Source organism: Talpa europaea (assembly GCF_964194135.1).
Source record: "Talpa europaea genome assembly, chromosome: 14".
In the NCBI taxonomy this organism is placed as follows: Eukaryota; Metazoa; Chordata; class Mammalia; order Eulipotyphla; family Talpidae; genus Talpa; species Talpa europaea.
The window spans coordinates 81,411,399-81,538,517 of NC_140082.1; the positions used below are offsets into that span (position 1 = coordinate 81,411,399).

Consider the following 127,119-nt stretch of genomic DNA (forward strand, 5'->3'; position numbering starts at 1 on the left):
AGGGGTTTATCATTGTGCTTTCCTCTATGCATTCTGTAGTTTTAGTTCTTACTTTGAGATATTTCATATGCATGGATTGGAAGAATTAACATTGTTAAAACAGCCACTTTACCTAAAACAATATACAGACCCAATGCAATCCCTATCAAAATCCCAATAGCATTCTTCACAAAAAGAGAACAAAAATCCTAAAACTTTCTAAATATTTTTGAGCACCCAAATAGAAAATCTTAATTTTTACCAGATATTTGGTTTAAAACTTTCCAGATATTATATCATTTAATTCGCAGGACAACCTGCAAGGAAGAAATGCTATTCTCCTTCCACACTGGAGGAAACTAGCATTTTAAATGTTACAAAAAGCATTTAAAAGCCAGAGCTCACCCATTTCAGTGGAAGAGTCACGAGTTTAAATCCGGGGCTCTTTTCCTTACTATACTATCTTCTATCAATGATTTTCATAGCTTTATATTTTATTCAAATATTCTACAATATTCTATTGTAGAGGATTTTTTTCCATTGCCTCGTTTTATCTATCCACTCTTGAACTCTATTAATGCAACCTTCTATTTTTAAAAAAATGGCTACAGACCTAGGTTTTTGCAATTATTTTAGAACAGCTTTCCTCTTCGTCTCCCTAACCCTGGATGGTGTGAACAGACTGTATGCCGGCTGCAATGTCATTTACCTTTGGAGAGGTTGTCGAGTGGAGCAGCGGGACAGGAGGTTTGGATTCATAAAAAATTCAGATTCCAATCGCGGTTGTGTTCTGTAGCTTGGGCAAGTTTTTTTTTTTTTTCTTCTTTTGTTTTTGTTTTTGTTTTTTTAGCTCGTTTCGTGCCAGGGTAGCCCAGGTAAATTACCTGCCACGCAGAGGAGGCTGTTGGCATTCCCGGGCGGTGTCATAGTCTGTTGGGGCTCCCTCCGCCCCCCCAGGCGGCCCGCGCGCCTGGCCTCGAGGGACCCGATCCCAGGATGCACTGCCGCGCTGACCGCCTGGCCGCCTGGAACCTGCGCTGCAGGACGGACGCCAAGAGGAGACAGGTGCGGGCGAGGGGTGCTGTTCTGAGTGAGACCTTGTGGCCGGAGCTGAGCGGTGAGCCGGTAGGTGGATCTCACAGGCCAGAAGAGGTGCCCGCACATCCCCCTGGCAGGGCCTCGTTCCCGCGCGGGCCGCATCCTCAGGCCCTGCCCTCAGGACCCCCCACATCCTCAGGCCCTTCCCTCAGGCCCCCGTCCTCAGGCCTTGCTCGCAGGACACCCCATCCTCAGGCCCTACCCTCAGGCCCCCGTCCTCAGGCCTTGCCCTCAGGACCCCCTCCCATCCTCAGGCCCTACCCTCAGCCCCCCCCCCCTCAGGCCCTGCCCTCAGGCCCCCAGTCCTCAGGGCCCTGCCCTCAGGCCCCCAGTCCTCAGGCCCTGCCCTCAGGACTCCCCCACATCCTCAGGCCCCCCCCCTCAGGCCCTGCCCTCAGGCCCCCCCCTCCTCAGGCCCTGCCCTCAGGCCCCCAGTCCTCAGGGCCCTGCCCTCAGGCCCCCAGTCCTCAGGCCCTGCCCTCAGGACTCCCCCACATCCTCAGGCCCCCCCCCCTCAGGCCCTGCCCTCAGGCCCCCCCCCCCTCAGGCCCTGCCCTCAGGCCTGGCCCCAGCAGGCCTTGGCCTGGACCCCCGCCTGCAGCAGGCCATGTCCCAGGCCCCAGCCCCACGAGACCAAGGCCGTGTTTCAGCAGGAGTCGCTGCCAGTCTCTCCAGCCCACTGCATACATGGTTCTGCAAACTCCTTAAGGCGGGTCCCAGAGCTCCTCTCCCCAGGAGTTTTTATCTCTGCTTGTGCCTTTGTGGGTTACTGTGATGCACATTGAAAGGACAGTTGCTCGTTTGGCTCCATCTTCTTTTGACAAAAGCTCTACCCTGGTGAATAAAGATTTAGCCCAGATTTGGGAGGAGATTCACAAGGAGCTCTGGAGACTATCCAAAAGTGGACTGAAAGGTCTAAATATGAGTCCACTAGTCAGGATAGCCTTTGAACCCCTTGCCTCAAAGCCCTATTGAGTGGGCTTTTGTTCCCTCTGGTGAAAGTTATTGACCCAATGGCATGATTTTAAACAAGTACCAAAAAATACCCTATATTTACTCTACAATTCAACAAAATTTATCATGGGGCCAGGATATATTTGGAACCTATGGTTCTAGGTGCTGGGACCTCACAGTGAGAAAGTCACCCTCCCACTTGCTTGTAGTCCTAGATTAAAGGCCATCACCCTCTGATGTTTGATGTTTACCCCATTTTTTTTCTTTGATCTCATTAGAAAATGTCTTTAAATCAATTGGAATGAGGAAAAAAGTCTTAAGTACCATGTGGACTTGTAGAAAGGGTAAGGCTGTCCAGTTAGGCTGAATTGGACAGTTTGAACTATGCATCATCATCCTTTAATGGGTTAGTTGAGTAGGTACCGACCAGCATTGTTTAGAGACTAGATTAGACTAGACTAGGCTATAGACTACAGTACAAAGAGTTTAACTCTAGCTTTGTGAAACTTTGGTTTTAGATATGTATAGTTGTTGGTATATGTATTAGGTCATGATGTAAAAGGTCATTATTCCAGATCACATTAAAAATTTAAGTGACTGGTTTAGACCAGAACAAATATGTTATAAATACAGAAATTACCTTCACAGTAGTAATAACCTGTCTTGATATTAATTATTAATGTGATTGGAAGAGTCAGAGGGCATTTCGGTTCTAATTAGTTCCTGCTTTACATTTACTTTACTTGGTATTAGAATGGCATGTGTTTGGGTATCTGATCTATCACAGTATAGATCATTGTTGACTTGTAAGGAATGGAATGCAGAATTGCTCCAATGCATGAGATCAGTCACTTTGTTGGTTTCCAATTAAGGAAGCCATGAGCCAGTCAATGTTACTGTGAAAGTACGCATGTTTTATAGGTAATTTCAACTGTTGTCATGTGGATCCTTGAGGATCTTTGCCTCAGCATTGTCCCTACTGAACCCCAGTCATGAAGTTTAACAGTCCATGAGTTTTCTGGTCTGTTCCACTTGTTATGTTACTCCCTTCAAAAGCTTAGAACCTTGGCATAGAGCATTCCTGAGACTATGGGATCTTATTCTTAACAGTGAGATGAATTTCTTTTCAGTTTTGATAAAAGATTTTTAAAATATAAAACTAAAATGTGAAATCCTTGATGCTTATTATAATAATTATTTTCACATTTTGTGTTTGTATTTGTTTGTTGATTGATGGTTTGATACTAAGGATTTACCTAACTAAAGGTTTGGAGTACGTTTGTTGGCAATTTATCATCTAATGTTTAGGTGGGGCACTTAATTATAAATGGCGAATGTTCTGTTTTGCAAATGGGCCTTGAAGACAGTTTAACATAATCAAGCAAACTATTTTTAATTTGACCATACTTACTGGTGTTGTAACTGTTAGGATAGGAGTTCCATAAATGCTTGAGTAAATGAATGTTATAATTATAAATTACCTATCTAAACATTCTGTGAGACATAGTATTAGCTCAATTTTTATACTGGACTTCGATTATGAGAAACTAATATTTCACAGGTTTATTTCAGGAACACTGTAAGACATCTTTTTGAAAAGGGATAAGTGAATAGCAATCATTCTGTCCTATGCTTTCAAACAGTGCCAAACAGTGAAACAAATTATATGACATCTGAATTTCTAATTCAAAATCAGCCTAATGCAAGGGAGGTTAAAAAAAATTATTCTTTCTCATTTGAGGTGTCAGTAGAAGCCAGTGAGAGATGCTTTATAATCAACTTGGTATGTGGTAGTTTGCTCATATCCCTCGGTGTCTTCCAAAGTGCCAGAGCCCCACACTTTCTGGCACTTAGTGTTCAGCTCTGTTGTCCTATTGATAGTCTCCCACAGAGTGAGAGCAAATGGCTGCCAGAAATGTGCTCGAATTTTCCAGTCAGAGCTCAACACTCTTAAGCAGCTAGAAGCAGGACCATAGTTGCCTTGTTCACTGTGATTTCCCTATTTCCAGGCTCAATAAATAATTGTTGAAGGAATGAAAAGACCATGGAAGGAGGAAGAGCAGCAGCAGAAGGTACATAAAGCTTAAAACTTAGGGGGAGAGAATATTATCAGACCCTAAATTAATATTTATTGAGGGTCTTTAGTATTTTTTGAGAGTCTCCGTTATTTATTGAGAGCCTCTACGAACTGGGTAGTGTTTCTGGCGTGAGATCTGGCTCACTCCAGGATGAATGCAGCCTAATGGAGTCAAGCCACAGACAGACGTTCACACATACATACATGCACACACACACACGGATCAAGTTGTATCACACAAGTATTTTGTGCTGTGGTATTAAAGAATGGGGCAACATATAAAATGGTCCTTCTGGCATGATTTACATAATAAGTGTCAAGATTTAAGTGGGAGAAAAGGTGGATTCAGGTGGATTTGAGAGGTCAAATGGGTAGGGTTTGGATAAGGAGGGATCACAGATGGGGCATAAGGACAGATCAGAGGGCACCTCATCCCTGATTTATCCCAAAGGGTGGGGAGGGGTAGAAAATAGACCATTATTGAAGATTAGATTTAGTGTAACTAGCACTAAGAAGCCACAGAGAACAAGAAAATAATTTGATGAGAGCTTTGGTTTGAGATTACCTAGAAGTAGCAAGCAAGAGGGCAGCTCTACCTCAGGGACCGGAAAAGGACAAGAAACACATCCCCCCAAAACCCCTTTTGGTCACAACAGGAAGTACTGGTCCCCCTGGGTGCTTTGGTGGCACAGATGAGGGGAAAGGCATTTGGTTTAGAACTGGGCCTACAGTGTTCTGATATGACTAAAGAGCCACCAAGCCTTCCAACAACTTCACTCACGTTCATTCTCAGCCTCAAGCCCAGCCTGGGTTTCTAGTATTCCAAAGAGCAGCCAGATATTGTTTTTTTGTTTTTAAGATTTATTTATTTATGCATAGAAGAACTGGGATACAGGCCAGAAGTGCGGGGGGTGAGAGGATTCACCAGAGACAGAGTGGGGAACAGAACAGGCAGACTGACTGAAATACACTGCTGAGGGGAGCAGTGCGGAGACAGGAGAGGTCTGCTACGCTATGTGGGTTGTTCCCTGGCCGGCCAGGGATTGAACTTGAGCTGCAGAGGCTGGGGATAGCTTCACAGTGCTGGGCTCAACCTCTTGTGCACCAGGGAGGCCCAGATATTGTTAATAAGAAGATAGAAGGACAAGTGTCTTGTCCTTGGGAATGAGTCTTAGTTGGCTGACATCAAGAACGTTGTCCGTAGTGCTTTTAAAAAATTCCTGCCCAAGAATTCACAAAGAGGTGCCCATTTGGGAGGGTCTCCCATCTCCTAAGCAGTTCTTCTCCCACTTCTTTGTTGGCAGGTGCCATTAGGTTATGGGCTGGGAGGGAGAATAGGTAAGATGGAAAAGATGGAGCATAACCTCCCTGAAGTCAAGGCCATGGTCTCCATCTTTGCATTTCAAGCACCTGGCACAGAATGCAATGGTCCTTTGGTTTCCTCATTTTCTTGTTACCTATAACATGATTATCGGCAGCCTAGATTTGTAGTCAGACACTCATCTTCCTCTTACTTCTTTCCTTTGTAGTGCTAGTATAATTCATCCATTCAGAGTACACTGAATGTGTGCCTAGAGGCCAGCACCCTCAAGTTCTCCCTTCTCAGAACAAGACAACCATGTTGGTTATTTTGGGGAATGAGAACTTGGCCCACTCTGTCTGTATCCTGATGCCCTATTTTGTAGCCTTAGCCCCACATTGAAAATCCATGGCTTATGCTTGTATGGATGTGGGACATGAAACAGTAAATGTTTGAGAGCCTCTCTCCCTTCTGGTCCCCATGAGTACCCAGGAGAGCACCTGAGCATGCACTACATGCCCACTCCGAAGCTGTCCCCTGCTCTCTGTGTAAGCAAGTCTGTGAGCGCCTATGTTCATCTGTTTGTGTGTCTGCCTCAGGTATGGCAGTGAGGCTTTATGAGACCCTGAGTCCTTGAAAGACATGGTGTGCCTGGAACATAGACCGAACCCAGTAAATACTTGTTGAATGATTTAATGAGTAAACATGGAGTTCAGAGGACGGTGATGGGTAGTGTGTGGGGACTTAACCCAAGATGTGCTCTTTATGCTCAAGATTTACTTAGGGGAGTGAAGTCTACATGCGTGAAATAAAGTCTTTTACAAAGTAACTGGAATTAAGCCTATAGAACAAATATATTGATGATAAAAAGTACAGCTGTTATTATAATTATGTTCATAGCTAACTTTCACAGCCTGCTTACTATGTACCACACACTGTCCTAAGTGCTTATATATATATTTTGATTCATTTCACATGTTTTGCCTTATTGCTCTCATTTTCCTCATTTTGCACTTGAGGGCCTCCCCTCACCGCCCCCCTCCCCTGAAGGAATGAGAGGTTAAGTGGTGTGTCTGGATTCTCCAGTGAGGAAAAACGGTCAATTTCATTCTTATTTACATTTCCTTCTCTAGAAAATTAGGTTAAGGATTGGTTTAGAATTCAACAGGCGACAGGAATGCAATCACATTGTGAACACGGAGTACACTGAGGTTTTGCAAGAGGAGCTAGAAGAGGTGTGCCCTCACCTGTGTCCAGGGGCCTGCCTCCCTCTGTGGGGGCGGTGACCTGGGATGCTGCTGAGAGCCAGCTCACGGGACAGAAGGGGTGGCCTGGAGAGCATGCGCTTCCACTGCTGTCCCAGAGCATGTGCCAGAGGGGTCTCAGAAGTCCTTTTCTTCAAATACTTTGGCCACCCTCCTGCGCGCAGTACCAACTTTAAGTTTTGAGAAAGCCCAGTGAGTTACCTTTGAAAGATAATGTGGTGGTGAAGATGAAGACACAGTCCTAAATTACTAAGTAACTAAATGTGTGAGAATTATTCAAACCCTGAGGACTCAGCAACCAGTAAGGCAGATAGAAATCCCAGTCCCAGTGGGACTGACATTCTGATGAGACAGACAATAGACAAGTAAAGAAGTAAGGGGGTGAGGTTGATGGTCACTGGTGACAGGTGACTTGGGGAATGTAAAGTAGGACAGGGGATTGAGCTTTGGGGGAGGGAGGGAGGGCACCCAAGTGGAAGTGCCTGAGAACCTTTAGTCCTGATGATTTAGTTTTCTCTGTTTCCCACAAAGTGGCCTCTCAAATTATCTGCCAGGGAAAATTGCAACACTGGGCCAGGGAAAGTGTGGGACCTAAGTGGGTGGGGGTAAGGAGACTCAATGCAGGCCCTGTAATCTGTAATCCAGAGTGGGGGTTCAGATGGAGGGGGGAGCTCTTTTATGTCAAGAGGATGTCATCTTCAGGCAGTTGGTGTCGGTATTTATGATGGCTTTGTTTGTGCCATTACATCCCACACGAGTTTTTCTATATGCTATTTAGAGAGAACAGTTGTGGTAGCATTTTGACTTAACATTTCAATCTGGGGAGCAAATTTTTGATTTGGAAAATATGAAAATGAGGCAATGAAACATTACAAAAAAACAGAGTTTGTTGACAGTAATAGCTCAGAAAATTGGACTGGTTATGACTGAAACTGTATTCTTTCAGTTTCTTGGAAGGGATTCTCTCCGGTGAGGAAAAAATAGGTCAATTCCATTCATAGTCACATTTCCTTCTCTAGAAAACTAGGTTAAGAATTGGTTCAAAATTGAACAGGCAGCATGGAATCTGGGCAGGAACCTCCCTTGCCTTCCTCCCTGTCCATTCACCCTGTGGGCCCTTAGCCCCTGACTTTCAGAACTATGAGCAAAATATCTAATTCTCTTTTTCCTGATGGGGCCCAGAGTCCTCTTTCTGCTGTCCTGCTTTTTCAGTTTTGCTCTTCTGAGTTCCTCAGTGGCCTTCCCAGAGCTCTGTTGGGGTTGCCTGGAGGCCACACCACCTTTACCCTCCCCTCCCCCTTCTGAAACATGCTCACTAGGCACTTTATACACTTACTCACTTTAGTAACGCTTAGTAACAAGCTCTGGCTGTGTGTAAAAATTCACTCCAGTTTTGCAGTGGGCCCCCTCCCCAGGCAAGTCTAATATCAAGCTTAATTGCCTCCCTTTCATTGTCAGAGGTGTGAGGTTCACTTTTTTAAATGCAGTGAATCATTAAGATATTAATACATGACTTAATATCTAATAACGAGAATTGAAAGTATAAGCCTGATTTAATGTTTTAACTCAGTGCTAAAGCTTTCTCATAAAATAAAACAGTTAAGTATTGCCTAGACGAAATGACACCCACACACTCACCTGGCTCTATAAAGCTTCCCAGGGCTCTCTCTTTTCTGTTAGCAGTGAACTAATAAATTTATGATGAGGCACAAGCGAGAAAGAGAAAAAGGGGGCAATTACTTTTGGACTTCTCGAAAGAACTGTATTTGTATTTATTTGCCTTCCTCAGAGCTGAGCACAGACACACAGGGCTTGCCTCTGGACACACAGCTCCCCAGTCACAGCCAGCAAATCTGCAGTTTCCTTCCGCCCATCTCTCTAACTCTTGTTCTCATTGTGTAGATTGTGCAACAGGTTGGTTTTTACCTCTGTCCCTGAAAAAGAAGGAATTATATACTTTGACAGCGACTTAAGATATGTCCCAGATGATAATGGGATTCTTTAGATGACAGAGGAGGTATTGTGCTATGTATAAATAGTTCATATTTGCTTTGCACAATCTATTTTATCATGAGAGGACATATATTTAATTTACAAATGACTAAAACAAAAACTGTGGTTCTACAATGCTCTTTTTGGCTTGTTTAATGCTGAGGAAGAGAGTCCAGAATAGAGTTCAGGAGAAATATTTCTTCCAAAAGACCCTGGAGTGTAAATGAGTGGATACTCACGTTTTTGAGTGTTAATTGTTTGACAGGTATTGAGCAGCTAGGCTTTCTGTTAAGTTCCAGGGCTGTAAAATGTCAAGGCATGTCCCAGAAGGGCTCCCCATTTTACTGGGGAAGCAAATTAAGTCATAATAATGGTGTAAGTGTTGTAATACGTAATGTAGGTATAGGCACCAAACTCGGAAGGCTTGTGTTTATGCCTGTAGGTATATGGAGGACTTGGCAGGGGAGCTAGACTTCTGCCAGCCAGAAAGGCAGAAAGCAGCCCATGAAAAGGCGTGAACGCTGCCTGTTTGTTTGCTTGGAAAGCTGTGGAAGTAGGAGATTCTGAAGGAGGAAGTTGCAACCAGACTGTCTCCCATGCTGAGGACTCCTAGACAGACGAGGGGTTGGTGGGTAGAGCTTTATCCACAGGGGTGAGAGACATGATAAAGAAAATACATTTTAATTCAGAAGATAAGTCGTGTGGCAGTTGGAGGAGGATGGGCGAGCAGTGGGCTCTCTGGGGTCGGGAGGACACAGCCATTCTGCGCCATCTCTAGGCTCACTACAATGGGGGTCCAAACCGGAACCCACCCCATTTAGTGATCACTCTGCTGGAAGGTTCAGCCCCTGTCAGATTAGTTTAAGATGTGTGAGCCCCTTAGTAGAAAAAGGAAAGTCTGTAAAGAGAAAAACAGACCAGGAGGACTTGAGTGAGCAAGTGCTGAGTGAAAGACCATTACCAGTCATTCTTCTTTGAACTCAATTCATTCATGAAATTTGAGAAACTGGAGTTTCAAAGAATTTGAAACTGCTGTTTCCCTTTTTCTGCCTCTAGTTAATTTTTAATTTGCTGTCATCTGTTGGCTGACAGAAAAAGAACGATGTCTTTCAGCAGAGAAGCCAGTCCGAGAGCCCAGCTTTGAGTCTGCTCGGAGTGGGCGGTGCTGCTGGGGCCTCCTGGGGGCGGGCTGGGCCTACCCAAGATGCAGGAATCAACTTGTTGAATCTTTCTTACTCCTCAAAGCACCTTTAAATAATCCATGCTGGGAGTTGTTTCATCTTTGGGCAAGAGAAAGTGAAATGGCCCTCAAAGGTGCCACATCTCAAGTACATACTATAAAACATAGGTGCTTGGCCTTTGAAATTCAAGTGCCTTAAGCAGAGACATTTATATCCTGTTACTAATAGGTTTACCTTTCATTATGATGATTTGTTCTTTGAGACCAGCACAAATAAAAACAAAGCCGGTTACATCTGATTATTCCAATAAGTTAAGGTAGTCAGAGTGTTTTTTTGTTTGTTTGTTTGTTTGTTTTCTGGTTTTTTTTTTGTGGTTCCAAAAGGTGATTTCTTCCCATTGCCAGGTGCAGGAGAAGACACATTTCTGGGAGCTGGTGCTCCTTCCTTAGTGAGGTTTGTGGTGGTGGCGGTAGTGGTAGTGGTGATTTAGTAGCAAAAAGCCCTGCCTGTATTCACAGTCTTCTGACTGTCCTCAGCAGTCAGACCAGCTCAGAGGACAGTGAGGGTTGTGACTGGTTCGGGTTCTTTCTACTGTAGAAACCTCTTCCTTTTCATGTAAACAGTGGTTGACTAATATTTGTGTACACGAAAATGCAACAACATGAAGCAATGAATGTATCTGCAACTCAGTGTTGGACTGAATTCCAGTTTTCTGCTCTCCAAGTGGTGAAACAGGAAGCAACATCTCGTCAGGCAGAACCTGAAGGTGCCATCCAGTAGCTTCGCCTCACGTCACTGATTGCCCTCAGTTGGAAATCTTGACTTGCAACTTTAGAGGGTGGGTCTCTGAAAGAATTTCAGAGCTTACTCGGAGATGAGGTGTGTTGCTCTCTGAGGAGAACGAAGCCAGCTGGAACACTGGAGATCTGGCTCTGACTGCCCTCCACAAGCCAGGGGCATCTTTTGTGAACTGGAGTTTCAGAAAGGTGGGCACCATTTCGCTGATTAGTTATGATTGTTGTTTGTATTTAAAACCTTTTAAAACCAGATTGGCCTTTACTCTGTGTGTGTGTGTGTGTGTGTGTGTGTGTGTGTGAGAGAGAGAGAGAGAGAGAGAGAAGAGAGACAGAGAGACAGAGGGAGAGATATGATCAAAATGCTTACTTTTTGCCTGATATTCTGGGACAGGTACAGAAAAGAGAGCTTTGAATCCCTTTGCTTGAGGAGTTTTACTTGAGAAATCTTGTCACTGGGGAAGGAATGTTGGGTCCAAGCTTCTACTCCCAACCTGTCTGTATCCCTTGCTCTTTGGGGTTTTTAAACTGAATATTCATTGAGGAAATAGGAAGAATTGTTCAGAAAGTGAAATCCCCTGTGGCCACAGGCTCAGGGTCGTGGAATTTGGTTTATTTGGCAGTTCCGGTCAGGGTGGAGTGGAAGGGTCACCACAGATCTGCAGGTGGCAAATGCCATTTCAGACCTTTTCGTCTTGAATTTGGAACAAGGCGGGACTTGCTCATCCCGTGTGGCAAGGCTTTCTGAGCCCGCTCTGTCTGGAGGGAGAGTCTCAGTGTCAAGCCCAGGCATTAGTTGGTTCCTTCTGAAAGCGCCAGCCTTGTCCGGAGAAACGAAACGAAGCTTTATCTTTTATAACCCAAACAAATATTTAGTGAGGACATTCTTTTAAGCAATTTTATTTCCTGAAAAGCTTTACACAGGGCAAGGGAAAGAAACCTTTGGGACTTAGCTGATGATGAAAATTAATTTGTAATATATAATGGTAGCTTACCTGCTTACTTTGGGGAGATACAGATTTTCAACAGCACCTCTCCGTGTCACTTCCTACAAGTCTTTTTTTTTTTTTTAAGGTGTTTATACTGAACATTTCATCAATAATCTTGCTGGCCAAAGGGACACATTATTTAAGGGGAAAATAATCATGTTTATACAGATCATTATGTAGTCTTCCCCTTAAAACTTAAATAAGCGACCAGGAAAAAGAATAACTATAAGAAAGTAAAAATCAAAATCAACAAACAACTATGAGCCAGAGACACTCTATTGGGGGGGGGGGGGGAGGGATTGGGGTCAAAATAAGGGGGTCGCAATTGTATGGGGAATATAAAAATAAAAAAAATATATTAAAAAAAGTGTTTCTGCCTATTTTAAAAGCAACTCAATTTACATTAGGTAGTTCTAAGCTAGTAATCATCTACATTGGTTGAGTTACTGCTGGGCTTATCTGCATTTCCCCTTTCAATTCAATGAGATAAGACTCATATTATGTTGACTTCATGAGGAAATTTAGAAGGGGAGATTTATAGTGGCAGAGCAGGGGAGTGAGGAGACCAGCACTCTGTTGCCCTTCTGTACTCAGAGATATGTCTCACTATAGAAGTTTACAGGAACTTCTATCTTCCTGTCCTCTTCCATCAGCCCTTTAGAGCCCTTTTTGAGAGGAGTTTCTGCACCCGTAATAACAGGGGAATGTACTTGTTTATTTTCTTATCTTGTAGCAGAAGACCAGTTGGCTTCTACTGTTGGGGCAAGGCATGGTGTGGTAGACAGAACATGGACTAGAAAGGCAGGCATCTGGATTTGAATCCCCGCTTCCTGCTTAGTAATTCTGTGATCACCCTAGGCAAGTCGGCGAAATTCTTCAAACTTCAATTTTCTTATATATAAGCTAGTTATTATAATAGCCACCATACAGGACTGTTTGTTGTAAGAAAGAGAAAGACATGATATACAAGTGCCTTGTGTGCATGACTGGCAACCAGTAGGCTTTCTATCACTAGTATTCATTTCTCCATTTTTCGATTAGTTGTTCATGCTTTTGGCTTTTGGTAGATCCTTTTGCGTTGTGCCTGCCCTCATATTGCTGACTTCTGCTTATAATGAGTCTTATCTCATTGAATTCATAATGAGACTGACTTTGAAAATCATCTTGATGATTGTGATCCTTCATGGGGAAGCTGATCCAGTATTGGCACAGCCTCTGAAGTAGGGTAAGGGGCATGCTATGCCAAAAGTCCTTAAAGCATAATAAAATCAGGCAAAAAGCAAGAACAGCAGATATTTATTTTTTTAAGTCATTTTGTTGTGCTACTCATTGAAAAAATATGTCAGGAAAGATATGTTTTTGTTTATGCATGCACATGCATACATACATAGAGTTCATCTGTGTTTTCCTGGGTCTTCAAAGCCATAGCAGAATCATTGCCTGCATAGAAGGAGGCTCTGACTCCAAGGTCTCCGGGAACAGAGGGAGGGGGGTGGTGATCTCTCATTTATTTGGGGTCCCTGACCTTCTGCACAACAGTGATGGGCTTTCCAAGGTCTCCCTAATGTGAATTTAGGGATGTACTACAAAGATTTACCTACAGATAATAGACCTTTATAAAGATGGATTTGGGATGAGTGGTTACCTTATTTGCTGGCTAAAAGCCTGGAGTCACACTCATCAAGCAGGCCAGTTGGCATCAAGAATGATGTTTCTGGCAACCAGTCCCTGACTTGGAATCCTGATCAACTACACATCAAAACAGTGAGATAGGAGCAGGACACAGGAAATCTCCTCTAGAATCGAATCAATAGTATTCTTTCTCCTGAAAACACCTGCACGCCCAGTGCACTGGCATTACTGGTAGTATACAGCCTGAGTTTATTGTTTTATTTAATTGGTGGGCCCAAAATTATAGAAGAAATCTTTATCAGCCCTAGACAGATTAGACAATTGTCAGTCTGAAAGAAGGCATTTTGAAATAGCAAGACTTAGCTTCCTGAGCATATTTTTTTTTATATTTTATTTTATTTTTTTAAGATAATAAATTTTATTGTTATATTCCCCATACAATTGCAGCCCCCCCATTCTGACCCCCAATCCCTCCCCTCCCTCCCCCGGCCCCCCTAAAAGTGTCTCTGGTTCATAGTTTTTTGTTGATTTTGATTTTCACTTTCTTAGTTATTCATTTTCCTGGTCCCTTATTTAAGTTTTCTAGATTCCTGCTATGAGTGAGACCATCGGTATTTTTCTTTTTCTTTTTGGCTTATTTCACTGAGCATGATCCCTTCTCTGAGCATATTTTATAACCATACTATATATATATTGCCTTAAGATTGGTCACCTTGGGAAATGCAAAAGGCCAACAGGCATATGAAAAAATGTTCAACATCACTTGTCATCAGGGAAATGCAAATCAAAACTACCATGAGATACCATCTTACACCAGTGAGAATGGCACATATTAAAAAAACTAGCAACAACAAATGTTGGCGAGGGTGTGGAGAAAAAGGAACTCTTCTGCACTGTTGGTGGGAGTGCAAACTGGTCCAACCACTGTGGAAAGCTGTATGGAGATTTCTGGACCTACTAAACATAGAGCTTCCATATGATCCAGCAATTCCACTCCTAGGTATTTACCCAAAGGACACAGAAACATCAATTCCAAAGAACACCTGCACCCCTATGTTTATAGCAGCACTGTTTATAATAGCTAAGCTTTGGAAACAACCCAAATGCCCAAAAATAGATGACTGGATCAAGAAGATGTGGTACATATATACCATGGAATATTACTCAGCATTCAAAAAAGATAAACACATGCAATTTGCAGCAACATGGATGGCGCTGGAAGGGATCATGCTCAGCGAAATAAGCCAAAAAGAAAAAGAAAAATACCGGATGGTCTCACTCATAGCAGGAATCTAGAAAACTTAAATAAGGGACCAGGAAAATGAATAACTATAAGAAAGTGAAAATCAAAATCAACAAAAAACTATGAACCAGAGACACTTTTAGGGGGGCGGGGGTGGGAGGGGAGGGATTGGGGTCAGAATGGGGGGGCTGCAATTGTATGGGGAATATAACAATAAAATTTATAAAAAAAAAAAAAAAAGATTGGTCACCTTGGAACTTGGAGTCTAAATGATAAAAATATAAAGTAAGCTAAAAGCTTAATTAAAGATATTAGGGCTTAAGTATAAAAACCTCAAGTGGCAAATGAATAAAATGATTAAGAATCTTTGACTTTGTACAACATTGTGTAATAAAATTACAGGGTTTTGGTTCATTTTAATAACTTGATCACTGAAGAGTCTGAGGAGGGGTTGAGACCAGAGGTCTAATACATAGCTGATGTTTGGAATGTAGACATTCCAACCTAATGGAAAGCGTCCTTTCGTCGTTTCATGAGTGTACACACACATACACACACACCAGGAAATTAAGATATTTAACTAAAATTTCCAAATTCCTCAGTTTAGGATTGGTGTACACACACAAACACATAGATGCATTCCCACATATTCATGTGTGTTACACAGTATAAAAACAAAATCAAAAGATACATACTTTTCTCATTAAGGAAAATGCAAAGTCCATAGCTAAGGAGTATATTTAGGTTATTTGAAGAAATAAATATTGAGGAACTTGAAATAATTCTTACTTTTATGTCCACATTCTAAAATTAAGTACTTATTGAGGGGGCATGTGCCATAATCCGTTTATTCTCTCTCGAGCATTTGTACACAAGAACAAGTTCTGTTTTTATTTTGATCCCTTTGCCAGACATTTTAGCAGATAATCAATAATTATTTTAGCAGATAATCAATAATTATTTGCTGATTAGATTGCTCCTGTCACAGGCTGTCTATTAAGCATTTCAAGATTCAAGCAAAAATACTGTGCAAAAATTCTTCAATAATGAAAATTTCTTGACATGACTTAATGACTAAATTGGCTTCTGTTTCTCCCCCTCAAGTCTTTTCTTGTCTGATATATATTAAAACTTTAAAAACATAAAACATGCTGATGCTAAACAAATTTCAAATTGAGCTGATTACCAATTTTCATGCGTAGTGTTCACATCACAGACTTATCATCATCTTCCACTTTGGGTCAAAGTTGCAGAGTCTCATAATGAGCTTCTGGAATGCCTGTAGCTGTAAATACAGCTACTTGTTTTCCTGACTTGTTTCCCATCGAGACTTGCTTTATGTGGAATTTGGGTCTATAACCAATTGTGTGAAACTAAAACTTCAGAGCATGTCTAGATAATGACCGTAAAATAATACACAAGTAATTATTTCACAGATTACACCATTGTCATGGTTTTCAAACGTTTTAAAATTATTGCTAATGGTAGGAAACGCTTTTTAGATCTCAACTTAGAACACTTACACACATGTTACTGAAATAAAAGTTTCACAAAACAATACTTGACACATACTGTTTGCTCTTGTGTTCCACCCTACTCTATAGAATTTCTAGTCATGACCTATTGATTAACTTTGGGACCCTCTGGTAGTGGGTCTCAATTCTGATTAAAAATAAGAATCAACTAGGGTACTTAAAAATACTACAACCAGGGCCTCCCCAGTGGCGCAGTGGTTGAGCGCTGGGTTGCGAAGCTGCCCGCGGCCTCTGTGGCGCCGGTTCGATCCCCGGCTGCTCCCCGGCCACCGGAGGAGGGTCCCACATGGCGCGCAGACCTCTCCTGCCGCCCGCTGCTCCCCTCAGCAGTGTACTTCGGTCCTTCTGCCTGCTCTGCTCCTACTCTGGCTCTGGTGAATTCTCTCACCCTCCCGCGCTTCTGACTGTACCCAGTGCATGTATAAACAAACAAACAAATAAATAAATAAATAAAGCATGCCTCTATTAAAAAAAAAAATTAAAAAAAAAATACTACAACCAAAGGCACAATAAATCAATGGAGTGGACAAGAGATTCTAAAAATATATTACCATATATGTGGACTTTTGACTTATGTCAATGTCAGTTCTATATGGAAAGGTCTTTTGAATATCTTTGTGGAAAAAAATGAACGTAATCCAGCCTGGAAATTTATACAGATCTAAGTGCTAACTTAGATGTGACAGGTCAAGTAATATAACTTCTAGGTGTGTACTGTTCAAAGTGTAGCTGCAGTTACACATGGTATTGAGTCCCTGAAGTATGATTTGTCCAATTGAGATAGGCACTGAGTATAAAACACACATGAGTTCAAAAACTCATTGTAGAGAAAAAAATTTAAAACATCTCACTAATATTTTTTATGTTGATTATGTGTTGAAATGATAATCTGGACATAGGGGTTTAGTAAAATAAATATATTATTAAAAATAATTTCACTGTTCCCTTTTAATTTTTAAAATATGGCTACTAGAACATTTAAACTTACATATTTGGACAGCATCATTCTAGATGACAAAATAGAATATTTAATGAGTTTGTGGTAGACAGTGATTTTTTCCTTTTTTATTGAAGGAATATTGATTTATAATTTTACATAAGTTTCAGTTATATAGCATTTTAATTCAGCATCTGTATAAACTGCATTGTGATCACCACCAAAAGACTAGTTTCCATCCATGACCATATAATTGGTCCCCTGTACTCATTTCACCAACCCCCAAACCTGTGTCCTCTCAGGTATCCATCAATCTATCCTCTGTATTTAGGAGTTTGCTTGTGTTTTGTTTTGTTGGTGCATTTGACTTTTTTTTTTATTCCCCACATGAGTGAAATCATACAGCATTTATTTTGCTCCATCTGACTTATTTCACTTAGCATAATACCCTCAATGTCCATCCATATTGTCACAAATTGCAGATTTCATCTTTTTGTTATAACTGAATAGTATTCCATTGTGTATATACACCATATCTTCTTTATCCACTCATCTATCATTGGGCATTTAGGTTGTTTCTATAACTTGACTATTGTAAATAATGCTACAATGGATATAGGGTTGCATATAGCTTTTTGAACTAGTGTTTGCCCAGATAATAAAAACCTGTAAGTGGAAAGCTAGATCATATGATATTTCTATTCCTAATGTTTTGAGTAGTCTCCACACTGTATTGCAAAATGGCTGCACCAATGTTCATTCCCACTGGTGTATGAAGGTTCCCTTTTTTTCACATCCTTGCCAACACTTGCTGCTTTTCTTTTTGATACGAGTCATTCTGGGCCTCCCCAGTGGCGCAGCGGTTGAGGACTGGGTTGTGAAGCTGCCCTCAGCCTCTGCAGCACTGGTTTGATCCCCGGCCACTGGGCAAGGGTCCCACATGGCGCGCAGACCTCTCCTGCCACCCGCTGCACCCCTCAGCAGTGTACTTCATCAGCCTGCCTGCTCTGCTCTCCACTCTGGCTCTAGTGAATTCTCTCAACCTCCTGTGCTTCTGACTGTACCCCAGTGCTTGTATAAATAAATAAATAAATATTTTTTTAAAAAAGAGTCATTCTCACGGATGAGTTGAAACTTCATTGTTGGGTGAGACTTGACTTGTGTCTCCCTAATAAGTAGTGATATATATATATATATTTTCTGTGTCTGTTGACTATTTGTGCAACTTTGGAGAAGTGTCTATTCAGCTCATTAGATAGTAATTTCTTTAATAAAATACAAAAAGTACTAATGTAGTAAAAAAGTTTGGTAAATTGGTCTATATTAAAAAACTTCTTTCCATCAAAGTATACCATTTATAAATAAAACCATTAGCTACAGCAGAGGAGAAGACATTTTAAATACATACAATCAACAAGGAACCATATTCAGAACAGGTTTAAAGAATCCACTTAAACACATAGGCCAACACAATAGAAACATGGGTAGGAGACTTGAATAGGTACCTCACAACTGATCTTATCCAAATATCCCATAAACATGAAGCATGGTGGGCCTTGTTGGCCATCTGGGAATACAAATGAAAACTGCAATGAAGTATCACTACACATTCACCAGAGAGGCAAAGATTTAAAAGACAACAATACAAGTGTTGGCAAAAATGTGAAGCAACTGGCTTAGCATTTCCACTCCTAGGTATATGCTTTACTGAAATGCACAATTTGTTTACCGGAAAACACGTTCAAGAATGTTCAAGAATGTCCGTAGATTGCCTCATTAGTTGTTACAGCCCCAAACTCAAAACAACCCAAATTTCTATCAAGAGTAAAATGGAAAAAGAGATTATCGTTCAGTCATGCCACGGAATACTATACACAAGTGAAAACAAGTTAACTATTACTACATGTATCAACTTAGATATGTCTCAGTCATAAATGTGGAAGGAAAGATTCCAGATGCAAAGGGATGCATTCAGTACAATTCCACTGATATAGAAGTTAAGAACAGGTTACATTAATCCATGGAGTTGTAATCTAGGATAGGATGGTTAAGGGAGGTGTGGTAGTGATAGGGAGTGGGCCCCAAGGGAGGATGGGTTTGTGATCCTGGTCATGTCTATTTCTTGATCTGACTGCTGGACATATCACAGGTGTGTTTACTTTTATGATTTTTTACTTTGCTATCTGTGTGCTGTCCTTCCATAAATATGTTTGTTAAGCGATCTAACCAAATTGATGCCAAGACACCACCTTCAGAGATCCTGCCTTTTTCTGGTCTAGATTAGGGGAGAACATGCCCTAAAAGTCTCTCAGAGACTTGATATTACACAGTCTTTAAAGGCATAATTTACACTGATATGTCTTGGAGACATATGAAGTTACAGAGTTAAATATCTGAGAAGTCCAGTCAGGTAGGTGAAACGAGCAGTGGACCAGGTTAGAGCCCCATGTAAGTCCTGTCGCTCCTGTGATTATTGCTAGATCATCTGTTTTTTTTTTTTCATGTGAAACTGTAAATCTTAGTTTTTCGGTGAAAAATTCTGGATTTTAAATAGCAGCTCAAATTGTTTCAAAGCACAAGGCAGGTGGAATGAAAATGATTGGTAGACCCAAATTCTGCTGGTATTAAGTTCTACCACTAGTTTGTAACTCTGACTTGAAAGTTTTAAAGCTAGAAGGAAACTCACAGCTGCAACTGTATAGTCTTTTACTTATGTTTTCCATTTCTGCTTCTGCAAGATGATGCAAAAGCAACTAAGACACTTTATTTTTTAAAAAAATATTTGAACGTATTTTTTTTATTTTTTTAATTTTAATTTTTTTTAAACAATATTTGCTTCCCCCCACCTCTTCAGGTGTAGTCCCCACAGAGTTTCCTTCCCCAAGGCACCCGTGCACCATCACCTCAGTCCCCTGTGCTCCTCCCTCCCTCCCTCTGATCCCTCTCCCGCCTCCTCCCCTGCAGGATGTCTCTGATTCATAATTGTCTGTTTTTGCTTTGTTGTGTTTTGTACTGTTATTATTGTTTTTTACACTGATGTCTTATTTGGTTCCCCCATTTGCCTTTTGTAAGTGAAACCATCCGATATTTTTCTTTTTCCTTCTGGCTTATTTCACTGAGCATAATTCCTTCCAGCTCTATCCATGTTGTTGCAAATGGCATGTGTTTATCTTTTTTGATCGCTGAATAATATTCCATGTGTATATATACCACATCTTCTTGATCCAGTCATCTACTTTTGGGCATTTGGGTTGTTTCCAGTTTTTACCTATTGTGAATAGTGCTGCAATAAACACAGGTGTACAGGTGTTCTTTGGAATCAATGTTTTTGTGTCCTTTGGGTAAATACCTAGGAGTAGAAATCCTGGGTCATATGGTAGCTCCATTTTTAGTAGACTAAGGAACCTACAGACAGCTTTCCATAGTGGTTGGACCAGTTTGCACTCCCACCAGCAATGTAAGAGAGTTCCTTTTTCACCACATCCTCGCCAACATTTGTTACTGCTTGTTTTTTTGATATGTGCCATTCTTACTTGTATAAGGTGACTTCAGTGTGGGTTTGATTTGCATTTCCCAGATTATAAGGGATGTTGAACCTTTTTTCATACGTCTGTTGACCATTTGCATTTCCTCTTTGGAGAAATGTCTTTTAAGTTCTTCTGCCCATTCCTGACTGGATTGTTTGTTTTGTTTTTGTTGAGCCGTGTGAGTTCTTTGTGTATCTTTGTGATCACATCCTTTATCAGTTGAATGGAATGCAAAGATTTTTTCCCAATCAGTGGGATGTCTTTCTGTTTTGGTTAATGTCTCTTTGGCTGTACAGAAGCTTTTCAGTTTGATGTCATCCCAGGTGTTTATCTTTGCCTTCACTATCACTGCTTTGGGTATTGAGTCTTTAAAGATGTTATTGCGATGTATGTCTTGTAGTGTTTTCCTTATATTTTCTTCTATATATTTTATGGTTTCAGGTCTTATGTCCAGTTCTTTTGTCCATTTTGAGTTGATTTTTGTGCACGGTGAGAGGTAGTGGTCTAGTTTCATTTTCTCGCATTTGGAGGTCCAGTTTTCCCAGCACCATTTATTGAACAAACTGTCCGTGTTCCATTGCATATTCTTTGCTCCTTTGTCAAAGATTAGTTGTTCATATAGCTGTGGCTTTATTTCTGGGCTCTCTATTTGGTTCCATTGGGCTGTTTGTCTGTTTTTGTTCCAATACCAAACTGGTTTAATTAGTATGGCTTTGTAGTATAGCTTGAAGTTTGGAAGTGTGATCCCTCCTTTCTCCTTTGTTTTCAGTAGGGCTTTAGCTATTCGTGTTTTTTTGTGGTTCCATATGAATTTCATCAGTATTTGTTCTATTTCTTTGAAGAATGTCATTGATATTTTTATTGGAATAGCATTGAATCTGTATATTGCTTTTGGGAGGATGGCCATTTTAATAATGTTAATTCTTCCAATCCATGAGCAGGGGATGTCTTTCCATTTCTTTGTGTCTTCTTCAATTTCTTTTAACAGTGTTTTATAATTTTCTTTGTATAAATCTTTCACCTCTTTTGTTAGGTTTATTTCCAAGTATTTGATTTTTTTGTTTCAATTATAAAAGGGATGGTTTTCTTGATTTCTTCTTCAGATTGATTGTGTATAGGAAGGCTATTGATTTTTGTATGTTGATCTTGTATACTGCTACTTTACTGAACTGGTTGATTATTTTGAGTAGTTTTTCTGTGGAGTTTTTAGGTTCTCTATGTATATTATCATATTGTCTGCAAATAGTGATAGTTTTACTTCTTCTTTCCCTATTTGAATTCCTTGTATGTCTTTCTCTTGTCTTATTGCCCTGGCTAGGAAAGACCTCCAGCATTATATTGACAAGCAGTGGTGAGAGAGGACATCCTTGTCTTGTTCCTGATCTTAAAGGAAAGGCCTTCAGCTTTTCACCATTGAGAATAATATTGGCAGTGGGTTTGTCATATATGGCTTTTATCCTGTTAAGGTATGTTCCTTTTAGCCCGAGAATTTCAAGGGCCTTCATCATAAATGGATGTTGGACTCTGCCAAATGCTTTCTTAGCATCTACTGATATGATCATATGGCTTTTATTTTTCTTTTTGTTGATGTGTTGGATTACACTCACCGATTTTTGTATGTTGAACCATCCTTATGCCCCTGGGATGACTCCCACTTGATGGTGGTGTACTATCCCTTTGATGCATTGTTGGATTCTGTTGGCAAGGATTTTGTTGAGGATTTTTGCATCAGTGTTGATTAGGGAGATGGGCCTGTAATTTTCTTTTTTTGTGCTGTCTTTGTTTGGTTTTGGTATTAGTGTAATGTTGGCTTCATAGAACGTATTTGGTAGTATTCCTTCTTTTTCATTTTTTTGAAAGAGTTTGTGTAGGATAGGCACTAATTCACTGCTGAGCATTTGGTAGAATTCATTTGTGAAACCAAAAACTTTTGTTTTGGGGGAGTGCTTTGATTACTGCCTCAATTTTGCTGCTTTTAATTGGTCTGGTTAGTTGTTCTATTTCTTCTTTGTCCAGCGTTGGATGATTATATCATTCTAGGAATTTGTCTGTCTCTTCTAGGTTATTGAATTTGTTTGCATAGAAGTGTTCATAGTAATCTCTGATTATTCTTTTGATTTCTACTGAGTCTGTTGTGACTTCTCTTCCTTCATTTATTATCCTATTTATATGTGTTTTCTCCAGTTTTTTCTTTGTGAGCCTGGCTAGAGGTTTGTCTATTTGTTTATTTTTTCAAGAACCAACTTTGGTGTCATTGATTTTTTGGATTTTTTAAAAATTTCTGTTTCATTTATTTCTGCTTTGATTTTTATTATTTTCTTTCTTCTACTGGCTTAGGTTTTTTTTGTTGTTCTTTTTCTAGCTCTTTGAGATATGAGATTAGGTTGTTTGTTTGAGTTCTTTCTTGTTTCTTTATGTGAGCCTGTATTGCTATATATTTTCCTCTTATTACTGCTTTTGCTGTATCCCATACATTCTGAAAAGTGGTGTCCTCTTTGTCGTTCAACTCAAAGTATTTTTTAATTTCTTCTTTGATCTCCTCATTGGTCCAGTGGTCTTCCAGTAGTGTGGATTTCAAGCTCCATGAAATGGGAGGGTTCCTTGTTTTCTTTTCATGATTTATTTCTAGCTTGATGCCTTTATGATCAGAGAAGATAGTTGGAATGATTTTGATCTTTATGTATCTATTGATGTTTGTCTTGTGGCCCAATATGTGATTGATTCTGGAGAATAATCCATGCGCACTTGAGAAAAATGTGTACTCAGATTTTTTTGGGTGCAGTGTCCATAGATGTCTGTTAAGTCCATGAGTTCTGTGTCTTTATTTAGGGCTCTAGTGTCTTTGTTTATTTATTGTCTCGTTGATCTGTCCATTGGTGAGTATGGGGTGTTGAAGTCTCCACTATATATGTATTTTCTTTAATATCTGTTTTCAGAGCTGATAATAATTGTCTAATATATTTTGGTGCCCCTTCATTTGGTGAGTATATGTTGATGAGTGTTATTTCTTCCTGATGTATTGTCCCCTTGATCATAATGTAGTGTCCATCTATGTTTCTTTTTACGTTTTTTAATTTGAAGTCTATTTCATCTGATATAATAAGTATGGCTGTTCCTGCCTTCTTTTTTGGTCCATTTGCTTGTAGGATTGCTTTCCAACCTTTTACTTTCAGTCTGTGTTTATCTTTTGTGGTTAAATGTGTTTCCTGGAGACAGCAGAAGGTTGGATTTTGTTTTTTAATCCAGCCTGCTACTCTGTGTCTCTTTATAGATGAGTTTCATCATTTACATTTAGAATTAATATTGATATGTTGGCATCTGTATTGGCCATTTTTTGGTCTTTTTTGTGATTTTATTATTTGCTTTACTCTGTTGTTCTTGTTCATTCCTCTGTTGGTTTTGGCTTTAGGACTTCTTGTAGAATTTTTTGGAGTGGGGGTTTAGTTGTAATGAATTTCTGGAGCTAGTGTTTGTCTGAGAAGGTCCATATTTTTTCTTCATAGAGGAAGGAGAGCTTTGCAGGGTAAAGTATTCTTGGTTGGCACTTGCTGTGTTGAAGTTTGCTGAATATGTTATTCCATTCTTTTGTCCATAATGTTTCTTTGGAGAAGTTTGAAGTTAACTTGATTGGTTTTCCGTTATAAGTTATCTGTTTCTTCCCCCTTGCCAGTTTCATTATTTTTTCCTTGTCTTGAACTCTTGGAAGCTGTACTATTATGTATCTTGCTGTAATTTTCTTTTCATTGTGGTAATTGGGAGTTCTTCTCGCTTCTTCTATGTCTATATTCGTCTCCTTTTTCATGCTTGGCAAGTTTTCTTCAGTTACCTCCTTGAATAATTTCTCAGTTCCTTTGTCTCTCTCCTCACCTTCTGGAATGCCTACAACTCTTACATTTCCTCTCTTCATGGAGTCTGATAATTGTCTAAGAGTATTTCATACTTCTTCATTTGCACTTCTCTCTCCTTTTCTCTTTTGGCTCTTTTTATTTCTGTATCTTTGATAGTACTGATCCGTTCTTCCATTTCATCAATTCTGTTTTCATTGCTTTTCCCAGAGTTCTTTATCTCCTCTAGTAATCTTTTAATTGCCTGTGTTTCTTTTCTTTCTTTCCTTTCTTTAGGTCTCAGTTTCATTCTTCAGTTCAGTGATTATTTGTCTCAAATCATTTTTTTTCTTTTTGTTTTCTTTCTGCTTTTTAATCATGATGATCATTAATTTTCTATCTGATAGGCTGAGAAGTTCTTCCATGTCATTGTTGAGCTCTGGTGACTGTATTTCTTTTTGTGGTGTGTCCTTTTCCTGTGGGCTTGCTTGGTTATTTATATTTTTTCTTCTCCCTGTTGTTTGCTTTCTAATTAGTTCTATGCGTTGGGACGTTGTGCCACTGGTGTTGGCAGGCATCTATTTGGAGTGCTCCTTTAGGGTGTCGGAAACTGTTTACCAGACTGAGACCAGCACTGGTAAACTAAAACTCCACCAGGGCGTTGATGCTGTGCAGCTGAGACACTTTAATACACACACACACACACACACATTCACTCACTCCCACATAGTGTTTGCATTCCTTGGTAAATAACTGTGAAATACATTCAAGGTAATTGTTTTCATTTATATTTTACTTTACTTCTGTTTTTTTTAACTGTGATCTTGGAAAATTACATCTATAACTTAGAAGCTTATTATATGGTATTTATTTCTTGTTCTGGGGAGCAGTGGTGTTTGGGCAAAGCATGTACCACTTTATTCTCTCTGAAATACTCTAGATTCTCTTTTTTTCTCTTTTCTTTTTCAAAGGGAAGATGTTGAGTGAACATTTCAACTGACAGCCCCAGGTGTGAGAATCTCCCAGTCTCAGATGGTGTTTGCTGTCTATACTCCAGTGATACAACCAATGCCCCCCTCTATATTCAATCCCCTAATGTTCCAACCAGAGGAAGGGAGGGTTGGCTCTGTTGGGTGGTCTCTAGTCTCCAATCTTTCACCTGTAAGAAAAGACCTTTCAAAATCGTGTTTCCTCAAAAATCATCAAAAATGACAGTCAAGTATGACACGTGATTGGTGAAGAGTTATTCACAACTTGTGGTCACCAGTGTTGACCTGATAAAAGGTAAAATCCAGCCATGTAAAGAGAAGAAGCATTTCTACCCACAGGGCCTGTGTGAGCCTGGCTGCGGGCCACCTCGAACAGTAGCTTTATTTCTCTAAACTTCATTTTTCCGTTGTTAATTGGGGGTGTTAATACTTCTTATCCTTGTGAGAATTTAAGGAGCAAATGCTGGTGAAAGAAATGTCAGCTTTGATTTGTGTTATAGTGATAATTATCATTCTAACCATCTTGCTCATCTCTGTAATGGTTTATGAAGAGGTGGTGGTGTTATTTCCCATCTCCAGCCACAAAACCAGATGCCACAGGTCACCTGAATCATATCTGTACACTTTCATCTGCACCATTGGTCCTTCCTCCTCTGGGTCTTCCCCACACCTACCCTCCTTCCCTGTGTAATCAGTCCCTGGTGGGTCAGTAGAGACCTTGGAAGAGGTTTGTGATCCCATGAACCTATACTTTTCTATACTGTTTTTACAGAAGGCATTTTCCTTGTCCACTCTCAAGTCAGGTAGAGAGGTGGCTTCCTGGTGACAGGACTGGGAAACCTTGGTGATTCTGAACAAGTAACTCCTTTCTGCTCACTGAGAAGTTGCTTTCTCTGGAGAACAGTGGTCTAGCTGGCCAGTCAAGAGTGATTGGTGAATTTCCCTCCAGGTCATGCTACCAGCCCCCTGTCCTCACCAGGGCACTGTCTGAACAGATCCTTTGCTTCCAGAATTCCAGGGACCTCTAGAACCACAGATCCACCCAGTCCTGTCATTAGAGGGGCCAGGGCCAGAGCACTTGTGGAAGTGTCCATCCTGGTCCCATCCTCCTCCTATGCCCATCTTCTCTTGCTCGGCTACGAGCCTGGAACACATGTGTGCAGACACCCCTGTATATGTCCAGGTCTTGGCCTTGCCTCCTGATCCCCGCCCCCCACATCAGTCTCCTTTTTGCCCTGTGCTGCCATTTTTAGCAGGACAGACCTGGGGAAGAGCCCATGCAGGCTGAGAAGTTGGTTTTGAGTTGCTTGGGTAGGAAATTCTAGGATCCCTAGGTGCTCTTATAAAGTCTAGAAAGGAGGAGTGGGGTGTGGGTGCACATGTGCTCTTGGGCCTTTGGACTCCTTACTCCACGGGAGAGAGATGTGGCCAGAGGTGAACCAGAGTGGGATTTTTTTTTAAAGATTTATTTATTTATACAAGAACTGGGGTACAGGCCAGATGTGTGGGAGGGTAAAAGAATTCACAAGAGACAGAGTGGGGAACAGAACAGGTACACTGACAAAATACACTGCTGAGGGGAGCAGCGGGCAAGACAGGAGAGGTCTGTGTACCATGTGGGTTTCTCCCCGGCCGGTTGGGATTGAACATGTGCTGCAGAGGCTGCAGACAGCTTTACAGTGTGGCGCTCAACCACCTGCACCACCAGGGAGGCCCAGAGTAGGATATTTTAAAAATAAGGCCAGGGTAAGGGTGGGGCTGCTGCTGGGCATCAAGTTCAGTGTCCTTCCCAGCTGGCATTTAATGGTGTCACTGACTGATTCATGATAGAGTGACAAAGGCTGAGTGATTTCAGAATTGTTATGGAATGTATAAATGGGACTCCTACCCCACACCCTATAAATATCCACCTAGTACAAAGCAAAGGTTGAAATTGCTTAAATTTCATAAGATGGCCCATGGGTAATATAACCAACCTTTTGAATTAGCAAGAATTAAAATTCACAGAGAAGCAGCTTCATTTGTAAGAGTAGCAATCAGGGCTCTCCCTTCCCTAGACAGAAGGTTCACTGGGGCTCAGCAGAAAGCCCGCATAGGTGTAAGCTAGTGTCTCTTACATGTATGCTAGGCAATATGTGCTTGGGGTATTTAGGTTGATTATGAGATAATTCTTTTGCTCACTTTCTTTCAGAGCATTCCTTCCTCTGGATCCACCTTAGGACATTTTGTACCTTTGTTTCTCTAACCTTAAGGACACCAAGGGACACTGAATCCCTTATCCAGCACATGGAGCCAACAACCTGGCCTGTGTCAGCTCAGTCCAGTTCCAGCATGAGAGTCACAAAATTCCAAGCTGGTCATTCACAGTGCTGCCTCTGCCAGCTGTATTTTGGGGCAGAACATTTGAGGAAATAGCCAATTAGTTTTAAAAAGAAGAATTTTAAAAAGAAAACGTAGGAACCACAGATCTGTAGCCGGGATCAGTTGAGGGGTAACCAGAAGGTCACGTTAGCACATGCCCTGCCTACCCTCAGGGGAGAAGGACAGGAGAGAGTGTGTGCGGACATGGCCTTGACCTAGGCACCTGCATGTCAGCACAGCGCTTCCCCTTATTCGTAGCAGCTGGTCTGAATTAATAGGCAGAAATCATAGAAACCGAAATGAAAATTATATGAACACGTATTTGGAAAGAATGAATATTGATGTTTAAAAGCCTAGAAATGTTTTTATATTTAAAATATATGTTACAGGGCCTCCCCGGTGGCGCAGCGGTTGAGCGCTGGGTTGCGAAGCTGCCCGCAGCCTCTGCAGCGCCGGCTTGATCCCCGGCTGCTCCCCGGCCACCGGGGGAGGGTCCCACATGGTGCGCAGACCTCTCCTGCCGCCCGCTGCTCCCCTCAGCAGTGTCCTTCGGTCCTTCTGCCTGCTCTGCTCCCCGCTCTGGCTCTGGTGGATTCTCTCACCCTCCCACACTTCTGACTGTACCCAGTGCTTGTATACGTAAATAAAAAATAAATCTTTAAAAAAAAAAAAATAAAATATATGTTACAACTTATATAATATCCTCAGGGTGTTTTTTTTTTTTTTCTTCCAAACACCTTTGCAGGCAGAGTATCTAAATTTTTTAAGGCCTTGGATTTAGTCATTAATCTAAAAATAAAAAAAGAATGATAAACAGATGAAATACTTTCTATGTTCCAGACTTGGCAGATGTCTCTCTGTCTGTCTAGCTCTTTGTTTGTTAGTCTCTGTGGCTACCCCCCATCTATTTAAAATCTGGGTGTTGTGTATTTTTTTTTCTTTGAGGGGCTTCCTGCACTAGATGGGGGCTAGACAGAAAGTACTAGCTGTTTTCCACTTTGAGATACTGAATTATTGGGGAATAAACTCAAAGGCTGGTGGCCATTGGCAGAGGGAGCCTCTGGCCCCATCCAGGAAAAGACAGGACAAATAGGACATTGCTATTTGCTCAAGGGAGAAAACAGTGACTGTCCCCACAGATGTCCAATCTCCCAGCAGCCCTCTCCTGCGGGAAATACTACCTTCCATTGTTGTAACTTTTCCAAATGACTTCAGAGTGAAAAAGTAAAGCCATTGAGTACATGTGATTCAGTTTATTTTTCTGCCCTCTTTCACCACTTCCCTGCCCTCTGCTGTACCCCACCCTCATCTGAAGATGGCTAGAATCTCTGTCATCTCGTTCTTTTCCAAGGGGTGCTTCATCCTGCGGGGGCAGCAGGCTGCCAGACAGGAAACCCTGCCTTTAAACATTACTTAAGCATAGATTTAAATACATTAAAATTCAGGAATTGCTTCACTAGTGTACCTTAGTAACCCCCAGTGCTTCCCTAAAAGCAACTCAGCCTCCTCTTCCTCTGTGAGAGAGTCATGTTCCAAATTCCTTCTTGCTCAAGATCGTAGCCCCATGCCCTCCTGTAGGTCTTACTCTCTTTCGTAAAGTGAATCCTTTGATGACACTGCCCAAGGCGGTTCCATGATGTGCGAAATCCCCTGTCACTGGGGAGGTGAGTTACCCTGTCATTCAGTGACACTCAGCCCGTGGAAAAGTTGCTCCCCCACCAACACATGGTGTGGTCCCCTCAATCCAGGTCAGGGAGTTTGTAGGAGATTAGTGAGAGATGGCCATCTGGAAAGTTACCATGGATGAGCGGGAGTAAGCAGTGACCACAGTATCAACACTTGCAGCTTCCTGGGCACTTGCTGTGCACCAGGCATTACTCACAGTGACTTAGACTCACAACCTTATTTAGCCCTGACCTAGACTTTACAAATATGAAAATTGTTATTCTCGTTTTATAGTTGAGCATTTCCAGACTTGGAAGAAATCACCTGTTCTGCCTGGTAGTGTCGGTGGAAAGGAGTGAAGATGGGCATCTAGAGTCCTAAGCCCTTATTCTTGAGAAGCCCATAGGCATTGGCTTCACACTGGTCATCTCCTGGATGACTCCCCCCCTTTGTTGGTAGGGGGAGGTCTGGATTCCCCCCATGTGAGTCTGATGACAGCACACAGTAGAAACTGGGATTTATCCCTAGGTTTTTTGCCTAGCACAGCTCTCGTGTGCATTATGTAGGCTTTCCTTACTGAAAGAAGGAGAATCCAGTTATCTTCTCCCAACAGTGAGAGTTGTGGAGATCATGGGGGACGGCGGCAATGAAGGAACAGAAGGGTGTTCCATTACTCTCATTTGGGGAGTCCTTTTTGGGTATTTTTTTAAAAATTTATTTATTTATGCATGCAAGAACTGAGGTACAGGCCAGAGGTGCAGGGAGGTGAGAGGATTCACCAGAGACAGAGTGGGGAACAGAACAGGTGGATTGATTGAAATACACTGCTGAGGGGAGCAGCGGGTGAGAGAGGAGGGGTCTGCTGTGCCATATAGCTAACTCCCTGGCCGGGGATCACACTCCTGCTGCAGTGGCTGCAGATAGCTTCATAGGTTGTGTCTTAACCCCCGTGCCACCAGGGAGGCTCTTTTTGGGGAGTCCTTTTAAATGTAGTACTTAATTTTACTATTTCAAACAGCCTGATGTGTGATTCTTGCCCATCCCAATACAGTTAGGACAATAAGATAATATTACTACAAAACATTAATCCAGCACTTTATTGTGTTCGTTTTTTTTTAAGATTTATTTATTTATTTATTTATTTATTTATTTATTTATTTATTTATTTTATTTATACAAGCACTGGGTACAGTCAGAAGCACGGGAGGGTGAGAGAATTCACCAGAGACAGAGCGGGGAGCAGAGCAGGCAGAAGGACCAAAGGACACTGCTGAGGGGAGCAGCGGGCGGCAGGAGAGGTCTGCGCGTCATGTGGGACCCTCCTCCGGTGGCCGGGGAGCAGCCGGGGATCGAACCGGCGCCGCAGAGACTGTGGGCAGTTTCGCAACCCAGCGCTCAACCGCTGCACCACCGGGGAGGCCCTGTTCAAGCATTTTTACACACCCAATTGTTTCCCTTAATCTGTAACAGGTCTTTGGGGTAGGTAGAATCAGCACCACTTAACAGGTGAGCAAACAAAGCTTCCAAGAAATCAAATTGCCCAAGATTACAATGACTGGGCTGGCCCTCAAACCCAGGCTTTCTGATTACAGAGACATAGTTGGTTCTTAAAATTTTCAGATGTTTGAAAGACAATGAGCTTCTTGAGCGCCACATTCTTTCTTTCTTTTCTTTTCTTTTTTTTTTTTTTTGCATTTCTCATGTAGCCATCTATAGCATGCTTGCATTTTGTGTGGTGCTCTTGCTGACTCTTTACCTGGGTCTGCAGCACGATGCACAGGCGGTCCTTGCAGACACTAAACCAGCCCTCTAGTCTCACGGGTGAGAAAACTGACACAGGATCTTGGTCTTGGGCCCCTTGGTGAGTCACTGGCAGTCAGGTTCCTGACTTCTTGCTTTTGCCTACATCACTCACTTGTGCCTGAGACTAATAACAGGGTAATTTGTGAAGCAATACATGTGACTCATCCAGCAAGGGAGGAGAGTTTGCAAGGAGGACTTGGTGGAGAGGAGCAAATATTTCATAGCAATTGGAAAGGAAATGCTGAGTGATGTTAATTGGGTTAAGATGTCTTTGCATTGCAACATTATTGCCTGGTTACCCAGCTACGAATTTGCATCTTAGATTTCTTAAGTTAACTAAAATATATATGTGTGTATATATATGTATGTATAGTATATATATATATATATATATATACACATACACACACATATACACACAAACATACATAAGTGGGGAGGGAATTCTACCTTGGAAGCCAATCTTGTGTGACTTCCTCCTGGATTTCCTCCTAGGCATCTCAGACCCCTTTTCTTTGAACTCTAGGAATTACATTCTTCCAAGAATGCTCTGTTGGGTAACTTTGCTTTATATTCTTCTGATTTCAGGCATACCTGTTTTTCTGCAAATTCCTATCCATGTCTTAGTAAAATTCCTCTGTCACTTCTCTAGATCCTGAACTGGGCTTTGGCAATCCCTGAATTAATGACTAGGGCAGAGAAGAACCAGAGACAGGATAAAAGTGAGGAGCCTTCTGGAAAAATTACATTTTGGTGGATATTGCATTGCCTTCATCAACTGCATTTTCTGTCTGATCTCTGTTGCCTTGAGAATCTAAAGTCAGTTTATCCAGTGATCTCAGAAGCTTGTCTTATTATCTGGAAGCACATTTTATTTTCTCTGAAATTGCCAGAGTATGAAAAATCCTAATGTCAGCTGTTTGTGGATCTAAAAAGGCTGTGCTACATCCACAACAAACTTGCCTTTCTTTAAATCAGCTATTAGTGTTTGTACATGAACCATTTACTTTAAAAGGGCATGTGAACCATTTACTTTAAAAAGGTAGGCTCTTAAAAAAATATTTTTTTAAAGATTTATTTATTTATGCATCCAAGAACTGGGGTAGAGGCCAGAGGTGTGGTGGGGTGAGAGGATTCACCAGAGGTAGAGTGGGGAACAGAACAGTCTGATTGAAATACACTGCTGAGGGGAGCAGTGGGCGAGTCAGGAGAGGTCTGCTGCGCCATGTGGGTAGCTCCCTGGGGATTGGAACTCGTGTTGCAGAGATTGCAGCTAGCTTCATAGGTTGTGTCTTAACCCCTTGTGCCACCAGGGAGGCCTTTAAAAAAACATAATAGGGCCTCCCCAATGGTGCAGCCAGTTGAGCACAGCGCTGTGAAGCTATCCGCAGCCTCTGCAGCATGGGTTTGATTCCCGGCCGGCCAGGGAGATTCCCACATGGCACGGCAGACCTCACCTCTCTCACCTGCTGCTCCCCTCAGCAGTGCTTTCGATCTCTCTGCCTGTTCTGCTCCCCACTCTGCCTCTGGTGAATCCTCTCACCCTCCACCCCTCTGGCCTATACCCCAGCTATTGTATAAATTAAAAAAAAAAAATCTTTTTTTTTTAAAGATTTATTTATTTATTTATACAAGCACTGGGTATAGTCAGAAGTGCGGAAGGGTGAAAGAATCCACCAGAGCCAGAGCGGGGAGCAGAACAGGCAGAAAGACGAAATACACTGCTGAGGGGAGAAGCGGGCATGGCAGGAGAGGTCTGTTGCGCCATGTGGGACCCTCGCCGGCGGCCAGGGATCGAACCGGCGCTCTAGAGGCTGCGCCACCAGGGAGGCCCCCCAAATATAAATCTTTAAGAAAAAACATATTAATGTGAAAATAAATCACCTTAATAACACCTTTTAGTCAAGAAAAACTGGTGTGTATTGGGAAAGTCTGACTTTCCTGGGTTGACACAGACAAAGCCATTATTTCTTCTAATTTCCTGCATCTAATTTCTTCATATATATAGGCAGGACTGGATGATTGTATGATTTTCAGAACAAAAATTGCTTTTGCTGGTGTGAGTCATCAATAAGCTCAATTATAAATTTTCAGAATGTTGAATCCATAGTATCAAATTATCAACAGTAACAAAAATTTAAAATTTTAAGATACCCAGAATTTTACCATTTTAACATATTAATTACATTTTCATGTCTTCACACACACGCATACACACTAGAATAATATAGTGAGATCATAGTATGGGATTTTTTTAATGTAATTTTGAATATTGGCTTTATTTTCTAACTTATCATAAATGCTTTCCATGTTGAAAAATTTTGCAAGTTTTGGTATTAGCTATATATTATTATATATCTCAAAATGTGCTAAAACAGTCCAGATTTTTAGGAAAAACATTATTATTAACATTGACATATTATTTATTAACTATAGGGCTTTGTCCAGTTTTACATATATTCCTAGGTACTCGAATATTTTAATTACTCCTAAAGTTTATTATTGAATTTCAAAAAGGGCAGTTGCATTGATGTTCCATCAGTGATGTATGAATCTAAGAGTTTTACTGTGTCATAGTCAACCTGGAATATTATTTTTAAATAGCTTCTTCTGACTTGATAGGTATCAATTACGGAATTTTTGAACCTGAAAGTTAATTTAGTTCCTCTCTTTAGAAGGGCAACATGATATTTAATAGCTTGATTCCAAATTATCATTTAACAGGCATGTAATAAATTGATTTACAAATATTTACTCAATCATTTTAACAACCCTTAGGGAGGTGCAATTATCATCTCTCTTTTGTAGATGGTGAAACTGACATTAATTGTCCAAGGGCACGTAGTTAGAACCAAGTGTCAGAACCAAGTTTTAGACCCAGCAGCATAATTCCCAAATCCATATTACACTGTCTCCTCCACTGTCTTTTGAGCACTTGTCTGAACACTTGCATATGCCCACTCAGGGGTACTATTGTGATTAAAACAGGTGTAGCCCCTGCCATCGTGGATCTTGAAGTCTGGGGAGGAAATCAGGTAATAACCAAACAAGTGTGCAAATATATAATTACAAATTTGAGATATGTTATGAGAAAAAGGGAGCGGTGACAGAAGCTAGCAGAAATACTTCATTTAGCTTTGGAGAAATGGGGGAGCAGGGGGTCACAGAATGTCTGGATGAAGATCTTCGAGAGACTTGAATGAGACACGGAGGATGAGGAGGGACGTGGGGGTGATGCTCTAGGCAGAAGTCTGCTCACATGCTCCAAGACTAGAAAGAACTTTGTCCTTTGCTCCCAAGAATGAGGAAGCAGAGCTGGCTGGTGGGATCACTCACTGTGTGAGGGGCAGGGTGGTGCAGTGAGCCTGGAGAAGCAGAGGGTCCCATTCTCCAGGCCCAAGCCCCTCGCTTACAGGAGAATGCTAGGGAGAGGGCAGTGGGGAGTTGCTGGGGACCACATGCCTCTGGCAGACCATCCCCAAGGGGAATTCATCTGCACAGCAGCAAACTACTCTGCCTTCTGCTGTTCTGGGAATTACACTTCACTAACTCAGTAGTTAAGTGAGGAAGGGGCTGTCTGGACAGCAACCTAGATAAAGGAGTATGGTGAAATTTTACTGCAGAGCCAAGAGAAAAGAACAGCAGGAGGGGGATAGCCCTATCAGGATGCCAAGTGTCTCATTGGCATTTGGGAGATTTATTAGTTTTGCTGGGAAAATATCCCAAATAATGTTACTAACAATGAAAAGGTTTTGCCCTGGTAGAATGTGAGAGTTGGCTCCTGGAGCTGGTAATCTGAGCTTTAGAGAGTTGGAGGAGCGAAGGCGCCAAAGCACATCTTCCTGAAATCTTCAGTCATCACTTGATTTATAAGCAAACTACATAGTGTTAGAAGGGAAAAAGGAGAAGGCTGTCCCTTCTCATTTGAATTTCAGAGGCCTGTTTGACTTGCTCAGAATGACTTTAGCTTTTAGTTATTAGTATTAAAGTGAGCACATAAAGATGACTGGATATTTCCCTCAAGGCGGTCTGGGTCCAATCGGGACTGTAGTTGTGAAGCCTTGGCTAGGAGAAAGAACTCTAACGTGCAGGAATTATAGCTCCAGGAAGTAATCGTGATGCACATGGGGCTGAGAAAGGGCCCAAGAGAGGGACCCCACCCCCGGCGCTGTTGTGCTGACCTGTTGGAGAGGGCACAGAGGAATCTCTGTGGTGCCATCTCTATGGTACCATCTATGGTACCATCTGACTGCAAACCACCTCTCTGGAAATTCCCCAGAGGTAATATTATTACTACAGGGGGGAGATCTGTTGATAGGGAAGGGTCTGACTGGAAGTGATCTGCCACAAAACCCAAGGGAGCCAGTGGAATTGGGGACATTTGAAGCCCTTTGCTGGAGCGCAGCAGAGCCAGGAAGCCAGCTCTTTCCCCTGCAGTGTATCTGCACCAGCCTCTACTGACAAAGCTTCAAGACTAGCCAGAAAGGGAAAATAGGTGAAGGGACCAGATCCATTCCACAGAGCAACAACAACAAAAAAGTGAATATATGTAGCTGAAAGGCAATAAATGGACAGCTGGCACCAGCTCCATTCAGGAAGTACAGGAGGCAGAACAGATACGTATGATGCCCTCCACAAGGCACAATGTTAAAAGAAACCTAGGCTACCAATGGACTTATCCTGGAATAAGTCCCTTGACGTAGAAAAATATATACTATCATTGAGTCACAGGAGTTCTTCTAGACACACGTTCTGTATTCTAAGTATGAGTCCTTTGTACTGCAAATATTTTCTCCCAATTTGTGCTTTGCCTTTTTTTTCTCTCGATGGTAGTTTTGGATACACAGGTATCTACAGATCTACCTGGAAGCAATACAATATACAGTTCTTATTTAATTCTCCTTTGTTGTATTCTTCCCTAGATATTAACAAGAGTCACAGTCTAAGCTATTAGAGCAAAAGCGACCCAAACCCAGGGGCTTATATAATGTGCATGCTTGTTTCTCTAGCACTTCTCCAGATCTGGGTGGACCAGAGCAAATGAGCTAATTGGCAACAAAGATTGGTTCCATCCTGACATCCCGTTTCTAACTACCAGGAAGGAAGCTAGAAAGAAACCAGGATGCATAGCCTGGTCTTTAGGGAGATTAACCAAATCATATTCACTCTTGTGTCACTGACCCAGGCCTAGTCATAAGTAAATACATCTAGCGAAGGGGTAGGTTGAGAGATGTCTCACCCAGCAGGCCAGCCTTGTGCCCAAGAAAAATGTGGGGACAGGGTAGGACCAGTCACCAAAAGGCAGAATGAAGGATACTTAAGACATTCTGATCCCTCAACTACATCTTTGAAAGGATACCATATTTTTGTTGCAGATAATCTGAAGTTATTTTTTGCTTCTAAGTCTATTCTGTATTTCAAATTCAAGCTTTAAAATGAGATCCTTATACAGCTTAATTAATATAAGAGAAGTACTTAAATTTTTTTAAAGTTCAACTTATATATTTTATTGAGATAATGTTGGTTTACAACACTGTATGTTTTAGGGGTAGAGGCTCACACCTCTTCAAATCATGCCCACCCAACAGAGCACCAATAACACTCCATCATCGTCCACTGGACACCCTCGCCCCTTATCTCCCCATACTCCCTTCTGCTTTGGTAACGTCAGTCAGTTCTGCAGTCAAATTTCTAGGATTTTGGTTTAGTCCTGTCCCTTATTTGACTTATGGTTTATTTTGCTTACTATAATCCCTTACAGTTCCATCCATGTTATTCCGAATGGCAAGATTTCATTTTTCCTTAATATCTGAGTGGTATTCCATTGTGTGTGCATACCACATCTTTATCGACTCACCTGTCATTGGGCACTTAGGTTGTTTCTATAGTTTGGCAATTGTGAATAGTGCTGCAATGAACATAGGCGTGTAAATAGTACTTGGAGTTAAGTTTTTTTTTTTTTTTTTTTTTGCATTCGTCAGGTGAATACAGAGGAGTAGAATTGCTGCACCATATAGTAGATTTTTTAAAATATTTTGAGAAACCTCCATGCTGCTTTCCATGGAGGTTGACTAGTCTTCCTTCCCGCCAACAGAGAGAAGGAGTTCCTTTTTCTCCCTACTCCTGACAACACTTGTTTCTGTCTCTCTGATATAGGCCACTCTTACAGGTGTGAGGTGATAGCTCATTGTGGTTTTGATTTGTATTCTCTGATAATTAGCTATGATGAACATTTTTTTTTTCATCTGTCTGTTGGACAGACATGTCTTCTTTGGAAAAGTTCTTGTTTAGACCTTTGATTGGGTTATTTGGTTTCTTCTTGTTGAGTTATGTGATTTCTTTGTAGATCTTGGATATTAGCTCCTTGTCTGATGTGTGTTGTGCAATTATTTTCTCTCATTCAATGTTGTTTTGTTTTAATGATAGTTTCTTTCTCTGTGCAGAAGATTTTTTTAGTTTGATAATAATTGCATTTGTGTATTTTTGCTTTTGTGTCTCATACTGTTGGAATCAAGTCTCCAGAGACATCGCTGAAGCCTGGATTGTGGAGTGTTTTGCCCATTTTTTTTCTATGTACTTTAAAAATGTTATAAATCTCCTTGTAAGTTAAAAACTCTCTACACAAAGTGTAGGGTTTTTTTCTCCATTTTCATTTTCTTTTCAGTTTTCTTACAATTATAAGCCCAGGCGTTCATAAGCTTTTTAGGCACTGACTTAATCATCCATTGTAAGTATCCTTCCAAATTAAGTTGTTCCATCATTTGCATGGTCATATCCATTTGAAATGGCATAATTTTGAATGCTTTTAGGTTGGAAGTTACAGTTGGCTCATTCCTTACACTGTTCATGGGAGGCAAGTAGCTACTAATGATTTCCTCTGTGTTTCATCTTAAAGGCCTAACCAGTTTTCTTTGGCTGAGTTAGGGGAGTTAGTTCCAAAGAAAATACGAACCGACTAATGTAGATGAACATGTTTACCTGACCCTTTGCACCAAATATCAGAAATTGTTTTGCAACCCATAAAATGAATTTGTTTGTAGATTATTAAATTAGATATCATTTTTGGCTAGGGGATCGCTTCTTGATTGTTCAAAGTCTGTTCCAGACTCAGTAAGCCTTTGGTCTGTTCAGCCACCTCCTATGTAGCAAGTTTTGGGTAAATGATAATGAACTGGCAGGGCAAGGGCTTGCTCTTCTTGAGCTCACTTTCTTGGAATACTCTGGACCCCCTTATCAGGAAACTGGTCACCAGTTGTCAAAGTTCTCACTAAGTCTTACATCCCCCAACCATATTAGTCAAAGAACATCTGTGTGAACGATGATTCAAGAGTGTCTTTGACCTTATTGCTTGCAAAAGAACTTTATTAAACTTGACTTCTACCTAACTTCTCATTTCTCACTGTCCTCTAACAGATGTTTTCTGTTCTGTAGAGATATTTTCTTGTCACTCTCCTCTGAGGTAAGCACTGTAGAGTTATCTTCTAAGCTAATGTGGTATTTTACATTGAATGGTAATTATCCATCCAACCCCTACTGTCCAAAACTTCAGTTAAACTTGGTGTTCTTACCTGAGGAAAAGTTTCAGTGTCATATTTTTTTTAGTACATTACAAAAATGTTACTTCAAATAGTGATAAGTGTGTGGCCCAGATACTTTTTATTCCTCCAGGCCTAAGGTCAAATCAGGGTCCCTTCACCCTGTTGGCTCCTGTATCTATGAGAACAGAAAATGAGTCAGAAAAACCTACATTAGATAGTCTTTCCTGCAAACTGCTGGCAGCTGGAGCTGAGAATAGGATTTACGAATTCCACAGCATTAGTGGGTGGGAAACAGCTGGGCTGTGATGCCACCTCCATTACTGGCGCGTCCCCAAAGGAAAAAGAAATAACTGCAAGTATTTTTCTTACAAATATTTATTATTTTAAAAAATGACTTCAGATGTTTTCTATATCAATAAAAATAGAGGTTCATTTGATAATTTTATACCAAATAGGAATTACATGATTAGAGAATGTCCTGAGTAGCTGAACACAAAAAAAGGGGCTCAGAACAACCAGGAAGAGAACACAGGCGCTTGCTTCCAAGAGAATACCAAGCAGAGACTGGGGGTTATCGACAGTGGAAAGGTTTTTTTTTTTTTTAATGTATTTGTATCTATTTTACATCATTGTTCATTTTTGCACAATGTTTGCTTTCTCCTCTCAGGTGCAGTCCCATAAAATTCCCACCACCAGTTCCCCAGTAAGCCATCGCCATAGTCCCTTGTGCTCTTCCCTCTCCTGTTTTGATCCCTCTCCCTCCCCCTCCTCTGCTGAATGTCTCTGTTCTATAGTTGCCTGTTAATTTTTTTTGTTAATTTATTATGCTCAGTAAAATTTGAGCCAAATGACTAACAATGAGAGGTGGGGTACAATTTATGTGGGGCTTGTGGGGTTTTCAGACTTGAGTCATAGGCAGGGCCCCTGAATGAGAGATTCATTTGTTGCAAATGAGATTTTTTAAGGAAGGTGTTTTGTTGTTGTTTTCTAATAACTTGTGGGGGTTTGAAAATTGCAGGTTATCTCTCTACCTCCCTGTTTTTTAATTCTCCTTATCTGGGTGTTGTTGAAGTGTTGCAACCTTCAGACAGGGAGCACAGCGTGAAGCATCACCTCACTCGTGCAGGTCACGTGGCTTCCAGGCATAGTTTGACAGCTGTGACAGGGAGGCCAGCAGCCTCTTTCACACTGAGCAGGAAAACACCAAAAATCCTCAAGCAGTGACTCTGAGTGACAATGTCCACTTTGAAACTTAGAGAAGGAACAGAAAATGGGAGAGAAAGAAAAGAAAGGAGACGGATGAGTGAGTGCAAGGCTGAGAGATCAGAGCCAAGCAGAGGGTGAGGGACTGCCCCAGTGGCTGCTGCTCTTCCTCAGTTACCACGCAGGAGTCCTCACATCTCCAGTCAGGCAGGCATGCTTGCTTGGAGGCCACAGCGTGCACCTCTTTTTTATTATCCTAAACAAGGGACATTATTGGAAGTGTGTCACAGCACTGAAGGAAGACTGATGAGCCAGACTTGAAAGACCAAGGAGCTGGGAGATGTTGTCTTTTCAGCAGCAGCCTCACCTGCATCTTCTGCCTCTGGGTATCACTGTCTGCACCATATTCTAAGTCCAGAGAAAAGCACCCAGTTGGCTGAGTCACACCCACTGCCAGCAGGGGGGAGATGGTCCACCGTGGCTTTCAGAGTGTACCCTATGAAGTGCAATTTCCTGGCCACCTTGGGCTGGATGGTGGCCACCTCCAAAAGAGCACATCCAGCCCCTAGGCTCAGGGTCAGACAACTGTGAAGGGTGCCAGAGGCACTGGCTATGGGTTGGCACTGCGTGACGGCCTTAGGAACAGCTGCTAGAAGGCTGAGAGAATGCACCCTGTTTCTAACCAACAGAGATTAAAGGAGATTCCAGTTCTCATTCTCTCAACCTCATTCCTCTCTCTGTGAGCCTTTGATATCATCTTGAGGAAGTAAAGAGTTGGCAGAGAGGCGTAGACAGGGCTGCTGGGCCTGCTACCTGGAGAGTAATGCAGCTCATGGCTGTGAGTGAAGCACAGCCTCTTCCTCTTGGGGAGAGCTGCTATTCCTTCAGGGGGATAAGTTGAGTATTGTTTTTTATGGCATGCAGCCCCCAACACCCTCCCAACCCCCCTGTGAAAGTCATGAACTTTAAAATCATGCTGAAGTTTGAATCTGGATGTAATTTTTCCTTCATTTATTTGTTTGCCTGGGATCATAGATACAAGCATGACTCAGGTGAATTTGGAAGATTAAAACTTAAGTCTCATAAATAAAGTGATCAGAAGCTTCCACATGATGTTCACTATGAGCCTTGGATTTAAAGGTGGAGAGGTTAAAGGGGGGTGAAGCTCAGAAGGAAGCTTCTCAACTCTTGTTTTCGTTGTTTTTTGAGATATTTACATCCCACAAAATCCACTCATTTAAAGTGTGCAATTTACAGTTTTTTAGTTTATCCACAGAATTGTGCAACCAACACTACATTAAATTGTTGAGTATTTTCATCACCCCACAAGGAAACTCTATACCCATTAGTTGTCACCCCACTTCTCCCATGTGCGCTGGCCCACCCTAAGGCACTGCTAACTTTCTGTCTCTGTAGATTTGTGCACTGTGGGAACTTTGCCCTGTGGACTCATACACCTTGGAGTCGGCGCCAGGCCTCTTTCATGTAGCCCACACCACAGTATGGCACCTTCCATTCTGTTCTCTTGCGTACCCCTGGGCTGGAACTGCGTACCCCTGGGCTGGGTCACGTGGGAGCTCTGTGTCTCAGTTCCCAGGCCTTTGGATGTTCCGCAGAGGCAGTGCCATTTTACTTTCTTCCCTCAGTGTATGAGGGTTTCAGTTTCTCCACATCCTGCCAAGCCTTATCTTTTAAATTATAGTCATCCTTCCTAACAGCCTTTTCATCAGCTCTCACTACCTCCTCCCAAGTCCAGATCCACGTCAGTCCTGACTCATTCGTGAGCTTCTGAAGTCTGGAGTCGTCCCTCTAGCCCCAAATCCTGATAGACAGGAAGTATTTGGTAACTCTTTTTTGATTATCTTTACTCCACCATGTGGAATTTACCCCCACCCCAGGGGAGAATAAATTACAGTGAAACAATTAATACATGGCAGCGAAGGCATCCTGTCTGCAAAGTCTGAATTAGTGCTACTTTTGATGAGTATGTCTGTGAACAGCATATGAGGGACAGAATGGAGTAAAGAATGATCTCACCAGAGTTCAGTTCTCCTGGTGAAGATTTATACATGACTTGGAGTTTTCATAAGATTACCTTTGGCTTATTGAAGTTGTAGAGATTATTGTTCAATTATTTTTTTTTTTTTACCGTAGACTCATGTAAGGGAAAGATATGTGCCCATGATGTTAACATATGTTCTGCTGAAAGTGTGAAGAACGATGTCTTTGACTTGTTTACATGTTACAGCCAAAGTCATCCTGAGAGTACATGCTTGCAGGATAATCCTGTTTAATGCAGTGAAGAGTCATGAAACTATAGTATCGAATTGTCATTAAATCTTTGGGTTCTGTTCTTGCTTTCTTTCGGAAATTCTCTTTTTTGGGTAAGCTGAGTAAATGTGTTCAGTGTTATCTTGATTTTAACTATGTGTTTTACAAGTCTAATGTGTTCTTTTTCCATCTCTCTAGAATGTTTCAGACATTTAAAGAATGGTTTTGGTTGGAAAGATTCTGGCTTCCTCCAGCAGTAAAGTGGTCAGATCTTGAAGATCACGATGGACTCGTCTTTGTAAAACCTTCTCATTTATATTTGACAATTCCATATGCTTTGGGCTTGCTGATTATCAGACATTTCTTTGAAAAGTAAGTAGTGTTTATGTGTCTTTCCTTCCCGGTCCCCTGCTTTGCCCCCCCTCTGGAACAATAGAATCTTGGTAAGATCCTTAAAGAATCTGTTGTTTAGAGGTTGCCACTAATGGGCTACAGATTCTTGGGGAGTTCATGTAACAAATGCATACTAAATGTTATCTGGAAGCTAAATGGTAAAAATTGCAAAGACAGATGTACTGAGCACCTTAGTCTCACGCTGAAGAAAGTGGAGTTCCAGGTCATCCAAGGATCACAGAACTTAGGAATGTCGGTGACAACCCGGGAACTCAGCTGATCTTCCAGAACGCAGCTGGCTGACAAAGAGCATGAGCGCTTGGAAAGGCAGTGTCTTCTAGAAGAGTCCGTGACTAGGGGCTGCATTGTCATTCTTAAAAGTCTATAAACAATAAAAACAGATCATTAAAGACCCAACAATATTGCTTTATAGGGTAGTTTATTTTAAAGGTTTTTTTTTGCAAGTTTTAATAGCAGCTCTTCATTCCAAAGTATAAGGAAATCAAAGAATATTAATTTTCTTTCTCAGAAAAAAGTAAACTTTTCTTTTTCTTAATTTAATTTAAATAGATATTACTTCCAACCTTTTTTATTAAAACTGTACTCGTGTTATGATGATGGGAGATAAATGTCCATCTGTAATCTCTGTAGTTGTCGCTATTAATTGTCTCTATTTCAAAAAAATGTTATTAGCACATTAATTTTTTTGGAGCAATGTCAAATTTGAATGTCAAGAGTTGGAAAAAGTTGAGACAAAATCAGATAAAAATCATTTTGTCTAAGGCTAACTGTAATACAGATCATATGTTTATAACCATTTGCAGCATCTTTATCTCAAGACTTAGTTGACCTACTCTGTTTCACGATCTCTTCATGAGGTTTCTATATAAATAGCAACTTCACTTGGGCCAACAATGTGCCATTGCTGTTGGGAGGATGAAAAAGCACCAGGACACCACTAAGCTCTAGCTGAGAACATTTGGGAGTGTTCTTCCTTTTTGATAGTTAATTCAGCTTTCTACTCACATGTTTGGATTTGTCAAAGAATACATAAATAACGTTGACATTTGCCACTGCACTTCTAAATTGACAAATTTCTCTTTACCATCCTGAAATAATTCCTGTTCTTGCATAATATCTAGTGGTTTTGAATTTAGCATTTGTGACCTCTACTTTATTTGCAGTGTTGATTTCCTTGTGCTTGTCCATTCCCCCAAAATGGACAGCTCCATTTTTACATTTTGATAGGGACTGTGAATGAGAAAATACTTTTGGTTGCCAAAGCAGCACATCTGTGGAGGCCCGACTTGTGACATCTTAGGCTTGACCTCTCCAACAGCTGTCAGGAAGAAATCTGTTCTTCTTAGCTCCTGACACCTTCTTGCTTTTTCTCAAGGGCTTAAGTATAGTCTATGTCATCCTTCTTATCTCCTTATAACTTACCTCTAATTCACCTTAAATTTTTCCATGCTGTGATACTATAGAAAACTAGGTGTTGTTCCACTAGTCTCATGTCTTTAAAAATATTAACAGAAGAAAGAAGGGAAATTTAACGTGGCAAAGAGATCATGTTTTTTGAAGTATAAATATTTTTTCCAGGGCCTCTGTATCATTTGTATTAATTAAACCATTTGTTATATAATTATATACATTTATTATATAAATAATAAATAAAATTTACTAATAACTTGTGTTTGTATAGAAACTTACAGTTTAAGTGGTATATAAAATATCTCAAATGGTAAAAGCTCAGTCAATAAAAGGAAAGGTAAGTGTCTTGTCTGGAATCCCACAGTTAGTACATAAGGAGGAAATCTGGGACTTGAACCCATGTGTAATGATACCAGATTTAGGGGCATTGATTTTTTACTTCCCTCTACACCTGTTCTTTCTGAACTCTCACAGTGAAATACTCCTGATGGAAAAAGAGAGCAAATTATTACTCTTGGGAAAACAGAAGACCTAGCTTAAAGGGATGATAACAAATGTAAAATTTTCTGCGCTATCTTAAACATCTGTGTAACTGACACTATAATATATTTATCACAAGATAGTCTCCTTCTCTTGTCTCAGACGGTGCTTATGTTACACGTTCTTATTCTATGAAATGAGCAAGAGTTGGGACTTGGCTAAGTTACTCAAAGTTAAACACTTGTGAATAAACACGTTATTTCAACATACAGTTCCAGGAGAGTCCAAGGCAGGGACAGAGGTGGTAAAAATCACAAGGTAATTTTTTCTTTTACTTAATTATACAACAAACACATTCCCAGGTTCTCACATAGCCACTCTCTATATAAGGGCCTAATATAGGCTAGTGTGTCCATTGTTTTCTACAGATAGGTGGGGTGCACATCTGTAGCAATTCACAGGAGTTGAAAAGGGATGGTTAACCAACTTCCCTAAAGTGGAATAATCTCAAGCTCTGCACACTACACTTAGGTGTTATCTGAGCCTTGAAATGCTCCAGACACTTTGTTCTCACATATCAATAAGTACCTCTGATTAAACTCTGGTCAAAGAATCTTTAAATCTTTAGGAACTGGGAATCAATCTTATGCCAGTAGACTATTGTCTCTGTTTACAAGTAGTTAAACTACACAAGCTTAGACATCTGCCTAGGGTTACCTTCCCTCTCTTCTGTAAAAGAACATGGGGGAGAGAGGAAGGAAGTGGAATCTAGAATCACAGATAAAAGCAGTGCTAAATGAAGGGGAGGCTCTCAGAATTCTGTGTGGGGCCATTTGGAAGCTCAGTTCTGCCCTATGGCCTGTTAATTAACTTAACTTTGAACCATTTACATGGCAGCAGGAGTTCACCATTCCTTTTTTCTTTCCATATCAATAAACTGAAAGTTCAGACAAATTAATTGATAAAGTCCTTCTAGAGCTAAGACCTGTCATTTACCTTCTCTTTTCATTTCAGTTTATGAAGTATTTATTGTGCTTTTTCCTTTGTTCCTTTTTCAAAATAGATTTTTTAATTAAGTACCTAGTTATCTTATTTATAGTTACATTAAAGTGGTAGATTTTCTAGATTTATTTGAGAAGGTAATACTGAAGTAAAAACTATTTATATACTTCATCTTTTCTACAAAAATGTTATATCTGTCCTTGAAGCCTGGACATGCTAACAAACAGGACCGTATTTCTCTTCTTTATTTAGTGATTTTAATATAGATGTGTTCTTTATATCACCAAGTATGCTATGCATGTGTGTATTTATGCAAATGTGTATACTCATTCATACACGTGTCTCTCAATGACCTTTGGAAAGGGATTGTCATACTTCATTTGGCTCAGAGATTGATTGTATTCCCTTACTGCATAAATCTTCTTTGGCTCAATCCTTCTTTGCCTTTATTTTTCCTAATTTCTTATTTCTAACATATGAGGAGATCGCATTGCATGAATATAATTAAGAACACTACCACATTAAATCATTTTGTGTCTGTGTTATTCTACCAGCGAAAACAATGAGTATTTTTCCCAAAAAAATTCAAATGGTAGGTTGAATAAATGAACCTACTCCCTTATTTGTCCAAAACCATGTCAAATATGTTTTTTTGAGTTGTTGTTAGTTTTATAGATGTCTTGGTTTTTTGTTTTATTTGGACCTTTAGTGCAAAGGAATGAATCATATTCCTCAAATCATAGCATGTTGCCTTTGCTCTGGATAAGCCTCTTTTGATTGATTGATTTGAATTAATTTTTCATTAATTATCCTTTCTCCCCATTTTCTACTCCCATTCCATTCCCTGCTGTGTTCTAATATATTTCATGGGTTCTTGTTTGTATGACCTAGTAGAACGTGTGTATAAACTTGAAGTGCATGTATTGTTAGTTGACATCAATGGTAAGGTGATAAGACCTTATTTTGTTTCTTCTTTTATTAAGTATAGATCATGTTCTATGATCCATACACATTGCTCTCTACATCTGGTGCATAATTAGTTTGTTTTTATATGTCTCTGAAATGTATGAGCCATTTCCAGGAGAACTTAGTTCATCTGGAAGTTGACTTGGCATATACATTTTATGAAATTATCCTAGGAAACTTTTTATTCTACTCCCAGGGTTACAAAAAATGAATTGAAAGACTAAATGATCTTTCAAACTAAAATTTCCAGCATTTAATTAAACACAGAAGCTTTTCTAAGTAGGTAGGTACAAGAATAGACTGATCTGGCAGAAGGTAGAATCTTTGTTATAATTGGAAGAAGAATAGAGGTGCATTATTTTTTAAAAATTAGTTTTGTTGAGATGTGATTTACAAACAATAAAGTTCAGTTAAAATTTGATACATTCTAACAAATGTGTACAGTCATATGACCATCATCACAATTATGATAGAGAAGGTTCCCATCAGCTGACGTATTTCCTTATACCCCTTTCAGTTAATCCCCTCTCCCTCCCTACCAGACCTTGACAATCACAGACATACTTTTGCCAGTATAATTTTGCCTCTTTAAGGGTTTTCTGTGAATGGAATCATATAGACTATATGTAGTTTTCTGTTTCTGACCTTTGATTTAGTATAGTGCTTTTGAGAGTTGTTTTTCATGTTGTTATGTGTATCAGTGATTCCTGATCATGGCTGAGTGGTCTTTTAAGGTATTGATATGGCACGATTTATTTATTTATTTATTTATTTATTTTTAAGATTTATTTATTTATACAAGCACTGGGTACAGTCAGAAGCACGGGAGGGTGAGAGAATTCACCAGAGCCAGAACGGGGAATAGAACAGGCAGACTGACGAAGTACACTGCTGAGGGGAGCAGCGGGCACGGCAGGAGAGGTCTGTTGCGCCATGTGGGACTCTCGCCGGTGGCCAGGGATTGAACTGGCACTGCAGAGGCTGAGGGCAGCTTTGCAGCCCAGCACTCAACTGCTGCGCCACCAGGGGAGGCCCAATTTATCTTTTAAATAGCTGATGCAAATTTAGCTTGTATATAGTTTTGGGTTACTATGAATGTAGCTGCTACGTACATTTAAGTACAAGAATTTATTTGGGCATCTGCTTTTATTTCTCTTAGTAAATGACTAAAATGTTTGCTTTTCAAAAAGGTATTATATATGTATATACACATATATACACACATACAATGGAGTATTATTCAGCAATATAAGGGAATGAATTACAAGTACATGCTATGACATGAATGGACCTCCAAAGCTTTAGCCTCAGTGAAAAAAGTGAGACACAGCAACCACATATTATATGATTCCATTATATTAAATAGCCAGAAAGGGCAAAGCTATAACTGCAGAAGATAGATTAGTGATTACCTGGAGTGGGGATAACAAAGGATAGAGTAACAGTAAATATGCATGAGAGATCATATTGGGGTGATTAAAATGTTCTAAAGCTAACTCATGGTGATTGGTAATTTTTCTAAAAAATAATCATTGAATTATATGATATGCCAAAAATACCCTAATAGTTATTTTAAAAAGACATTGTCAATTAAATAAAAAGACAAGCCAGAGACTGGGAGAAAATATATATAAATCTATATTTGAAGAGGATCCTAAACTCAGGATATATAAAGACTCATAACGCAATAATAACAGCAGAATGCACATTCTCTCACATGCTCAAGGAACTTTCTCCAGGATAGACCATATGTTAGGTCATAAAACAAGTTTCAGTGAATATAAAAGGATTGAAATTGTACAAAGTATTTTTCTAGTCACAATGATATTAAATTAGAAGTCAATAAATAAGGAAATTCAGAAATTAGCAAATATGTGGAAATTAAACAACAAACTTCTAAATAAGAGTGGTCAGAGTATGAGTATGAGTATGTAATCAGAACATACTTTGAGATTAATGAAAATACCCAAATTGATGAAATGTGTGAAAGCAGCGCTTAGAAGGAAATTGATAGCAATAAACAGATTTAGCAAAAAAGAACTATCTCATATCAATAATCTAACCAACAAACACTTTGAGAAACTAGAAAAGAAGAACAAACTAAACTTAAAACAAGCAGAAGTTAGGAAGTAATAACAATTAGGGTAGAAAAATCAATGAAAGCTATATACTTAGTAAAATTGCTGGAATTAAAAAGGCTAGAAACACCAAATTTGTCAGGGAGGTGATAGGAATCTGTCACATTGATGGTGGGAATGCAGAATGGTACAGACAGTTTGGAGAATAGTTTTCTAGTTTTTTATAGAGTTAAATGTCTGCTTGCCATGTGACTTATCTACACATTTCTATGTATTTCCCCAAGAGTGATGCCATCTTTTCATATGTTAGCACTTCAAATAGGAACAGAGCAGTTTCTTTAATATCACCAAATAAAAATGTTTAATAACAAAACTTATTTACGTTAATGCCTGAGAGTCTTGAAAATACAACTATAAATGGAATGACTTATTCTAATTTCTAGATATTGTGTATATTTGGGTTTTCATAAAGTAGATTTTAGAATTGTGCAAGTGTGTTTTTTTAGTTATTGATTTTATATAAGGTCTCAAAATTTGCTCTCCTTGATTGACTGTAGGTAGCCTCTGTGCAATATGAAGCAATGACTGACTGATCTCTCATTTAGAATATGAAGTTGTATTTGGGCATTTGGGTTATTTCCAGATTGTGCCTATTATAAATAGTGCTGCAGTAAAGATAAGGGTACAACAAAAAATAAACTCATGCAATTTGCAGCAATACGGATGGAGCTAGAAGGAATTGTGCTCAGTGAAATAAGTCAGAAGGAAAAAGAAAAATATCGGATCGTTTCACTTATAGGAGGAATATAGGGGAACCAAATAAGACATTAGTGTAAAAAAATAATAACAGTACAAAACACAACAAAGCAAAAACAGACAATTATAAACCAGAGACATTGTACAGGGGAGGAGGGAGAGGAATCAGAGGGAGGGAGGGAGGAGCACAGGGGACTGAGGTGATGGTGCACGGGTGCCTTGGGGAAGGAAACTATGGGAACTACACCTGAGGGGATATGGGGGGGTGGTGGAAAAAGCAAACATTGTTTAAAAATGAACAATGTTGTAAAAAATATATAAATAAAAAATAGAATATGAAGTTATAGCTCGAATTTTTTGTTGTCAACATAGACTCAGTCTCAGGTTTTGAACTTACTTTCTTTTCATAATTTTGTAGGCTTATTGCTGCACCTCTAGCAAAAGCATTTGGCATTAAAGAAGGAGGTCGAAAGAAGGTTCCACCAAATACCATCTTAGAAAATTTTATCAAACATTCTACAAGGAAACCATCTCGAGTAAGTACAAATTCTTTGGTTTTGGATTTTAAGATCTCCTTTCTCAGTTTTCTAGTTATCTGTGGCTTACCTCATCTGTGCAGGAAATCTATCTCAGTTGACTGGCAAATATTTTGATTCATTTTTATTTTTTTCTTTGTTCTAATGACAGATTATAGATAACATTCCAAGCATAATATAAAATCACAAATAAATACTAAAATACAAAACAACAAATGTTAACCATTGAACTATGGTACTCAACTCCAGTGTTGAGCACTAACAGCCAATACTGCAATTTGGGTATAAAGATCAATATTTAATTTCTAGTGGTGGGCTATATGCAAATTGTGCTGATCAAAAAGTATCATTGTTAGAGTAAACCGTGTCTGACACTTTCGATCATTAGGACACCATCACCGTACATGACACACACTATATAAATGTCCATTGTGATCACTTTCATGAATATGAAACTTTATTTTATCCAAGGTCTCAACACACTCAGAAACATGCCATACATCCCCACCCTCTGAGAGAGAATTTTCAGGAAAGTCAAACTTCTCTTTACAAAACAAGGTGTGTCATGAGATATTATGGTGTACCGCATGGTTGTATACCAAAGGAAAACTGTCTGGATCCTGATAGTGTCCAGGAAAGTCTAATTTCATTATATTTCCTTAGTTAAACATGACAGAGAAAAAAAAAACCTCCCCAAAGTGGCATGCTGTCCCGATGAACCCTGACTCCTGTCACCAATAATCCTTAAGGTATAAGCTAATACAGTTTTAGGATTAATCAGTTTTCAAGGTACCAGAGCTTTCCTTGCTGAATTCAGCTGCTGCTTCTGTGACTGTTTCTGTCACTGATCTGTGAGGCCCCTGTTGAGGTGTGACCACGTGGCATGGGGTGTTATGTTTGGAATGGGTCACAGTGAGCCAGTGCTGCCCCCAGCTTGCTCTGCTCTCTGCTTCAGTGTCTGGCTTCTCTTTGTTTAGAAGCAGGGCAATCTGAGAAGACCACATCTCCATGTGTTCTTTCCTAAATGACTATAGTTGTCCATCTAAGCACTTGTCTTACTGCTGGTGATAAAAATGCCTAAATAGCATCTTACGTTTTTCTAATGGAAAATCCTTTAGCCGTGTTTGTGAAAAGTGAAGACTCTTTTAGAGAGTCCTGATTATCTTTCTTTGATTTTGTTTGAGAATAAATAACTTTGATGATACCTTGTATAAAATGTTAAGAACAGAGCTGGGTTATCAGTTACCTGCTGTCTTTGGGATAAAGAACCTCTAGTCAGCTTTTCAGGATATTTAAAGTGATGTAGTAAATTTGGCCTTTATCAGTGTTTCCTGTGATGGACAGAAAAAGTCATGTGATAATTAAAGAAAAACTAAGAAAAGTCAGAAGAGATTTAGAGATTATATAATCTTTTCTTTTCATGATTGAAATGAAGAAATTAAGGTCCACCAGGAGAAGAGCTGTCCAAGATCAAACAGCCAATTAGTGACTGAATCCAAAGCGGGAGCCCAATCCTGGCTCCCTGTTCAGTGCCATTTCTGTTATGCCCAAGTGGCTTCGTTATCTGTGAATGAAAGTTAAATATGTGTTTAAAAGGTTGGTGCTTTGTTTGCAGTAACTGTTCTAACTCAATTGACATTACAGTATGACTTACTGTAGACACAACTTGTACATTTGCATCAGGTGGAACAAGAAATGTTATACATCAACCCTAAAGTATTAGAGAGCTTCATATACTAACCAAGAGATTGAAGGAAGCAATTGAGATGTTCAGTTTATGTTGTTAGTAGATTGCAAAATTAAGACAGGATTTGTTTAGTATATCAAGCGAAGAGCAAGCTGACCAATAAAATAGGTTAAAAGTGCTAGAAATGTGGGCCTCCCCTGGTGGTGCATCGGTTGAGCACTGGGCTGTGAAGCTGCCCACAGCCTCTGCAGCACTGGTTCGATCCCACATGGCGTGCAGACCTTTCCTGCTGTGCCCGCTGCTCCCCTCAGCAGTGTATTTCATTACTCTGCTTGTTCTGCTTCCTGCTCTGTCTCTGGTGAATTCTCTCACCCTCCCGCACTTCTGACTGTACCCAGTGCTTGTATGAATAAATAAATCTTTAAAAAAACAAGTGCTAGTAATGCAATAGAGTAGATGAAGGAAAAGTACATGACTTAGTGACTTCAGCTGTGGAAAGAAAATAAAGTAACAATACCTTCACATGTTAACTTGACCAACGTCATTTAGATAGGACTTTGCTTAATTTGTGGGTGAGGTAAGACAAGTTTCTGGGGGCACCAAAAAGATTTTTGTGTTCATCAAAATATGACTAACTCTAGCAGATTATTCTACACCTATAATGGAAGAATATTGCTTTGTTAAAACAGGTAGAAAACACCTGGCTTAATAAAACAATCGGATACCCGAGCCTGAGAATGCTTCTTTAGCTGCTGTAGATTGCACCCATTAATACAAAGGCATTTCAGTATATGCACCATCAACTTGGACTGCTTAGCACAGAGGCTCTGAAACATAATATTAGTGAGACCCAAATATTATATACATGAACCTCCAGTGAGAGTTTTGATATATGATTTTGCACAATTGTTTTATGACTGTGTATGTGCAGCTGTATGTCCATTATTAATGTGTGTGCGTGCGTGTGTGTGCATGTGTGTTTGTCATTTCAATAACAACTTCAAGATGTATTGGGAGAGAGCCATGGTAACAGACCAACAGTTCTCTCCAATAGACTAATTACTCTGCTATGGTAAAAAGTAGTAACAGAAGAGCTTATTATCTATCCTTTTCTCTTAGCAAGAGCATGATGACTAATTCCAAATAAATAGGTAGTTCTGAAAGAGATCTAAAGAAAACATGGCTGTAAGACTGACCAAAAGGCAGTGATCATGGTCAATAAGGGCATTTCAGGTCGCTAGCTTGTCTCATTCATAGATTCAAATATCTTCAGAGCAAAAATCTGTGGAGATTTGTAGTTCGTTTTACAGATGAGCCCTGTGAGTCTCTCAGCCCCACTCAGTGTACCCCCTCTCTGTTGCTGCTACTCTCCTTAGACTCTGCCCATGAGGCTTTCCCTTCACTCTCTATAGCACAGAGACTAAAAATGGAGATTGTGAGGATGGACCCTGTGGACCAAGACTCTGGTTCTGCCAGAGACTGTATGTGGAGGTGGGCAGACTGCCTCAGTTTCCTCCTTTGTGAATTTCACATGATTATGGCATTTATGACACCACCTCTTGTGAGGACTGAATTCAGCACATAGTAGATGCTCAGGAAGGACTATTTGTGATCTGTTTCTATCATGTACTGATTTCTTCAGGAGCATTTTTAAACATCTCTTTCCAGTTCAGATTTTCCTGAGGGAACATCATTTGATGCTTAATCATGCTTATTTCCTTTCCCATAATGTCTTCCACAATTTTGTGAATTTATATGTTCTTTAAATGCTTATTTCATATATTAATGAAAGAAAACACTTCTAGAGACTTTTGTTTGCAAGAGGATGTCTATCCAATAATATCGTAGTGTATGAAGGCAGTACTGCCAAGACTGACTTTCCATCAGCTTCATCTGCTCCAAAACAAAACAAAAAAATGCTTCATATCATGCTCAGTCACTATCTTCTAGATGCACTTATTAAGCAGATATGTGTAGAAAGATGGTATAATAACATTGTATTGTCCTCAGATCTGGGAAAGTTCCAGTAGACAGAAACTGTTTTGGTCCCTGCTAAATCTCCAAAGCCCAGAATGGTGCCTGGCCCTAGTGAGTGGTCTTTTTAGCTGTTTTCAAATGATTGAATGAATGACACATTTCAAACATTCATGCTAGACCCCAGCTCTTTCCCTCTAAAGCCATACAGGATAAAGAGCTGTAGCATTTCAGAATACGTCCCGCTGTAGCATTCAGAACATGTCCTGCTGTGGACCAAGCAATGGGATTTGAGTATGTCCTGTTTGGGAGAATCTGTTCCTACTTGAAACTATTTGAGAAGTAAAAGAATACTTTTTTCTTTATTCATTACCAGTCCATTGCCTCCTTCCTGGGTTCCCCTCATCTGCAGCATGCTTTAGCAGGAGGTATCACAGTCACACTCAGGCCCCCAGACCTTCTCACCACTCCTGGGAGGCAGGAAGCGAACACCTTCATTGTCATCACCCCATTTTCAGAGGGGGTCTGGTGAATGTTTAAGGCTGCATAGCTAGGAAGTAGCAGAGCTGGATCTCTTGCTTCCACTTGATTGGCATATTCAGTGGCCCCAATGCCTGCCCACCTCTCTCTTCCTGGAGGGAGTGTGATGAGCCTGGTGCTGCCTGGGCTCTTATCCAAACCTCCAAATGTGTCTGGCCTGCAGTGCCAGCCTCTTGCAGTGAGCCTGGTCTCACTCACCTGCCTTCTTCTACCCTGCAAGGGATGCTATAAAGATGCAAATATCCTGTAACTCTCATGGTAAGTTCCAGACAGGACCGTCTTTGAAGTGGCCTTAGCCACCTCTCCTGTCCTCTCCTTTCTGCGCAGTTCTGCACTGCAAGGCTCCTTTCTGTTTGCACCCCTTCTCACCTTCCGGCACCCCTCTTGTGCCAGCCTCATCTGCACAGCCTCATGTGCCAGCTCTCTGCCAAGTCCTTCCTTCTTCATCTTCTCCTTTGTGGGGCATTTTTTAGGCTGCAGCTTAAGTGTAACTTCCAGGACCCGCCAAGGTAGTTAGATGCACAGTACCCAAATACCTCCAGTCTTAGCACTCCTGGTGTTTTGTCATTCCTACCTTATTTTCTGCCCTCCTTCCCAGGCAGTCTGGACCATGTGAAGCGGAGACACGCATCAGTCTTGTTCACTTAGGTACTTAGGCTAGGCGATGCCTGCCAGAGGGGGCACCACAAGTAGGTGCCAACTCAGTCTCCTAAAAAAGACAAAAAATAACAATACAAAACACCACAAAGCAAAAACGGACAATTATAAATCAGAGACATCCTGCAGGGGAGGAAGAGGGAGAGGGATCAGAGGGAGGGAGGGAGGAGAACAGGGGACTGAAGTGATGGTGCACAGGTGCCTTGGGGAAAGAACTCTATGGGGACTACACCTGAGGGGGTGGGGGAAGCAAATATTGTTTAAAAATGAACAATGGGGCCTCCCCGGTGGTGCAGCGGTTGAGCGCTGGGCTGTGAAGCTACCCGCAGCCTCTGCAGCGCCGGTTCGATCCCCGGCCACCAGCGAGAGTCCCACATGGCGCGCGCAGACCTCTCCTGCCACGCCCCCACTGCTCCCCTCAGCAGTGTACTTCTTCAGTCTGCCTGCTCTGCTCCCCGCTCTGGCTCTGGTGAATTCTCTCACCCTCCCGTGCTTCTTACTGTACCCAGTGCTTGTATAAATAAATAAATAAATCTTTAAAAAAAAGTTTAAAAAATGAAAAATAAAAATGAACAATGATGTAAAAAATAAAAAAATATATTAAAAAATAAAAATAAAATATCAATTGGTTAAAAAAAAGATAAAGCAAAATGCAACAGGTGAACCCTTAAACTATAAAAAAGTAGCTCCTAGAAGGGCAGTCTGCAAGGGAATGGTATAATAGGGGCTGTATTTTTTTTTTTGCCTTTTTTTGCATTCTCTTCAGATTAAGGGATAGGCCTGCAGTTTAGAGTCCGTAGGAGCTGGCAGGTGTCCTGGCATGAGAGGTGCCTTATGAATTTTGTCCCCTGCACAATTGCATGAACTTTGTGTTACAGCATAGCAGATGCCACAGAGCCACAAAGCATTGGGTGACCCACTGGGCACCCCCACAGTCTTCGTCTGGTCCTCACAGTGTTGCTCCATGATGGACTTAAATGGACTTTGATGTGCTGGCCAACAGTGGAAGCCTGATGCCCTCACATCACACTTCTGGGGGCTGCTCCCTGGGTGCAGGCAGAGGATTCCCCCTTGCTGCCCTACGGGGCTCCTACTCATTTTCAACACTGACTCTGAAGACCAGCTTCAGGCAATGTGTTTTTCTTACGGTAAATTAAGAGAAAGCTGAAATATTTCTTGTACTCATGTTGAAATGTGAAAGATCAAGAGAGCTGATGTGTCAAAAAACAATGACAGGCAGGGCCTCCCTGGTGGCGCAAGGGGTTAAGCACAACCTGTGAAGCTATCCATAGCCACTGCAGCAGGAGTTCGATCCCTGGCCAGGGAGCTGTCCGCATGGCACAGCAGACTCTCCTGTCTCACCCCCTCCTCCCCTCAGCAGTGGATTTCAGTGGATCTGCCTGTTCTGTTCTCCGCTCTGTCTCTGGTGAATCCTCTCACTACCACCCCCACACCTCTGGCCTGTACCCCAGTTCTTGTATGCATAGATAAATAAATCTTTAAAAAAAAAAAACAGTGACAGAAGCTGTTTCTCTGTGGAAGTGGAGAGCATGGGGATTTGATGCACACACACATCTGTGGTGAGCGAATAAACTCATACTCTCCCTATGAACCCACCCGTCTACTCAGCCATGTGTGCTTCTTGCCTGGATGCTGGGAGACCTTCAAATTAGGGACCTTCACGTTAATCCAATTTTATATCATCACCTGCAACTTCTGCTCCTCAGAAGAGATGCAATCATCATCAGTACAGTCTGCAATCTGTATTTTTTTAATGGTTAGAATGATTTCTACATCTGATTACAAATGTGAAAGTGATAGCAAACACCTGTTTGAGTTTCTCCTGTATTGTCTTTCGGAGTTGTGAGAGCTACTGGAAAGATTGCGTGGAACAACAGGCCCACCAGCCTGAGTCTTGTCTGACTTGGCTACTGGTTTTAGGCCTTGGACAGGTTACTGAGACGCTCAGGTTTCCAGTTTCCTCAGAGGGAAAATGAGGAGAATGGACTTGAAGGACATCTTAAAACTCCCGGCACCTGGAAGGCACTAAATATTATAAAATCTCTCTGAACGCAGGAGCTCAGTGGTGCAATTTGAATGTGTGGGTTGCTGCCAGCTTATAGGAAAATGATCTTAGTAACTCAAAGTGCTGGGATGGCCTTCTCTGGTGTTTCACTGGATGTGCACGTGTGTGTGTGTGATTCCTAAGCAAAGGAGAGAAATTCCCTGGCTTGAAGCCCAAGGCAGATCTCTCTCCTGTGTGTGCAAATTCCCATGGCCCGGTTGCACTGTGACTGTCTTTGCTGCACTATCGCTCACTCATTCATTCATCCCGTCGCCTTTCAGACTGATATTTATGGACTGGCAAAGAAGAGTAACTTGACAGAGCGCCAGGTTGAAAGATGGTTGAGGAATTGGCGGAACCAAGACAGGCCTTGCAGGATGAAGAAATTCCAGGAAGCTAGGTAAGAAGGCCAGTCAAAGGCTTTGAAATACCACACCTCTGTTGGAGCAGGATGGTCAGCTCAGAAAGAATACTGAGGCTGAGCAGAAGGAGGGCTGGAACCTTCCAGTTGGTTCTGATGAGGACCAAGTGGGTGTCTCTGTCCAGTCCCTCATCTGCCTTCTGGGTACTATGAGCAATACTTTTTATGAATTATCCTTGGTCAGGGTCACCTAGCTGTTGGTGGGGCTGTGGCACTGAGGTCTTCTCACTCCTTTTCTGATCTTCTTTCTGCTCCATCTTACAGTCCCCCTGCCACCCACTACTTATTTCTTAGTAAGCAGGGAGGCCCTCCATCTAGTAACTGAGGCAACAAGGTCTAATGTTTGGGGCTCTGACTCTTAGTGAGTCTGCTCAGAGTTGGATCCAGAGTTCAGGCCATAGCAGGAAACTTCACATTACCCTGATCAGTCAGTCACATCATTCAGATAGTTATGGTGACTGTCTTTTCCATGCCTGGCACCCCGCCGGGTGGTGTGGAGTTCTAGATTTTAACAGGGAAGTACAGTAATGGTCTGGTCACTGCCTGGAGCAGCTAACCTGGGAGAGGGGCTACAACTTATAATCACAGTCTCTGTTGTTACCCCGCCAAAGGCAGTGAGCGGGCCTGCACACCTGCTGGTTGTGTGGACTGTGCTGTGGGCGGCCAGGGACATGATACTGCTAGGGCTGGATCTCTGAGATTAAGACTTTTTAGAGGCCCTTGGACAAAAGCTGGGCCTTGAAGAAGTGGTCTTTCTCCAAGAAAAGAAGGCAGGACTTGAGGGAGCGTGTTTCAAGGAAGACAAAGGCTTGAAGATGGAAATTATAAGTGTATTCAGGAAACAGGAGGGGCCCACAAATTAAATGTAAGCTTTCTCTTATTCCTTAGCAATGTCACATTTCCTTGAAGTCAGATAACTGTTAGACGTTATTATGGACACAAGACACAGATTAAATCAAAATGCCGAGTTATTTAATTATGTAGGGGCTGTACTTACTCCATCAGCTATGGGATTCACTATAGGAATCAAAGCAAGAGATGGCAAGCTCTGGGCATTTTGGAAATCTCAGGAAACTCTTTCCCCAGTGCCAAGATGCTGCAGTCGCCCTGTGGCAGTCAGAAACTCCCTCCATAATAGGGTGGATAGCTGCCAAATGCCCTAAATCCAGTGTATTGTTTCCTTGGTTACTTTCTCAAAGATGACCCCTAAGCCCTGTTCCATAGCATTCAGGATTTCAATCTATAATTACATATTAGTAAAATAAGCATTTCTACCTAATGGTAAAAATTTACTGTAAAAACACCCAGTACTTTCCAAGGACCTGATGTATACAGACAGGAGCTCGCCGAGTGCTGGAGGACGGGGTTCTCCTTCCAGCTTGGGAGGAGGGACCACGCCGGGCCCCCACAGCTGGCCCCTGCCTGCTCCATTTCCCCCCATCCCCTCTCTATTCCGCCTCTCCTGGCAGAGCCCAGACCTGGCCTGTCAATGTCTCTCACCACCTGTCAGTTTACTCTGCCCGACTCCCCCGACTCCATCCTGCAGTCTCACCTTCTTTCACTATTACCATCTGCACCTGGCCAACCAAGTTCTGGATTTTCCCCCTTGTAATTATGTTTGTCTTCCTTTCCTGGAAGAAAAGGAAGTTGTACTCCTGCCATTCCACTTCAAGCAAGGGCCAGTGCGTCACCATCTCTCTTGTTAGGGAAGCACAGCAGGTTTCAGGGCTCCTTGGTTCCCTAAAAGACTATGAATGACTCCCCAAATCATTTTCTTCTGCATTTCATACTATTTACATTCAAAATATTGCATTAAGAAATAGAAACTGAGACATTTATAGAACATGACGACACAGCATTTAGCGCGGTGAAGTTGCCCCATGTCCTGTCACGTCTGGATTCTCCCCCTGTGAGCAAATGAAAAGACAAAAGTGAATAACACATTATTGTTATTGTGAGACTACTGTGTGTTCAGGGGTCCCCGCCACTCACTCTGAGAACCCCAGGTATGGTGTCATGAAGCCCATTGGGCTGGTCTGCGAAGCCAGAGCTGGCGTCTCACGCTTGCATCTGCTGCTCCTCAGCCTTGGTGCAGTCACGTGACCTCTCTCAGCCTGTCTCCTGCTGTGGCCATCCTATCTGCTTTCATTTAAGGTTGTGAGAACCAAACAACAACCCACAAAGAGGGGCTAATTATAGTGTCTCCGTCACCAACTTGTGAAGATAAAACTCGACACTGTGTCTGTGGGGCGCAGCGCCTGGCACAGAGTCAAGAGGCCGACGCATGTCTGAGAAACAGGGCTTCTGAGCTGTACCCCGAGTCGATGGCTTCCTTTGGGGACGACGGGACTTGCCGTCTCCTACTCTTCATGCATTGTGTTTGATCCGAAAGACCCAGGGAGCCGAGGAAGTGCTCTCTGTATCTAAGCATGGGCCTTCCTGGGCCGCCGTACATGAGGCCAGTGCAGACAGGCCCGGCTTTCTCAGTTTGCAACATACCCTTTGGGTATTTTTGTGGTTCAACTTTGAGTAATTGAACCCTTTTTTTCTCTATCAAAACAAGCCACAAGGAAAGACTGTCATCTGACTTAGAAGCAGTGACTGTGTTTAGGAGACTCTGCAAGAGGATTTCAGAGTCCAAAGGTCTGCACTTCGGCCTCAGCTCCACGACACCTTCAGCCTGCGAGCTGGGGTGACGGCCATGGCTTTGGGATCTGAATTTGTATCTATAAAATAGGGCCGTGCCTGGAGTTCCCTCCCTCCCTCCCTCCCTCCCTCCCTCCCTCCCTCCTTCCCTCTCTTCTTCCTTAGAAACGCATGTGAAGCATAATGCACGCATGGAGAGAGATAGTATGTTTAATATGACTGGGTTTCAGAAATCATTAGATAAAACAGCAATACATTTTTTAAAGATTTATTTATTTAAAAAAAAGAGATTTATTTTTTTATACAAGAGCCGGGATACAGGCCAGATGTGTGGGAGGGTGAGAGGATTCACCAGAGACAGAGTGGGGAGCAGAACAGGCAGACTGATGAAGTTCACTGCTGAGGGGAGCAGCAGGCAAGTCAGGAGAGGTCTGCTGTGCCATGTGGGTAGCTCCCTGGCCTGGGATGGAACTCATGCTGCAGTGCCTGTGGCTAGTTTTATAGGTTGTGTCTTAACCTCTTGCACCACCAGGGAGGCCCCTCAATTCCTTTTAGCTGTATTTTTTTTTTTTTGAGGTAATGCTGTTTTACAGCACCATAGTAGATTCAGAAGTAGAGGTTCACACTTCTTCAGATGTATGTTACCACCACATGCCCACCACCAGAGTACCCATAATCCTCTTCAGCAGTGCATGGGGCCACTCCACACTTTGTTCCCCATCTTCACTCCTTTTTATATTTTAAGGTAAGTTTTGTTAATCCCATTTTACAGGTGAAGCTAGAGTTCCCCAAGGTTGTGACTTAGCTAAAAAGGTGTAGGCATCTCACAAGTGCAAGAGCCAGGATGTGAACTTGGACTCATCTGACTCCAGAATGTGCATTCTTCCCAATGCTATCATACCAAATGTTTTTGTCCTTAGATGTCAAGCACCTTTTCAAGAGTCTTCTTTCTTTTGGCAGCTGGCGGTTCGCATTTTACTTAATGATGACTATTGCTGGAATTGCATTTCTTTATGATGTAAGTCGTCTTTTTGTTATCTTTGGAATTTGTCTTTAGATTTTAAGGTTCTTGCATGTGGATTCTTTAGGATACAATTCTTTCAATAAAGGAAACTGACTTTTAAACCATCAGACCCTCGAAAGCCTAAAGAAATAGCAACTTCTCAGTCTGTCCTTCAGTGCTTTCATTCAAAGCTTTGCATTTGCAAAGTCAGTTCTTAAATCTAATTTTTCCCTGTTTCTACTCATGCAACCCACGTGCCACCTAAACTGGTCTATAGACCATCTGCTGAACATACCTGGTACATGTCCACTTTTGGATTTTTGTACATTTTATCTCCTCTGCCAGAAATGTCTTGCCCTTCTTACCTCTATCTTTGTCAAATTCCATCCTGTCCCACATCAAATGTCACTGGTTCCATGAGACATTCATTATTTGCCTGTCAGAAATCAAATCGTCTCCAATGATAGTCCCTTTGCATTGTCTGTGTAAATAATTATGAAATGATGACCTCATTAGGTGACAGATTCAAGAATAAATTGTTCACAGAAAAACAAAAGATAACCAAGTTTTAGAGATTTCTCATGGGACATTTTATTGTTACAGATATCTCAAGATATTTTATTACTCTAAAAGCAGTAATCTAATTCTTAGAAATGATTTCACTAGAAGATTCACTTGCTTGAAGTCATTTGCTGTAACAGCATTATTTCTGACCCCAGATTCCGTAGAAGTCATGGTTGTCACAGATGTGTTGCATAAGGGCAGTATAAAGGCTCTGAGAGGGAGAGATGTGTGGCAAGAGAAATAGGAGTATGATAAAAAGGGTTCAGCTTTGCATCTTTGCCCCCATCAATGACATCAGGGAGAGCTTATATCTTCTGATGACACAAAACTTATTTTGTTCTCTTTTGGTTCCATGTTTTTGGTTTTTTTTCCAGAAACCTTGGGTGTATGACCTATGGGAGGTTTGGAATGGCTACCCCAGGCAGGTAAGTCCCCTCTGATGTATTTCTTCACTTATAGCATCACTCAGGCCCCTCAAATTGTCCCTTGAGTTATGTTTGTGCTCCCCTCCTATTCTCTGTCCTCTTCTATGTAATGCCTGGCTTAGTTCTTATACCATATCTGGCCACTTGTTTCATTCCTTGCATTTGTTTACAGTTACCATAATTACATATTTGAGTTTAAATCTACCGTAGTAAATATTTGAATTAAGAGAATCTAATAGAAAGTGCTCTTCCTTCTTTCCAGTCACTAAAAGCTCATCAGAACACTCCATATATCCTCCTCCTAGGTCCTCCTTCAAATATTTAAAACCACACAATTAATTACTATTGTTGTTTTGTAAATTAGTCAAATCAGTCTCTCCATGCTGTTTCTTGCCTCCTGCATTTCCATGCTTCCATCTAAAATTATCATCCTTCTGCCTAACAGTTCTTCAGTTTGCTTTTTCTGAAAGTTTATCATTTTGCATTCAACCCTTTAAAGGATATTTAAGTTGGATGTGTTTATCTTTTTTGATTGCTGAGTAATATTATGGTGTATATGGACCACATCTTCTTGATCCAGTCATCTATTTTTGGGCATTTGGGTTGTTTCCATAGCTTAGCTATCACAAATAGTGCTGCTATAAACATAGGGATGCAGGTGCCCATTGGAATTAATGTTTCTGTGTCCTTCGGGTAAATACCTAGGAGTGGAATTGCTGGATCATATGGAAACTCTATCTTTAGTAGGTTGAAGAATCTCCACACAGCTTTCCATAGTGGTTGGATATGGATGGAGCTGGAAGGGATCATGCTCAGCGAAATAAGCCAGAAAGAAAAAGAAAAATATTGAATGATCTCACTCATAGCAGGAATCTAGAAAACCTAAATAAGGGACCAGAAGAAAGAATAACTATAAGAAAGAAAAAATCAAAATCAGCAAACAACTATGAACCAGAGACACACTATGGGGAGGGTGGGGAAAGGGGGGAATGGGGTCAAAATAAGGGGGTTGCAATTGTATGGGGAATATAAAAATAAAATTAAAAAAAAAACTCCCCCCCAAAAAAGGATATTTATGTTGGGTATAGTATTCTAGCTTAACTCTTATTTTCCTTCAGTGCTTTAAAGATATTCCATTGACTTTTGAATTCCACCAGTTTCTTTTTGAATTCAGTTGTCAAGGGTTTTGTTTTTGTTTTTGTTTTTGTTTTGCCTCTTTGAACAGAGTATCTTTTATCCCAGACCTATTTTAATAGTTTGTCTTTGTCCTTCAGTAGTTTATTATGATATACATAAATGTGGTTTTCTGTGAATTTATCCTACTCAGTGGCCATAATGCTTCTTGAATCTGTAGGCTGATGTCTTCAGTCAGTTTTGGAAAATTCCTAGCCATTGCTTTTGTTCCTTACTCTCTTTCTGGAATTCCAATTGTAAGTGTGCTAATGTACGTTTATACTAGGTCCCACGTGTCTCTCAAGCTGTTCCCATTGTTTCTCTCCCTTTATCTCTCTGTGTTTCAGTATGTGGGTGTACAATTCTTCACCAGCCCCTTGCATTTCTATATGTTGTGTGAATTGAAACATTGAGCACCATTTGACCTATTCTATCTTTATAACAATCTTTGTTTAGCAAACAAAGTTGGAAGATCCTTCTGGGCCAATTGGTAGACACCTTACTGTCCATTATAAAAGATGCCAGTACCCTAGCTTGGAGTTCCTCTCTTACAAAAGAACCCATTGCACAGATGTCACCTGACCCTCTTTGCTTGGCCCTGTGATACTTGGGATGTGCCCAAATATTGATACTTTGGCAATTGCTATTACTCTGAGTAATAAACTACCTTTTATTTCTGACCAAGGAGTCTCATATCTTTTTTCCCCAAAGATTTATTTATTCATTTACACAAGAACCAGGGTACAGGCCAAATGTGCAGGAGGGTGAGAGGATTCACCAGAGATAGAGCAGGGAACAGAACAGGCAGATTGACGAAATACACTGCTGAGGGGAGCAGCGGGCGTGACAGAAGAGGTCTGCCACACCATGTGGGACCCTCACCAGCTGGCGGGATTGAACCGGCACTACAGAGGCTGTAGACAGCTTCACAGTGTGGCTTTCAACTGCCTGCACCACCAGGGGAGGCCCAGTCTCATATCTGTTATCCACATCCATGAAACTGAGGCAGACAATTTGCAAATAGGACGAAATCTCAGATCCTTCACAGTCCTGAGTAATTTCTACTTTCATGTCCTCCATTTCACTAATGCTGTTTTAGCAGAGTCTGATTTGCTGTTAAGCACATCTTTTGAGTTCTCAATTTTAGTTATAGTATTTTTCTGCTGTCAAATTTGCCTTTAGCTCTTTTTTTGGATCCACTTCTCCATTGAAATATTCCACCTTTTAACACGTTTTCAAAATTATTTTAACACCCAACTTTGATAAATTAATATGGTGATCATTCTTCTCTTTTTCCTGTCTCCTTATGCTTGATAACTTTGACTAAATAATAGTCAATGTACATGGAAAGTTATAAAACTCAACATGATATTGTCTTCTTCCTGAGTTTTTCCTTTTACTTCTATTAGTTACTGATAGTGGCAACATATCTACTGTAAATTTTGCATGATTGAGCTGATTCAGTGTGGACCCCAGTTTTTTTGAGGGAAGATATATTCACAACTTCCTCATATTCCTGGGGTGTTTTCTACATTTGGTTCTAAATAAAAAATCACAGTATTCACCAAAACTCCTTTTCCTTTGTTGTCCCTAACCAGTTTGCTTCCTACCACTCACTCTGATACTGTCAAAGGCCTTCTTAACTTATCTTGCTGTTTTTTAGTCTCTGGAGTCTATACTGCTTGTAAGTCAAAAAATGTAAATTTTATGCTATACATAGGTGTGGCTTTCTTTGAATTTATCCTTCTTAGGATCTGTTGTACTTCTTGAACTAAGGATTCACTTAAAGTTAAAGGTTCACTTAAATGCATTAAATATACAGGTTCTTGGTGTCTTGGTTGAATGCTGATGCCTTCAAACAGATATTCTTCCTGTGTTTTATTCAGAATTTTTTTTTTTGTTCTCACTAGGAGGTTTAGTCTCATATAGGTTTGTTTGTCATAAAAGAAGGCATAAACTCTGTCTCATTCTTTATAGCTTTATTGAGGAGGATGAGTTGACAAAACAGTTGTTTCTTTTAATGTGTTAATCTCAGTATTAAAGAATCAAAGAAAGTTAGACCATAAGGTACTTAGGCATTGTCTAGTCCATTGTCATCTTCCACCTCTAACTCACTCTTAACTTCTTGGGTATAACAGTTATCTATTGATACATAGCAAACTCTCCTCCCAAGACTTAGTGCTTTAAAGCAATCATTTATTTACTCATGAATTAAGTTAGCATTTTTGAATGGATTTCCCCAGCTGCATAATTCTTCTGCTTCATGTGGTGTTAGCCGAGTTCATGCATTTTCAGCCATTTCACCTTGCTTCTCTTCTTTGTGACCTCCAGCAGGATAACTCAGGTTTCTTACATGGTTTATAAAGTCTCTGTTTGCATCATACTGGCTATGTCCCCTTGACAAAAGCCCTAGGTCAAATCCATGTTCGATGTGGGAGGAAACTGCAACAGGGCATAACTATCAGAAGGCCAGATTCAGAGAGGCATTAATGTAACAATCCATCACACCCAGTAATATAATCCTTCAACTTAGCTAAAATAAGCAATCACCCACCTATAAAAATATTAAGAAAAGTTCTAGCTATAAATATTTCATCTTTTTTCCCCATGGTAGTATTAGATTCCTTAAATAATTAATTGTTTTATTACATATTATTACTATTCTATTTGAGAATGGGTAAATCCTGATCACCACTCTGTCACCAGAAAAGAGGTTAAGACATCAGATTTTGATTAGTATTCAGAAAATATTAATCAGGATAAATTATGGAACTGGCAGAATAGACTTGCCACTGATCTTGAGTAAATGTTTTTAATTTGTTTTTCTAATTTAACTCTCAGCCAACTAAAATAAGCCAGTTACACCTGTTATAGTTTTAACTTTTAAACAAAACATTTCATTTGATTTTGGAATTCTCATTTACCTTTATAGAAATAAAATGCCTCAAGATGTATCTCGGATTCCTTATTGGAAGTCAAAGTATAAATCATCACTATTTGGGGGGGAGTTTTGTTAAATGGAAACGGTATAAATAATAATTCTAATGCCTTAAAGTGAGTGGATTGTAAGGTGATATTAAAAAAGTGGTGCTCTTGTTTTCACCAGCCCCTGCTGCCCTCCCAGTACTGGTACTACATTTTGGAGATGAGTTTTTATTGGTCTCTCTTATTTAGCCTTGGCTCAGATGTCAAGAGGAAGGTAAGTGTCTTATTCACAAAGCTTCCTTATCCATTTCTTCAAAAACTTTGATCACCCTGCCCCAAATTCTAACCTTTAAATTTTGTTTTTTGTGCATGTTTAATTCCAGTTCATAGCTTTTTTTTTTTTTTTTTTTTTAGCACATAGAATAGTGCAAATTAAGCTCATGCTTCAGTGCCTTGGTAAATATTTGGAGTAAAACACCATAGAACCTTTAACTTTGAAGCGCTACTCTGGTTCAGTAAGAAAAGAAATCTCCTGTATGCTGTCTGTTTCTTTTGGCTTGGTAATTTAATGCTCAGTGCAAAGAAGAAAAGTGCTAATAGTGTTCATTCTACAGCCACATCTTTTACTTGATTAAAAATCACTTTCTCTAATTTTTCTTGTATATTCAAAAACTTTAAAAACATTTTTTCCCTTAATTTGCCCAAAATTTTTTTGAGGAAATTTTGCTTCAGGCTTATTAGCTTTGCTTTATTCGTGGGGAAAACTGGGTCATAGGCATGCTCAATACATCATCTGAGGCTACAAAGTGAGGCATTTTAGGGACTTTTTAATTTTTTTTATGCTACTCTATTGTCATTCTCCACAGTTTTTTTTTTTTAAGTTAATTTATTTATACAAGTACAGGCGAGAGGCACAGGAGTCGTTATCAGTTCCTGCTTGCTGGTATAAAAAACTGTGTGAGACTCAGTGCAATCAGGGTATGCCATCATGCACATTAGCAATACAAGTCAAATGATAAATACTCTTGACATGTAAGTCATAGGCTCTATTTGTAAAAGGTTGGTTTGTAGCATTGTGTAATGAAATTAAGTTGCATTCAGTATTAAGGAGATAAAATCAAGATGATCAGACTAGATGATGTTTGTATGAGTGACGGTGCCCATTATCCCTCACTCGGGAGACCAGGCAACCACAGGCAACTAGAGGCTTGAGGAGAAAACTGTGACTCTGAGCATAAGAACATACCGTGACCGAATCTGATGGACATGTTCTCCTTTGCCATAGAGCGCAATAATAGCTTTCAGTGAACTGTTACTAACTTTAGTTTAGACTAAGAGCATATCAAAATACAATTGAGTCATTTTTTTAAAGATTTATTTTTTTATTTATTTATGCATAGAAGAGCTGGGGTGTAGGCCAGAGGTGTGGGAGGTGAGAGGTTTAACCAGAGTCAGAGTGGGAAGCAGAACAGGCAGATCTACTGAAATAAACTAATGAGGGAGACAGCTGGCAGACAGGAGAGGTCTGCTGTGCCATGTGGGTCAGCTCCCTAGTGGGAGATCGAACTAGTCCTACAGTGGCTGCCGATAGCTTTATAGTGCTGAGACAACCCCTTGTGCCACCAGGGAGGGCCCAATTGAGTCATTTTTATCAAGGGATAGAATTGAAAATAATCATTTTTAGGAAGTCTTCAGAGATAGGTAGTTGATCCTACAGTGACCCCACATTTCTCCCACTTCTGATTTTTCTGTATAGTTGATTTCTCTTCATTATTTACAGGTGATTTGAGCACCTTTTCAAAAATTAAATATAGACGTCTATACCTTATTTGTTTGTAAGCACATATGTCCAGAAACAAAGAAAAGAAAAAGAGAAACATTGGGAGGTTCTGGAGCTATTTTTCTGGGTTAGAATTCTGACTTCAAGGCCTCCCCGGTAGCGCAGCAGTTGAGCACTGGGCTGCAAAGCTACCTGCAGCCTCTGCAGCGCCGGTTTGATCCCCGGCCACCTGGCGAGGGTCCCACATGGCGCGCAGACCTCTCCTGCCGCCCGCTGCTCCCCTCAGCAGTGTACTTCGTCAGTCTGCCTGTTCTGCTCCCTGCTCTGGCTCTGGTGAGTTCTCTCACCCTCCCGTGCTTCTGACTGTACCCAGTGCTTGTATACATAAATAAATAAATCTTTAAAAAAAAAAAAAGAATTCCTACTTCACTGCCCACTGACACCTCAAGTGAGTTGGCTCAACTCCCTAAATTTATTTCCACCTCTATAAAATGGAACTAAAAGTGGAGCTGTCTCTTATGGATGTTGTGAGGATTAAGCAAGTTAATCCATATGAAGCGCCTCCTGGTACACAGGAACTGATTCAATAAATTAGGAAACTGAAATGTTGAAGTTTTTTTGAACAACTTTTTTAACAATAAAGTTTTTGTTAATTTTATTGAGAAGTTAACTTTAATCACATGACATGCAATTATCCAAATCTAGCTATGTGCCTCATTCAGCAGTTATTTTTCCTCCTTTTAATATTGGATCACCTTGGAAAAGAAATCATTTATTCAGGGTGTGGGTGCCTAAAATAAAATGTAACATTTATAGTAACTTAGTAACTTTTGACAGTAAGAATATAGTAGCTGCTTGAGATAATAACAGAAAAGACTATATTGGAAGAAAGTTTAGATGCTCTAAGCTTATAGGTAAATATCTCTTAAAGAGTGATCATGTGTGATTTTACAATTTTAAAATATTTAGCCTAAAACTAGAAGCTTTAAGCTGACATTACATAGTTTGGAGTATATTCAGAGTTCTGCAGTCGGCATCACAGACCACTTTGTAATATTGTCATCACGTCAAAAGAAATCCAGTACCTTTAGGCAGTCACTCCCCAACTCTCAGAACCTCCCCCATCTTAGGCAACCCCAAAGCTCTTCTCTGTCTCTATGGATTTGCCTCTTGGGGGCCTCCTGTATAAATGGAGCTACACACTATGTTGTTTTTGTGTCTGGCTTCTTCCACATAGTATAAGTTTTCAAGGTTCAGTCGTGTTGTAGCCTGTGTCAGTACTCAGTAATGCAGCGTGCATCATTCCGTTTTATTATGAGTGCTTGTTCACTGTTTGGATACGCTGCATTCTGTTTATCCACTTACCAGTTGATAGGTTGTTTCTACCTTTTTGATTTTGATGAACAGAGCTACTGTCAACATTCATACGTAGATTTTTCCATGGACATGTTTTTATTTCTTTCAGATATATACCTTGTGTAAAAATGGAATTATTGGTTTCTATGGTAGTACTATATTTAAAGTTTTCAGAAACAGCCCTATGTTTAACAAAGCAGTTACGACATTCTGCATTCCTACCAGCAATGTAACAGACATCTGATTTCTCCACATCCTTGTCAACACTTGTTACTAGCCACCTTTTTTATTATTGCTTTCCTAATGGACATGGAGTAGTATCTCCTTGTGGTTTTGATTTGTGTTTTCCTGATGGTTAATCAGGTTGAATCTTATTTTTGTGTGCTTACTGGCCATTTATGTATCTTCTGTGAAGAAAACCTTTAAAATTTTATGCTTAATTCTGGTAGCTCTCTATCACTTAGATTTACTAACATAGTTACTCCACTCCCATTTGCAGCTTATTTTGTATGCAGTCACTCTTATTTTAATGGTTGTGTAATTGTCTTTTTTTTTGTCTTTTTTTTTTCCATTTTGGAATTGAACAGGGAATAAGTAATAAATGTAATTATGCATAAGAATATGCACTTGTGTGTATGTGTGTGTGTGCGCGCGCATATACATATATCCAGTGTAGAAGAGTGGAAGAATACCTAGTGTTAAGGGTTAGATGAAAACTATTTGATGCTGTTTCAAAGTTAAATGATTTCATCAATGAGGGCAAACTTGTCCAATCTCCCTCACAAGGATTGTATTTAAAAACTAAAGTGAAAGCATTTTATAAATTTCAAATAATGCAGATGTAAGTTATTGGTTTTTCAAATATTATTATTAGCTCTTCCAGTGATTGGGACATAGTTGTATTTGTTTAATGGTTTCCATTTCCCCCTCATTATGTAGGATTTTCTAGCTAATGTCATCCACCACCTGGCTGCTATTAGTCTGATGAGCTTTTCTTGGTGCGCTAATTATATTCGCAGTGGGACCCTGGTGATGCTCGTGCATGATGTGGCTGACATTTGGCTGGAGGTAACTCATTTGTTTTTAAGAAACTCATAATAATGCTACATCGTGGATTTCTGTAATCATTACAGGAAGAATTGTCTGGGTAATTTAGCCAGGCTCCCTGTCCTGCAGACACCCACAGCCCCAGGGTGTCTCTGCATTCCCTGATCCTTCTAACTTAAAGAAATGAAACTTTCAGTGTTTAATTCCCCTCTTTCCCCCCATTCTGCAGGATACTTAAGAGAGGTTAATTAGTGGGATTCCACTTGCAGGAGTTGCATGCAGACACTAGCTTGGGGAGTAAGGTGAGATGCTTGATAAGGAATGAGCTCTACTGTGAAAAGGAAAACTGCAATTTCTTTCTTTATGAATTCTTCCCATTGGATGATACCACATAGTCACTTAAGCCTAAGCAGAACAGCCACTTGCTCTGCCTACACTGATCCTCCTCCAGCTTTGAGGAAGGAGGGTTGATGTTTAAATAAGTTATTTTCTAAGAGAGAAATGTTTCTGGAGCAGAGAACAAGAAAACAAGAGTCTTCCTTATCCCATATTACACACAAAAAAGAAATAGGAACAAAACAAAATTAGACTTGTTTTCTCTACACATGTTTGTTCTGTGTTGGCTCCCGCCCACCCTGAGGCGGTGCTCCCTGCTCCTCTTGCTGCCTGTGCACCTCCTGTGCTCACAAGCATGTTTCCCAGAGCCACTTAGCTCATCGAAATATACTCGCTTATAACAAAGTCAGGGAACGTGGTGCTAACCCATTTCACGCGCAGGGTTGCCCCTTGAAGGGCTAATGGAATATATAAGCTGATATGAAAGAAATGCAATTTAATTTAATGGGTTCAGCGAACTCTTGGATACAGAGCCACCCTTAATCTCTGTTACATGTTCTTTGTTTTTTGTTTTCCTTTTCTTATACTCCTTTAAAAATGTGAAAACCAGTCTAAGCTCAAGAGTTAATCAACCTTAGCCCATAGACCGGACTGTAATTTGCCAAACTCTATTCTGGATGTAACCAGAAGTCATTTGACACCATCTCAAAGCAACTGGCAACTGTTAAAATATTATTAGCTGTGTGTAAAATTCTGTTTCTTGCATGTAATCATAATTAGCACACAAATCCCATGCTAAGGGGCCAGATTATAACATGTGCCCAGGCAGCGAATGTTTCAGCAGGAGGCTGTGCCTGTCTCCCACACCTCGCTCTCCCCGGATGCAGCCATCGCTGTTGTATTAATCGTTACCTCCTTCCCTGGCCAGGTAATCCTGCCTGAAAACAAAGACCACACTGGCTGTGATCTTGGAATTTTATGCTGCTCAGTTGCTTCTGAACTTTCTAGTTCAGCTGCCTTTGTGTGCCTCCATGGGGCACACAGACAGCTTCATTGTGTTATTGACAGAGTCAGATTTGGGACTGGGAATAAGCACTTTGTTGCCTGGTCCCACCCACCCCATCATTAACACAACAGAATCCCCCCAGGTGACTTGGGCCATCACTTCATGCTTTGTTTTTTATCCTCAAATGCAACGTGAGAAGGCACATCTACCCCTTAGGGTATATTGTGAAGTTTAGCTCTTTAGGTTCTGAAATGTTCTGAGGCCCTTAGGTGAAAAACAGAAGAAAAATGAAATGTCAGATTCAGAGGGCCCTTCACGGGTAAACGGTGAGAACAGACTCATGTGGTTAATGACCATGAATCATTCTTGATTCGCACGTCATGATCTAAGGCGAGGTTCCCTGAGCAGGGCTGGAGTTTCTATCAGCTGGTGGCAGAGACCACAGTAAGTAGTGGCCTGGGGCCTGTTTTTGATATTCTCCAAGGGATGCCTATGCCACAGCATCCTCCAGTGTTCGTTTCAGTGTTTGTCTTCTCAGTCAAGTTCTAATTGAACGCAGACGTGGCACAGCTTTTGCCTGTTTAGACCTCTCTGAAAATGGAGTCTATTAATCTTTCCTATTCCTCAAGGCGGTTAGCAGGTCATTTCTTAGCTCTTTCTTTACAAGGAAAAACAGCCTCAACATCTATAATTCTTATTCATAAGCAACATGTTGCCTTCATGCATCTTCCAGATCCTCTCTAATTTTCTCCACATTCAAGTTTAGATCCAGGACCCAATACTTGAATAGTCTGACCGATTTCTAGCAAAGGAGAAGGTTTTCTGTCTGATCTTTGCATGATCCAGATTGCACGGTGTGTTTATTTGCCCAAATAAACAGAGTGCTGCCCTGCACCCCCACAAGTGTGTGCTCCCTGTGGAGCACTCTAGTGCCCACTCTAGTGTGGGCAACTCTAGCGCCCACCCTTAGACAGTGCCCCACACCAGCCCAGGTTTGCTGAGCTGCTGGCCTTTCTCCCACACCCACTTCCCAACCTCCTGCTGTGCTAGCCTTCCCTCCAGCAAATGATCTGATTCCCTTTTGGGCCCTCGGCCAGCCCCACAGTCCAAACATATCTTCACCCTTCAGCAAATATAGAAACTATGGAACATGCTATGTACACCCTTCCTGTAGTGTAAATATGTTGCCTCGCGTTGCAGAAGAGCCCCCAGCTTCCAGAGTTTCGGTTCTGAAATTGCCCAGGTCTCAGCCACAACCCCCTGGAGGGGAGAGTACGCTCAGCAGATCCTTCCCATCTCCCAGCCCCACTCCAGACACTTGCTCCTTTGGCCTTGGGCTCCGCTGAGAAAGCAAGAGAGAATTCTCATCAATTACCCTTCTCATAGCACATTCAGACTTCCTGTAATTATTTTTGTTCAACACAGATAATATGAGACGTCTAGACTGGCATAAAATAAGTAGGAAAAACAACTTGAAACTATTTCTGCCAGGACAAGGGCCCCAGAGTTGCTGCTTCTGCCACCTGCTTCAAAGTGGCCACCCTGACGGCCACGTGCCCAGCTCAGACTTTCTCAGTCCAGATCTCTTCCCAGTTAGAAGGAGACATTAAATAAATCCCAGATAAAATAAATGCTTGTAAAAAAAAAAAAACTATGCTAAGCTATAGTGCTTATAAAAGGCAATTGTAAGATTATAATCATTTAAACATAGCTTTTAGAAAAATATTATTGAAAATTTTTAATATAAAAGACAAAGAGAATAGTATAATGGACCCATCATCCTGTTTAATAGTTATCAGTATGACCAGTCTTATTTCATCTACTTCCCCAGCCGTCCCTATACAACACATCATTTCATTTATAAATATTCAGTTTTTAAAATTTATACTAATGTTACTTTATGAGTTACTGTTTCTTTCTTTGTTTTCAGTCTGCTAAGATGTTTTCTTATGCGGGATGGCAGCAAACCTGTAACACCCTGTTTTTCATCTTCTCTGTCATATTTTTCATCAGCCGCTTCATCATCTTTCCCTTCTGGTAAGTAGAGGGTGCTCTTCTTGCCTGGAGTCACCACACTGAGATGAGGTAGCCTTGTTAAAATTATAACACTACCTTCTCTCTCATTGATTTCTAGTTATTTATGCTAAGTTCAGCAGGAGAAAAGAATGTCAAGGTTCCACTTTATAAATAGTTCCAGTAGGGAAAAGCCTTATTACAATGGGAGGTGGAAATGGGTAGCCCAGTGGGTAAGAAACAACTCTTACTCCAAGTCGTCTCGTGAACATGGATCTTCATGATTGGTAACATTTACGCTTAGTCAAAAGAAATGGCATTGGCCAATTATTAGCTCTTTGAAAGAGAGACATAGTCTGTGTTATGACTGTAATAATCTTATCCATCATTAATTGAAGTCCAGACACTGGATGTCGCCCTTTCTGTACCTTGCCTGTGGTCTGCACCACAGATCATAAAGATAGGTGTTGTCACCCCTGCGCACAGATGAGGAAACTGATACCGGCTTCATGATCACTGGTCAGCATGATGACTTTGATATTGATGGGCTCTTGATCAGGTTGTTGATTTTGGTTAGCCCAGAGCTGACAATGTGTCTCCTTTAACAATCATTCCTTTGGCAAACATAGTTTTCCATGTGCTGATTGACAGAAACCAGAGTAAACAGATGAGGATGCCTTGATCCTTCCTTGATGGAAGGAACAGCTTATAACCAGTGATAGCTTGAGACTAGTTTAGGAGCTTCAGACCCTCTCAAAAAAAAAAAAAAAAGTCATGCTATCGAAGATCAGAGGTTCCTGGAGGAAAGGATGGAGGCTCAGCTTGCAGGTCTGATTCCCTGTAGATGGACAGCACTCTTGGCTGTCCCCTGCCCCGGGGAAGTCTGGCCAGCGAGGTCAAAGATCCTGTCCTCCCAATGGAAGACTGCTGTGTTCTTGGAACCAGAACTAGGTGTCTTTTTTTTTTTTAAGATTTTTTTATTTATACAAGAACCAGGGTACAGGCCAGATGCGCAGGAGGTTGAGAGGATTCACCAGAGACAGAGTGGGGAGCAGAACAGGCAGACTGACGAAATACACTGCTGAGGGGAGCAGTGGGAGAGACAGGAGAGGTCTGCCGTGCCATGTTGGAATTCTCGCCGGCCAGCCGGGATTAAACCAGCACTGCAGAGGCCGCGGACAGCTTCACAGCGCTGCGCTCAACCGCCTGAGCCACCAGGGGAGGCCCCAGGACTGGGTGTTTTGACTAGACATTTTCTGGAGAGGGACAGCGGGGAGCACAGTGGTTATTCATGGGAGCAAATCAGGCCTGGGTTTAAATCTTGGCTCCACACTTATAACCTGTGTGACCTTGAATTGGTTAGATCATTTCCCTGTGCCTCTATTTTCTCATATGTAAAATGAAAAAGGGTTGCTGTGAGGTTTCACTGAAGTAATTCATATAGAATAGCTTTGAATGGTGTTCAGAACATACAAAGGACTCAGGGAATGCCAGCTGTTGTTAGTGAAATTATTAACGAGTATCCAGGGATTTGGAGTTTAATCTAGAATCAAATCTGAGACACGTTTTGAGGACACTATCCTTGGTTGATGAATCACATACCGTTGCTTTAGCTTTGACTGCGCAAGCATATTTGTGAAACCATAATTTTATACAAAAAATAGCAGTTACTGACGGGATAAGTCTGATCTGCAGGTAACAGCTGAGTTGTGGCTTTTCAGACTTCCATGATGCTGTATATCTAACATTTGTTGATTGATTCCTCTTACTATGTTCAAAAGGCACCACTGGTTCCAGTTTTCTGATGCCACCTAATAGCCATGTGAAAACTCAATGACTAAGGACTGTGGTGAGCAAGATTTTTCTGTACAGGACCATGGAATAACTATTTTAGACTTCAAGGGCTACATGTGGTCTCTGTTGCAAATCAGTCTTTGCTGCTTTCAAAGCCCTTTAAAAATGTATCAAACCCAGCTTAGCTCACAGACTGTAGAAGAGCAGTTTGCAGGTCAGATGTTATGTCCAGGCCTTAGTCTGCAATCCTCTCCATTTACTTAAATTTTTTTAATTTATTTTTATACAAGAACTGGGGTAGAGGCCAGAGACATGGGAGGGTGAGAGGATTCACCAGAGACAGAGCGGGGAGCAGAACAGGCAGACTGGCGAAATACACTGCTGAGGGGAGCAGCGGGCAAGGCAGGAGAGGTCTGCTGCATCATGTGGGAATCTCCCTGGCCGGCCAGGAATTGAACCCACACTGCAAGGCTGCAGACTGCTTCACAGCGCGGCGCTCAACCCGCTGTGCCACCGGGGAGGCCTCATTTACTTAATTTTTTATTGAAATAGCATTAGTTTATGAAACTGTGTAGGCTCCAGTATTACATTTTTCTCACCACATCTGCTGCCAAATGTCCCACAGGTTTCTTCTACTCATATCACCCACCTCCCTCCTATCTCGTAGCTACCCTTCTATTATCAGTCTAAAGGTTTGATTTCATTTTTGTTTTCTTTATATTTTACAAATGAGTGAAATTGTATGGTATCTGCCTTATCTTTTCTGACTTATTGCACTTAGTATAGTCTCTTCAAGGTCTATCTACATTGCAAATGGCAGGATTTCATCATTTTTATGGTTTGATAGTATTCCATTGGTATGTGTTCCACATCATCTTTATCCATTCCTCTGTCATTGGGCATTTGGATTATTTCCATACACTGGCTATTGCGAATAATGCTGCAGTGAACATACAGGTGTGTATATCTTCTTATTCTTTCATATTCTTTAGGTAAACATCCAGGAGTGAGATGACTGAATCATATGGTGGTTCTGTTTATAATTGTTTGAGGAACTTCCATACTCTTTTCCATAATGGCTACACCATTTCCATTCTCACCAACAGTGGATGAGAGTTCCTTTTTCTCCACACCCTTGCCAACATTTATTATTTCTTGACCTTTGGTAATAGCCTTTCTAACTAGTGTGAGGTGAGATCTCATTGTGATTTTGATTTTTACTTTCCTAAATGATGAGAAAAGTAGAGAATCATTTCATGTGTCTGTTGGCCATCTGTATGTCTTCTTTGGTGAAAAGTCTATGTCCTCTGCCAAATTTTTAATTGTGTTGTATGTTTTATTGTTGTTAAGTTGTGTGGGTTATCTATATATTTTGGATATTAGCACTTTCAGACCGCTCCCTTTAAACAACATTTATTGACCATTATTATTTCTTATGGTTCTGGGAGTTGACAGTCCTCATCTAAATGGTTTTTCTTAGGATTTCTTACATGGTTAGTCAGATGATGGCCAAGCAGTCAGAAGGTGCCCAAAGTTGGAATTTTCTTGAAGGTCTCCTTACTCACAAGTTCAAGATAATATATTTAAAGTCAGCCAGTTGATGCTGATTGTCTGTTGGGACCTTAGTGGGCCTGTCAAGTGCAACACCTACATTTGGCTTCTTGGTTGGGCTGACCCCTCTCAGAATGGTGGCTGGACTTCAGTTGTGAGCAGCTCAAGAGAGCTGGACAGATGCTGTATGAACTCCTGTAGCTTCAGAAGCCACATCATGTCACTGCCAACCTCATTTTCCTCATTGGAAGCAGATAACTAAGTCCAGATCCTAGTCAAGGGAGGGAAATTAGACTCCATTTCTTAGGGGGGTGATTTCAAAGAATTTGAGAACATATTTTAGAACATTATGGAAACTTCCAGGCTGGGGAACTCTCAGAGAAGCTTCTAAATATGTCTACTGTGATTGGGTTTTGATTTTAGCAAGGAAGGATATTCCATGATGTCTCAAAATCATGATGTCTCAAAATCAACAAGCAAGCTTATTCTTGCCCAATAAACAATTGAACATCATGTTAGGGTTGAGTGAGTGTGGAGGTAGTGTGTAACTTTCCCACACATCCTCGACTTTAAAAATCCTAGACTTAAGAACTCATTCTCTTGCCAGCATTTCTTGATTTCAGGGAAATTAGTTACATGCCTTTGGGGTTTTCTTGATCTTGCTACTCCACTGAATTTGCTGGCCACTGCAGAGGGCAGTCAATACCATTGTTTGCTGTCTTCAGCGAGTTGGACTGCGAATATCCCAGTATTAACAGACTTCACTGTAAGCAATTTCTTTCTGTTACAAACTTTCTATGCTGATGTTGACTGCACCAAGCAGTCAAAAGTTTGGAGGATGGGTTTTCAATGGTTTTGAAGAATCAGTTGCAGTGAATTGTTCCAGCATAGGTGGCCCTGCTATAGCTTGTGTGTGTTGTACAAGCCACATGGTGGTGCCAACGAGAAGTCAGTTCCTTATTGGTAGCCTGACTCCTTCTGTCTGAAATGTGTGACTCTGCAGATTCATTTTTCAATGACATTTAATGAGTCCATGTTAGTTGGGAATTTACTGTGGACCAAGCAACATGCAGATAATAGACCTGTTTCAAGATTCAGACATTTTAGCAGTGCTGGTGGGGGGACTGCTCGCAATTTAGTTGTTCTGTTCTTCCCAAAGGCTTATGTTGCACATTTTGTGCTAAGATAAAGGGTTGAAAGAGTGTGGAGAAAGCTGAGAGGGGAGGTGAAGTGTCCACCTGAAATTTATCTGGAACCCTTGAGAGAAAGAACTGAGCTTGTGCATTACACTTGCCTTTCCTGTCCTTCATCCACACACACCCCCCGCCTCAAAAGTGTCAGCTTTTCGAAAGCAATTCCATTAAGATCTGGAACAAGACAAGGATGTCCACTCTCACCACTGCTTTTCAATATAATACTGGAAGTCCTAGCCAGGGCAATAAGACAAGAGAAAGACATCCAAGGAATCCAAATAGGAAAAGAAGAAGTCAAACTATCACTATTTGCAGACAATATGATATTATACATAGAGAACCCCAAAAACTCCACAGAAAAGCTAATTCAACTCATCAATCAGTTCAGTAAAGTGGCAGGATACAAAATCAACACGCAAAAGTCAGTAGCCTTCCTATACACAAACAATAAATCTGAAGAAGAAGAAATCAAAAAAACCATCCCTTTTGTTATTGAAACAAAAAAAATCAAATATTTGGGAATAAATCTAACAAAAGAGGTAAAGGACCTATACAAAGAAAACTATAAAACACTGTTAAAAGAAATAGAAGAAGACACAAAGAAATGGAGAGACATCCCCTGCTCATGGATTGGAAGAATAAACATTATTAAAATGGCCATCCTTCCAAAAGCAATATACAGATTCAATGCTATTCCAATCAAAATTTCAATGTCATTCTTCAAAGAAATAGAACAATTATTGATGAAATTCATATGGAATCACAAAAAACCCCGAATAGCCAAAGCTCTCCTGAAAAAAAAAGAAGGGAATGGAGGCATCACACTCCCAGACTTCAAACTATACTACAAAGCCATAATTATCAAAACTGCATGGTATTGGAACAAGAACAGACATACAGACCAATGGAATCGAATAGAAAATCCAGAAATAAACCCACAGATTTATGGTCAACTAATCTTTGACAAAGGAGCAAAGAATATGCATTGGAGCAAAGAAAGTTTGTTCAATAAATGGTGCTGGGAAAACTGGGTCGCTACATGCAAAAGAATGAAGCTTGACCACTACCTCACACCATACACAAAAATCAACTCAAAATGGATTAAAGAACTAGACATAAGACCTGAAACCATAAAATATATAGAAGGAAATATAGGCGAAACACTACGTGATTTGCACCTCAAAGACATCTTTACAGACACATCACCCAAAGCAGTGATAGTGAAGGCAAAGATAAACAGCTGGGACTACATCAAATTAAAGAGCTTTTGCACAGCAAAAGAGACAATAACAAAAACAAAGAGAAACCCCACCAACTGGGAGAACATTTTTGCACCCAACACTAATGATAAAGGACTGATCACAAAAATCTGCAAAGAACTGATGAGACTCAACAACAACAAAGAAAATAATCCTGTCAAAAAATGGGCAGAAGAGCTAAAAAGAAACTTCTCTGAAGAAGAAATGCACATGGCCAACAGGCATATGAAAAAATGTTCAACATCACTTGTCATCAGGGAAATGCAAATCAAAACTACCATGAGATACCATCTCACACCAGTGAGAATGGCACATATTAAAAAAACTAGCAACAACAAATGTTGGCGAGGGTGTGGAGAAAAAGGAACTCTTCTGCACTGTTGGTGGGAGTGCAAACTGGTCCAACCACTGTGGAAAGCTGTGTGGAGATTTCTGGACCTACTAAACATAGAGCTTCCATAGGATCCAGCAATTCCACTCCTAGGTATTTACCCAAAGGACACAGAAACATCAATTCCAAAGAACACCTGCACCCCTATGTTTATAGCAGCACTGTTTACAATAGCTAAGCTTTGGAAACAACCCAAATGCCCAAAAATAGATGACTGGATCAAGAAGATGTGGTACATATATACCATGGAATATTACTCAGCATTCAAAAAAGATAAACACATGCCATTTGCAGCAACATGGATGGCGCTGGAAGGGATCATGCTCAGCGAAATAAGCCAAAAAGAAAAAGAAAAATACCGGATGGTCTCACTCATAGCAGGAATCTAGAAAACTTAAATAAGGGACCAGGAAAATGAATAACTATAAGAAAGTGAAAATCAAAATCAACAAAAAACTATGAACCTGAGACACTTTTAGGGGGGCGGGGGCGGGAGGGGGGGATTGGGGTCAGAATGGGGGGGGCTGCAATTGTATGGGGAATATAACAATAAAATTCATAAAAAAAAAATAAGGACATGATATTTGGAGTAAATTCAGTGAGCATGACGGTCTATGTAAGGAAAAATTGTTACATCAGTAACTACAGCAAAAGGACTGAGAATGATTGCATGTAAAATATATACCAAGCAAAATCTATAAGAGTTAAGCTGGTATGCCTGGCCTACCATAACTGGCAGACACATGCCTCCCCAGGACAATACTGACATCAGAGTTGGTATAGAGCTGATAGCACCACGGTGGCTAATGGCTAATTTGGTGGTCCACAGGAGCACATTTATCTCTATCCAGATCCCCAGGCCTTCCTGATGTCCCTATTCTACTGTGGCCAGCCGCCCAGAGAGAATACTGTTTGTTGGGTGGTTCTGAGATTTAGCCACCTCTCCTTTATATTGGTTTCGCAGTTCCCAGAACAGCCTAACTATTTGGCAGTTTGTAATTTCCTGCAGTGCTTGCCTGCAGACTCACCTCCCTAAAAAAAAAAAAAAAAAAGTGTCAGCTTTTCCCTGACCATTTCCTTTATGTTGGTGCTACTGTGTCCCTCCGCCCCTTCTTCCCTGCTCTTTTTAGGGATCTTATTTAGGATTCTCAGTGTGAGCAAGACTTAACTGCACTGAAGTCCTGGACTTTGTTACTGCAACAAGAGGCAGAATTCCATTTTGCACTGGTCAGATGTTTTCACCTACTGGCCCGGTTACCTGCATGTGTTTGCTTTTTTATTCAGAAGCATTTACATCTCAGGCTTATGTTTTTCGCATTGTATTCCCAACTCTCGTTTTAAAACGATGACTTCTATATCTGTGAATTACTGGACGCATCTATCTACTTGAATATTCTACAAATAACACTGGAGATTCATCAGTCTAGAAAAACCTTCCCAAGGTCAGGGAAGCAACTCCCCTGACTCGCTCCTTTACTCCATTAGTAACAAGAATGGATAATGGTTTAGTCTCGGCAGGTGGATCCAAAGTGAAGTTTTGGGTCCCACTCAAGTGTTCCAGGGGCAGCGCTGGCTCATTGCTTCCTTTCTGTAACTCGCCACAGCTCATGGGTTGAGAGGAGGACTCAGGAGAATGAGGCAGAGCTCCCATCTTTCAGAAGTTCGTAGTAGAAGTAGAAGAGACTTTCGTAACCATCACCTTATCTGTGTATTTGAAGATTTGGTACTGTTTACTCCGTGTTCCAAAAAGAAAAAAACAAAAGCATTCCCAACACCTGAACAATGCTCAGATAACTTCCTTATCTCCCAGGGTTCATTTGCTTGTGGTGACGTCCCTCCCACTCATGCTTCGCACTCATTCAGGTTTCAGCTGTTGATGAGCCAGCTCTCACTGGCGTTGAGTACCAGGCCCTGGGAAGCCTTGTGCGGACAGGAATCCTGGGGGTAAGGAGATGTTTGCACTAGAAATGGCTCGCAGAGTGGACAGCTTTAGGAAAAGACAGGACAGCATAGCAGTGTTCTCTGCAATTGTTCTCTGTTGGCCAGAAGGACAAGTGCAAAGTGACACAGCTTTTTTCAGTCCTCTGAAGGCCTGGGGTCTGGCTCTGAGCAAGCCAAGGCCAGCCTGGTTTGCTGGTGCCTGGTCAGCTTCCTCGGCCTTCCTGGGATGCGAGGGCCCTGTGCAGCCACCCAGGCAAGGAAGAGCTCCTGCACCTTGGGGTGAGGAGGTACTGCTGAAGCTGGCCACACCCTAGAGTCACCACCGCAGATGCGTATCTGGGAACTAGACTTTCCAGTTACACACCTTGTGAAGGAGTTGGTGGATTTCCCCACAAACCCTTGGTGCCTCCTCAGGTGCTGGGCCCTGAGGTGTGCTTTCCCCCACCCCCATGACCTTGGCACCACACACTCACATCCATAGAGGGGACATAGCACGTGCCCCCAGACACAGCCCAACCTCTTTATTCGTTTGTTTGGAAATCACTTCAAGTATTGTATCCCAGGGAAGACTTTATATCCGTCCTCTGTCCGGGTTTTCCAGCCAGCGTTTTGTTTTCACCCCATTGTTTCTTCCTCCTCCTCCTCTCTCGCTCACACGCACTTATACATGCCTTTCCTGAACCATGCGAACATTGCAAACATGTCCTTTTAGTCTGACATACCTACGTATTTCCTTGGAATGTGGACCTCTTTGACCTGGTGACAGGAGTTACCATTTCAGAAACGCAGCCGCCTGCTGCCTCTGCCACCCCTGCCAAGGGGTCCAGCAGCGTCTGCAGGTACAGTTCCCCTGCCCCCCGACACCGTAATGCTGGCTCTGGCCCAGCAGCAGCACGCGCTCTTTTGTGCTCATTCTCCCAGGCCTTCTGCCCTGCTCTGTGCTGGGTGTCACCCACATTGCTGAAGCCTTTGCACCCATTGTTTATTTTTCAGGTGAGGAGTTAAGATCTTTGCAGCCCCAGCCAGGACATTTGAAGCACAGAAAAGCGAGGTTTCGAGCTAAATTGAATGATTGAAAACAAGCCTCAGCAGCCCTCACTGGGTGTTTCTTGTGTCCTCTCCAACTCCATGTCACTTTGAGACCTAAGATACCTCTGAGTAGGCAGTTGCTCACCTGTAGGCCAGTATCTGTTATCAGGAAAGACTTAGTGCTTATACCTGCAATTAGCCCCCCGAAAAAAAGACCATTAATTTTTAGTTTTCATCAGAAAAATACAACTTTTTGGTGTCGATGTCATCTAGCCCAGAAAAACCCATTGCTGTATATGTACCAACTGTGATTTATTTCAAAATCACCTTAACTCCAGTGATTGAAAAAGTGAAGATGTGAAGCAAAGCTACAGCAGAGGAGAGGCCAGGCTTTGCAGTCCAAGTGTGTCCAGGGGGACAGTCAAAGCCAAGGGCAGGAGCAGAGCTGTTCTTGGAATCCAGCAGAGTGGCCTCTCCATTTTCCTGGGAGAAGAGAGATTGCACTCAGCCTGCCTGCAGGTCAGGGTGCAGGTCTGGTGTTCACACACGTCCTGCATACATGACATGTGTGTTAGGGACAGGGCTGGTAAGGACAGAGGCATTTATTTAATCCTTCTTCCCACTACTCCGTCAACAAAAAAAGGGAAAGCGCTTTAGGCTGAGAGGGTGGACCGTCCTTTGGGGAGGCTGCAGCTCCGAGTCCCAACAGCTGAGTTTATTCTCCCCCTGCAAAGCGTTTCTTCCTTATTCCAAAGCAGCAATCCCAGCCCTCAGCTCCTCTGCTTCCAGCATTGCTCTGAGCATAGTTTAAGGAAAGCTCTCTTCCCGTGGGAGGAGGGTATGGTAAGAGCAGTCCTGGTCTCCGGGTGATAGTAGGAGTTACAGTGACCAGTTTCTGAGTGCTTGCTGTATGTGCTAAGCTCCAGTTTGCCCATCATTTTAATCCTACGAGGCAGGTGGTGGAATTTTCATTTTACAGAAGACACTGAAGCCCAGAGAAGCCAGGTGACTTCCTGAATGTCACAGGGGAGTCATGACTCCAGAGCCTGCCCTTGACCCCTTCTGTCTGCAGGGATCTCTGCAGGCATTTGTATTTTAATGGCCGCCTCTTCCATTTCTAGGACTCTATAGTTTGCAAACCTAGTTGTGTGAAGTGTGTGACCTTACCAACCTAATACATATATATATATATATATATATATTCACAAGAAGTAAAATACAAATGGAAATAGTATTATGTTTTAGATAAAAACTAACAAAATACAATGTTAGTCAAGATCTGAGGGATCTGTCTTTACAAACAGCTCTCAAAATGTCATGAAAATTTGAGAATAACTTATGATCAATCTATCAAATAAAGGACTGGGTAAATAAATCATGATATCCATCAGTGGATTTCTGTGCAGCTCTTATTTAGGGTGGTACACAGTAGGCTTTGGCCAACCATGACACACAGGTCAAATCCAGTCCACTGACTGTTCTTCTTAACAAAGGTTTATTGGCACACAGATGCTCCTATTAATCAGTGTATTGATTATGGCTGCTTTCCTACTACAATGGCAGAATTAAGTTGTTCCAACACAGACCAATTGGCCCAAAGGTCTGAAATATTTACTCTCTGTCCCTTTACAGAAAACTTTGCTGGTATATTTTGCTGGCAGAGTTTTAATTGACATGGAAAGCTTTCTGTAATACATACTATTGAAGGAAAAATAAAACAACAGGGTACAGAATCACATGCATAGTGTGGTCCATGTAACATAAAATTGTGTGATGATGGGGAAATACGTTTAAAGAGTATGTTTTTAAGAAAGATATGTTTATATGTTCACCAGAATATACAGGGTTATCTGTGAGTTGTGAGAAATTTAGGTAATTTTTGTTTAACTTCTTTATATTTTTCTGTATTTTCTAAGTTTCTTGGAAATATTTGCATAAGTAAAACAGATAAATGGACATTATCTTTATTACATAAAGTTCACAACTCATCTGAACAAAGATCTTGAACTGATAATTCACAAAGAGGAAACAGCTACTGAGCAGATATAGGAAGCCATCAAAAAATTGCAAATGATGCAAATCAAAATTGTTCCATTTGATAAATTAGATTTTAAACTCACTTGATGCTTGTTGGGATTTAATAAAACTCTTCTTTCATAAATTGCTGGTGGCCTTATAAATGATTGGAAAATATTTTGGCAAAGTTTTAGTAACTTTCTATAAACACTTTGAATTCATGCACTGTTATTGTATACCTTGAAATAGTACCCTCCCCTTCAATTTGGGAAAGACTATACACAAAAGGGTTGGAACAGCATGAAATTTTTTGATTTAAAGCTAGGAGGCATTGAACATAAAACCCCACAAAAGCTACTGTTACTACAGTAGCAAAAATCCCTCTAGGACAATACCAGGTGCTGATGAGAATGAGGAACAACTGGCATTCTCATGGCGGGAATGTAACACGGCACTCTGGAAAACAGGTTCTAGTTTCTTATTAATTAGGTGTACACTTGCCACGCGATACCCCATAATCTCATCCTAGTGCGTTTACTCTTAAGAAATGAAAACTATGTTCACACAAAGATGTGCACATGAATATTTATAGCATTCCTATTCATATATGTCAAAGCCTGGAAACAACTCAAATGCTTTCCAGTGGGCGAGGCGGTAACCGCGTGGTGTAGACAGGAGCGTGCTGTTGATAGGACGCCCAGGTGGGTGACTCTGAACCATCTCATCACAAGCACTATGCTGAGTGAAGAAGATGGTCTCAAAAGCCGACACCCCGTGTGATTCCATTTATAGGTCCTTCTTGAAAAGACAAAATTACAGCGTTGGAGAGCAGACAAGGGGTGGCCACGTATCCAGCGTGGGAGTGGGTGTGACTGAGGGTTAACGCAGGGGCCGTGGGTGACGGAACTGTCCCGAATCCTAGTGGGGTGGTGACTTCACAAACCTATCCGTACATTATAAAGCACAGACTTGCACTCCAGAACCAGTCAATTGTGTGGTATATTAATTTAAAATTAACAAAATTAAATGTTTTTCCCCATACAATTGCAATCCCCCCATTCGGACCCCAATTTGTATGGGGAATATAAAAATAAAATTTATTAATTAAAAAAAAATAAACAAAATTAAATGTATTACATTTTTAAAAAGCTGGAAGTTAACAAAAATTGCAATATTATTTGTTTCAGGTGATGATTCTGTGTACAATTTCCCTTCCCTTCCCAGGTTAATATGAATAGATTATATTTCTAATTGAAATAACATACTTATAAACAAACCTACTAAGTTGCTGCACTAGTATCATGGTGGTATGTGAAGTTGGGGAGAGACAGGTAGCCCTGTGTACTGATGATGGCTGATAGCACACTGCTTGTCTGGCATGTTGACAGCAGTTCAAATTATGTTCATGATTTGTTTATGAAATTAATAAAATATGGAGTTTATGTTTATAAAATTAATACATTTATGAAACTAAGATTGTATTTCACTTTAGAAGGTAGAAGTAATATTCGTATTACTCCTAATATGTTTATTCTTCTTTAAGCCTCTTATCTGGAAAATTTACCTTTGTAGAATTTCCTTTTCCCTTTGATGCTAAATACATAAATTTGTGTCACACGGCAATGATTAACCCATGTAATCATGCCTTATCCCACTTGTTCTACAAATTTTCTCTCCCACTCCTGGAAAGGTGAGTAGGACTCCTGTGTGGTCTTCTGTACGCAGAGGGAAACTGAGGTACAGAAACGCTGGAGTGGAGGCAGTGGGGCAACAAAAATCACATTTGCTTTAACTTTTCTCCCGGAGAAAAACTATATTTTTGTGTGTGTGCATGGCATGGCAATAATGCTAGAAAAGTTAATATTATGATATTGTTTTCTCTTGAGAATTTCCTGGACATCATTAGAAATGAAATAAATGGTGTGTGTCTTGGGGGGGAAAATATTTTATTTCTCACTGAAGATTCACAGGCACCTTGGCAGTAATGCTTCCCCTGTCTGCTTGGTTTTTCAGGATTCTGTACTGCACGCTGATTATGCCTCTGTTCTACCTGAAGCCTTTCTTTTCCTACATCTTCCTCAACCTACAGCTCATGGTCCTGCAAGTCCTTCACCTTTACTGGGGATATTTAATAGTGAAGATGCTCAAAAGATGTATATTCGCAAAGGTATGAACTGTTCAAGTCTTATTGCTCTTAACAAGCCGACTTTATTGGCAGGGTGAAGCAAGGCCCAGATGGCGGAATATTCTTGTGAGTTTATAATTAACTACAATTCTTTTATTCCTTGATTTAATTATTGCTAAAAATTTCTCTAAAATGTAGCTAGATTGCCCATTAAGTAGGTTTCTAATGTGCTTTTAAGTAATTGCTTTTATCTGGGGACAAGTTATTATCTTTAAATGTTTATCCAAAAATTGATTGCTGCTTATTAAAGAATGTCCTGGGACAAGCTTTCTGATGATAGTTGAGTGACATTTCAGTCTTTGTTTGCCTTTGCTGAGTGTTCAGTTTCACGTAATGCTTTCCTCCTGAGCCTCTCCCTATTCCCTGCTCAGTTTTTCAGAATATTGTCCATCGTCTGACTATACTTTTCTCTGAAAATATCTTCTTCATTTAATAATAACTAACAATGCAGTTTGTACAGTAGAAGTTTGTTTTGCTTTGTTTTGAATTCAGCTCTGGTCTTTAATTCTAGAACAGGGTCAGGGGAGAACTTCAGAAGTGAATGAGACAGGATAGCTACTCCTGGGGAAACAGCCCACTGTCGGGGCCTGGACCCACTCATCTACTAGCATCTTCCTGCAGTGCACAGGCTATTCTGTGCCAGAGAGAGTCCCAGGAAGTTGCTGTGGAAGAAGAGGTAAAAGAGAAAGTAGTTGGCTCATGGGGACCAGGGACAGTTTCACTGATTACATGGACTTTGACTTCAACCTTTAGGGCAAGTGAAAAAAAAAAAAAAATCAGACCACAACTCATTCTTTGGAAATCATACATTTAAGGGAGTTGTAATTAAAGATCATTGTAATCCTGGTAATTCAAGGTCACAGGTGACCCATTTTGGGGTGTTACCATCACTATATAACCCAGCACTTTATCAGCAGCAGCATGAGCTGTATGTAACAGGAATGGTGGTCATTTACCTGATAAATTCATATTTTGATCAACTTTCCAGTTGATTTTCCTACTTATGTAAAAGTGTCACAAAGAACATTGAAGAGTTGACAGATGAAATGGGCATTGTAAACCCGGCCCTTTGGGCCATCCCTTACTTCTAGATGCAGACAGATGTGTAGGACACTGAGTGACATCTGGATGAATCTCAAACCAAACCCTGAAAGGTTTTCTTTTGTTTTTTAACTAAATTACTGACTTGATCTTGTTTTCTTGAGCGTGAACTCTTTCCCTTGTTGGAATGCTAAGGAAAAAACTTTCATCAAATGGTTCTAGTTCATTAATTTCCTAAATCATTTTTCAATGATCTCTGCAAAAGCTATTTTTTCTCTAAGTGACTGATGACATTGAAGCAGGTGATAGAGAGCTAAGGATTCAAGCAGTTAAATCATCTGCACAGCCAGGGGTTGACATGAAGGTAGGGCAATGGCTGTCATCCCTTCAGGCCAAGCTGTCCTGGAGCTTCTGTCCCTAGGCAGAAACTGGTCCCTCGTCAACTGGTGAGTGACAATAATTATTGGCCTGGATGGGATCCAGGCAGAACAAAACTTGGAAGCCAGAAGGTACTCTTGTTTGGTTTCATCATGATTTTTATATTTCTGATCTCTAATGGGTTGTGCCAGGCCTGATTAAAAACCCAGCGGGTTGGGGAGCTGTGGACAGGAATTCCTGATTTCTCATGCTGTACTTTGGAAAAGCTGTTTCCAATTGCAATTTGACAGCAGTAGTGGGGGCCCCGCAGCCCTAGTCCTTGCCGTGTGTATGACTTCAGCTGGCTTGCGTGTGCTCGCTGTTCTCCATAGCAGTGGCAAAACTGGCTGTGAAATCAGCTTACTCCTCCAAAGCCATAAAGCCTCCTTTTAAAGAATGCTATTTGAAGGCATACTTGGTTGCATTGCAAAGGGGGAGGAGCGGGCTCGAAGCTGGAGTTGAAATTCTTAGCGGAACAACAAGTCCATTTTCAACTCCATTTCAAAAAATCTTCAGCATTTATACACACCTCAATTGTTACTAAGTGACTAATTCTTGAATCTTTAAAAAATGGATTTTTCTAAAGAAGTTCATCTGATAAAGCTAAATTTTCAGATCTTTCAAATCTTTTTTTTTTAAAGATTTATTTATTTATTTATACAAGCACTGGGTACAGTCAGAAGCGCGGGAGGGTGAGAGAACCCACCAGAGCCAGAGCGGGGAACAGAACAGGCAGACTGATGAAGAAATACTCAGGTGAGGGGAGCAGCGGGCGGCAGGAGAGGTCTGTGCGCCACGTGGGGCCCTGGCCGGTGGCCGGGGATCGAACTGGCACTGCAGAGGCTGCGGGCAACTTCGCAGCCCAGTGCTCAACCGCTGGGCCACCAGGGGAGGCCCTCTTTCAAATCTTTTAACAAAGGTTGAGGGTTTATCCCTTTAAGCGCTTTATAATAGATAGTCCTTTAGAAGTAATTTTGAATATGCAAATTAAGAAATAATTTGGGGAAGCAAAGCACCCTGTTTTGGGTGGAAAGTTACAAAATAGTTTATTAATCTTTTAATGGTCTTCAGTAAATCACAAGAGAGACTGGAAAAAAGTGATTATACTTCTTAAAAATAGCAATATGGTAATATTTGCATCTTATTTGCCCTAAACAATAGGGTTGTTGCATGCATAACAATAGGGCTGTTGCATGCATAATGAACACCTTCCACCATTTGTTTCTGCAGTTGAATATCTTAAAATATCAGTGTAACTTCAGGACACTCACATGTGGACCATGGTTAGCAGGCCTCTTGCAGCTTGAGAACAAGACTTGGCTCCTATAAAATGGGGTTTTGGGGATGAACCACCAGCCCACACATCACATAGGGAGGCATGATGGGCTGACATGTTCTTCTTGTCATTCTCCTTGCAAACACAAAAAGAGCTTTCAGAGGAAATTAGAAGGAGCACAGCCTGCTTTTGTTTAATATTACTTAAGAGAACTTGATCATCTTTAAGCTTTTACTTTCTTCTTTCTAAATATCCTACTGGGTGCTGGCCAACTCAAGCATGTCTCTGAAACATCCTAGTCTGGTCCAGAGCCAGGACTCAGGGGGAGGAGGTGCAGCGAGCAGCCATTGAAGCCTGGATGGAGAAACTAGTCCCTTGGCAACCTGCCCCAGCCATCTGCACGCGGCAGGCAGGCAGAGCCTCTTAAGTTCACAGACTGACACTTTCAATGCCCTGACCTATTTCAGTTAGAGAGGGACCTTCTAATAAATGTGAGGAAACTGAGGCTTCCACCAAATTCACACAGTCATTTCATGGCAAAGCAGAAACCGGAACCCGAGTCTCTTAACTTGTAATACTTCATCTTATCTAATTATTTTTTATTCACATGGAAGGCAGAAAATTAATAACTAGAGAATTAATTTTAAAGACTTCTTTGGAGTAAAAAACAGTGACTACATAAACAGAGTAATTCATAGATTAAAACCCAGCACAAAGCCTTCAACTTATTTTTTAATTTTTTTAAAAGCACATGAATATGTTTTGTGATTTTTTTTTTAAATCCCAAATCACTTCTAGGTAAAGCAATTAGAGTCGTAGCTCTGTATACAGGTTCTATGTAGATTCAAACCCAGCTCTCACATGTACTGGCTGTGTAATGTCAGGGTCGTGACTCCTGTGCATCGCCTCTGCTTCCTCAAAGTGATCTGGGGGTGATGCTATACCTGCCTTGTAAAATCAACCCTTGGAAGAATGTCTGGCACGTAGTAAGCTTGTGGTGGGGGTCAGCTGCCATCACCATAGCCATGTTCCCATTTTACTCAGTTCTTTGCACCAATTCGCAGAGTGCAGGTGAACCCCCAGGAGCCTGGCGGTCAGCTGTCCGTGGAGTCCCCCCTTCTCCTGCTTGGACAGCCCTGCAGCCCCGGGCAGGCATCACAGTCCTTCACTTGCCGCCAAGGGCTCCACTGAGTGTTTTCTAAGCTGTGTCCTGCCAGTTGACTTTTGTGACTCACATTCTGGATGATCCTTTTTGACTTTCTCAGATATCAGCGCCTTAGGGAAGAAATACAAAATCTGTAGAAGCTTCCAAATCTCTTTTGGTAGTAGATAATAGTGGATGTAAAAGCTTTCCTTTGCTGAACAAAATCTCTTAAAAAATACCACAAGACTGATGATTGAAACAGGGTGTTACAGATGCTCTCAGTTTATGTCTCCGTGTCTTGACTGTCTGTCTATGCAGATTAGCCACCTCAGCAAACGATCCAAAAAACAACAGTGGAATTTGTAAACTTATAATAATGCACAAAGTTGCGTGGCTCAAAGAATTTCAAATTTAAATATTCTCCCATACTGTACTTTCAGCTCAGCAACAAAAATAGAGAATCCCATAGACTGTGGGAGCTGAGACTATGAAGTGTCTGCCAGGACACTGGGACCCCTCTTCAGGCCTCACTGCTCACCAAGTCATGGTCACTATGGATAAAGGAAGAGGGCGACAAAGATTAAAGAAGTTATGTGACTTGCCCAAGGTCACACAGGAGGGGGACTCACCCCATAGCCCTGGGACAGCAGAGCCCTGAGTCTGTGTCTGTCTCCCCAGTAGTGCTGTGTGTGTGAACATGTCCTCAGAGCATCGTGAATGAATGTGTGTGAGTGTGTGTGTGTGTGTGAGTTGTGGGAATGGGGTGCTATGTGTATTCCTGTATGAAATTAGCATGACCTCTTAAGTTCTCACCAATTTCAGTCCTTTGACTTTGCTCAGTGACCTGTGCTACCATGACCTTACAAGTACTCAGTGAATTCCAGCTCTTCATAGAGGTGCTATTTTTTTTTAAAGATTGATTGATTGATACAAGCACTGGGTACAGTCAGAAGCACGGGAGGGTGAGAGAATTCACCAGAGCCAGAGCGGGGAGCAGAACGGGCAGACTGACGAAATACACTGCTGAAGGGAGCAGCAGGTGGCAGGAGAGGTCTGCGCGCCATGTGGGACCCTCTCCGGCGGCCGGGAATCGAACTGGCGTGGCAGAGGCCGCGGGCAGCTTCGCAGCCCAGTGCTCAACCGCTGCGCCACCAGGGGAGGCCCTTCATAGAGGTGCTATTTAGATAGTCTCATTGAGGAATCCCCATTAGGGGATTCTGTGACATGAAGCAAGCATAAACTGGAGTTTGGGTATACTTCACAGGGTGCGTTGTGTTAAGGAGTCTAAGTAGCACAGGCAATTATCATGTAGCTCTAAGATCGGAAAGAAAGATAATGTACCAGGGTGCAAGGCAGGGCTGTGAGTAAACTGGCCCCTTCTTGCTCCTCCTGCCATCTGAGGACTCCCCTCGCTCTGCCCTTGCCTGAGAGACCCTCTAACAGACCCAGGGGCACAGCAAGGACTGAGATAAACGCTCGGGAGAACACCCAGCCTCACCTTCATGCTTTGAGATGGAAGTAGCACAAAACTGGAGGAAGGGGTTCACCTGCCAAATGGGGAAACGAGGCTCCGAGGGACAAAGGAACGGGGCTGCCCTCGGCCGTGAGGACCAGGACCGGAACCAGCGGGTGCGTTTCCTGTCAAGTATTTTCTCCCTACGCTGGGACAACCGTACCAGGCATTTTCTTCTACTGGGATGTTCGTTACCTTTTTACGGTCTCCCTGGGCATCTCCTGTTGCTTTTGTCTGACCTGCTGTCCCTTCCTGTACATATATCCCTGTGACTACCCACCCTGGCCCACAGCACTTTTTCTGTGGCTGACAACAGCACATCCTTCCATCTCTTAATCCCGAACAAACTGACCTCAGATGCAGGAAGATTATATTCGGAATTTTAAATAAGTAAAACAAGATTTTATTTCCGTTTTCTTCCACCCACCCTGTGCTCCTTGGAAAGCTGTGCAGAGAGCAGCTGGACGCCAGCAGCTGAGTGAGGCCTATTGCTCTGGGAGATTCAGTGGCAAGGGGGGTCTGTTTACGACGGCCGCCCCGCATCTCTGCAACTGCCTATCAGTGATTTACTCATGTGAGTGATTTTCCACACCTGCTGTGTCATCTGTCAGCTCCCTTGGGGTCCCCTGACGTTCCTTCTCTTACCTGACTTCTGGCAGGGGCCTTCAAGACTCTGGTTCCTGGAGTGCCGGTCTCTCAGGCCATTCAAGGGCAGGAAGGTGAGGACAGCCTTTATGAAGTGAGACCCCCCCCCCCAAGGCACCGGCACTTTTCAAGGTGTGAGCAGTGGGTCCTCAGGTCTTGTCTCTCTTTCCTCTGTTCTGAGCCAATGGTCAGATCTTGCTAGGCTGGAAACAAGGGAGATGTGAGGCTGGGTGGGGGAAGTCCAGCAAGAAAGAGTTCAAATAAGCTCTGGCGTCTCCTGCCCGTGCTTTAAAGAATCATTTCATTCACAGAAACGGAGTGGATTCTCATATATCCCAGAAAAGACCCAGGTATCTCCATTTCATTAGCAGAGAACAGACACACACGCTTCCACTTACGCTCGCAGACACACAGATGTCTCACATGAAATTTTATTTCTGTTTCTGTATCTGCCTGGACAAGTGGACACATGCAATTCACAGCTTCTTAATGAATCTGCACATTCGTCCCAGAGTGTGAAAGTTTTAGTAATGGGCTCTTGGACCAGAGAGACTGGTAAAGGCAGGTGTGAGGGGAGAGGTGCCCCAGTCAGCACCTCCCCTGCTCATTGCCACAGTTTTCCATGGCCGCACCCTCCCCACCCCGCTGCAGAAGTCTCGGAAGAGACCACCAGGTAACAGAAGAGAGACAACCTGATTCCTGAAAACTCATTCAGTTTGTAGGTATGTGTAATGTATACCAGTCCTTCAAAGGTTTTCATTTTGATTTTTCATGTGGGCTTTAGTGCCCAAATGATTACAATGCAGACCGCTTTACCCGTGCTTTGTTTGGGGAATAGGAGGTGTGCCATCTGCGGAGCTCTGGACTCTCGGGGCTCTTTTCTGCAAGTGGTGCCTCTTTGTCACATGTCACAGAACCAGGAGATGCTGGGGAGAGTGTCCCGGGCACTGTTACATTCCCAGGGCTCCACAGCCCATGCTGCACAGCGCCCCGCAGGTGGTTGGCTGGGCTCGGGCCTCGATGACTTTGGGCAGTCTGGGCCTGTGTGTGCGCACCTGTGACATTTTCAGTGTGGAATCTGGGGTCATATCTTTTCAGGGAATGGACTGGCTCTCCTCACCCACTTAGATGGATTGCGACCTCTGATCCCGGCTCCTCAGCCCTCCCCTGAAGCCTCCTCTCTGGGGCGAGAACTGAGTCAGAGCTGGTCCTCCTTAGTAGCTACAAGGTGACTACTGTTGTGGTTTTATAGATGCCTCAAAGTCTAACTGCACCCCCAAAATCTCCCTTACCCACCTATCTGGGTGTGAGATGTTATGAGAATATGAAGAAATTCCATCCTCTGGAGACCCCAGGGTCTTAGCCAGGAAAGAGTCATGGCAGGAGACGAAGCTCAATGAAAGTGTAGAGGGACCGGAAGTGAGCTCTGCTTACTTTGAGGCGTTCCTACCTTTGTTTCTTCCCTTTGTCAATTACGTGTGTGTGTGTGTGTGTGTAAGCGTGCTAGAGCAGGAGGATATGGGGCCACTCTAGGTTCTGTACCTGTGAGGTGGTGAAGGGGGTGGGGTTTGCAGTTTTAAAGGAACTCAGGAATATTCTACAGAAACCAGTTCATGGGAAGCCATGATTATTTTGCCTCATATATATTTTCATCAGGGAGGATTATAATCATATTAAAGCTAATATAGAGTAAGGGATACCCTTATACCCAGAACATCTCCCAGGATTCCCACCTTTTATTTCAGATCAACTTGTTACATTCTAGCTATGTTAACCACAATGGGCTAGAATTTATAAGAAAAATATCAACAGCCAGGTCTTATTCAGGCCAATGGCAGGACCAGGCACAGATGTTTTTGACAGTCTTGTTCCTCAACCTAAGTAATTGAAATCTGCCTGTCAGGTTAGGAGTCACAAGATGAAGTGGAGAAAACCGTCTGTGTGTCCTCTGCACTACTGGACCAGCGTCCACAGACACCCCTCCCGTGGACACCCTCCCCATTACTTGGCCTGACTTTGAAAAGCAGAGATAGCTGCAGTTTACCCCACATTTGTGGAGTTTGTTGAAGTGACCTCCACAAATATTTCATCTTGCAGATATTAACAAGATCAATAAACTTTCATGCTACATAGGGGTTTTATGTTAGGGGAAAAGATCTTATAAATGAAAATACAGACTGTCGAAGCACACGTTGTGAGCCTTCCCTTTGTAGAAAAAAAGGAAGTCTTTAAATAGAACATTTCCGTGGAAAATTAAAGCATGAATCATTTTAGAAGATATTTACTGATTATTTTGAAACGACGACCAATGTAAAGTGAGACAAACTTGTAATTTTATATTGCTTCCCGCACTATAGAGACTCATGACAATTAGAGATGAAATCCAAATTATTTGAAGTGGAATTTCAAAATTGGCAAGACCTATAGGTGATTCTTTGCTTCAACATCATTTTATAGAAAGCAGCAATCTAGAAAGTTCTGGCCTAACACAAAGTCTGTTCACCACAGGGTGAGCCCTGCCTGTCAGCCTCAGTGTCCCCAGAGCCTGGTAGAAATGCATTCTGGTCACTGGAGACCCGAAGGAGATTCTGAGAGCGCATCTGTATTTTATCAGGGACTCTAGGTGATTCATAGGCACATTACAACTGGAGAAGCACTGGTGTAGAAAATTCATATTCCAGATTACTGAAAGGAAATGTCCTTGTTTAGCCAGGTTTCATAGACTCCAATTTAAATTCAGTGCAACTCCTTATGGCAAGAGGGAGAGAAAAACTCATTGTTTTTATTTCCTATGGCCTTGTTAACTTGGATAATAACAACTAATAGAACAAAAAAAGAATGTATTTTGATAATAGTTCAGAAAATTGAGCTCTTTGGATGTACTTTTTTTCATACAGTTACAACTAAAAGTTTACTTTCAAAACAGCCTAAAATGCTTATTATATTGTTCTTTGTTTCATTGCCAACTGTGGATTTAGACTCCGAGCATTCAGAAAGCAGTGGGACGTTATGAGTCATTCACGACCTCCTGGGCTTTCGACATTACTGTAAAGCCACAGATTCCCAGGCATAGAGTTTAGTTAAGGCATTTCAAAAACACAACTGTACTTTTTATTGAAGCCATAGTTGCAGATGTCATTCCCAGAGGTGTAGGAAAATGCTGTGGCAGAAGTTATGCTCTTACTTAAAATGAGTTTTCTCCTATTGGCATTAGTACATTTGTTGTCCTCATTGTTAAAGTTTATTTTGTTTGGTAATTCTTGCAATGATTTTCATGGAACACAGATCAGGGCCAGATACTTCACTAATAGGCAAATCACATATAATTGATAAAGATGATTAATTTTGCAATTTGAAAAACAAAGACAAAAAAAAATACCTGAAAAATAAAACCCAGATATCAGGGTATGACTTTCAATTTATTGAAATTTTTTGTTTTCATGAAATTTTTTGTTGTTGTTGGAGATGAAGTTGGCAAATTGTGTGTTAATTGTCCAGCATGATAAATTGGGAATATTTGCATAGGGCACACAGGATGGGAGGAGTTGCGGTGCTATGTCATATCAGGATCGGCTGTTAAGGAAGCGACAATATTTACTTTGCATATTCCTGTTTGGTTAACTATCTTTAAATGTTTGGAAAATTTACCAGTGTTTGAAGGAAGTACAAAGACTCCTTTTGGACAGGGAGGCCAATTCAGCACTGTTGTATGCTGGGAACTGGGTAATGAACTCCTGCAGGGGTATAGGCAGGAATATGTGCATCATTTCTCAGTTATAAAGATCATAGAGTACCAAAGAGACACTGGATTTGATGAGCTTAAGTCCCTTCCAAATCTGGAGGCCTTTGGGTGCCTCTTCTATATCACAAACGCTGCCACTCCAAGGCCAGCAGCCTCTGGCATTTCTCACCAGTTCCCAAGTGCTGCCTCCCTGGTGTGCCACCTGTGACCACACGGGCTTCAGCCAAGTGTTTCCATGCAGAACAGAAGACACTGGTATATACAAACCAGCCCCCATAAGAGCAGACATTTTCTGCAGACAGATGCCTGGTCTGTTTTGCTCACCTGTGTGTTCCCAGCACCTCGAACACTGCCACACAGTGGCCTCTGGTTAAACGTAAAGTAAATTTGAACTTTTGACCATGAACTTGTGAGATGAGATCTGTAATCTGGTCCGTGCTTACTCTCTGGTTTCATCCTAGTCTTGCTCCATCTCACCATGTTGTAGCTGCACTGGCCTTTCGCATTGCTGAGCCTGCCGAGACGTCCTCATCTCAGAGCCATTGCACACGCTGTTTCTTCTTGAGATGTCCTTTTCCCCAGTCTTCTCAGCCACTCCTGCTTAGCCTTCATATTACACTTTTGAGTTCCACTTCCTTTCAGGGCCTTTCTGGCCTCACCCCCCATCTAAGTGAGATCCCCAAATTATACATCATGGTGTCCTCTATTTCATAATATTTATATGTTTATTGTTAGTGTTTCATCCCTTGGGGTTTGTCTCTTTCAATAGACTTAAGTTATTTTAGGACAGAGACCATAATGTCCTTGATGTCTTACACAATGCATAGGACTTAAGAAATATTTTTCAACCAGTAATTGTCAGCTGGGACAGCTTTGCCTACCAGGGAGGTTTAGCAATCTCTGGAGACTCTTTTGGTTGTCACAACAGTAAGCTAGGGGGCTGAGGTGGGTGACACTGCTGTGCCTCCTCCCAGGACAGAGTGGCCTGGCCCTCGGTGTCTGCATGTCCAGGCTGAGACCACTGGTCTTTCTCTTTTGGTTGATTTCTCTTTGTTGCTGGTGTTGTTCCTAAATAATTTCTTGCTTTCCTGCCTACCTCTGTCATCCTGCCCAGGGAAGTCAGGTTCATGTAACGAGCTCTGGCAGGAGCGAGGCTGTGAGCCCAGCAGAGGGATGAGCCGCGAGATCCTGGCTGCTGAAGGCCAGATCCAACTGCCGCGAGCCTAAGGTGCTGGAGCCTCTTGAGGCCGGCACCTTCGTCCTCTGGATTCAGAGCCAACAGCTTCCATGAGACAAGTCCTAATACCCCAGGACACCCTAAAGAGTGGGGGAAGTAAGGGGTGCTGGTGTGTAAAGAACACCAAACAGAATGGAAGAGGAAGATAAGAAATTAATCTGGCTCATACCAAAAGAAGGCTCACTGTCGCCCGTGCAGGCAGCCTCAGCCTTTCATCCCAGCAGGCCGGCAGGGTTCCAGAAAACACTGTGACTTGAATGTTAATAAATATGTAGATCCCTTATTCCCCTAGAACAAGCTCAATTTGCTTTTTTATTTTCTGTTCTGTCTGAGAATAAATGTATTAAAACCATGCAGGAATCTACCCCCCGCCACACACACACACACACACACCTCCAAGTCTCCATATGGTCTGCGGCCTCTTAGCGGTGAGGATGCTGAAGGAGGATTCTTGGGGTGAAGGGGAGCTTTCTCCAGGACCAGTTCACTTCTCAGTCAAAGCAGCCTTTCAAGCCCTGAAGAAAAGGGCAGGCAGATGATAGTCTGCTTTTCTGGAGCAATAATTAGTCTTTCTTTAATTCAAATTTCCCTTTCTTCCCTACAAAAAATCTTTTGAGGAAGGTAAAGGAGGCCCAAGAAGCACGGTCCTTGAAAGCAAACATCAGCCAAGCAAGACCCTTTCCTGAATGGCCCTGCCTGCAGGGGGCGCGCGTCCCACCCAGCTCCCTGCCCAGTGGGGACAGTGCCTTTCTCTGTGGCCTCTTAAGCCACCAAGTTTGTTCCTCAGTGTTTACAAAGGGCCTTGCTCATTTTGAGACCCTTTCTGTGTTGTTGTAGATAAGAGGCGAACATACAGAGACGAGCTCATGAAGCTCTTCTGTGACTGATCTGGCAAAACAGTATACCTTGGTTTTTTAAAAGCCATGTTTGCATGAAGATTGTGCACAGAGGAGGTGTTTGGCTACATTTTACAAGAAAGTCTCCCCAGATGGTCAATTTTAGTCTTTGGGTCACAAAAAGGAAACTGTAACTGGTGTGGTTACGGATGTCATCTTGAAAAATGGTGTGTGGGGAACTTCCACAGATCTTTTTTCTTTTCCAGGTTGGGTTTAATAGAGATGTTTGTGAACTGGCTTAGAGCATGAGGGGTCATGTCCCGCACTGGCCTTGGCAGAGCTTGAGTTCCAGTCCTGTTTTAATAATTCATATCATCTCTTACCTTTTGAATTGAAGGCTGGTCTGCAGCAGTTCCATCTTTCTCCCCCAGGGACAGTGTTATTTTGGAGGCGTTTTCCTCACAAAAGTACTCAGAAAACAGCAGGAAGAGGAGAAACACATAACTCTTAATTAAGAACTGTCCAGGAAGGAGTGTCTGCATGAAAAAAAAAAAACAGAAAACATGCTAATTACCAACAGTGACAATATCCTCACAACCAAAACACCCACAAGAGTAATATTTCACTTAGCAGATGTGTTTTTTTTGGAAAGCCATGTTGCTTGTTTTCCAAAATGAAATAGTTTTATGTTGTATTTTATTTTTTTAATATTTTTAAAATATTTATTTATTTATTTATACAAGCACTGGGTACAGTCAGAAGCGCGGGAGGGTAAGAGAATTCACCAGAGCCAGAGCGGGGAACAGAACGGGCAGACTGATGAAATTCACTGCTGAGGGGAGCAGCGGGCGGCAGGAGAGGTCTGCGCACCATGTGGGACCCTCGCTGGTGGCCCGAGATCGAACCGGCGCTGTAGAGGCTGCAGGCAGCTTTGCAGCCCAATGCTCAACCGCTGCACCATCAGGGGAGGCCCTATGTTGTATTTTAAAACTTATCATTGGTAACACTGACTCTCCCTGTTGGTGTACACCTCTGAGAATTTGCACACAGGTAACCAACGCCACAGCCCGGTACAGCACAGTTCTGTAACCCCAGATAACTCCCTACCACCCCAGTCCTGGCAACCACTTAGCTGTTCTCAGACCCTGTAAATTTATTAATTCCATGTAAGTGATATTAATATATCATCGAGGAGGAAACCTTTGGAAACTAACTTTCTCCACTCAGCAGAATTCTCATTGGTGGAATCATTGTGGAATCTGTAGGTCAATTTGAGGTTAATTGACTTTTTCACTATGTTGACTTTTTTAACCCAAGAACGTAGTAGAAGATGCCTCCAGTTATTTCAGTTTTTGTTATCTTTTCTCAGAATCGTGTCAGTTTTTTTTTTTTAAAGATTTATTTATTTATGCAAGCACTGGGTACAGTCAGAAGCACGGGAGGGTGAGCGAATTCACCAGAGCCAGAGCAGGGAACAGAACAGGCAGACCTACGAAATACACTGCTGAGGGGAGCAGCGGGCGGCAGGAGAGGTCTGCGCACCATGTGGGACCCTCGCCAGCAGCCGGGGATCGAACTGGCACTGCAGAGGCTGCGGGCAGCTTCTCAGCCCAGCGCTCAACTGCTGCACCACCAGGGGAGGCCCAGAATCATGTCAGTTTTACACACAAATCCTAAAGATGTTTCTTAGGATTTTATTATGTAAGACTATGATAGATGTTACTGATTCTAAAATTTTCATTTTCGTTGGTTATTGCTGGTAGTAGTAGTTTTCAGTGGTGGCTGAAAAAAACTGCTACCCAGTTGGTAGCTTAAAACAACAGGAGTTGATTCTCTCACAGGTCTGGAGTCAATGGTGTGGCAGGACTGTGTTCCTCCAGAAGTTCTGGAGGGGATTTTGTTTTCCCCTCTTCCAACTTCGGCTGACTGCCATCATGCCTTAGCTCATGCCTCACTCCCCCCGCGTCTTGTCTCCATATTGCCGCTCACCTGAGTGTCAGATCGTCCTTTGCCTCCCTGTCATAAAGACACCTGTGGTGGCATTGATGCCCACCTGCGTGATCCAGGACAGCCTTCTCATCCCAAAGTGATTAACTTAATCTCATCTATAAAAATTTGACCACATTAGGTAATATTTACAAGTTCTAGGGATTAGGACCTGCTATCTATCTTTGAGGGTGACTTTTCAGCCCACTGCAGTAGTGCCTAGAAATCAAGACTGTGTGTGTGTTTGGGGGGGGGGGGTTGACCTTATATCCTACAACTTGAGTGCTAGACTTGTTTATTAATTCTAGGAGGTTATTTTTGTAGATTCTCAGGATTTTTTACATAGATAATCATGTCATCTGTAAATAGGGACACTTTTATTTTTTTATTGCCAATCTAAGATTTTCTTTTTCTTTCTTTCTTTCCTTTCTTTTCTTTCTTTTCTTTTTTCCCTGATTACTTCTAACACAGTGTGGAACAGGAGTGGTAACAAAGGAAATCCTTGCCTAGTTCCTAATCTTAGTGGGGAGTCTTCAGTCATTCACTGTTAAGTATAATATTAGCTTTTATTTCTGCCTTGCTGAGAAGTATTTGTTTCTTTTGATTAGCATGAATGGATATTAAATTTTTCACATCAATTTTCTGCATTGATTAATGTAATCATTGATTTTTCCTTCTTTAGATTACTAATATGATACATTACATTCACAGATTTCCAAATATCAAACAAGCCTTGTACTAATGGGACAAATCCCACTTCATTGTGGGATTCTATTTTTATACATTGTTGGTTTTGATTTGGAACATTTTGTTGGGGATTTTTATGCCTGTGTTCACTAGAGATTTTGGTCTGTCATTGCCTTTTCTTATGCGGCCTTCTGTCTGTTTTGGGTATCATGGTAATTCTGGCCTCATAAAATAATTTAGGAAATACTCCCTTTGACTTTCTGGAAGAGATTATGGGGATTTGATGTTGTTTCTTCTGTATATGTTTCATAGAATTTGCTAGTGAAATGTGGGCCTCTTGATGTTCCTTTTCAGAAGATTTGTAATAAATTAATTTTGGTCCTAGTTATCTGATAATTCCGGTTACCTATTTCATCTTGGGTGAGTCTTCATAGTGTGCATTTTTTTTTGAGGAATTGATCCCTTTCAATTAAGCTGTCAAGTGCATCATGGGCTTTTTCTGGGTGTTCTGTTACTGTAGGGTGGCTGGTCACATCACCTTTTCCTTTTCTTGTAATTCGTGTGTCCCTCTTGTTTTCCTTGTCAGTCTTGCTAGCGATTCATCAAATTCATGGCTCTTTTAAAGAATCAGCTTTTGTTTTTATTTTCTTTCTGTTTTCAATTTCATTGATTTCTTAGCTTTTTATTTTCTTTCACTTGCTTGCTTTAGATTTATTCTGTTATTCTTTTCTGGTTTCTTAAGGTAGAAGCTCAAATCATTTGAAACCTTTCTTCCTTTCTAATGTAAACATTTAATGCTATAATTGTCCTTATAAAGGCTATTTTAGCTACATTGGACACATTTTGATATGTTGTGTTTTCATTATAAGTTATTGTTTATTATGTTTAATGAGGGAGGGTTGATTTGCAACACTGTAAATGTTTTAAGATATATGTTGGTTTACACCGATACAAATGTATATTATCACATCCTGTGTTTTCATTTCAGTTCAAATCTTTTCTGATATCCATTCACAGATTTCCAAATATCAAACAAGCCTTGTACTAATGGGACAAATCCCACTTCATTGGATTTGTGAAATCCTCTTTGATCCATTGATTATTTATGTGTTGTTTAATTTCCAAATATTTTGAGATTGATTTCTAGTTTAATTTCATTGTGATCTAAAATGTACTTTTCTATAATTTCAATTCCTTATGTTTGTTAAGGTTTGTTTTATGTTCTGTATTGCTGAATGGGTTTTCTTTAAAGGGAGCCATATTGTTGAACTGGAATTTTTTTTAAAGATTTATTTATTTATACAAGAACTGGGGTACAGGTCAGAGGCGTGGGAGGGTGAGAGAATTAACCAGAGGCAGAGCAGGGAGCAGAACAGGCAAATGGACCGAAGACTTTGCTGAGGGGAGCAGCAGGTAAGACAGGAGAGGTCTGCCGCACAATGTGGGTATCTCCCTAGCCGGCCAGGAATCAAACCCGCGCTGCAGAGGCTTCTTTGCATTCCAGCCTCTGAAGTTTGTCACTCACAACCCCGTCTCCCCTTTGTCTAGAGCATACAGGATGTGCGGAGTGATGATGAGGACGAGGATGAGGATGAAGAAGAGGAAGAGGAGGGAGCAGAGGAGGAAGAGGCTGCCAAAGGCAATGAGAAAGACTGTGTGAAGAATGGCCTGGGGGCCAACAGGCACCTCATTCCCAACGGGCAGCATGGCCGCTAGCAGGGAGTCCCGTTGTTCCCGGAGCCAGGGCACTGATGGGCTGCTGGACGCCAGAAACGTCCCCCACCCTCTTCCTGTGGCCACAGGACCCACAGAGAACCTCGATTCTGTTTGCCCTTCTTTCTAACCACGTTCCCCGCCCCCCCAATATGTATTTAACAAAATGTTGTTAATTTGTGTTAAAATGTTAAATATAAGCATCCCGGTGGACTTTACTGCAGTAGTACTCAGGCTGGTCAAAGATTTCAAAGGTTTCTCCAGAGGACTGTTTCAGTCCTGGTTGTGTTCACGCGTGCAGTAGAGACAGTCGACTCCTTCAGGAGCTCGCTGTGAGGCAGACCCTTCATCTTCCCTCCGTGCCACCCTCAGGACAGGTTGAGAGCTTGAGTCAACCCCTTTTTCCAGGGGTGCCACGGAGAGCAACTTGTCTCCTGAAAATGAGTTAGAGGTGGCAGCGAAACGGTGGCAGAAGGACCAAGCCAAGGGACCAGGCTTCCGAGGCTCATGGGCCACTTTCTGCCATGGGGATTTATTTAAACCTTCCAGGCTGTGGTGCTTCATCTCTCTAATGGGAATGTTTGGTACCTGCCCTGCCTACCTCACAGGGTTAGAGTAAGGGTCAAATGGGATGATAATAGAAGTGAAAGTGTGTAGTCACCGGTGGTGTTCTTGTTAACTGACCCCCTTTTCACTAGAATTCCACCTCTGGGAGGGAGAAATGTGCTTAAACTTTAGCACTGGATGTCTGAACCAAAGATGCAATCTTTAAAAATTCCTTATAAATGTGTTTGGAGATACCTGGAAATAGAAATGCCCAGAAAAGACTCCCCCAGGGTTATTCTCGAATGCCCTGGAATTCTCCTCTCTTGGGCACCATAGCTAAGGGGGGAGTCTGGGCTCCTTCCCTCTTGTCTCTGTTGATGACTTACTTTATGCCTCTGTAAGAGGAAAGCTTCCCTGATGCTCCCTGAACCCTCCCTCAGGCCAGCAAAGGCCTGGTCTACCTGGGTGTTGGGGTGGTGGGACCTAGGTCAGGCTGCTCAACCTTCCATGGCAGCCAGGATGCTGAGCCTTTGGAGCATGACATGCACATGAGCTCCTGACCAAAAGGAAATCTTGGAAACAGAAAGAGCATGCTGCACTCTTTCACCTCCCCCGTCTAATCCGATCACACTGCATAACCAAAAGCCTGAACAACCATCGCCAAAAGGCCAGAAATACCCCTGAGAACTGTGGAGGGTCAGGTGCTAGCAGCAGCAGCAGCTCCTGGGGCAGCCACCTAACTCTTGGGCCGGGTGAGTCAGGAGCCACCCTTGTCCCCACATGTCCCGAGTCCAGTGTGCACAGCAGGCCCGGACAGAGACTTGTCAGGTTTCCACAAATGAGGCAGACTCAGCCCTGCAGAGGAAGAGCCCAGCAGGACATGCACACCCCCTGCCCCAGCCGCTCTCAGGTGTTGGCCCTGTTCTGCACCTTCCTCCTGTTTTGCTCAGGATCTGTATGATAAAGTCAAGAGGGAGGCTGGACCCCAGGGACTAGAAAATACCCACAGGGCGCCAGCGATGCAGGCCTGGACCTGGCAGGGCGCCGCTTCACAGTAAGGTGCTGTGCCAGGCTGAACAAAAATCAAAAACTTCAGAATTCCTTCCCCAATCAAATCTCCTTTTGAGGAATAGTTAGAAGAACAGAAAAATATTTGTCAAGTTCTCTGCACCCTACTTGCTTTTTGAGTACAAGGACAAGCGCATAGAATGTATAATGTGATAGGACAAATCTCTAATGCCTGCCTTCACTGTAGGGCACAGCTAGTGAACAATTATTCATATTACATTATTGCTGTTGTTGTTATTGTTATTATTTCTGGTGGAAGAAGATGACACTAAGATATTATTTTTTGTGTTTCCAGTTAACATTACTTTCTCCTTCATTTATTTTGGTCTTGTCTCTGTAACAAATATCTTCTTGCTTAAGGTAAAGAAAAAGTTTATTTGCTTTTCTATTCTCCAGGGTTTTATTCCCCCCTTCTTATTTAAATAACGAAGGTACAACTGATATGCCAATTTCAACCATCTCTCATACAGCTGGAAGCATTAAAATACCTCAGGAGAGGCAGAGAGGTATTTTTGCAATATCCTTTAGGACTTTTGTGATTAATTTTAAAAGCAGCCTTTCTTTCTGCAGGAAACAAAGCTCAGGACTACACCAGATGACTTTATAAAGTGCAGTCCACCAAGCCACCAATATTATTGTCATGCAAATGACTTAAAGTAAAAGGAAGACAGAATCTAGCAGGCCCGGTGATTGAGTAGATTCAGAAGACACTTTGCTTGGCTGCTTAGAGGTCATTACTTATCCCTCCGTGTACTGGAAATAAAGATTTGCCAGTCCTCTAGAACAGCCGTACCAGGCATCAGAGAGGACAAACAAGAGTATAGAGCCAGGTTCTGACACCAGGGCTGCTGGCCTTGGGCACCAAACAGGACCCCATAAAGGCATCTGACTTCAGGACCAGGCCTCTCTTAAGAGGGGTACACCTCTGGCTGTGTACACACAGTGTAGACAGGCAGACATCTGGGGCTGGAGTCTAACTTGGATCATATAGCTGGCCCCTGGGCGCAAGGCTCTGTTGACACACTAAGAAAGTGGACTGATCCTGAAGGACTTTTCTCAGACAGCTTTTCTGTCCCTACCCTGCAGAAGTGGAAAAGGAAGTAGGATCCAGATCGATGGCTCCAAGGGTTGTCCATCAGAATTACTTACGGAATATACAAATATAACTCATTGCCTATCCCACATTTTGATTCAATTCTTCTGGGGTAAGAAATAAAGACTGCATTTCAGCTGTGCCTAGGACACTGCAGAACCCCCACCTCACGTTACTCCTCTAGCAGCTTATCACATTGATAACTGAGAAAATGCAGTGATTCGGGATGTATTTTAATCCAAAATACATTCAAATAAAATAGGAACGAAGACAAGGAAACATTAGAGTAAGCAAGACACATATTTAGAGTTTTGCATTGGGTTTTATATGCATAGAGTTTTGCATTGGGTAGCACAATTTATCAGCAGTTACATGTAAATATAAAAACAAAGAGGCCAGATTAGATATTAAAAAAAATCAACTCCATGCCCCCTATAAGGGATGCACCATGAATATAAGGAAAAGTATATGTTGAAGAGAGAGGGGGCAGTTGGGAACAATGGATGTATTTTTAAAATAGTATAAACTGGACAGTTTTTTTTTTTTTTATATTTCAGTCAATGTGAAATCCCTTAGGAATACTTTTGTGCAACAAGGGTAGGCTCGATGTTGGAAACCCCCTCGTGTTCTGGAATTACAGCGGGGCTACCAACTACTGAGGGAGGCCTGGGGCTTCCCACCAACCCTCTGGGGGGAGGGTGCTGGCTCCACCCACTGTCTCCACCAGCAGCCCCGTTTTGTTGAACTTTACTTTCTGGAGCTGGCATTGGGGAAACAACAGGCCTTCAAAGGGGGTTCTTTGGGGGAGTTGGTTTTTAGGTCTACAAAACAAGCCTGTCTAGAAGGGAATGCCCTGTCCTAGCTCTCACTCTGGGGTCCCCCTGGGCACCCACCTGGACCCTTTGGCAAAGGACTCTCCCCCACCACCACACCCCCTTGCTCTAAGAACCAAAACACAGTAACGGTGGAGCCAAGTGGTTGACGTTAATCCTCTCAGAATTTGCACAGGAACCCCCACCTTCCCCTCACGGCTTGGCTTGCTCCCCTCACTGCGAGCAGGCGGGCAGACAGCTTACTGCCCCGCTTTCGTGGGTCTCTGCCATCCCCCTCACCTCCTCATCAGCTGCCTTCCCTGGTCTCCATGAAGAGCCCAGGCTCAGCCCTAGAACCCGTGAGCCAGTCAGAGACTTGGGAGGGCCCTCCCGAGCGAAGGCTCCACTTCAGGGAATGTGACGCAGTTGAGAGCATGTGTGTCCTGTGTCCCAGGGGAGCAGAGCCCTTGTGCCCACCCCCCCCACCCCCCCGGGCTGTTGTCTCATCTGCTTCCCCACAACCTGTTGCTCTAAAGAGGCCCCTGGCCTAGTTGCCACTCTTTGTCCTTGTGAATAAAACCCTCCACCAGGTGGCCCTCAAGTTCCTGTTAAGGGTGGGTGGGTAAGTGGGTGTGTGTGCACACGTGCTTGTGTGTGTTTCATTTTTTTATTAATGAAGTGCCATTGTTTTGCATATTTGTTAACATTTCTACGTAGGATTTCCTCCTTAGGTGTGGTCATCCTAGCTCTCCCGCCACCTCCGTCATAGTCTCTTGTGCTAGAAGCCGGGAAGGGGAAGCAACAGAGAAACCTACAATATGCAAAAGCCTTGACCAGGCTCTTCTGGGAAGACATTTGTCCCTTGGCAGCTGCTCAGGGGTCAGGAATTAATCTGGGACTTGGGACAAAGGACCTTGAGGTCCCTGGTCAGACATTCCTGGCTGGGCCTCCCCTCCCTGTCCTGCTCCACTGGTCACTGTGCAGCCCTCTGGACTCATGGCTGACAGGTCTGCCTTTGGGATCACTCACAGGTGCCCTCTCTCTCTTACAACGGCAACATCAGCAAGCAAACCCTGTGTCAGACTGGACCCTGCGCCAGCCCCTCAGGTTGGAACAAACTCGGTGAGTAGATGGAAGAGGACATGCACCTTTCCCCTTGGGAGAGGCTGCTGGGTGGGGCTCAGAGACTCTTACTTTGCTAGACTTGCCGATGCTGCTGTTGAAAAGGAGACAGAATGGACATTCACTAGGGGCCTAGAATAAGAACATGATCTTGGAAGACAGCTCAGTGCCCCTCACCCCGGGCTGCCAGGACCCCATAAAGGCCCCGACAGGCTCTTAACCCAGACCCAACGTGTCACCCTCCGAGGAGACAGGTGAACCTCTCCTGTCCCTTGGGGCATCCAATGACAGCAGGTGGAGCTCAGGTAGTTGGAGGATGCCCAGACTGGCAGATGCAAGGGGCAGAGCATTGGCAATTTCCCAAAGGGGTACCACCTGGTTGTTGCTGGCATCGCTGAGGGGCTTGGACGTATCAGGTGCTGAGAGTTAAAGGCCACGACTGTCAGCTGCTGCCAATAGAAGCTGGCCACTCGGAAGGAGCAGCCTTCTAACCTCCGTCCGCATTCCCAAAACTTCCCAATACTCTCTACTGGCAAACCTTGCAGGAAGCCAACCCCAAGGCGGGGTCTGAGACATACCACTTGTGGAGACCCAGGCCCAGCGCCTTGGAATGGAATTTAGAAGGGGGATTTGGAGCTGAGAGATAATAAGTAAGTAAACCACGCAGTCTCTTGACCACTCAGCATCCACACATGCCCTTATACACATGTTAAAATCCCCTCAAAGTGCAAGTGGAAGTGAAGAGATAAAACCTACTGAGCTAGTCAGAGACTCGGGACTGAGCGAAGGCTCCAGTCCAGGGAACATGATGCAGCTGAGAAGCACTGAAGGGCCCAGGAATTAATCTGGAACTTGGGGCTATGCAAACATGCACGTGCGCAAGCTCAGACACACACACATATGCACACACGCGCACAAATACACACACTGCAGCAGCAGCAGCAAGGCAGCCACACACCTGGTGCTAAATCCTGGTTACAGTGTCTGAGATTATTCCTAATTTACATTTTCCTTAACAAGTTCCAGGTATTTATTTATTTTTTTTTTCCATTCTCTGGGAGAGTGTGTAGAAGTTGGTGATGTATATTTCTTAGATATTCGCTGGAAATCTTTGGTAAAGCTGGGCTTTTTTCTTTCAGGAAGGTTTAAATAATGAATTTCATTCCTTTAATATTTGTAAAACTCCCTCCAATTTTTATGTGTTATTGTCACTATTGTATTTTACTAGTAATTGTCCATTTTATCCAACTGTGCATTTTTCGTCATAAAGAAGTTCATGGAAGCCTCCAAACATCAGTGATATCTCTTTTTCACACTTGATATTAGTTCTTTGTCATTTTGCTTCTTGATCAAACTTCCAGAGGTTTATCACTATTATTAATCTTTTCAAAGAATCCACTTTTGCCTTTGCTGGTCATCTATAGTGTGTGCTTACTCACATGACATAATTTCTACTACTCTTAGGGGTTAAGCACAGCACTGTGAGGCTATTTGCAGCCTCTGCAGCACAAGTTCAATCCCTGGCCGACCAGGGAGCTACCCACATGGCACGGCAGACCTCTCCTATCTCGCCTGCTACTCTCCTAAGCAGTGTATTTCAGTCAGTCTGCCTGTTCTGCTCCCTACTCTGTCTCTGGTGAATCCTCTCACCCCCTGCACCTCTGGCCTGTACAGCAGTTCTTGTATGCACAAATACATACATCTTTTTTAAAAGGAAATTTTAGTATATAGTGTTTTCATTTGAAATATTTTTTAATTCCCATTCTGACTTCAATCTGACTTTTAGAATCTGTTGATTTCTGTGAAAGATCAACTACAGTTTTTGTTAGAGATATTCTATTGAATCTATAGATTAGTTTGAAAATACTAGTTAAAAATGTCTCCAGTCCATGAACATAATATTTTGCTCCATTTATCTAGTTCTCTAATTTCTTTCAATGTTTGTAATTTTCAGTGTATGAGTCTTGCCCTTCTTTTGCTTTACTCCTAAATATCCTATTAGTTTTGATAATAGCACAAATGTAATTGTTTTCTTAATTTCATTTTTGAATTGTCCAATGGTAACATATGAATACTCATCTTGCATCCTATCACATTGCCAAGTTTAAGTTAATCATGTTTAATGGGTTTTTAAAGATTTTCTATTTACAAGGTCATGTCATTAGCAGATATTTTTGCTTCTTTTACAATGCAGAATCTGTTTATTTCTTTTTCATGCCTAGCTGCTCTGTTTAGAACTTCTAGCACAGGGTCAAATAGAAGGGAGTGGTATGTGCGTCATGTCCTGTGTCTGACTTTTGGGAGAAAGCTTTCTGTCTTTCAGCATTAATTACTGTGTTAGCTGTGGGTTTTAAAAGATGTCCTTCACCAGGTCGTAGACCTTCGTTTTTACTCCTAGTCTGTTACGTGTTTTTATTATGAAGGGGTGTTGGATTTTGTCAGATGTAAGCGATGGGCCTATTGAAATGCTCTTGCAGCTTTGTCCTCTGTTCTGTCAATACAATGTGACCCATTGACTGGTTTTTATGTAACGTTCACAGTTTCCAGGGATTAGGATGTGGACATCTTCAGAAGTTCAGTTTCCAGCTATACAGGTGTCAGGGCAATTCAGTGGGGGGCAGGAGATAGTCTCTCTGACCAACTGTGCTGGGACAAATGAATATCCAAATATAAGAGAGTGATTTCGGAGTCCGCCTCCTTCCCACCAAACACAAAAATGTGCAAAATCTAGTTCAAAAACTTAAATGTAAGGGCCAACATTCTAAAACTATTCGATGAAAACATGGACATAAATCTTCATGATCTTGAATATTAGGCAATGGTTTCTTAGATTCCATACCAGAAATACAAGTCACAAAGGAAAATGACATAAATTGAACTCCATCAAAATTCAAAACTTTTGTGCACAAATGAAACCATCAAGAAATTGAAAAGACATCCACAGGATGAGAGAAAACGTTTATAAGTCATATATCTCCTAAGGGACTTTCCCCAGAATGTATAAAGAATTCTTACAACTCAGTCATAAAAAGAAAAATAACCCAATTAAAAAATGGGCAAAGGATCTGAATAGACATCTATCCAAGGAAGATATATGAGTGGCCAATAAACACAGGGAAAAAAAAATGTTTAACATCATTAGTCATCAGGGAAATGCAAATCAAAACCACAATAAGATACTATTTCACATTCACCAGAATGTCTATAATCAAGAGTACTAACAATAATAAGGAAGTGGAGAAATCAGAACCTCATATGTTGATAGTGGGAATGTAAAATGGTTCAGATCTTGTGCAAGACAGTTAGCAGTTCCTCCAAAAGTTAAATGTAGAGTTACCATAGGATGCAATTCCACTCCTAGGCATAAACCCTAGAGAAACAAAAGTATGTCCACACCAAAACTTACAAGCAAATGCACATGGCAGAGTGATTCAGAACAACCAGAAGGAGGAAACAACCCAGATGTCCATCAAATGGTGAATGCATAAATAAAATAGGGTACAGCCACATAATGGGGTACCCTTTGACAATAAAACGATGGCATTGATATATTCCACAACATGGGCCAACGCTGAAAACATGCTATGTCAAAAAAAAAAAAAAAAAGGTCATCCCCTTTACAGAAATGTCCAGAAAAGGCAAATCTATGGAAACAGAATTTACACCGTCAGGGTGGGGTGACAAGGAGGGATAGAGAGTGACAGCTAATGGTTACAGGGTTTCTTTCACCAGGACAAAGATATTCTAAAGTTAGGTGTGGTCATGTTACAGAACCAAGCCAGAAGAGTATGTCCTTTGCCCTCTAGGGAAAAATTTAGCAGAAAGCACCACTCGGTGTAGGTGAGCCACGCAAGGCTTCGTGCATGAGGAGCCGGTGCTGGAAAGGAGGGCTTAGCCTGGCTCTGGGATGGGGCTTAGGAGGAGACACTTCAAGGGCAGGTGCAGGAGGAGGGCAGCGTCACAGCTTGTCCTGGGCTGGGCGCGCCAGGGCTTGCGCGGACAGGCTACACTCCAGCTGCACCTGTGGGCTCTCAGCCTCCTCGCTCCCGGAGGTTGTGAGATAATCACTGGTCAGAAGCTAAAGCTCTTTGACATGGCGCCTCATGGTCAGTGTGGTGGCCAAATGGTTAGGACAGGGCTTGTGGTCCGTGACTCAGCCCACCTGTTCAAACAGGACTTGGGGCAACTCCTCTGCGGGCTGGTAATTTCTTTGCTGTCTCAGGGATGGATGCACAATCCTGTGAATGCACTTAAAAAATTGGTTTGTAAACTTTAAGAATGAGAGCCTCCCTGGTGGTGCAGGTGGTTGAGCCCAGCGCTGTGAAGCTGTCTGCAGCCTCTGCAGCGCCAGATGGATCCCCGCCGGCCTCGGAGCAACCCACATGGCGAGCAGACCTCTCCTGTCTCGCCCTCTGCTCCCCTCAGCAGTGTATTTCAGTCAGTCTGCCTGTTCTGTTCCCAGCTCTGTCTCTGGTGAATTTTCTACCCTCCTGTGCATCTGGCCTATACCCTGGTTGTTGTATAAATAAATATTTTAAAAATAAACTTTAAGAATGAATTTTATGGTGTGTGAGTTCTATCTCCATAAGGCTATCAAAAATAAATGGTAATAACTTTAGACAATGAAAGAAGAAATAGCAATGAAAATGAACAGCCATGAGTGTATGCAAAATGATGTGTGTGTGGATGAGTTTCATAAACACATGGTTTAAATCAAAGAAGTCAGATACAAACAGTGTCATTGCATCCCTGTAGAGTTCAAGAATCAGCAAAATTAAACCATAGTGTTAGGTGCAGTGGGGTTACTGAGATGATGCCAAGGCATTTGTTTGTTTAAATCTGAATGGTGATTATCCAGGTTTTCACCTTGCAGTGGGCCCTTATTTTAGAGGGGTACTATTTCCCCACCCCCACTTACAGGCAGCTGCACTTTAGCTATGGGAAGTAGGGGTGGAGCTGAGAAACCAGGTGAAGCCATAGGTGGGCTGAAGGCAGGTGTGCTCGGTGTCTCTTGCTCCCCAGGTTTTCACTGGTACTGCTGGGCAGGAGACATGGCAGGAGACAGTTGGCAGAGACAATGGAGCAATCATCTCGATTTGTACTTTGGTTCTGCTCCTTTTGCCCCAGGTTTGCCTAAACCCCTTCTTGCTGCTGTTCCCCCAGAAGGTGCCCTAGACTGTGCTGAGCTTTCATCAAGCAGCGGCCCTGCTTTGGGCCAAACCAGTTTGGCTGGGCATTTGCTTACAAGGGGATGAGTAATTTTGAGTGTTTTATTGGGAAATGTTTATTAGGAATATCCCTTTTCTTCTCTGCTCTCTCCATGTACACTAATTCTATTAAAAATTTATCACACTAGAGTCTGCCAACATCTTTAGGGGCTGAATGGCGGGACCCCTTTTTAGAGCATCATCCCTTAGATTTTGGGTCCCTGGGTACCTCACAGTCACATGCTAACGATTGAGCCATATGTTTATGCTTTCCACATTTTTCCACAGGTGGCTTATATTTTAATAAAGATTTTAAAAGGGTATGATAAGCAAGTGTTCCTTAGAAAATGACCCAGTCCTCACTGGACTCCATGACGATTTCACATTCCTAGATAATAACTTAACACCTAGGAATGTGATGGGAAGATATTGACAGAAAAGTGCCTCCCTCCTCAGGCTGCTGGCCCAGGAGCCTCTGAACTTCCATGTGGGCCATTGGAGATCCTGACTGCACAGTCACATCTGGGCAGCTGTGCTGGTTCTGGGACAGGCAGGTCTGTGCAAGACACAGCCAACCGGTTGGCTCTCTGGACAGCAACCAGCCTGCTTGTTCTAGGCTGGGCTATCATGCAAAGTCCCCTGTGCTACCAAGATGCTGCATGTTCCACTAAGGGTAGCAGGACAAAGTCATTTCTCACCTAACGCAACTTTCAGGGGTTCTGAGCAAGGAAAGGCTGTGATAAGCCCAGATGTTTTGGAGTTGGCCGACACCCTAAATTTTAGCTTAGAACAGGAAGTTGGCCAGGTTCCACTTGTCTTTTGCCAAAACCTCTCTCACTTTCACTTGAGGGGAAATTTCATTGAGAAACTTGGGGTATTGTGGAGCCCAAGGTCAGTGTCTTCTCAGACATGTCACTATTTCCACTTTGTCCCCAAGGTTGTGGTACAGTCAGAAGCCAGAAGTTGCTGGGTTACCTATACCCTACTCCCCAGAGGCTCTGCTCCTCAACACCAGGTGGGTAGCCTGGAGTCTCTGAAGTTCCCATTAAAATGTGTGTGATGTGTCAAGAGCACAGTGTCTCATTGTGATTAATCCTATTGTTCAATCCCAGATTTGACAGACCTCAGGATGCATATGCTCTTTTGTATTTTGGCATCTCTGGGGCTGGGGCGCCTTTGAAAGCCAGTGCAGCCTGCAACCCTATCATCCACGCAGGGGCAGTGACATACATCTCCCTGCACCCCAAAGCCTTGTAGTGCCCCTGGTGACTTGAGGGACGGCAGCAAACCTTTGTTGTGTTAGTCAGTGAGCTATTTAGGGACCGTTGCATCCCTTCTTATCTTCTTTATTTTCCTGAAAATCTTTTGTTGACCTTTTCTATCAACATAAAGAAATCTAAGGATCAAAGTCCCACGTGTCAGCAGTTTGGAAGAACTATTAAACCTTTGAGAAACGCTCTATCATCAACCCTCCTGGGGGCCCAGATAATATTGGAGGGGGGGACCAGGAAGGACTTTGAGGGGAGAGAGCAGGAATCAATGACCCTGAATTAGAAAGTAATGCAGAATAGCTTGATACTAAACAAGGGGATGGTTTAGATCAATAACTCAACCCATTAACTTTCCTGGTGATATGAATATATATATGAGTACTTTTAAGAATTATATAAAATTCAAAGAAATAATAGTATTACACAAATAGTGTAATAGTATTACACAAATTACTCATGAGTCTTGTATTCAATAACTTCTTAGATTCAAAGGAATACTAACTGTGTGCACAATTAGACAATTGCAATACAATAAACCCTTAAAGATCTAAATGGATCACTGCTTATTCACATTGGTAGAGAGCTATCCAGAAAGAAATCAAGTAGACAGTTGTAGATAGTGCTTTGTGAAGGAACTTAAAGTTCCCAGCAATCATCTGATTTATTTTAACTTCTTATTTTGACATGATTTTTGATTTCAGAAAAAGTTGCATGAACATTACAAAGAATATCCATCTTTATACAAAGAATATCAATATCAACATTACAAAGAATATCAATCATGCCCCAAATGTTAGCATGATACTACATGTGCTTTATTATTCTCTCCATTATGCTTTATATTTGTATAATTGTAAAGTACCATTTATTTCATAGTGTTTTTATATTTTATTATATACAATTTTATTATATATAATTAATATATAATTTTATTAAATTTCATATTAAGTAAATAAACTTCGGATGCTGTTTATTTCATCATTCTTTCATATTTATTTGTTTCCAGTATTTTGTATGTATAAGCCTTGCTGTAAAGTTGGTCTTGTGCTTATGTATTTTTATGTTTCGGGTGCTTTATTTTTAGGGTTACTTCTAGAACTGGGATAAGGTCAAAAAGAAAACAGGCAGTAGTTTTGTTTGATATTTCCAAATTCCTTTCTGTAAGGGTTCTAGCATGTTGCATTCCTATTAACAATGTGTGTCTATTTCCATACAATCTCCATAAAAGATCTGTCTTTGCTCAAGTTTTGCCATCTTTGATGGATAAGAAACGAGACTCAGGTTGTGAAAGCTGTATACCTCTTAGAATGAAGGAATTTGAATGTCTTTATATGTGAAGAACCATTTTTATGGTAAATTAGTTCTGTCTTTGTCCATTTTTACATCAAGTTTTTGCTTTCTTATCAGTTCTATGTCTGTAATATATGCTGCAAATATTTTCCTTAAGTTTATCCGCTTTCTTCTGACTTTATGGACTTTTTTTTAGCTTGAAAAAGCCTTTTTATTTTATGTAGTTAAACTTACCAATCTTTTCTTTTACAGCATCTGGATATTTTCTTCTAGAACTTACATTTTTGTTTTGATTTTTTTTTTTTTTACATTTAGATCCATTTGAAGCTCATTCTTGTATATGGAGTGAGGTATGGATCCAATTTTATATTTTTCCAAATGACTAACAGTTGTCTTAACATCATTTATTAAAACATCATCCATTTTGCCACAGTGATTTGAGACGCCATCTTTACCATTTACAAAATAAATTTCCAAATGTCTGTAGGTCTATTTCAAGCTTTTCTACTTTATTCCGCTGATCTAATTTTCTATTTATGCACCAGTACCAAACTGTTTTAATTATAAAGACTTCATGATATATTTGAATTTCTGGGAGGATGTCTGTCCTCATTGCTTTCCTTTTTTTTCCCTGCATTTTTTTTCTTTTCTGTCTATTCCTGAAAGCTTATTTTCCCATATTAATGTTAGTGTCCATTTTTCAATTTCTACAAACAATTATTGGTATTTTGATGTGACTTCATCAGGTTTAAAAATGAACTTGGGGAGAACTGACATCTTTATGGTGTTGAGTCATCCTATTAAAAAAATCAAGTGGTGCCTTTTCATTCGTTCAAGTCTTCTTTGAGGTCTTTCTGGAATTTTAAATGTTTTCCTTATGTAGACTTTGTGCATTTCTTATTCAGTTTAACCCTTAAGTACTTTATCTTGTGTCAATATAGAGAAGTACAATTTCTTTAATGAATGGCTTACTTTTTGGGGTGGTGGTCGAAGGAGCAGAACGTCCTTTGCTTGGAGCTTCTTGCTTTTCTTTCAGATCCCTAATATCTCTCCTTTTGCTTTTCCTCCATCCACCCCCCAGTTACCACACAGTCATCCAAGGGAACCTCTCCTTTTCCATTGTTCTTTCTAGAAGCAATCCCTCTTTAAGTAAATGCTCTCATCTGCCAGACTTGCTTCAAGATTTTCACACTTGGTGGATTTTGGCTTTCTGGAAATGATTTTAGATAATCTTTTTTTATTATTTTATTATTGAAGTACCATTGTTTTACATTTTTAAAAAAAAGATTTATTTATTTATTTATTTATTTATTTATTTATACAAGCACTGGGTACAGTCATAAGCACGGGAGGTTGAGAGGATTCACCAGAGCCAGAGTGGGGAGCAGAGCAGGCAGACTGATGAAGTTCACTGCTGAGGGGAGCAGCGGGTGGCAGGAGAGGTCTGCGCGCCATGTGGGACCCTTGCCAGAGGCTGGGATTGAACCGCTGCTGCAGAGGCTGCAGGCAGCTTCGCAGCCCAGTGCTCAACCGCTGCGCCACAGGGGAGGCCCTGTTTTACATATTTGTTAATAGTTTGACAGTAGGGGATTCTCCGCCCCCAGCAGCCATAGTCCATAGTGGTTGTGCTTGTCTCCCCACTTCTCAGCCCTTCCCCCTGTCTCTCCAGATTTCAGATCCATCTTCCCATTCTGTACGGTTTGATCTTTTATTTCTTTTCAAGCAGGATGGTCCACTGGATTTAGTGTTTTCTACTTAAAAGATTAGAAGTCTGGGCATTTTCTGTCTTCCAAATGTTCAGAATACAATTATTATTCCCATTGTTTTATATATTACTTTTTGGAGCAGCTGTTGGCAGATTTGCCTTATGCAGTTGCCATCCCTTCGCTTCCTGACTCTTTTGCTTTTAAAGAAGAAACTGAAACTCAGGAACAGTCACTGTTCAGAGGTGCCCAGCTGAGTGTGGGAGAGCTGGGCACTGGGAGCAGGGAAGGACTTGACCCCAGAGCTTTCCTGTTTTACCTTGCAAAGCTTGTAATACCTCAGTCATCTCAATTGCCATAAAACTTATTTGAAAATAAAATTCAAATTTACGTATTCCCAGCATCTTCTATTTGAAGAAAACCCTGCTATAGGAAGCGCAGCTAAATGGAAAGCCTGGACAATCTCCAAACTTCTCTCTATAAAAAAAGTCCCTTGCAGCTTCTCTTCAAAGGCCCATATTCCCAGTGCACTTGAAGCACAATTCAGTCAGCAAGAATCCAGTCTCCATGCTATTTGTTTTTCTAAAAGTCAACAATGATTACTCGGGGATGCATATATAGGTAGATGGAACATGAGAAGCAGCAAGAACAATGCATGCAAGAATCCAAAGTCTTCTTCAACCTCTGGGTGGGAAGGAAGGTCCATCTACTTGGGAACCACAGGACTAGGGCTTCTAAGGTTCTGGTGATGTTCCATCCCTTACCCTGGGATGGGTTCAAGGGTCTTCAATTTAGCAGAATTTGTTGAATGTGCATATATATATATTATGTATTCTTCTGTATGCCTGGTTCCATATGCAGTATAAAATTAAAGAGGGCAAGAATGAGTGACTAGAGGTTCTCCACCTGGGTGTGTGCTTTAAGCCAGGGAGTCCAGCCATTTTTGCTATAACCTGGGAATCACTGCAGCTGCACCATAGATGTGAAGTGCAAAGAGAGGCTGGGATTCTGGCAGGGGTGACAGGGAAGGTTACACTGTACCCCCTCCCAGAAAGGACCTCAGCCTGAGGTAGCAAAGTGGAAAAGGGAATGAATGATGGCTGGGTTTTGACCCTTGATTCTGTTAAATGGGTCATGGCAGGGATCTCATTTTACCTGTCTCTAAAAGGAAAAAAAAAAATCTGGAGCAATGGAATACACCAAGTCAAGTTATGGGATTCGGGTCATTTGGAAACAACGAAGGGTGGCTCAAGAACACAGTAGTCAGTGTGGTCACGGTAACTAGAGCTCTCGGGGGCACTGCCTGGCTGGGTCCTGTCTTTGGTCGCTGGGGAAAACTCTCCTGGGGAGGCTGCCTTTGAAGCACTCCCTGGGGGCCAGGCTAATAGGACCCAGCTTTGCTCAAGAGGCAGCTGGGTGGGGCCGCAGGAGTTTGAGGAGACCCCACACCCTCCCCTCCACCCCAAGACTGTGAAGGGGAAGAGGGTCAGGGCTGCTGAGAATCCCCACCAGGGCCCCTTGCCACTCCACGCCCCACCCCCTCCACCGAGGGGCCCAGGGCGACTCCTCTTCTGCTGGCCCCTGGCAAAGGGAAGAAAAGAAGATGAAGGTGGGAATTTAGCCACGACTTGGGTCCAATCCAGCCTTGAGGGCCCATCTGCAGTCGGTCCGGGGAGACCCAGATGCCCAGTGCTTTCCCTGATCCACACTTTGCGCAACTTTGTGGCCTGGACCAGAGGGTCCCTGGGGAGGAATAAAGCAGAGGAAACCAAGAAATCAAGTCTGAGGGAAGAGAGAGAGACAAAGGGATGGATTTCCCCCCTTCTGTTCTTGGCAACAACCCCAGAGGCTCCAGGGAAGGGGAATTTGATAACCATGTAACTTCACCCCGAGATAGCGCAGGCATTGTCTGGCCCCCGGCCAAGGGCCTGTTTGCGCGCAGAACTGCATGCGAAGGGCTTCTACCAAATCCATTTATCTTTCAACCTGGTGTGTGTATCTGTCCGCCCCCAACCCCCTTCTCCCCTTCTTTATTTTCCTTCCTCCCTCTCTTTAATTTTCTTTTTTTCTCTCTCTTCCTCCGGAGTCAGCAGATGCAATTTCCTCGCACTCTTTCTACTGGCATGGGTAGTTCACCAAAAGCCCTTCTTTCATTCTCTTCTATAATTTTCTCCTATCCCCCCTCACCCCCGCTAGAAAAATGTGATCTGCATTTTTATTGTAAGTCTTTCCAGTTCACTTTCTGTCTCAAAATGTACTGCTTGGGGTTGTAATTACATAAAAGTGTTGTTGAAACATGGTCCCATTATTTGCATTTTAAATTCAACATGCGTTTGAAATGACTTACTGAGCTACAGTTGACATGCACCAAATGCGTGATACTTACAGAGCACTGCTTGATGAGTGTTGGCATGTTTACGGGTACACCCGTGTTTACGGATACAATCAAGATAGTTCCCATATCTGTAACCCCCTCAGTTTCCTCTGGTCCCTTTGCAATTCCTTCTCCATATACTTCTCTGCTTCCTGACAAGGACCACAGATTTCTTTGCATTTTCTAGAGTTTTATATAATAGAATCATGTGCATGTGTTGGGGGAGGGGACTTCCTCCATTCATTAATTACTTTCCCGTTCATTCACATTGTGAAATCAAATAAGCTGCCATCAGCAGTCTGGGGCATTAAAAAAAAAAAAAAAAAGCATCATGGATGGTGCTGGAAGGGATCATGCTCAACGAAATGAGCCAGAAAGAAAGAGAAAAATACCGGATGGTCTCACTCATAGCAGGAATTTAGAAAACTTAAATAAGGGACCAGGAAAATAAATAACTAGAAGAAAGTGAAAATCAAAATCAACAAAAAACTATGAACCAGAGACATTCTCTAGGGGGTGAGGGGCGGGGAGGGGAGGGATTGGGGTCAAAATAAGAGAGTCGCAATTGTATGGGGAATATAAAAATAAAATTTATAATAATAATAAAAAAAAAATCTACAGAGACCAGAGTCAGCTAATACAGAGAGTTGGTTGTGAGGATGCCCTGTTGGCTTCCTGGAAAACCCAGCACATCATAATTCCAAACCCCTGCACTAGGTTGCTGCTGCTGGAGCGTTTCACTAGACCCACACAGGTCCACAAAAGACATGCTTTGAGATAAAGACTTTATGACCTGGTTCTTGCCTTTCCCACGTATAGATTTCATCTGACTACAGAGATAAGGACCCCCTAAGTGGGTCCCTGCTACCTCTTATCTTTACAGAAGGATGCTGGACAATTACAAGATACTGGCTTCTAAAACAAATACTGTTAAAGAATAATTAATGCGACCTTTCTATTGTCTGTAGCCTGCCATTTACAATGGTATATAAGCTGTAACCTGACCTCAGGAGAGGGGGGTGCGGCCGACCTAATTCTTTACTGGGCCAGCCCTCGCTTTTGATACTGAAAGTAAAGCTCCTTTACTAACCTTTTCCCGTTACAGTGTTGATTATATTTTTAATTAACAGTATTGTCATATGTAATCAATAGTTCATTCTTGTTTGTTGTCAAGTAGTATTTCATTATACACTTCATATACCACTGTCTGTTGCATGTTTTCTACAATTTGATTATCAGTTCACCTGTTGATGGATGTGGGATCCTTCTAGCTTTTGAAATAGCTTTTGAAATGAAATCAAAGAAATGAAACCGTCACAATTATTCAAGTAAAAGTATTTTTATGGATATACAATTTTTACTAAAGAGTGGAATGGCTGAGTTGAGGTATGTTTAACTTCCAAAGAAATTGCCAAGGAGTCCTATTCCAGGATGACAACGTAAGAGGCTTCTGAAGTGACTGTCTTCTGTGGACACTCAGAATCTGCAGTCACACACAGAGCAATCCTTCCTGAGAGACATGCAGAAACTACCCGAGCAAATTCTACATGCCAGGTGAGAACAAACAAGAAAATACCTGCACTTCCAGGGGAAGGAAAGGCCGAGACATAGTCTTACTGTCACCCCCCCTCAGGTACAGGTCTTAAATCAGGAGGGCACTCAACCCCCAGCTTCTCCTGCACAGCAGAGGGTTCAGACCCAACATCTAGTGCCCCAACTTTTAAGGGCTGAGGGATGGGCTCCTGAAACACCTAATTGTGAAAGCTAACAAGGTTTGTGTCCGAGAAACCAAACCAGACGAAAGCAAACAAACAAATGATTCTGAAAGGGTGAGCACCTTCCCCCTCCCGCTGCACCCCTGCCTCAAGATTCCCTGTGGAGGGAGCCCACAGAAATGCCTGCCTCCAGGTCTGTCCCTAAAGAGGCCCATTTGCAATGTGCCTCCAGCACCACCCAGGTCATCAGTGTCTCCCTGGAAGGAGCTTTTGTGCATGTTGGCTGCCACGGGCTTTTGTGTCTGCTGCTCAGAGGAGGCACCCTTGACGGCCTGACTCTGGTGGCCACTGGGGCTTGCATTCACGGGGTCTCCCAAGACTGTGGCAAACAAGGAAACTTCTTAACTAGCTATCCCCCCAGGACTCTCTGCAGAGGGGGCAGACAGAAACACCCAGGCTTCTCCTGAAAGAAGTCTCCTTGCTGACTGAATTGGCTAGCTGCATGACAGTCCAGCTTCCAGTCAGCCTGCATCAAAGTGCTGACTGAGGGCCACCCCTTTGGGACTCTTACAGGTCTTGGCACATCCTCAACCACTAGAAGCCACTACGAACAAAGAAGGAGGGGAGAGTGAAAATGAAGAGCTTTGGTGTTCCTTCAGAGCTGTATCCACTTAAAATGGACTTCCACATGGAAAAAGAAAGCAACAACTTTTGTTGTTGTCATTGTTTTAATATATGACACTCTTTTTTTAAAAAAATATTTATTTATTCATGCATACAAGAACCGAGGTACAGACCAGAGTATGGGGGGAGAGGATTCACCAGAGACAGAGTGGGTAGCAGAACAGGCTGATGTACTGAAATACACTGCTGAGGGGAGCAGCGGTCGAGACAAGAGAGGTCTGCTGTGCCATGTGGGTAGCAACCTGACCGGCTGGGGATCGAACTTGTGCTGCAGAGCTGCAGATAGCTTTATAGGTTGGGTCTTAATCCCATGCACCACCAGGGAGGCCCAGAAAGCAACAATGTATGGGTACACAGAGAGGAACTCACAGAGGTTTGAAGTTAGTCATAAGATGCTACAAAATTAAATAGGGTTTTAAAATTCTCATCTGTATTATTAGAATAGCCTAACTAATATAAACTAGATTACTTATTGCTTTACTTTACCTATTGTCTCCTAACCACTTGAAAGGACTACTGACGCACTTTATCTTTAGTAAATCTATTAATATAGAATAAATGTCAAGTCTATATTAAAAAAAAATCAGTCATAATATATTGCTGTGAAACAGCCTGTGGATTTTGCCCACCATTATTCCAAGCCCCACATTGCTGCTTCTGCCACAGGGAGAAACCAGACCAGCATGTCTTTAAAAGATAAAAGTTATCTCCTACTTCTTGCATTCCTCACAGATAGCTGCTTCTGTTCATGGAGATAACTATCCCATGAATGTAAACCATGCATTCCTGTAAACATAGATGTTAGAAAATTACCATATGCCCACTTCTAGAACAAAAGCATTGTTACATTAGTGGGATTTTTTTATTATAACCAGTCCACCTGGTATACAAACAAGAACCAATCTTGGGAGTTATTGGGGGAAATCAGCTAATCAGAACTGTCTCTGTGGGTCTGTTTCCCTTGAATAGTCCTCATCCTTGACTCTGTAAGGTAAAAATCCTTTTCTTCTTATGTTGTGACAATTATTTTTTCAGTTGACTCGTAAGACATTTTATGTAAGCCTCATGGTACACACAACAAAAACCTATGGTAGATAAACAAAAGAGAAATGATCTATTACAAAATCTAAGTGTGTCTGTGTGTGTGTGTGTGATTATAAAAACAAACAAACAAACCTAAAAAAAAAAAATAGAGCCATCAAATCACAAAGTCAGAGAGCAAGAGAAGATGAAACAAAGAAATTACAAAATAGCCAGAAAACAGTTAAGAAACTGGCATTAGTAGTATATATCTATTTCTAATTACTTTAAATGTGAATGGACTAAATTATCCAGTCAAAAGACAGTGAATAAATCAATAAACTAGCAAGACCCAGCAATAGTCAAGTTTCACTTAATGACATTTTGGCCAAGGACAGACTATCTATACCATGACGGTCCCAGTAGTCTGTACCATGTAGTTCAGGTTTATGTAATTACACTCTATGATGTCCACACAACAATAAAATCATTGAAGGATTTCTAATCTCCATCATTAAGCAATGCATGCATATGCTGTCGTATTTGTTTATACGGTCCATAAACATAATCCCGTGCATGTAATGTGCAAGACTCTCCAAAGACTTTGTTTCCATTTCCAAAGGTTGTCTGAATTTTAAGCTAAAAATCAAGTTCAAGTTCAAAAGGCAGATAACCTAGTTCAGCTTCCCTTTGACAGGTGAGAAACTGGAGGATCACAGAAGAGAAAACACCAGCCTGGACTCAGTAGTAAGAGACAGACTCACTGCGCAGTATATAATCCCTTCACAGACAAGTCAAACTTTCTTTTTTCTTCTGTTTAACCCTTTAATGATGGAGTGTATGGCTTTGAGATTGGGTCAGTTCCCAGATCCACCACTGGACAGCACCATGCCCATTTCTCCTGGCACTGTTGCTTCACCTGTAGAATGTGGCCAGTAAGAACACCCACATCAAAGGGCCATGGAAAGGCCTTTGCTCTTTGTTTCCAGCTTTTAGAGGCACGCGTTGAGGGTCATGACTGCCACAGAGAAAGCCATGAAGCAGGAAAGAGGCAGGACCCTTGTATATCCATTATAGCTTTGGGGTCCAGAAGAAAATTACTAGACTTTGTTATCATTACACTTTCATCCTTACCGTGGGACTCTCTCTCCAGGGGCATGTGTGAGAAATGGTCAGTAACTTATCAAGTCATCTTGGATAAGTCAGCAACATTTTTTAGCTCTCTTTCCCCATCTAGTCATGAGATATAATAGTTTCTCCATCATAGCCTTATTGTAAGAATTAAGTATATTATAGTGCACATTATCTTCTTTAGTTGAAAAAGAAAAGGCAACATATATAATTAAATGGAAACACACTGGGATTTTTTTTTAAATATATTTTTTCAAAGTACTATATTCAATAGTTTAAGAAGGCAAATGATAAAGAAATTTCTGAAATGTGAAACAGTGACACCTGACCCCAACCTCTCTGACCCCAACCTCATTCCTTTTAGTTATTTCTGGTTTTAATTCCTAGGGCTTCATTCCTATTATTAAAAGCCATTCTTATACCAATATTTTTTATATGTCAGGATTAGATCTATTAATTGATTTTCTGCTCTAATAGATAAAGACCTCACTTTTACCACATTCTGATCTCACTATAAGTGATTTTATCGGTTACCTACGTGCATTCATTTATCGGTTACCTATGTACTTTCTAAAAGTACATGTATAAGTTTATTTTTAATTTTTTCAACAATAGGCAATAACTTCTAGTTGCCCACTTTGCAAGATGACCTGCTTGCTTGACTTTCTCCATTGTTTCTAACCTTCCATCTCTCCTGCGCAGTTACCTGTTCTTTTAGTTTCGCATTGGCAAGGGCGACAACTTTTTTAGTTGGTTCTGCAGCCACAGTGATATATTCCGGCATTTCTTTCTGATTAATTCAAGCAATTGAAACTCACAGTGTTTTTTTTTAAGATTGATTTTTTATTTAAATTTCATTTTTATATTCCCCATACAATTACAACCCCCTTATCTTGACCCCAATCCCTCCTTTGCCCGCCCCCCCACCCCCCATAGTGTGTCTCTGGTTCATAGTTGTTTGTTGATTTTGATATTTTCTTTCTTATAGTTATTCTTTTTCCTGGTCCCTTATTTAAGAAACTCATAGTGTTTGGATTATGGCTATGTAAACTTTGTTCTCTGCAAGATGAGTACATATTATGAGTATATTTCCTTCTTATAGCTTGTATCACTTTTTTTTTAGTGTTTCTGCTTACCTGCTAGGTACAGGTACTCCCACATTCTTTCTGGTAGTGCCAAACATATGAAGCCATGGATTCAAACATTCACATTCATTGCTTCCCAGTCAAGGCAGACACTAGCATCTGGGCCTGGATGAAGGCTTGGTAGAGAGGCCATGAACAGGGACCAACCAGTGGCACTGGGTAGATGTAATCACCTCACTTGCTCTGCAGGGTACTTTTGGGTACATTGCACTCCTAATGGCCACCTTCTGCAGGCACCATCGAATGAATGTTTCATACAAACCTTTCCTATATCTTGGAGTTAATGTTAGTATGTGTTGTGAATTTGTCAGCTACTACTATGTAACATAGTCCCTTAAAACTTAGTGGCTTAAAATATAAACTGTAACTTATTTCATCTTCATCTTTCGAGGGTCACAGGTCTATCAGAGCACAGCTGGGGATGGACTGTTATGCTTTTGGGGGAAGACTCTAGAGGGCTGGGGCTGAAATCATCTGCAGATATGACTAAAGCTGGACAATCTGTTTCCAAAGTGATGCACGTGACTAGTTACTTGGTTCTGACCAGTTAGTTTCCTTTACTTGGGCTTTTGCACAGGGATGCTTCAGTGTCCTCATGACATGGCCACTGGCTTCCACCAAAGTAAGTGAGGAGAGAGAAAGACAGAGAGACAGAAAAAGAGAAAATGAAATCCAAAATCACTCCCAGTACATCCTATTCATTAGAAGCAGTCTGCAAGTCTAGCACACTTTAGAAATAGAAGGATTAGGGGCCTCCCCAGTGGCACAGTGGTTGAGCGCTGGGTTGCGAAGCTGCCCGCAGCCTCTGCAGGGTCTGGTTCGACCCCCGGCTGCTCCCCGGCCACCGGAGGAGGGTCCCACATGGCACGCAGACCTCTCCTGCCGCCCGCTGCTCCCCTCAGCAGTGTACTTCGGTCCTTCTGCCTGTTCTGCTCCCCGCTCTGGCTCTGGTGAATTCTCTCACCCTCCCGCGCTTCAGACTGTACCCAGTGCTTGTATAAATAAATAAATGAATGAATAAATAAATTAATTAATTAATTTAAAAAATTATGTATTATATAGAAATAGGGGTATTGGTTTCCATCTATTGAAGGGAAGAGGGTCATATAAGCAGATAAGTTTTAAGACCAAAACAGAATCTAACTTAGGTGTTGTCCAAGTTCATAGCCAGCCGCCCAGTACCACACAGTGACTAGGCCCCTTCGCCCTCCCAGCGTGAGCCACCGCCACTTGCATTTATTGAAAGCAAATACAAACTTGGGTCTGTTGTGCTTTTCCAGCCTGTACCGGCATTACATTGCAGCCTAGTCTATCAGACAAGCTGCTTTCCTTGAGCAGAGGAAGAGCTGGGAGAGGAAAACTCTGGAACCCTGCAGGGCCAAGACCGAATGGCGAGAGAGGCATCAAAGGAAGAAAGGCATATTGCAGAACCACGAAGGATCTTCTTTAGGAGCAGACTGTGAGTCTAGCACACTTTCCTCAACTCTCCTCAGTGGGGAGAAGTGGTTTGGGATGTCAGATTTGATCTTCTATCAAGTTCCCCTCCCACTAATTCAGACAGAGGAGGGCTGCACGTGTTGCTGCCTGTTTGGGAAGTACCTCCAGAGCTCCTCTCCCCAGAAGAATCTGAAGATGGAATTATCTTTCCAACTGGCATGGGGACATCGAAGGTCACCCTTTGATGGTCCAAGGTGGTGACACTCTCTGGGGGAAAGGCAGAGTCCAGATGTGGAAAAGTGTAGGACTGAGGAGGCCTCGGGAGCTTCTCTGATTGAACAAGTAACAGACTAGGAAACCAGGTTCAGGGGAGAAATAACCTGAATGTGTTCTGCAATCTGACCGCAGGGACTTGACTGGCCCAGCAGGAATGAGGATAATGGGAATTTCCAGAAAGTGGACATATCCAGAGTCAAGCAGGACTGGCT

General features: G+C 41.8%; 1 protein-coding gene across 1 annotated transcript; it reads left to right on the forward strand.

Moving 5' to 3' along the window:
• Positions 1–42,356: 42,356 nt before the first annotated feature.
• CERS3 (ceramide synthase 3) lies at positions 42,357–103,016 on the forward strand (the record flags this gene model as incomplete). Its single annotated transcript, XM_084253056.1, has 10 exons — positions 42,357–42,529; positions 49,682–49,799; positions 57,004–57,122; positions 60,750–60,807; positions 61,731–61,781; positions 66,061–66,153; positions 69,955–70,083; positions 73,335–73,441; positions 86,605–86,758; positions 102,849–103,016. 10 exons carry the CDS (start codon positions 42,357–42,359, stop codon positions 103,014–103,016), a joined length of 1,170 nt encoding a protein of 389 aa, XP_084109182.1.
• Positions 103,017–127,119: the final 24,103 nt, after the last annotated feature.